The sequence below is a fragment of the Podarcis filfolensis genome (genome assembly GCF_964270895.1).
Source record: "Podarcis filfolensis genome assembly, chromosome: 8".
Lineage (NCBI taxonomy): Eukaryota > Metazoa > Chordata > Lepidosauria > Squamata > Lacertidae > Podarcis > Podarcis filfolensis.
The window spans coordinates 83,615,845-83,757,805 of NC_139611.1; the positions used below are offsets into that span (position 1 = coordinate 83,615,845).

Consider the following 141,961-nt stretch of genomic DNA (forward strand, 5'->3'; position numbering starts at 1 on the left):
TTCCAGTGTTCCTAAATGCTTAGCTTTGGAGCATGCAGGGGCTAAGAAGTTCACCTTCTTAGCTGATGGGGCAGCTCAAGGATGCTAGAGGCTGAGAACCTGTTGCTGAAATAGTAAGGCGTCTCCAACCACAACTACCACCACCTGACTCCGGACCACAGCACCTGAGGAACTAGCAGTTCCCCAGCGCTGGATAAGAGGGTCTGAGAATGTTCTTATAGCTACACTTTTGCCCGTACAATTAAACCCCTGTGTTGCAAACAAGCATCATTAATATCCAAAGGCAACACGATGGCCAAGTACAACAATGCAATGTCAATATAAACTCTTTATATAATCTATACAAAACAGAGAACAATATGAAATATGCACTCTCTGCAAAACCAAATGAATGCTCTTGAAAACATAGAACCAAATAAACGTAAGTCTTACAGGTCTCTGAAAGTCTTTGTGGGCTATGCAAGTCTCTGAAAGAAGCAATGGGTCAGATTCTTATCTGGTGAAAACAAGTCGTAAAGCTTGGTTTTATGATGTCCAACGCTGCCAAAGTGGTTCGCAAACAGACACAGTGAACAGTGATTTTGGATATATCCACTGTTTTGTGGAATTCTTCTTCAGCACAGCAGAAGGATACAGAAATGCTTCATAAACCCATCTATATGGTGAATGGAATTGTATAACAACAATTGCTATGGAACAGTGGTCATAAAGTTATGTATGCTCCATAGCAATTGTTGTTATACAATTCCATTCACCATATAGATGGATTTATGAAGCATTTCTGTTGGATGTCATAAAACAAAGATTTATGGCTTGCTTTCACCTGATAAGAATCTGACCCTGCATAGCCCACAAAGCTTTTCAGAGACCTCTAAGACTTACCGTATTTTTTGCTCTGTAAGACTCACTTTTTCCCTCCTAAAAAGTAAGGGGAAATGTGTGTGCGTCTTATGGAGCAAATGCAGGCTGCACAGCTATCCCAGAAGCCAGAACAGGAAGAGGGATTGCTGCTTTCACTGCGCAGCGATCCCTCTTGCTGTTCTGGCTTCTGAGATTCGGATTTTTTTTTCTTGTTTTCCTCCTCCAAAAACTAGGTGCGTCTGGTGCTTCTTATAGAGCGAAAAATACGGTATGTTTATTTGGTTCTGTTTTCAAGAGAATCCATCAAGAGTATTCATTTGGTTTTGCAGAGAGTGCATATTTCATATTCTATGTTTTGTATACATTATATAAAGAGTTTATATTGACATCGCATTGTTGTACTTGGTCATTGTGTTGCCTTTGGATATTACTACACTTTTGCCCCTGGCAGCTGCACTTCAGGGTTCTTTTCGCCAACCAGCAGGCCAGCTCTGATCGCATCTGAAGTTCTCCCTATGCTGCTGCGGCTATTCCGTACACCCAAGCCAGGATCTTCAGGGTCGCTTCACAGCACAGCCCTTTGACGCTTCCACAAGAGCATCCTTTACTGCTCCCGGAAGAGTGAGGAGAGTCCGCTTTGCCAGGTTCCTTGTGGTCCCTTCCAACTCTACAATTCTATAATATTATGGAATAAAAGGAGGGCTGCCATTCCTGTGCTGTGTACCAGTGTGTGACCATAACTACAGTCCTTTGCAGGATCAAGAAAATGGCCCACAGATTCAGTAATCACAGAACTGCAGACCTGGAAGGGATCACAACCGTCACCTAATCCAACTGTGCAGGGATCTTTTCCCCAACATAGGGTTTGAATCCAGAACCCTGAGATTAGGAGTCTCATGCTCTACCGACTGAGCCATCCCGGAGCCCACCCTAGTTCAGCATCCTTGCTCTTGCACCGATCCCTGTGGCAAGTCCACAATGCAGTCCTGTTTGGCACCCGCCAGATGTTTTGGACAGAGTCCCATGAGCTGGCGTGCTCAGGGGTGATGGGAGGCTATATAGTCCAAAACGTCTGCTGACGGGCTTCCCACAGGCGTCTGGGTTAGGGCTGCCATCTTCCCCAAATTGAAAACCCGAGTTTCCCCAGACATTTTGCAGTTTCCGTGAAAATCCACCCGGACGCAAAGATGCTGCCCTATTCCCGGACATATGGCAGCCCTAATCTGGGTAGCCACTGTGAGAATAGGATGCTATTATTTTACCTAATAAAAATAAAAAACAACCACCCAATAGCTCCCTCCCAACACACACAAAAACACATTTTAAAAGGGCATAAGATGTAAATCTGATCAACCAAAGGCCTGGTTAAAAAGGAATTTTTCCTGGCGCCTAAAGATGTCTAGCGAAGGCGCCAGGCGAACTTCCCTGGGGAGAGCATTCCACAGACGGGGAGCCACTGCAGAGAAGGCCCCGCTCTCGTGTTGCCAAACCTCGTATACACACCCTCTTTGATCTCTTGAACATGGACGCAAGAATGGGGTTTCAGATTTCAACTGAACTGGCATGTGGCCAAGACTGAGGTTGCTGCACATTCCAGCAGGGCTCCTGTGCCTTTGCTTGGTCCAGCAGGACTCCTACACTCTTATGCATTAATGCAGTAAACCGCAGCTCCAGGAACCCTAAGCTTTCTCCCAGAAAGTGGCCTGTTTGCATGAGTCTTGCCTTGCCTCCTTCCTACCGGTCTTGGCAGGCATACCACACACCAGACACATTTGCACAACTGTTTCTCTCCTGCTGCTGAAAAAAATAACACCATTATCCATCCTCGGAGGAGGCTGCCTGCTGCACCTCTGTGCGAGTTGTGGCTCTGGCCTCGCCTCCTTCGAAGTGGCTTTGCTGGGGCCTCTGCAGCGGATCGCGACTGTTGCAGCATGGACTGTCCACCTCTGGAGGAGGAGGAGGCGGCTGCCTGTTGTGTCTCTCCATCGTTTGCCGAGCCGGGGCTTTCTTTTTTCCCGGCAGGAGGTGCACAATGAGTCATGCAGAAGCAGGGGGCATTCTTTCTCTCGCACCCTCCGGGAGCCAAACCTTGTGTGTGCAAGAGTGATGTGTGCAGCCAGTTTTGATTCACGGGAGACAAGTGAATCTTCCATGCTCTGAAGCCTGGGAAGTGGGGGACAGGGTACTCTCTGGGGACACTGCCATGAGTGTACAGCATTGCAAGACCCACATACCCACACGCCAGTGGAGGGAATTCAGCTCCATGATTAAAGCAGGGTCCTTTTTAAAAAATAAGCTCTCCCTCTCAAGTAAGTCTTATTGGCTATTTGTTTTTTAACTAAACCCTGGCACTACTGAGCTAATCATCCCTACTCTTTCTCACTCCCCCTTCCTCTCTGATTAATCTGCTTCGACTGTTCGGATTGGAATCTTCCATCTGTCTCCCTCTCCTGCGAATGGCCTCTTTGGTTAGCGGCGGGGAGTCAGTTATTTTCGGAAGCTGCCCATACATGCGGTGCGATTTTTGTTTGTTTTTGGGTGGGTGGGGCGTGATCCGTGTTGGGGTGTTGTGCTTGGATATTCCTATGACCGGGGAGGGGGTTTGCTTTAAAGCACTGGCGTGGAGTCAACTCAATAAAGCGAAGTCCAAAAGAAGCAATCTGGAAGTCTGGGTCTCCTTGGTTTCAGATCTTGACATTCCCTAAGTGCCTCCAATTTGTATTATTATTATTATTATTATTATTATTATTATTATTATTATTATTACCGCCAATACCCAGGGGTCTTAGGGTGGTTCACAGAATAAAAGATATAAGATATAAAACCATAAAATACCTAATAAAAATAAAAAACAACCACCCAATAACCCCCTCCCGACACACATTTTAAAAGGGCATAGGATGTAAATCGGATCAGCCAAAGTCCTGGTTAAAAAGGAATGTTTTTTTCCTGGTGCCTAAAGGTGTATAGTGAAGGCGCCAGGCGAACTTCCCTAGGGAGAGCATTCGACAGACAGGAAGCCACTGCAGAGAAGGCTCCGGTCTCGTGTTGTCACCCTCGTATACACACCCTCTTTGATCTCTTGAACATGGACGCAACAATGGGGTTTCAGATTTCAACTGAATTGGCATGTGACCGAGACGGAGGCTGCCGCACATTCCAGCAGGGCTCCTGCGCCTTTGCAGCCGGGCAGAAAGCTGGGCAGAATGACAATCGATCTGCAAAGTTTTCCCCAAGGGAGATTGCGACACTTTACTTTGCCAGAGAATCTCCTTTACTCGGTTAAGTTATAGGACAAAACTTGCCCCTGTCAGAAATAATCTCTAACCCTGGCTTTTTAACAATCTTTACTCTGGCTTTTGACACCCGAGAGGTATATTTCTAGGACCCATCTTATTTTTGCCACAGTAAATTCTTTTAAACTGTTTTTAATGTTGCATAACCCACGCCGGCACCTTAGGGTGAAGACTTTGCTAATACTAGAAAGAAGCCCTTGATGCCTCATTCAGGAAACAATGAGGGGGGAACCGATGGTCCTCTAGATCAGTGTTCCCCAGACTTTGATATCCAGCTGTTTTTGGACTACAACTCCCATCATCCCTGACCACTGGTCCTGCTGGCTAGGGATGATGGGAGTTGTAGTCCAAAAACAGCTGGAGACCCAAGTCTGGGAAACAATGATCTAGATCAGCCTTTCTCAACCTGTGAGTCCCCAGATGTTGTTGGACTACAACTCCTGCCATCCCTGAGCTCTGGCCTTGCTAGTTAGGGGTGATGGGAGTTGTAGTTCAACAACATCTGGGGATCCACAGGTTGAGAAAGGCTGATCTAGATGATGATGATGGCAGACTTGGTAGCCTTGCCTCAATGCCTGATTAGGATGTGCTATGTACAATCATCTTATATTTTGTCACTGTTGGGCGAGGGTTTTTGGCATGCAACAAGTATCAGCTTCCTCCATCCACGCAGAGCCCTTTTTCCTCAAAAGAGAGAGTGAGAGAGAATGAATAAAAAGCCACACAGAAATCCATAGCTTTTAATCTGATCAGGGCCAGAGAGACCTACATAATACAACAGACACATGGATGGCAGAGAGACAGAACTCCGTCACAGACACAGATTAAAACAGATCACAGGAGAACCACACCGTAGCTACGAAACGAAACACCCAGCCTCATGGAAGGCAAGAACAATCAGTTCCTTCAGACAGGGTTTGCAAGTGGAAGAAATCAAAGTATGTACATAAGATGGGACTGGATTTCCTCCTTTTGCTGAAGACACATATGGTATTTTATATATATATGTATTTAAATAGCAGCTCCAATGAGAGGGCACATTGCTGAGCCACAGGAAAAGTGGATGCTGTGACTGCAAAAAAAAAATCAGCTTATCAGATGTGCGCAAAATCGACCCACCAGCTGCGATGTGCCATGCTGCCACCTCCAGACATTCGCACCCTCTACAAAACCCCCACCTCGCCCCCCACAACTTGCTCTCACTTAGTCCTTAAAGGTAAAGGTACCCCTGCCTGTACAGGCCAGTCTTGACAGACTCTAGGGTTGTGCGCTCATCTCACTCTAGAGGCCGGGAGCCAGCACTATCCGCAGACACTTCCGGGTCATGTGGCCAGCGTGACGAAGCTGCTCTGGCGAGCCAGCGCTGCACACGGAACGCCATTTACCTTCCTGCTAGTAAGCGGTCCCTATTTATCTACTTGCACCCAGGGGTGCTTTCGAACTGCTAGGTTGGCAGGCGCTGGGACCGAGCGACGGGAGCGCACCCCGCTGTGGGGATTTGAACCGCTGACCTTTCGATCGGCAAGTCCTAGGCGCTGAGGCTTTTACCCACAGCGCCACCCGCGTCCCCACTCAGTCCTTACCCAGATCCAAAATCCAACCTCTTGGTACGATGCAAAGCCCAACCTCCTCCTAAACTGACACAGCCAGGACTACTTATAACTTCCTTTTTCACCTTGCAGCTGAGCTTCCCCCCTCCTCTGCCCGCCTCTCGCTGCTTTCTGGGTGCAGAACGCCACATGCTGCCATTACCCCCGGCCCCATTGCCGCTAGCAGAGCAGACTGAGAAAGCAACCTGTGACATTCATCAAGAGTGATGCAACACTCTGCATGTGTAGGCAGAGATACAGTGGTGCCTCGCAAGACGAAAAGAATCCGTTCCGCGAGTCTCTTCGTCTTGCAGTTTTTTCGTCTTGCGAAGCAAGCCCATTAGCGGCTTAGCGCTATTAGCGGCTTAGCGGATCAGCTGATAAGCGGCTTAGCGGATCAGCTGTTAAGCGGCTTAGTGGATCAGCTGATAAGCGGCTTAGCGGATCAGCTGTTAAGCGGCTTAGCGGATCAGCTGATAAGCGGCTTAGTGGCTTGGGAAAAAGGGGGGAAAAAGGAAAAAAAAACCCCGCAGGAACTCGCAAGACATTTTCGTCTTGCGAAGCAAGCCCATAGGAAATTTGTTTTGCAAAGCACTTCCGAAACGGAAAACCCTTTCGTCTAGCGGGTTTTCCGTCTTGCGAGGTATTCGTCTTGCGGGGCACCGCTTTATGGGGAGAGAGAGGGAGAAGGGGCCGAGCCTGCCGGTTGCTGGGACACCTCAGCAAAAGGGAGCACTGCTGCGAAGAGGAAGTGGAACCTCAGACTTCTGCTAGAGCTAGCAAAACTAAGTAACAAATGACACAAAGGCAGCTGCACAGAAGATGCCAGAGATGCTCTGCACCCCCTTTTTGACTTGAGAGCAGCTAGAAATCAAGAGGGAACCATGGTTTCGGGGAGAAACTTCCAGGACCACCAGCCTCCTGATGCGCATTTCATCTGAAACACGCTTGGAGCAGCTGCCTTCAGGCCTGGAGAGCGTTGGACTACAACTCCCACCATCCTCGCCCATTGCTGATGATGGGAGCTGGGGTCCAATCACCTTCGGTAACCTCAGCTCAGAAGAGCCGGGTGTGATCTGAGCAGCTGGCTGTACCAGAAGGCAGACCCTTTTGGCTGTCTGTGGGAAGGAAAGGGTCCTTTGCCCCCTGCAGGGCTGCCACCCACCACCCACCAGGACACAGCTTCACTTCTAAGGGAACAGGAGAAGTTTCCTCTCCTACAGAGAGAAACAGAAGAGCCCCATTCCCCAGCTGAAAATCACAAACAAGGGGCTTTGACACGGGAGTCAGAACCAAAAGCTATGGCAGTATCAGTCTGGCCTTGCCTAATATGAGGCTGGTAACCTCATGGCCACTAGGCAAATAAGAGAGCTTATTCTTCCCCACTCCTGGATGTGGCACTCAGCTGCTGGCAGTCAAAATGTGGCGGAAAAGGGCAAAAGGGGGAAGGGTGAGGTGGCGCAATAGCACGAACCAGGAGTACAGCGTGGGCAGCAGCAGTAGACCCAGAAAGAGGAAGGAATCCAGGGTCCCTGGGTCTTAGTGACCCAGTTCCTGGAAAGCACAATGGCCCACGCAGCCTGCCCACATCTTCTTCACTTGCCCAGAGATGATTCAAGGCATTGGCTGGGCAGAGGGATGGAAAAGATTGCTGTCTGCAAGCTGCAGGCTTGGGAGGGAGGTTAAAGAGGGCAAATGTGGGCAGGGGGTAAGGGGGGCAAATGGGTAAGCTGGCGCAGGGAGGCTCTTACAGGCTGCAGAAGATGGCTCAGGGCACGATAGCAGTTCATGTTTAGGATGAAAAGAAGGGTAAGCCTGGAAGTGGAGGCGATTGGCTGGTTTCTCAGTGGCAGGAGGGACAAAGGACATACAACCACTACCTGATTGGAGGAGCTCTCTTTCACATACAGCAAAGGCACAGTCCTGGTCCATCTACTGGAGGGCGGGGGGGAAGGGAAGTTGCCACAATCTGTTCCTACTCTCACCCCCCGTCTTCTGGCCCAACCCATTCCCAACCTAAACAAGGCTCAATGTACAGGCAGGAGAAGAGCCATAAAAACGAGGTTTGAGCAAATGAACACCAGGGGACCTAAAAAGAAATAAATTCACGAGGAAGCTGGGTTGCAGAGAGAGGGTATTTCCTGCAAAGGTTTCACGGTGGAGAGGTGTGTGTGTACATATATATGCACCTATCAATCTTGAGTCATCGCTACTGTAAGATCTAGTGGGTTAAGCTGGGGGGTGGCTGAATCCTAACCCGGGCCAAAACCCTGCCAAAAATCCCCAAACACAGCAAAAGAGGTGTTTTAAAACAGAACTCGAGGCAATGTAGAACATCCAAATTTTGGGTCTGGACTCAGACAGACACACCACCCAGCTCAGATGTGCGTTTGATGACACCAAGATGTGGTTTAGCTCCTTCCTATCTCTCAAGCTAGCAGGGATTGAGGTAGCGGGGAAGAATTCAAACCTACAGGGTACTCGTTTCAGAGATGCCAAAGCAGCGATGATCAGGTGCCCCCAATACAGACCTTTTTTTTATTATTATTCTGGACATCAAACAAAAAACAGAAGTCATCAGAACTTTGGGAACAGACAGGAAAACAAACCAATAATGGAGCGTAAATTGGAATGGAGCTAAGGGAGCGTTCTCTTCGGCAGACGACGCGGCTCCCTCCCCAGCCCCTTCCCCAGCCCCTATAAATAAGTCAGATCTAGCTCACAGTGAAGAATGCAGTTGCTACAGAAACCACAGCTGGCTGCCAGAGGCGGAGGCATGGTTAACGGAACACAGCCTGGGAGATGAAGTGGACCCCTTGCCTGGTCTTCTAATGCCCGCGGTTGATCACGATGTCATCATATTCCTCCTGGGAATAATAATAATAATAATAATAATAATAATAATAATAATAATAATAATAATATTTATAACCTGCCCATCTGGCTGGGTTTCCCCAGCCACTCTGGGCGGCTTCCAACAAAATATTAATAATTAATCAGATGTTAAAAGCTTCCCTATACAGGGCTGCCTTCAGATGTCGTCTAAAAGTCTGGTAGTTGTTTTTCTCTTTGACATCTGGTGGGAGGGCGTTCCACAGGGCGGGTGCCACTACCGAGAAGGCCCTCTGCCTGGTTCCCTGTAACTTGGCTTCTCGCAGTGAGGGAACCGCCAGAAGGCCCCTGGAGCTGAACCTCAGTGTGTGGGTAGAACGATGGGGATGGAGACGCTCCTTCAGGTATACTGGACCTTTGAGGCTATTTAGGGCTTTAAAGGTCAGCACCAACACTTTGAATTGTGCTCGGAAACGTACTGGTAGCCAATGTAGGTCTTTCAAGACCGGTGTTATGTGATCTCGGTGGCTGCTCCCAGTCACCAGTCTAGCTGCCGCATTCTGGATTAGCTGTAGTTTCCAGGTTACCTTCAAAGGTAGCCCCACATAGCATTGCAGTAGTCCAAGCGGGAGATAACTAGAGCATGCACCACTCTGGTGAGAGTCTGCTGGCAGGTAGGGTCTCAGCCTGTGTACCAGATGTAGCTGATAAACAGCTGCCCTGGACACAGAATTGACCTGCGCCTCCATGGACAGCTGTGAGTCCAGAATGACTCCCAGGCTGTGCACCTGGTCCTTCAGGGGCACAGTTACCCCATTCAGGACCTGGGAGTCCTCCACACCCACCCGCCTCCTGTTCCCCAAAACAGTACTTCTGTCTTGTCAGGATTCAACCTCAATCTGTTAGCCGCCATCCATCCTCCAACTGCCTCCAGACACTCACACAGGACCTTCACCGCCTTCACTGGTTCTGATTTGAAAGAGAGGTAGAGCTGGGTGTCATCTGCATCCTGATGAACACCCAGCCCAAACGCCCAAATGATCTTTCCCAATGGCTACATGTAGATGTTGAAAAGCATGGGGGAGTGGACAGAACCCTGAGGCACCCCACAAGTGAGAGCCCAGGGGTCTGAACACTCATCCCCCACTCAGCAAAACAGTGCAAAAACAAAAAAAGCACCATCCATTTTACTCCCGCAGACTGTGGGGGGCAGAGGTCACTATCACCGTTGAATTCACTGCCTGCCCTTCACCAGGGTAGGTTGCAGCAATTAAAATTCAGCATTTATAGCAGAGTGCGGTCACAGGAATAGGGGCGGGTCCTGAAAACCCACAGCTCAAGGGTCAAAGGCCAGGATTTAAAGAGCAGGGTTTTTAGCATTTGCCAAAAGCTGAATGGCTGAAGGCGCTTGGTGCATCTCTGTGGAGAGGGAATTCCACAACTTAGGGGCTGCCACAGAGAAGGCCCTCTCCCTGGCCGCCTTGAACTTGCAATACAGGCAACTCCCCATTTACGCGGGGGCTCTGTTCTGTGCAACCGCACGTTTAAGTGAAATTGCATATATTGGGAACACCGCTGAAAAAGCCTGCAAACGCCACAATCGCTCCCTCCAAACCTCCTTGCTCAAACTCCAACTCTCCACCGGCTTCAAAGGTTGGCACAAGGGCTCCCTGGATTGCACTTGCAAAGGCTCGCAAGATTGCTAAACACTGGTTTTGCGCCATTTTTGATGTTTTCGCACGCTTTTCGGGTCATTTTCGCCCCTTTTCGTGCCGGAGTAGAAAGGTCATTGGCAGGTGTTTAAAAGCTGGCAAGGAAGGTGCCTGCTGAATCTCCCTTGACAGGGTGTTCACAGGACTGAGCCAAGGACTCAAAAGAGCCTCGTTAACTTGGGGAACAACCACCAATGCTCCTGTAGATGATCTCAGTGATCGAGCTGGAGTGGAAGGGTTCAAGTCATCCTGGAGGTGTTCTGGGCCTAAGTTGCTCAGGGCTTGGTAAATTTATACAGTGGTGCCTCGCAAGACGAAATTAATTCGTTCCGCAAGTTTTTTCTTCTTGCGAGTTTTTTGTCTTGCGAAGCACGGTTTCCCATAGGAATGCATTGAAAATCAATTAATGCGTTCCTATGGAGACCGCTTGCCAGGCTGGCGGTGCGGAGAAGGGCTTTTCTCCCCACCGCAAGCCTTCAGAACAGGTCCGGGAACAGAGGGGAAGGCGCGCAGCGCTTCTCCTCTGTTCCCGGGGCTTGCGGTGGGAGGAGGGTTTTTCCTCCCCACCGCCAACATTCAGAACAGCATTCTGAATGTTGGCGGTGGGAAGGAAAACCCTCCTCCCACCGCAAGTCTTCAGGACAGCCATCCGAAGGCTGGCGCGGGGAGAAGGTCTCTCCGCCCCACCGCCAGCCTTCGGAGGAGCCTTCCGAAGGCTGCCGGTGGGGCGGAGAGACCTCCTCCCGCCGCCAGCCTTCGGAGCAGCCTTCCGAAGGCTGGCGGCGGGAGGAGGTCTCTCCACCCCACCGCCAGCCTTCGGAGGAGGTCCGAGGACAGTGGGGAAGACGCGCTGCGCTTCCCCGCTGTCCTGGAGATTTCCCTATGGACTTTCGTCTTGCGAAGGAAGCCCATAGGGAAATTCGTTTTGCGAAGCGCCTCCAAAACGGAAAACCCTTTCGTCTAGCGGGTTTTTCGTCTTGCGAGGCGTTCGTCTTGCGGGGCACCACTGTACAAGACTACAGAATTTAGACTGGCGGTTCCCAAAGTGGGTGGTACTGCCCCCAGGGGGCACTGGGATTACCTACAGGGGGCACTAAGAGCCAAGGGGGTAGAGGGGGTGGGCACTGGAGGTGTAAATGACTACCAGATATGGAAAAGCTGGTATCACTGGATCAATTCAATCAATTTTGTTAAAGGTAAAGGTAAAAGGACCCCTGACCATTAGGTCCAGTCGTGACAAACTCTGGGGTTGCGGCGCTCATCTTGCTTTATTGGCCAAGGGAGCCGGCGTACAGCTTCCAGGTCATGTGGCCAGCATGACTAAGCCGCTTCTGCCGAACCAGAGCAGCGCACAGAAACACCGTTTACCTTCCCGCCAGAGTGGTACCTATTTATCTACTTGCACTTTGACGTGCTTTTGAACTGCTAGGTTGGCAGGAGCAGGGACCGAGCAACGGGAGCTCACCCCGTCACGGGGATTCGAATTTTGTTAAGTTACATTAAATAGTTTTACTTGGATTTTGCAAAAAAATGTGCAATTGTTACTGCTTGGAATTTTATTGTGTTATTATCTCGCTTAGTGAGCTGTGCAAACCGCTATTCTGAATAATGCTTTTTTCATGGTCGGGGGAACTGGGGATGAGTTTACAGAACCAAGGGGGCAGTGGGTCAAAAAAAGTTGGTAAACCACTGGTTTAGACGATGGAACCCTTCATATTTACAGGCCACAATAACTGTGGCTTTAAAGAAGAATGGGAACCTTTTACAAATGACTAAAAAAACAAACAAAATGATTTGGACTCCTTGGCAGGTTTTGAATAAACATACCCAAATTTATTATTGTTAACATAATAGACAGGCAATTTAAGGATTTTTACGATTCTATAATATGCAGAGAATAATATGTGTTGAAAAACCGGAGAGAGGAGCTGAGGGAAGTCTGGGGGGGGATTCTTGGGGTAGGGGGGAAATGAAGATGATATGTTTTTGATAATTTATGATGTTGAAACTCTTAATAAAAACCATTTTTATAAAATATATGGGGGGGAGGAAATGCGAAGCACCTGTAGCCCCAGATCTCATAGCTTGGGGGGGGTCCTAACTGGGGCCCGAACTCACCTCGCTGTTGCTGTCCAAACTCTCCTCCGAGTCCCAGTCTGGCTCCTCTGAGCCAAACTCCCGCAAGAGCTGGGGGATCTTTTGGTCGGGCCGGTGCATGGCGCTGTACATGGGGGTGTAGCCAACATACATGCGGGCCTCCGGGTCCGCTCCAGCGCGCAGCAGGTACTCGACCACCTCCGGGTTCTGAGACTCCACCGCCAGGTGAAGGGGGCTCCTTCCACAGCTCAGCTCCTGCCGGCGAGACGGGAGAAGGTGAAGCGGCTCATGCTGGGAGCTCCAGGGTTGGCAGGTACGTTGGGAGCCATGGATCTGCCCCAGCTGAGCCACTAACTGGTTTTGACCTTTAAAGCCCTTCACTGCCTGGGACCCTCGTACCTACGGGACCGCCTCTCCCGGTATGCCCCATGGAGAGCCTCAAGGTCCATAAATAGCAACACCCTAGTGGTCCCGGGCCCTAAGGAAGTTAGATTAGCTTCAACCAGAGCCAGGGCCTTTTCAACAGTGGCTCCGGCCTGGTGGAATGCTCTGCCTCATGAGACCAGGGCCCTGCAGGATCTGATATCTTTCCGCAGGGCCTGTAAGACAGAGTTGTTCCACCTGGCCTTTGGCTTGGAGCCAATTTGATTCCCTCCCCCTATTTCTTTTTCCTTTCTCCTCCTGGGATGAGGCTGCCTTTTAATGTTTTAATGTTTCAATATTTTAATTGTATTTTAATCTTGTATTTAAGTTGTATTCATTCAACCTGTTTTTATTATTGCTTGTTAACCGCCCTGAGCCCGGCCTTGGCTGGGAAGGGAGGGGTATAAATAAAAATTATTATTATTATTATTAACTAGTCCAGCCTTTGCTGGGGCTGCTGGGAGTTGTAGTCAGAGGCAGCTGGGAGGCACCAGGCGGGCAAAAGGGGCACTGGAGTGTCACTGACCACTTCTTGAAAGGAAGGGCAGAGTCACAAAGGGGAAGAGGCGGTGCTAAAGGGGCGGAGCTCACGCAGACAAAAATCAGAGGTAAGGACACTGGTGTCAGATCAGACCTTGTCCAGCATCCTGGCCTCACAGGGGCCAACCAGAGGCCTGTGGGAAACCCATAATCAGGATTTGAGCACAACAGCCACTGGTAAACCTCTCCTCCATGAATTTATCTAATCCTCTAAAGCCTCTTTTTGAAGTGTTTCTTCTTATCCCACTGCTGCTAATTCACAGGGGAATTAATTCAACACGCTTCTTAAAGGTGCTGGTAGGGGAAGGATGACTTTGTGTTGTTACCCAGTGTAGTGACCCGGTGGGATTGCTATGAGGAATTATAGCAAATATAGAGTAAGCCATCTGTGTCAGCAATGAAAGCATTGCGTTGACTGGGTTTAAACTATTTTGATATGATTCTTGATCAATCCACACCTCTGCATCCCTGTTCCATTTTTCTTTCTTCACAAGTCACGTACACACTTAGACAGGCAGGCTCCTGGGTGGGCAGTTTCTTTGCTGTAGCTTTTCTGATATGTTAATCTTAGGATGCTAATCTTAGGGCCAGGAAACAGGTTTCACATAAAGGTGATAATGATCGCTGTCCTCCTGGCCATCCTTCTTATCATGTGTATTGATTGTTTATGACCTCCAGGGTTGCTGGATGCACTCCTTTGTAGTTCTCAATTTATTTACCCCAAAAGTATGCATGCTTAACTAGTGTTTGTAGTTTAACTTTGTCCCCACGTGGGGTTTGTTGAAATGCTCACAAGAAATCTGATTGGTTCTTACAAACACTCTGTAAAAAGCTCTTTTGTGAATAAAACGACCTGGGCCGGAGGGTGGAGACAGATTATTATACGCACCCTTCCCAGAGTCTTGCTGGTTCAAGCCTCTGTGTGTATTCTTATTAATCTGAGTTCAATCCTTCCTTTACTTTGGGAACACCTCACACAGAGGGTTCCTTTTCAAGTGTACGGGAAAACAGCGTGCATACCTCCTCCAGGATAATCACCTATATGTGTCTATTTCACCACCGCCTCTGAAACTAACCGGTTTGTTGAGATCAGCTCCCCCGGAGATTAAGAGACTGACCACATCCAAGTCTTTCCGCAAGACGGCAACATGCAGGGGCGTGTAACCTACGGAAAGAGAGATGGGACACAGTTCTGCAGCAGCCCGGGCACTGAGGTGGAGAAACTACCTTGTGTAATACGGATTTATAATCACCACCACCACCACAAAATGGCATGTGGAAATCCCAAATTAAGAAATGATACGGATCAAATACATTTGCATTCCTCCAAACTGGGTTGTTCCTGCTGCAAAATTCAGAGTTTTGTTCCCAAGCTAAGGGAAAAACTGAGGTAGGCGCTGCAGTAAGAGGAAGGAACAGCACAATCTTGAAAAGAACAAAAGAAGATGGGAAAAAGCGGGTGGGTGGAGATGGAAAACAGGCAAAAGTGTATAAAGCAAAAGAATGCGAAGTTCACAAATCCTCAACCACAAGTGGTGGAAACGAATGCATTCCTCTTTAACTGCCCGCTAACTTCCAAGTCTGATATTTTAAATAGCGTATTTTTCACTCTATAAGACGCACCTAGATTTTGGAGGAGGAAAACAAGAAAAAAAAATATTCTGAATCTCAGAAGCCAGAACAGCAAGAGGGATCGCTGCACAGTGAAAGCAGCAATCCCTCTTGCTGTTCTGGCTTCTGTGATAGCTGCACAGCCTGCATTCGCTCCATAAGACGCACACACATTTCCCCTTACTTTTTAGAAGGGAAAAAGTGAGTCTTATAGAGCAAAAAATACGGTATTTAAAGTTTGGAAGATCCATGCTGATCCATCTCATTCTCCCACCCACGATACTCACAAGGACTGGAAACATTTGGCATTTTAAACCTGCTCTTCGCTAGACCCTACTGTCTCCATATTATGGAGGACTTCAAAGAGACCAAGCAACTATCTCCCCCCGAGGACCCAGGAGAGGTACCATCGAAATTGGTGCAGTCCAGTTGGGCCCGAAAGCTGCTCCCTTCGCAGGGCCTTTGCGCAACATGCGGCGCCAGGAGGATCTGCGCGCACTCCCGCTGCCCTTCTCGGCACGCCAAATGCAAAGCGGTGTGGCCGCCCTTTTCCTGCACGCACAGGCCGGCTCCCGCCGACACGAGCTTGCCCACAAAATCGGCAGCCCCCAGGATGACCGCGATGTGAAGTGCTGTCTGGGGGAGAGGAAACGAGAAAGAGCCTGAGTTCAAGAAGAGCCACTTGCATAATGATGATGATGATGATGATAATAATAATAATAATAAATTTTATTTATATCCCGCCCTCCCCAGCCGAAGCCGGGCTCAGAGCGGCTAACATCAAATGTACAGTGGTGCCCCGCAAGACGAATGCCTCGCTAAACGAAAAACCCGCAAGACGAAAGGGTCTTCCGGTTTTTTAGCGGCTTCGCAAGACGAATATCCCTATGGGCTTGCTTCGCAAGACGAAAGCCCATAGGGAAATCTCCGGGGACAGCGGGGAAGCGCAGCGCGCCTTCTCCTCTGTTCCCGGACCTGTCCTGAAGGCTTGCGGTGGGAGGCGCACAGCGCTTCTCCTCTGTTCCCGGACCTGTCTTGAAGACTTGCGGTGGGAGGAAGGTTTTCCTCCCCACCGCCAACATTCAGAAGGCTGTTCTGAAGGCTGGCGGTGGGGAGAAAAGTCCTTCTCCCCCCGCCAGCCTTCAGAAGAGGTCCGGGGACAGACTGTCCCCGGACCTGGTCTGAAGGCGGTCTCCATAGGAACGCATTAATTGATTTTCAATGCATTCCTATGGGAAACCGTGCTTCGCAAGACGAAAAACTCGCAAGAAGAAAAAACTTGCGGAACGAATTAATTTCGTCTTGCGAGGCACCACTGTATAATACATTAGCATAAAATCAGACAATCAATTAAAATACATCCTCAAATCAGATCAGGATCAGAATAAAATCCAATCAGATGGCAACCCGCAGATTGCTCACCAGGCCCAAGTGTTTGTGCTGAACTTATATGGGCCGATGAGAAAATGCCCCTCGCTCCTGGGATGACAAGGCAGAGGTGGGGAACTTGTGGCCTTCCAGATGTCATCATCTTAAGCATTTTCAGGAACTATACAACGGGTTGGTTTTAACCTTGACGGTCTTATACGGACTCAGAAAAGAGGAATTGGAGCGACCTCTTGCTCCCCTATGAACCTGTGCATGCGCCAGAGGCCCTTCCTCATCATGAGTGAAAAGGCAATAAGCTCAGGTAGAGCACCTGCCTTGCAAACAGGCAGTTCCAGGTTTAATCTCCAGGTAGGGTTGGGAGAGAATCTTGCCTGAAATCCTGGTGAGTCGCTGCCAGCCAGTATAGTATAATAATGAAGATGATGATAACAATAATTTATTATTTGTACCCAGCCCATCTGGCTGGGTTTCCCCAGCCACTCTGGGCGGCTTCCAACAAAGATTACAAATACATTAAAATGCCACACATCAAAAACTTCCCTGAACAAGACTGCCTTCAGATGTCTTCTAAAAGTCAGATAGCTGTTTATTTCCTTGACATCTGATGGGAGGGCGTTCCACAGGGCAGGCGCCACTACCGAGAAGGCCCTCTGCCTGGTTCCCTGTAACTTGGCTTCTCGCAGTTAAGGAACTGCCAGAAGGCCCTCAGCGCTGGATCTCAGTATCCGGGCTGAATGATGGGGGTGGAGACGCTCCTTCAGGTATACTGGGCCTTTGAGGCCGTTTAGGGCTTTAAAGGTCAGCACCAACACTTTGAATTGTGCTCGGAAACGTACTGGGAGCCAATGTAGGTCTTTCAAGACCGGTGTTATATGGTCTCGGCGGCTGTCAGCAGTCTAGCTGCCGCATTCTGGATTAGTTGTAATAATAATAATAATAAAAATAATAATAATTATTATTATTATTTACATTTATATACCAAGGATCTCAAGGTGGTGTACATTATTCTCCTATCTGTTTCATCCTCACAAGAACCCTGTGAGGTAGGCAAGTCTAAGAGATGGTGACTGGCCCTAGGTCACCCAATGAGCTTCTTGGCTAAGTGGGAATCCTCCCAAGGTCATAGTCCAGCACTCTAACCATTACACCACACTGACAATACTGAGCTAGATCAGGAATAGGCAAACTCAGCCCTCCAGATGTTTTGGGACTACAACTCCCATCATCCCAGACCATTGGTCCTGTTAGCTAGGGATGATGTGAGTTGTAGTCCTAGATGGACCAAAGATCTGAGTTAGTTCTTACGTTCCTAAGCATTTTTCCTTTCTCCTTTTAAGGGTGAAACAAATGCTACCCAGAGAGAAACCTGGGAGAGGTGGTACTGCTGCTTTTGTTTTGTTAAGTTTTAGGTTGCTGGTGAAGACTTTTGATTTCATTTGCTGCTTTACTGCTCCTCTGTGCTTTAAGACCTATTTTAAAAAATGCCTTCCTTTGCTTTTTTTTTGCGATTTCCAACCTTGTTTTCAATCTACGCCGCCTTGGAATTTCTAAACTTAAAAGTTCCAAAGTAGGTTTCTAAGTCTGCATAATTACGCAGACTGCTGTTCTGTACGGCGAGAGCTCGTGGCTCCTCCCGACGTGCGTTACGAGCTTCGGGAAACTGAGTCTCACATCGGAGCAGAGCAAAAGCGTGTCTCAATCCAACCTGTCCAAGGCCATTCTGAATATCCAGGTAATCCGTCCCTTGGGTGTACTGCAGGATGGAATCCAGAAAGGCCTCGTGCTCATGGATGACGGCCAAGTGGAGAGCTCTGGAAACAACAGGAAATAACAGAGGCTGCTGAGAGGAGCAAAAGTCTCTTATCGCTCAGGGGGGGAAATAAAACATTTTCCAACACAGACGGGGAATACAAAACAAGGAGACCTCATGCGGCTGCAGCCTTCCATCATTTTGTGGCTGTCCAGAGTTTTCAAAAAGAGGACTGTATTAGAACAAACTGTTCTCCAACTCAGAAGATGTTTAGAAACTTAAAAAATAAATAAATTGCAGCTCTACCCTACATGTTGTTGCTTGAATTAAGGCCAAATGTGTGCATAGGATTAGTATCAGAGTTCTCACTTGTGTTGTTTTAGAAATAGGCAGAGTATCGCCAACAGAACAGTCAGTGCTCATAAAAGGGCACTTTGCAGGGTTACCCCTGCCCCCGGCAAAAAACAAAACAAAACCCAGAAGAGGACATAGTAGATACTGGCTTGCATGGGATCTGATCAGGCCTAGTCGAGTCTTTGTTCTAATTTTGAGATTTAAATAAGCCCACAAAAAGTAAAAAGGTAAAGGTAAAGGTACCCCTGCCCGTACGGGCCAGTCGTGTCCGACTCTAGGGTTGTGCGCCCATCTCACTTAAGAGGCCGGGAGCCAGCGCTGTCCGGAGACACTTCCGGGTCACGTGGCCAGCATGACGAAGCTGCTCTGGCGAGCCAGCACCAGCGCAGCACACGGAAACGCCGTTTACCTGTCCACTATAAAGCGGTACCTATTTATCTACTTGCACTTAGGGGTGCTTTCGAACTGCTGGGTGGGCAGGAGCTGGGACCGAACGACAGGAGCTCACCCCGTCGCGGGGATTCGAACCGCCGACCATGCGATCGGCAAGCCCTAGGCGCTGAGGTTTTACTCACAGCGCCACCTGCGTCCTAAGCCCACAAAAAGTAGTAGTCAGCTAATTAGTTTACTATCCAGCTCTGAGTCACCTGCTTTCATGCTGGCTACAGAAGGAAAAAAGCCCCCTCCTCTGTGACCAGCATGCAAAATGAAATACCAGCCACTTAGCAGCCTGGTAAAAAACAAAACACTCCTCTCTTTTTCCAAACACGCTGTGGGGAGGAGGCAGAGCTTATTGCAAAGTAAGAACGGGAACCCAGAGAACAGACAGGGACAGAATGGAGAGAGAGACCATTCCTCCACCAGCCCATCCATTCACCTGCACAGAATTCCTGTCACCTGATTAGGCGTACCAGGTGTGTTTTTATAGCACAGCTTATGTTTCAAGATGCCCTGACATCTCTGTGCAAATGCAAAAGCAGCACGAAATGATCTGGTGAAGGAATCAATCACAGCGGATAGTTCCTGTCAGGAGAAAAAAAAAAGAGCAGGCCAGAAGGCAGCCCCTGAACTGCAACAGCTGGAAGAAGCCTCATCAGCCACCAGTGCCTATAGTGGTGGTCAGAATTGGCAGCCACTACAGGCACAGGGAGCCTCCTGAGCAAAAAAACCCGAAATCCTCATTCATGAGCAGGCGGATCAATACCAGCGTGCCCAGGCTCAGAAGAGTTTGGTGCTCAGGTACAGTCGCCGCGGACCCAAGGCAGACCGGGAAACTCTGCAGCTCCGTCCCCCTATTATGAAAAAGCCTTCTGATGCCAGTTTCCTTCCAACACAGTACAGTGGTACCTCGGGTTAAGTACTTAATTCGTTCCGGAGGTCAGTTCTTAACTTGAAACTGTTCTTAACCTGAAGAACCACTTTAGCTAATGGGGCCTCCTGCTGCCGCCACTGCACGATTTCTGTTCTCATCCTGAAGCAAATTTCTCAACCCGAGGTAATATTTCTGGGTTAGTGGAGTCTGTAACCTGAAGCGTATGTAACCTGAGATACCACTGTACCTATATCTATCTACAGTGGTACCTCGGGTTAAGAACTTAATTCGTTCCGGAGGTCTGTTCTTAACCTGAAACTGTTCTTAACCTGAAGCACCACTTTAGCTTAATGGGGCCTCCTGCTGCACGATTTCTGTTCTCATCCGAAAGCAAAGTTCTTAACCCAAGGTACTATTTCTGGGTTAGTGGAGTCTGTAACCTGAAGCGTCTGTAACCTGAAGCGCATGTAACCCAAGGTACCACTGTACATACGTGTCCCCGTCCTCGGTGACGAAGCCCAGCACGTGGTGCAGCCAGGCCTCGGGGGCCACCACCGCCGAGGCCCCGTTCTCGAGGCGCACGGCCCCCACGCCGTCCACGATGGCGCCCACGTCCTCGTCGCCCCTCAGGGAGTCCCCGAGGGCAGAGTCCAGCCGCTCCAGGTCGTCATCCTCTTCCTCCAATAGCGCCTTCTGAGGGCCAGTGGGGCCTGAGGGGCCTGGGTCAGGGGTCAGGGCCCGGCGCCCAGGCCCCTCCTCCCCCTCGCCAGGACCCACCAGGCCCGCGTCCCCCTGGATCTGGCCCAGCTGGGCCTCGCTGAGGGAGCCCAGGCCGCTGTCGCACCAGTCGTCGCCTTCCACCCGCTTGGGCTCCCGCGGGCCGCCCTGAGCAGCAGCTTCGGAGGCCATGGCGGGGGAGAGAGCCTACAGGAAAGGCCTGGAGGGCCGCAGGGCCATAGGGGGAATCCGGGCAGAGCGACCCGCTGCCCCGCCGTCGCTCCTGCCTCACAGGGGGGATTTCAGCGGCCTGGGGAATCCCCAGACTGGCGTCTGGTCGGCGCAGTCGCACAGAGGCATGCCGGGAGTCGTAGTTCTTTCCCCCTTTTTCCGCGAAGCATGCCGGGAGCTGTGGTCCCGGGCCTCTCAGCATCCGGGTCCCTCGTCCCAATTCAAAGAGCCAGGTTGGCTCTCTCGCAAGGCACGTCGGGAGCGGTAGTCCCCATGGGCAGTTTCTCTTTCTCCCCTTTGTTTTTAACCACCTATTCTTCACACAAGGACGCTCTTCGAGGTGGCTGTTTGAAGACGCAAAAAAGCAATTTCCCCCTCACAGGCATATTTTTAACCTTACTCGCCGGCGCCGCAAGGCATGCCGGGATTCCCCCCTCTCGCTCCTCGGCGGCGACGGTTGAAAACCACACCAACCACCCTTTCCCGGTGCATGCTGGGATCCTGGCTGGCGATTGGCTGGCGCGCCGCGGTGCCTCCTGGGGGTTGAAGTTCTCCTGTCAGGGGACCCGACAGCGGCTCCATGGACAGCCGGGAAGGTAGCCTGTTGTGAGGGGGTTTGTTGGGGAGCGGGAGACGGAGCCCCGCACCGCCGCCGCCTCCTCCTCCTCACACTCGCCCTTTGTTGTGTCTTTTCCTGTCACAGAGCCCGGAGCCGCCTCCGCTGCCGCCGGGGAGGACGAGGAAGAGGCCGAGGCCGAGAAGGGCCCTGCCTCGTCGGTGAGAAGCTGGCAAAGGAAAACGGAATTGGGGGGGGGGAGGTGGGGGTCCCTCTCTCGTATCTCCCATGGGGGGTGTTTGGGGGGGAAAGGTGTGCTCTGACTCCTCCCCCCGGGCTTGCCAGGCAGAAGTTCAACAGGAAAAGCCTCTGCCCCTCTCCCCTTCCTCCTGCCTTTCCTCCTACCAACACTTGAAAAGGATATTAAAAAAATTAACCAAAAAAAAGAAAGAAGGGGGGGAAAAAGAAAAAGACCTCTTTTCAAATTCTTATCATTCATTACCTTATTTTCTTGACTTCCACCCGCCTCCCTTTCTTGTATTCCACTTTAAAATTGATCAGCAAATTCATTCTTATTAGTTTTATCCTTAAATAATTTCCCTCACGTATTATACTTTCCCAATCCTTGTTTACTAGAACCCCTTCATTTCATTTCAATGTCATCAGCATTCAAAGATTTTACAGTGTTTTTGTAGATAGGTTTTAAACTTCATCCAGTCCTCCTCCACCCGCTCTTCTCCTTGATCTCGTATTCTGCCGGTCATTTCTGCCATTTCCATGTAGTCCATTACTTGCATCTGCCATTCTTCCAAGGTGGGTAGATCTTGTGTCTTCCAATGCTTTGCAATAAGTATTCTTGTTGCTGCTGTGGCATACATAAAGAAAGTCCTATCCTTCTTTGACACCAATTGGTCGACCATGCCTAGGAGAAAAGCCTCTGGTTTCTTCAGGAAGGTATACTTAAATACCTTTTTCATTTCATTATAAATCATCTCCCAGAAGGCCTTGATCCTTGGGCACGTCCACCAAAGGTGAAAAAACCCAACATCAGGGTCTTTTCCAGGGAGTCTTCTCTTCTCATGAGGTGGCCAAAGTCTTGGAGCCTCAGCTTCAGGATCTGTCCTTCCAGTGAGCGCTCAGGGCTGATTTCCTTCAGAATGGAGAGGTTTGATCTTCTTGCAGTCCATGGGACTCTCAAGAGTCTCCTCCAGCACCAGAATTCAAAAGCATCCATTCTTCGGCAATCGGCCTTCTTTATGGTCCAGCTCTCACTTCCATACTTCACTACTAGGAAAACCATAGCTTTAACTATAAGGACCTTTGTTGGCAAGGTGATGTCTCTGCTTTTTAAGATGCTGTCTAGGTTTGTCATTGCTTTCCTCCCAAGAAGCATCCTCCTGCCTTGACCAAAGTCTATTTTTCGCCCTTCTCTTTTTGCGCTTTCAAGTTGATCAAAAGAACCACGCATTTCTCAGGAGGCATTCGAAGGCAGCCCCATTGCAGGGGAAGCTTTTAAATGTTTGACGTTTGGTTACGCCCAGAGCATAGCTGTCAACTTTTCCCTTTTCTTGCGAGGAATCCTATTCAGAATAAGAGAATTTCCCTTAAAAAAAGGAAAAAGTTGACAGCTATGGCCCAGAGTGGCTAGGGAAACCCAGTCAAATGGGTGTGGGGGGTATAAATAATAAAATTATTATTATTATTATTATTGTTATTATTACTCATACAGTAGAATCATAGAGTTGGAAGGGTCATCTTCTGACATGATTGAGGGTCACAGAGCCAGAGACAAACGTGGAGGATAAAATCACGGTATGGAATTATGAAAACATAAGATGCAGGACCATGATGTGGAAAACGCTTTGGAATTCAGACCGTGGGGAGTAAAAAAAAATTAAGATTACAATTTGGAAGACAATTGGACTTTTTTATTTTTATTGGATTTAATTTGATATGATAAGTAAATTGGATGTTCTTATTGGAAAATTAATAAATACTTAAAAAAAAGGAAGGGTTATCTAGGGTCGTGCAAGGGGGGCCTTTTCCCACAGCTGGGCCAATGGTGAGCTGGTGAGCATCTGCCGGTTGATGGGACCGGCCACTCTGGGACCGGCCACAGAATACTAAAAACATGATAAAACATCAAACATTAAAAACTTCCCCAAACGAACTTCCCTAAGAAAGAGCTTGGTTTGATCCAGCACAACACTTGCTGCGTTATTCGGTTTACATTTTAAGAATTATGTAGCCCAGATGGGTTATGCCTCTACTGTTAGAGATCCCAAGAAGGAACAACTGGTTTGTAAATTTAATATATGACATTGTAGGGGAAGGAATTGTAAAAGCTGGAAGGTATCACCAAGGGTCATCTTGTCCAACCCCCTGCAATGCAGGAATCTCAGCAAAAGCATCCATGGCAGATGGCCACCCAAGCTCTGCTTAAAAACCTCCAAGGTAGGAGAATCCGCTTCCTCCCCAAGGGAGACCGTTCGAAACCCTCTCTTCAGCGCTCGGTCGGAGCAAACGTCAGTTGGGGTTTCCAGCAGGTCACTGTTTGCTCTGATTCAGCTTTAAAGAGTGGGTTTTCACGGGGAAAGCTCCAGAGCGAAAAAGAAAAAAGAAAGCACTTGGACTCGGAGATTTAAAGCACAGAGAGGATTGTTCCTGGAAAGACTGGAGGAAAGGCAGGTGTGGATAAGTCCTCATAATTTCACCTTTTGGAATTTTAATTACTGTTAGGTGGCTGTGGCCACTGTGTTCTCTGTGTAGATCCATGGTGAAGAGATTTCATATGTCAGAAAGAAGTGAGCAAGCGAACTGTTAAGTGCCATGGAGGAGCAATAAGTGGTGAGGTTCAGTTATGCAATGGTAGATTAAGGTTAAACAGTAAAACAAACTTCACAGTAGCTTAGAAACAACCTTTTCCAACTTCATTCACCTTTCCTTCCTATTTTTTTTGTACAGGATTCAGATTCTGACGACGAAGCCGGAGCTTCTGGTGAAACTGAAAGTAGGTGTCCCATTTGAGGGGCTCCTATGTATGGGTTTGGGCCTGTGCGGGTGGAAGTTTACATCAGTGATGCAGTTGACCACAACGTATACAAAATAACGGCCACAGATACCTGCATAAATCTGAAAATGTACTGTCATTATGTCACCTTGACTTGTGTAACTTTCTGGCTAAGGATGCTAGTCTAACCCTACTTATCTGGGAGTAAGCCTCATTGACTTCAGTAGCACTTACATCTGAGTAGACCTGGCTAGGGTTGTGCTGTAATATCTATTTTCACTTAAGTACATGAGTTTTTCCTTCATAGCAGCCTGTGGTTCATTCTTTTGACTATAGTTGCAGACTGGAAGCAATGTATTTTTAGGCACTTGGAATTTCAGCCGTCAGGTTAGCAGTGCACATTCCTTCCCATATCTGATAACTCATGAGTTAAATCAGCTACCAAGGAGACCCTTTCAAGTTCCTAAAAACCCTTCTGTATTTAAAGCTTTTTTTCAGAAAGGTGTGGGGCTGACCCTATGATTAAGCAATCAATTGGGCAACCTTGGGCAGCAAGTTGGTCAGTTTTGTTTACTATTTTTACTGCTTTTAAAATTTTGTCTTTGTCGCCAAAATGTTTTTTGTCAGTCTCTGGGTGGAGAAGCTGCAGTCTCACACCCATTATTGATGTTTTGTGTTGAAAAAAATGAAGCAGTTATTGGGAAGAACCAGTTTCTAACACAGGTCTTTCCCCTTGCCTCTCAGATTCCTACTATCTCTTTCTGTTGTTATGAAAGGTTTAGTTTTGACTGCAGATCATTAGCAGTGCAAAACAGCAGGCTTTTGAGCAACACAAACTTTTCTGCAGGCAAGATCTCATAATATAGTCCAGAGGTTCTGGACATTTGAGATTCATTGTGTCTAACTTTATGGAGCTCTCTCTCTCTTTCTCTTGCCAGTGGATTTTCTACGAAACCTCTTGTCCCGAACACTGGGCTTAGGCAGTGAGAAGCCTGAGAAGGTGCTGGATGAGCTGACGCTGGATGGTGTGAGCAGGTTCATGCTGTCTGAAAAATGTAAGCCAGCACTCCGTTTTCAGGTGGGCTTGGACCTGGGTGGAATTCTGGCAGCCTCTTCTTGGTTTAACGCCCTTTGCCAAGCCACCAAAAGAACACTGAGATGAAGCAGTGCTAAGATAAAGCTGAAACAGACCTCTTACTTTTAGAAAATTAATCTGGGCCAAAGCTCAGCCTTTTTTTCATTTCTAAAGAGTCTAATAATTATTATATATTTCTTTATACCCCATCCTTTCCCTTACTCAAGGTGGCTGACAGATAAAATCATAGAATTGTACAGTTGGAAAGAGGGACGCGGGTGGCGCTGTGAGTTAAACCACAGAGCCTAGGACTTGCCGATCAGAAGGTCGGCGGTTCGAATCCCCGTGACGGGGTGAGCTCCCGTTGCTCAGTCCCTGCTTCTGCCAGCCTAGCAGTTTGAAAGCACCTCAAAGTGCAAGTAGATAAATAGGTACAGCTCCGGCGGGAAGGTAAACGGCGTTTCCGTGTGGTGCTCTGGTTTGCCAGAAGCGGCTTAGTCATGCTGGCCACACGACCCGGAAGCTTTCTGCGGACAAACGCCGGCTCCTTCGGCCAATAAAGCGAGATGAGCGCCGCAACCCCAGAGTTGGCCACGACTGGACCTAATGGTCAGGTGTCCCCTTTACCCTTTACCTTACAGTTGGAAAAGACCTGAAGGGTCATTTAATCCAATCCCCTGCAATGGAGGAATCTCAGCTAAAGCACCCACTGGTGTAAACCAGTTGAAACAAATAAAGACCAAAAGTAGGAGCCCATAGTGGTGCTACAGGGCTGGGGATAGGTGTGAGACTGTTATCATCTAAACAATGGAGATTTAAAAAGCGCTTCCTTCTTTTTTTGCTGTAGGCAAGAAGGTAGTATGTATGGTGGGAGCAGGAATCTCAACTGGTGAGTTTCACAAGGGCTTTTTTGAGCATGCGCTTCTTTTATTATTTTTGGTTGTGTCAAAAGGAAGGAATAGAGCAGGCTGTGTTTCTGGCCAGCATGTAATGTGTGTATGTATCAGAGGCCTCTCTAGTCACAAGAGTGATATATAATCCCACCTATGGGGGCGCTGACACTTCTTAAATAGAAACGTTCATCTGTCTTTCCAGAGATGAGGGTCAGCCTAGAATGAGTTGCTATCTGCTCAGTCTGTTGGTTCTGTTAATGGAAAAATCTGAGGGCTCCCTTGGACAAAAAAGCAAAAGACACCAACCAGGATAACTTGGAGCAAAACAGCAGCCTGTAGGCTTGGCCTTTATTGAACTGTTGCAACAGGGTGTTCCCCTCACTTGCAGGAGAGAGAAAAGACACAGAAAAATGGTGTGCAAGACCTTATAAAAACTTTTGAAATTCCCATCCTGTAGGTCAAGCCCACCCCCAGAAACATCATGCATACATTACAGAAAGGAGGGGTTGAGGGAGGAGTTGTGGTGGTAACCTGAGTGTCCTGTCACCTGGCTGGTTCCCTTCTCCCCCTCCCCATGTGTCGTTTTCAGAAGACAAAACGTAGTCGCAGTTTCCTGCCCCCTGAGGGAAGATCTGACCATTGTCCTTTGTTCCAGTCCATGCTGAATCCACTCCCATATGGAAGTTCTTTGTGATCTTGATTGTCTTCTGTCTAGGACCATCAGGGTTGGCATAGCAACTGGGCAGGGCTCCTGTGGATGTGCTGGGATGTTCAAGGGATTATGGCTGGCCTGTATCGAACCTTCCCCATTTTGTAGTCCTTCCTTCATGGAGTAAAATAAAAGTGGAACAGTGCAAATCCGATGTATGGTTGATTTTCTATGAATTTATAATAGAAGCGTAGTGTGTGAGTGTGTGTGAAGTTTGTACAAACTGAATGATTGGGGGGCGTTTCCTGCTACAGTTCACTTGCAGCCTAGTACCAGCTATCCAAGGTCTTTTCCTGTCCTGCCACCAGATATTTGTTTTATAAACTAAGAGATGTGATTGGACCTGAAAGATTCTGCATGCATATCATGCCTTCTGCCACCGAGCCATGACTCCTCCCAGGATAAAGTAGCCAAAGGCTGCACACCTAGCATGTGTCTATTTTAAAACTCTGTAGTATTTAGGGTGGCTAAAGCTATTTGTCTGATGTCAAGGAATCATTACCCAGTATTGATAACCAAGTCTATTAAATTGTATCAGCACTTGATACAGATATCCCTCGCCTGAAATATCGTTTGTGACCAGTCTGGCCTCTTTTTAAGCTGCCTGCTTTAAAAGCCTCCCAGGCAGTTTCCTGATCTTCCCTGCCAATGCACACCTACCAGCGAAGAATCGGGTGTATTCAAGGGCAATGCTGAAACCCAACAGGTCTGTTGATTGTCCCCTGTGAGATGTGCACACATTGAAACCTGTCTCAGAACCCTCTGTAACATGAGGAATTTTCTTGACAGACAAGTCAATGTAGAAAGTGTCCTTCATGGTGGTTTTTTCAAAATAACTGGCTTAGGTCATACTCTGTGATTAAGCTGGACTGATCCAGCAGGGCTCTTTTTGTGTTCTCTGTTTGAATCATAGGGTTGGAAGGGACCCCAAGGGCCAACCCGCTGCAGTGCAAAAAATATTCTGCCCAATGTGAGGCTCAAACTCACGGCCCCAAGATTAAGAGTTGTTAATGCTCTAACAACTGAACTATCCATAGTTTCTTCTTCTGTTCTTCTGTTGTACTGGGGTTGAAACCAATAAAACAGCAAACACACTTCACAGCTTAAATAATGCTGGTGTCAATACATGTGCACATCATCTTAACCAAGGGCCGGGGGGTAGGGCAAGTCTCTGGTAGGATTTTCCAACTACTGAATTTCTTAACAAAGTGACATTGTGCCTCTCAGCTGCAGGGATACCTGATTTCCGCTCCCCAGGCACGGGGCTCTACGCCAACTTGCAGCAGTACAACCTGCCGTACCCTGAAGCCATCTTTGAGATCAGCTATTTCAAGGTACCACACTTAGCCATCTGCCTGCAAGCTGGTATCAGCTGAAAACGCCATGTTTGTTTGTTTGCTCTTTGTGCGACTGATTGTATTTCTCTGCCTTGATTTAGCAACACCCGGAGCCATTCTTTGCCTTGGCCCGAGAATTGTACCCAGGGCAATTCAAGGTAAGCTTTCTTTTGCATTGTCCCTAATTTAAAACATGGCTCAGGGAGAGGGGATTGGATAGCATATGTTTTGGGAGGGTTTGGGGTTAGGGAGGTCAGGACTCCCAGGTTCTGTCCCCAGATTTCAGCCAGGACTGTAACTTCTAACTTGTTTGTGGATTTTCTTGATGTTTTAAAGTCTCTTGGGCTGTTTGAGACATTTTGGTTTTTTTCAGCAGTTCCCTTTTAACTGTTGAGGGAAGCATTCACTTCTTTTGGACTTGGTGCCATGGATTTAAAGAAGGGAAAGCTATATGTCTCCTCCTCATTTTCAGCACAGCATATGTAGGAGGCAGCTTTGTGTCAAAGCCATGTATACCTGTTTGCAGCTCTGGTTTGTGGAGCAAGATGGGAGCTGGATTTCTCCAGGGTTTTCTTCCCAGTTCAAATGAGTTGAGGGGATGTGGATCTTGAATCCGGAAGAGGGCTCCTGTTGGTGGGAAGAGGCCTGGAATTCTGGGTCTCTATTACCACTCTGATTAATCCTCGTTCCCTGCTTTGCAGTACTAGCTCTTGGTTTGGGGAGTGGAGGACCCCTCTCTCTGAGCCCCCGTACCCATACCTCTATAAGGCACTCCTGCCCATTTGCCCATAACCTCTGGGCCTCATAGGGATAGCACAGGGGAAGTGAAACATGTTGCCCCATTTGCTTCCTCTAATAATAATAATAATAAATAAATAAATTTTATTTATACCCCACCCTCCCCAGCCAAGGCCGGGCTCAGGGCGACTAACACCAGGTATAAAACAATTGATTAAAATACAACTTAAAAACAAGATTAAAATACAACATTAAAATGCAGCCTCATTTCAGTAGAAACTCAAATCAAAAACTTTTTGGGGATGAAAACGTCAAATCTTCACCAAGGCCAACTATTCAGACTGGTCCTACGTGGGCCAGAAAAAAGCCAGGGAAGTCCCCAATAGGAGTTCCATCACAGAAGGAAAAAGGAAAAAGGGTGAGGGGATCAAGTTGATTCCAAGCCAAAGGCCAGGCGGAACAACTCTGTCTTACAGGCCCTGCGGAAAGATAGCAGATCCTGCAGGGCCCTGGTCTCATAAGACAGAGCATTCCACCAGGCCGGGGCCAGTGTTGAAAAGGCCCTGGTTCTGGTTGAAGCTAATAAAATAATAAAATGCTAATTGCATGCAAATAGGCAGCAACAGGAAAGAGCAGGAGCAGCAGGACCAGGAAGCTCTAGAGAGTAGCAGTTTGGCCCTTGCAGGAGTGCCCAGCAATGCCTACCCTGTTGCCAGCCCTGTTCCTTGAGTTCCAGTAAACCACCGCCTACCACATCTGTTTCCAAGAATAGTGGCTTAGCCTGGGGCTCTGCTCTCTTTCAGCCCACGGTCTGCCACTACTTCATGCGCCTCCTGAAGGGGAAAGGGATGCTGTTGCGCTGCTACACACAGGTGGGTAAAACCAACCTTCTCGTGGACCACAAAAGAGGGCAAGTGAATCTTTCAGCCTAGAGGACTTAGGGTTTTTTATTTTAAAATGTTGGGAACATCTAGTGAGCCTGGTGGTATTGCTCTGCAAGCCAACCCTGCTTCCAGAAGTCACTCTAGATGGCCAGCATCCCAGAACTCATTGGAAGCAGAGCTGACCACCAGCCCTGTAGCCATTCCTGGTTCTTTCTTCATTGCATGGCATACAAATAGTAAAAATGCTTCAGCAGGAAGGATATGCAGCCCCAATGCCAGAACCACTTGTCTCAGTCAGTAGTTTGACCTCTGTTCCCATGGGCATCGCAGTTCTTTGCCCTATTACAGAGCAGGAGCCTTTGACACATCAGAAGCATCTCTTAGAATTGTGCTGCTTGTTGCTTGCTGCCCCTAGCCAGCTTTCGCTCTTATGTGGGCAGCCATTTGGGCTTAGAGAATTTCTCCCGCTCACTTGTCCTGGACACTTTCTCTGTCCTTCTCAGAACATAGACACCTTGGAGCGGGTGGCTGGCCTGGATCAGGATGACCTCGTGGAAGCTCATGGCACCTTCTTCACTTCCCACTGCATCCATTCAGGCTGCAAAAAGGCATACACCCTGGAGTGGATGAAAGGTGATGCTCCATAGTGTGTGTGTGTGTGTGTGTGTGTGTTGCAGGGGGTGGGGGGGAGGGCTGAAGGGGTATACAATAGAAATAGAACTTCCTTTGGGGAAATCCTGCCGAATCTCTTGGACGTGACTTTGAAACCTTTTGGTAGAGAGGAAGTAATGTGTGATAGGTTGCCACTTCTTGCTGGTGAGATCACTGTGGTTTCCATACTGTGTGAATGCTGCTGCTGAAGGAGCCACTGCTGCCTGTGATTTCAGTGTGTCAACTCCGTCACCCAAGGTATAAAAGAGTAGCTGCTTGTTTGCCCAGTAAGGAGGCAAGTGTGGGTGTGTCAGAAAATGGGTTTACTGCCCGTGGGCTGCGTTCAGTTACATTTTCTAGCATTCCAGACCTCTCCTGGTATGGCCCACAGAGGACCTTACAGTCTTCAAACAAAAACATCTTGGAGGTTAGGCTGGCCTCAACCAGAGCCAGGGCTTTTTCGGGTGTGGCTCCGATCTGGTGGAACGCTCTGTCACAAGAGACTAGGGCCCTGCGGGACTTGACATCTTTCTGCAGGGCCTGCAAGACAGAGCTGTTCCAACAGGCCTTTGGCCAGGGCACAGCCTGACCCCCTCCTTTGCCAATCCTCACAGAACTCTAGCCCTGTGGTTGCCATTAATCTGATTTGAATTGATTTTATAATGAAATGATTTTAGTATATTGTATCATTTTACTGTTGTTAGCCACTCTGAGCCCAGCTTCAGCTGGGGAGGGCGGGATATAAATAAAAATTTATTATTATTGTCTGTTTCCTTTCAGAAAAGATATTCTCATCTCTCATTCCAAAGTGTGAGAAATGTCAAAGTGTTGTGAAGCCAGGTGAGTTTATCTTCTGAAAGGTCCCATCCCAAGTCCCCTCCCCGCAACACATCTCAAAATCCTTTGTTGTAGATTTGATTCAAACACAAGGGCAGAGGGGTTAGAAATTTGCTGCAGCTGTTTTTTGTTTCTAATGAAAACTGAGATTATCAAGGAGCTGCAGTCTATTCTCTCACAGAATCTCTCCACTCATGCAGTCCTGACTTTCCCCCCTTCTCTACTCAGATATCGTGTTCTTTGGGGAGAACCTGCCCTCTCGTTTCTTCTCTCTGATGCAGTCAGTAAGTGTCCTGGTTGCTTTTCCCTCAGAGTCAGGATTCTTGTAGCCCCATATTCACAGGTCTGCAAAGCCCCATGACCTCCGGATCCTTAAGTTAACTGCTGAAATTTGCACAAATGCACTAGATATTGAATCGGTGGTAAATTTTGTGGCTTTTTTAATGTATTTTGATTGGGTTATGTCAGGTTTTTCTTAAAAGAAATATTTATTAAGATTTTACAAAAACAAATATACAAAAACACATAATAAAAGAAACAAAAAAATAAGAATAAACACACAGAAAAAAATAAGAAAAATTAAAAACAATTCTTTTTCATAACTTAAAACTCATTTGCTTGTTTTTTTGACTTCCTCACACCTCCCCTTCTTGTATTCCCATTTAAATAATCAAATCAGCAAATCCTTACCCTCTTTCATTTGTCTTATCTCTATAACTTAACATTTTATAACTCAGTATTTTCATCCATTATCAATTCATTTTTGCATATTCTTATTAACTTTGTTGCCAATACCACTTACTTCCAATCCAACATCATTTTAATTATGTTTTTACCTATTTATACCCTTTTTCCATATTCTCTTAAAGCATTACAGCTGGAAACCACTTAATTTCTATCCAACATCCTTCTAACATTCATTAATTTTACAGTATTTCTGTAGATAGTCTTTAAATTTCTTCCAATCCTCTTCCACCGACTCTTCTCCCTGGTCTCGGATTCTGCCAGTCATTTCTGCCAATCCCATATAGTCCAGGGTTATGTCAGTTTACTATATTGTAAGCCTCCCAGGGTTTATGTAAAGAGGGAACATGGATTTTTAAAAAAGAAGTGTTGACCAGAAATGGGAGCACAGCTCACCTTGTGAATGTGCAGAGCAGCTTCAGAACTGCGCCCCTCCATAATTCGCATGGGGGAGGCCTGCAGCAGAGAGCTGCACAGTCACCTGCTCAGTCACTTTGGAGTGAGAGGAGTCAGTGATCTCAGTGGTTGGAGTCCCCTTAGTGACTACCCCAGAAAGCATTGTCCTTGCTCACAGCTGGATCTCAGTGATGCTGTCAGAGAGCCAAATCTGTAGGCTGTGTAATGCTATGATAGGCCTACTATATCATTCTAGATGGCTGGGATTAGTAAAACATTTATCAAGCGGTAGGGAAAATGGAAACAGCAGATTGGGCTATAAATAGGTACAAAAGAGAAGTCTTTGTTGAGGGGGTTAAGGAAAACCCTGCACCAAAGATGCTCGTGAGGAATTAATGCATTCAGAGCAGCCCTGTAAATCGGTTATAACTGACTCTCACATTGTTCACTGTGGGCTTGTTAGCTCAGCACACTTCAGTTTGTGGCCAGAAATCACTCTGTGTGCAGCATGCCAGCATTTAATGCTCATGCATTCCAGGAGTCTGTGGTTTTCTTCTCTGCTGAAGAGCTGCAATTGCTTTACACCCTCATGGGCTTTGAACCACAGAATTCTCCCATGAACTGTAATGAATGTAACTATGTTCGAATCGTGTGGCATGTCTAGCCCAGCCAGTAGATGATAACTGGGTTCAGGTCAATGCACCCAAAGGGTGCAAATAGCCTCTTTGTGGTTTTGGAGAGGAGGGGGGAGGTACTGAAACATAGCTAGGGAGCCTGCGGCGGTATTTCTGTGGTGCTCACAATCCTTCACAGCAGCCCCCCCTCTCCTTCCCTCCCGCTTGCAGGATTTCCGTAACGTGGACTTGCTTATTATCATGGGCACCTCCCTGCAGGTCCAGCCCTTTGCCTCTCTCGTCAGCAGGTAGGTGAACTTCTGCCATGTAGGCACTGTGGCTGAGGGGTGACTATTGCTTGTTAAAGCAACACTACCATAGCCATTTTTTCCTTTCTCCTTTCAAGGGTACCAACAAACACACCACGGCTCCTGATCAATAAGGAGAAGACTGGAGAGGTAAGATAGTCTGTGGTACAGACTATGGCCCTCTGCGATTAGGTATTCTGGGTTGAAAAGCTTCTCAGGTACTGGAATAATTGCTTTTGTTACTGTAATTGGAGCAGGGAGAACATTTTCCTGACACCAACATCTACTCTGCTCTCATTAGGAATGGTGGGACACGCAAGCAAGGTTTAGAGGCTGTGGTTTTAATGAAATCAACTCTCTGTGCAAATCCAGTTTCCAGTAATGGTTATTTTCATAGTTGAGTGCTAATGGGGACCTTGTTTACAGTTGCACAAAAACTTGCCCAAGATATCAACAACAACTTAGTCTCTTGAGCAAGTGATATATAGGGGCAGAATTGGAGCCTTTAAGACTTAATCAGTGTGATGATACTGATAAGGACAGTGAAGAATCCATGAAACAGTCATTCCCTCTCCCTCCCAGTGATAGGTACCATCTTGGAGCCATTGAGAGACTCTCTTTATGCTTTCTGTCTCTTTGCAGAGTGATCCTTTCATGTCCCTGATGGGCTATGGCTGTGGAATGGACTTTGATTCAGAGAAGGCATACAGGCACGTGACCTTTGGGACTGGGCTGGGAACAGAAGCTGAGCCAATGATGCTACCACTGGATGGTGGGGGCCCGGGGTGTTTAATGGTGTGGTGCTCAGAACAGAGCAGTTAGTAAAGTGGAGGCTCTTGGGCAAGAGGACATGGTGTTTGGGTTGTACCCTCTCTTGAATCTGCACTGTTAACGCTTTGTGTGTGAGTACAGTAGCCTAGAAGCACAGATGGTGGCCACTCTCTCTTTGACTCCTTCCCAGTGAGAGCCAGTGTGGTGCAGTGATTAAGAGCGGTAGACTCGTAATCTGGTGAACCGGGTTTGCGTCTCCGCTCCTCCACATGCAGCTGGCGGGTGACCTTGGGCCAGTCACACTCCTTTGAAATCTCTCAGCCTAACTCACCTCACAGAGTGTTTGTTGTGGGGGAGGAAGGGAAAGGAGATTGTTAGCCGCTTTGAGACTCCTTCGGGTAGTGATAAAGCAGGATATCAAATCCAAACTCTTCCTCTTCTTCTTCTTCCCTTCTTCTTCTTCTTCTTCTTCTTCTTCTTCTTCTTCTTCTTCTTCCCTTCCATCTGTAATTTTGGGATGATAACACTGACCTTGCAAGGAACCCCGAAAGAATGTACGTGAATTGTTTTGAGTGTTTAGAGAGCACTGTATGTTGTTCACTAAAGCATAATTCTTTTGTGTGGGTCTCCCATCTTCTCTTGTAGGGATGTTGCCTGGCTTGGAGACTGTGACGAGGGCTGCCTGGCTTTGGCCGAGCTGCTGGGATGGAAGGTACCTATGCTGTTAAGGGACCGCTGGGGTGCAGCCCAGCTCAAACATAAACAGGTTGCATTTGGGTTTTGTCTCATCTCCTACCTAGACTTGCCATCCGTATAGCAGCTCCATTCTACCTTGTCTCTCAGTGAGATTCCCAGCTTGATTTCTTTTCTTTCAGACGGAGCTGGAGGAACTGGTGAAAAAGGAGCACGCTGCCATAGATGCCAAGTCAGGCGGGGCGAGTGCCTCCCACCCTCTAACCAAGGAGCAGAAGGAAAAGCCATCCCCAAAGAAGGAAAAGCCTCCTGACAGCAAAGAGTGAAGAGGTTTGACAGGACAGGAGGGACGTTTGCTGTGGAGGAATTAAAAATCAACGTGGGCCACAGGCTGAGTGATCCTTGTGGCTTGTTGACTTGCCTGACTTGACTTCTGTAAGCCCGGGATCAGCAGAAATATTCTTCTTGGGAGATAATGAAGTGGGGAATCCAAGCTGGGTTGTGGAATGGAAGTGAGGAGATGCCCAGGTAGCAATGCACAAAGTCTTTCTGCTGACTTTGGGGGTGTTTGATTGAAGCCCTAAATTGCTGGAATCATGAGCGAGAAGGTGGATTCTTGAATTAGCAATATTAATATTTCTTTGGGGTTGAGTTCCATTCATTTATGCTTCTGTTTCATTTATTAACTTCCAACTGACCTGTGCTATGTCTGAAGGCCAATGGAGGGAGTGATGAACAAAACCAGCCTTGGTCTTAATTATGCCCTCTCGCTCTTTTTCCTGGAGAACAGATTCTTTCTTTGGCACCAGCGTGGCCAAGAAAGGCAGTTGGGGAGAGTGGTTGTCCCGAGGGGGTTATCTGATAACCCTCTTGACCTCTGGAAGGTTGCAATTTTGCAAGAGTACTTTTAAGCTTTGCCTTGATTGTTTTGCATTAAGCTATTATAAGTGGCAATTAAATTCTAGCACCTTGATCTAAGGACAGGATATTGTGTCTCTTTGCTCTGCTCTTTCAGGCACTTCCTCCCATGCAGGGCCTTTTCTGGTTGGGACTGTAAGTGTCTTTGGTTGCTTTTTATTATATAACCTTTCCAAAAGAAAATCGGAGTAGGTCTCAGCAGATTAAAAAACAAATATTAAATTGCCCATTTAAAATTGGATTAAAATAAGATAATGTCTGGGTGATGTTAAAAAAACCCACCCTAGCCCTGTACAGGACCCCAGAAGCCAGCCCATAATTTCCAAAAGATGCTTGAGTTTCCAGGACTCCTTCTGGAGAAAATTCCCTTTTCCTACTGGACAGCCTTGGCACAGATGGTAACAAAGGTGCGTATTGGCATAGACCCCATTATCACTGTTTATTTGTATGCCACCTTTCCATAGCAGACCATACTCCAGGCGACTCACCACACCAGAAGGTTTACATAATTTGCTTAGTTACGGGACATAACAAAATTTAGATAGTCACAAACAATAAGCTAATGAAAACATCTTGTGTTAGTAAATATACAGTAGTATTACAGTGGCAATTCTTAATAAGGTCCAGCAATAAAAATTCAAGAACATAATCCAGATAACGGCAAAAATGATGCATCTCGAAAACAAAACCTTGGTCCCAGCAGTAGCCCCTGAACAAGGCTCCACCCTGACAGTCTCAAGGTATCGTGAGCAGCAAAAGCAGCAGCTTTTGTGGCTGGAGTCAGTCAGGGCCTCTGCCCTCCCAGGCCAGGTGGAAATAGGCCAGGCAAGACAGGGAGCAGGGCTTGCAGGACTCGCAATGAGGTGCTGAATGAGCCAGAGGCTACTTCCATTGTCAGATGCCTTGTGCTATGCCGCAGCTTCATAAATCCTTTCTGGGTGGAGATGTAAGGTAAAGGTAAAGGGACCCCTGACCATTAGTTCTAGTCGTGGCCGACTCTGGGGTTGCGGCGCTCATCTCGCTTTATTGGCCGAGGGAGCTGGCGTACAGCTTCCGGGTCATGTTGCCAGCATGACTAAGCCGTTTCTGGAGAACCAGAGCAGCGCACAGAAATGGCGTTTACCTTCCCGCCGGAGCGGTACCTATTTATCTACTTGCACTTTGACGTTCTTTTGAACTGCTAGGTTGGCAGGAGCAGGGACTGAGGAGCAGGAGCTCACCCCATCGCAGGGATTCAAACCGCCGACTTTCTGATTGGCAAGCCCAAGAGGCTCAGTGGGTTAGACCACAGCGCCACCCACGTCCCATGGGTGGAGATGTATCCCTGATTAAATAGCTCCCCCTGCAGTGAAGGTGGGAACATCCTTGCAGTGTTAAGGATCCGTGTGAGAACCTCCTTGAAAGACATCTGTGATTTATTTGCAAGAAGATCCAAATGGGCTTACATTTGAAATCCTAAATTGAGCAACAAAGACAGTAACATATCAGAGTAAGACCACCCAAGGAAACCATTAAAATGAGAGTCGGCACAAAGCAACACAATGGGGGGGGGAGTGTTTAGAATCATTCAGTATAGGCGAAACTGCCACAATAAAAGGAGCTTAGGAACAACTATGTTTGCGGCTCTCTGGGGAGAGACTTGCGGAGTCCAGGTGCCGCAACGCTGAAAGGGTCCAGTCCTGTGTCTCCAATCAACTGCGGTACCTGCAAAGGTGGTGGAAAACTGAGCAGGGCATCTGATGTTGACGGCAGGTGGTGGGCTTGCATGTTCAGGTGGGAGGGGGCAGCCCTTGAACTACTCTCCTTCCAAAACACTTAAGGAATCGATTTAGAACTTCCGATACCTTGTTCTCAGCATTGTAGTCCCTGTTTTTTTTCTGATCTCTCATGGGAATCCACTCACATTCACAAATCCTACAGCGAGGTTTAGGTTGGCTTGGTCATATCTAGAGAATGGAAGATGGCAGGAGGTGCTCTGTGGGGAGCTGGCTTTCAGCAACCAGGCCCATCAGCAGACCAACTGTGCATTACAAATACGTCTGCCAACATGACGTGAAGGCTGGCAACATCGACCCTGCAATGTGGGAATGTTTTGTAGTGCCTGGAGGCAGTCAGTCAGATTGTGCATCCATAGCAGTGACCGGAGGAGGAATGACCGCTGGGAGAGAGCGCAGAATGAAGAAATGCTATTATACATAGGCAGCAGCACAACCGGACGCCTTCGTCTGCCCCAGCTGCTAGAAAACATGTCTCTCCTGCATCAGTCTCTACAGCCACAGCAGGCGCTGTAACTTCAGCAGCTTGACTTCACCCCTGAAGGTGCGCTCTTCCTTTGTCTCCTAAGGCAAACGGATGCCAACCAGAAGCCAAGCACCCCAAGGTTGCTTGTCCCTTGCTCTGTTCTCTCCTGCCAGAGGTTTTCAAGCACTTTGGGTGGGTGGGGGAACAAATGGAAGGTATCTTTGTCAGGTGTGCTTGTAGAAAAGCCAGGAACTAGCCTCTGCCCAGCAGATACCTGTATGTGTTTCAGGCTTTTCATGTTCTTAATTAAACCTGCTTCCTTGTATAGTTTTAGTTTTAACAACAAAATGTGATGGGAGTGGTATTCAGTGATGTGACACTGTCTTCCACTGCCGCCCGCAGTTTGGTCAAACTCATGTTGGTAGCTTCCAGAACACTATCCAACCATCTCGTCCTCTGTTGTCCCCTTCTCCTTGTGCCCTCCATCTTTCCCAGCATCAGGGTCTTTTCCAGGGAGGCTTCTCTTCTCATGAGGTGGCCAAAGTATTGGAGCCTCAGCTTCAGGATCTGTCCTTCCAGTGAGCACTCAGGGCTGATTTCCTTCAGAATGGATAGGTCTGATCTTCTTACAGCCCATGGGACTCTCAAGAGTCTCCTCCAGCACCAGAATTCAAAAGCATCAATTCTTCGGCGATCAGCCTTCTTTATGGTCCAGCTCTCACTTCCATACATCACTACTGGGAAAACCATAGCTTTTACTATATGGACCTTGCTACCCCTCCATTATTCCTGTGCTTAGGAAACGTGAAAAATGTAACAAAAGAACAGCCAAGGCCATTTGGGGTTTTCCACTGCAGGCATATCTCCGCCTCATTTTAGAACCGAGGACCTTCCTGTTCTTTGCATTCAGGACCTCTTAATCCCCGTAAGAGGCGCTTGTGGTATTGTGTTGGGCCAAAGAACAACTTCAAGAGCAGGAAGTGACTTGCGGGCTCAAGGGCTGGCATCTCTTGGGTGGCAACGTACACAAAACATTATGCCTCTGAATACATGGTGCAGGGAGCTGCAGGTGGGCAGAACACTGCTGTGCTCATGTCCAGTTTGCAGGGCATCTGGTCAGCTGCTATGGGAACAGGATGCTGGCCTAAACGGGTCTCCTTTGGCCTGATCCAGCAGTTTCGTCTGAAGTTCTTTAAATGCATTCAGCTGCCTTGAAGCAGACCAAAGCACCACAAAGTAGGCAGATATGTGTGGGACCCCAGGAGACCAGATCAAGAGAAGCAGATAGGTATGTTTTGGAATGGTGTGGGGTTGGGAAAATAGAAATCTGGTTGGAAGTTGTTGGGTCCGGACACTTGAGAAGCAAGAACGGCTTTCCAGAACTGTTGCCGAGAGAATTTTGAGCAGATGTTTATGCAACAGAAAGCGGAGTGGGTAAACTGCAAAGGTGGTGGAATTTCTACCTGTGCTTTGGTTTCCTTTCCACCCCCTCCTCCTCCTCCTCATCCGTTCCCAGGTGTTTACTGCTCCACTTGCTGATCTTAATCACCTTCGTGTGCCCTCCATCCTTCCTCTTTGTATGACAAGAACAAGATGCATCTCCCCGCCCCTGAAAAAGGCTAAGAAGCCGCTATTTTGTTTTATCAGCATTTAGCACTCTCAGATACAGTGGTACCTTGGCTTACAACCATAATCCGTTCTGGAGGTCTGGTTGTAAACGAAAACAGGTTGTAACCCGAGGCACAGGGTCCCTGGACGTTTGACGGTCTATTGATCCCTGTGCCACCACTGTGATTGCTTTCTTTGCTGCCACCAACCCGTTTCTCTCGGGTACACACGGAGTCCAGACAGTTGTCAACATTAACAAATAATCAAGTTTATTTTTTATAAGCATGAACAAGTTTATGGTTTCAGTTAATTTTTCTTGTCAGTTTCTTAATCTTAGTTCCTTAACTGTCCTTTACGTGCCTAACAACTTCAAACTGATTATCCCAACTATCTGTCTGACTCCACCTAACAGTTCCTCTCACTCTCTCACAACACAACTCGACCAACCCACAGACTTATCCTCTCTCTTCCTTCTCCAACTCCCAACTCTCAACTGACTTCCAAACAACACCAACTCTAACTCTCTCTTTTTTTTATAAGATATTTATTAGAATTTTCCATTTTATACAAAGAAAAAATTAAAAAGAAAAAATAATAAAAACACATAAAGTTCATAACTTATTTTTCAGTAACATATTTCCCTGACCTCCTCATGCCTCCCCTTCTTGTATTCCAGTTCAAATTGTTTATCCAGCAAATCCTTATCTCATAGCATTGCAATTAAAAAAACCCTTATTTTCTATCCATCTTCTTAAATTATTGTAACTTAAACTTTTACTTATATACAAAGAAAAAATAGGACCATTTTTTCATATTCTTTTGTACCATTACAGCTAGAAACCACTTGATTTCAATCCAACATCACTCAACATTCATTAATATTGCAGTATTTTTGTAAGTAGTCCTTGAATTTCTTCCATTCTTCTTCTGCCGACTCTTCTCCCTGGTCACGGATTCTGCCAACACCAACTCTAACTCTCACTCCTCCCCTTGGGTTCCCATTGGCCAATCACATCACACTCATTTAACCCTTTCCTTATGACCCACCTAGGAGGCAAACGCCACATGCACTTTCGCCAATGGGGCCTCAAAAAAAAAAAGGGTTTGTAATCCAAGAAAAGGGACACGCACTTCCGAGTTTGACGTGGTAATCCAAAACGGTTGTAATCCAAAACGGTTGCAAACCAAAGTACCATTGTTTAAGCAGCCTCCCAAAGCAGTTTATAGAAAAATTTAAACTTAGAATCATAGAATCATAGAATCATAGAGTTGGAAGAGACCACAAGGGCCATCGAGTCCAACCCCCTGCCAAGCAGGAAACACCATCAGAGCACTCCTGACATATGGTTGTCAAGCCTCTGCTTAAAGACCTCCAAAGAAGGAGACTCCACCACACTCCTTGGCAGCAAATTCCACTGTCGAACAGCTCTTACTGTCAGGAAGTTCTTCCTAATGTTTAGGTGGAATCTTCTTTCTTGTAGTTTGGATCCATTGCTCCGTGTCCGCTTCTCTGGAGCAGCAGAAAACAACCTTTCTCCCTCCTCTATGTGACATCCTTTTATATATTTGAACATGGCTATCATATCACCCCTTAACCTCCTCTTCTCCAGGCTAAACATGCCCAGCTCCCTTAGCCGTTCCTCATAAGGCATCGTTTCCAGGCCTTTGACCATTTTGGTTGCCCTCCTCTGGACACGTTCCAGTTTGTCAATGTCCTTCTTGAACTGTGGTGCCCAGAACTTCCTTAAAGCGGTGTGCTCAACACACCAGCCTGGTAGACCTTCATCTCTGGGTCGGATGTTAGCATCACATTCTTCCATACCCTTTGTGAGAGGTGAGCCACGGCCGTAGCTGCCTTACCAGTATGTTTCTCCAGCTCCGGATCGATGGGGAGGTTGCTGGTTATGGTGGAACCCAGGCAGACAAAATCATCTCAAGTGTGTGATCACCAGTGCTGATGTTTGGAGCGTGGTGACGCCCTATTGGTCTTCGTCAGGTGACGGTAAGGCTGAACTCCCCGCAGGCAAAATGACTGATGAGCTTCTGTAGAGCTTCCTCAGAGTTCGCTGCCAAAGTTGCATCATCTGCAAATAACATCTCTTAGAAGAGAACATGCCACGCTTTTGTCTTGGTGCAGAGACGTGCCAGATCAGACGACCTGGGTGTGTAGCGTCAATAGGGGGGGAAATGTTTTTAATCTCCTGGCTCTAAATTGCTTCATGCAATTAAAAAATGCTTTATCAAACCTGAAACTCAAGTTACTGAATCTGTAGGCAGCTACCCTGGTGCTTGGAACCTGGAACGTGCACCTCTGTATGCCCCATTTTTGCTTTCGCATTTGCACGCTTTTTTTCTTTTGAAATGAACAATCGGTCCCCGAGACCACGTGAAGGCAGCTGACGGAGGTGTAAACCACATCCCTGCCTTTGTCTCCTAGGCCTGCAGTCCTCCATCGCTCGCTGCCTGCCTGCGTTCCTTGTCTGCCCCCTTGTTGCTCCTCCTGTGGCCCAGTGCACAGGGAACTTAAGGCTGCCACCCATCACTGCAAGGTAAGATCTGCTTTGTGTGTGTGTGTTCCCCCTCTTCACGTCTTGTGCTGCACCCACCGGGTGCTGAGCTTTTAGCTGAGCTGCAAACTTCAAATTCCCAAACTGGGTGGAGAGATCTGGCGAAGAGAGATGTGTTGATGTTTAGAAGCTGCGAGAATGAAATCAAACCTCCACATGCAGGGATAGTCTACCTCTAGGTACTGCTGCTGTGAGAGAAAGGAGGGCCAGTTCTTTCAGACCTGGGAGATAGTAGACCTGTTGTTCACTGGAGATCTTTAGACAGGGGCTGGAAGGCCATCTGTCATTGCCTTCAGACTGGAGCTAGATCATAAGGCCTCCGAGAGCCATCCCAACTCCTAGGAATCTATTCCCGGCTTGTGAGCTTCTCTGATAGGCCTTAGCTGCTCAGTCCCGGATCAACAATTGTCTAGTTGTGTTTTTCCTCTGTAGCGAGGGAAAGGCCCTCTGAAAACTGGCCTCGAATCTGGAGAGTGCCATCAGGCAAGAACGCTTGCAACTTGGGTTCAGCACACAGTTCCCCAAGTGCAATCTACTACAGTATCTTGAAGCCTGGCGTCAGCGGTAGGCAGGGTTGGGCGTTTGCCTGGCCCCAGATACTGTTGAGAAGCCGCCATGTTCCATGTTACTGTAAACACGTGGCTTGCCACCTGCTGCTGTGCCCATTAAAACTTAGAATCTTTGGAGCGAACTTTATGGAAGTTCATAAACGCTTGAGATGGAAGATGCAGCATGGAACCGTCTGCCCATATATCGGAAGCTCCTTCCCTTAAAGATATTTTGAGGCTGTAAGTAACGTTAGCCTTTTATAGGAACATAGGAGGTCTTATACTGAGGAGGTCTCGCCTCCAGATTACCTCTTTTATTGTGCGTTATTGATGCTCACAACGCTACAGTGGTACCTCAGGTTACATGCGCTTCAGGTTACATACGCTTCAGGCTACATACTCCACTAACCCAGAAATAGTGCTTCAGGTTAAGAACTTTGCTTCAGGATGAGAACAGAAATCGTGCTCCGGTGGCGCGGCAGCAGCAGCAGGAGGCCCCATTAGCTAAAGTGGTGCTTCAGGTTAAGAACAGTTTCAGGTTAAGAACGGACCTCCAGAACGCATTAAGTACTTAACCCGAGGTACCACTGCATTGGGGTGGGAATCCCACCTTCAACATCGTTCGTGCCTCCAAAAGTTTTGGGGGCACTCCGACTGCCTCATGCCCAGTCGGTGCATACCCCATAGCTTCCTGCCGAAACTCCGCAACGTCTTACACCACAAGTGTTCCAGTTTATTTTTGTCCTGCTTTGTTGTGCTATGGCCTCTCCGGACAGCAAAAATGTGGCAGCATCCCAGAACAAACACAGAACCGCCCCCCCCGGCCCCTGCGTCCCTATTTTCCAGGGACAGTCTCGGTTTTACAGAGGCCGTCCCGGCTGTCTGTCTCTAGAGTCTCCAGCTATAATCCTTGTGGGCTATTTAATTGTAATTTCCAGAACAAAAGAGACTCTTCATTTGGGGTGGTGAGGGTGAAGGCAGCCTCCCCATTCTTTAGGACCCGGTTCACCATCTCTCGCCATATAAATGAGATTGTTTGTTTTTAAGGGTGCTGAATGGAGACAAACTACAGTTCCCATGATTCTTTTTCTGGAGGTGAGGGAGATGTGCTTTAAACGTAGGGTCCAGCCTATACCAAATAATAATAATAATAATAATAATTATTATTATTATTATTATTATTATTATTATTTATTATTTATACCCCGCCCATCTGGCTGGGCCTCCCCAGCCACTCTGGGCGGCTTCCATAGAAACCAAAAATACAGTAAAATATCACACGTTAAAAACTTCTCTGAACAGGGCTGCCTTAAGATGTCTTCTGAATGTCAGGTAGTTATTTATCGCTTTGACATCTGCTGGAAGGGCGTTCCACAGGGCGGGCGCCACTACCGAGAAGGCCCTCTGCCTGGTTCCCTGTAGCTTTGCTTCTCGCAATGAGGGAACCGCCAGAAGGCCCTCGGCGCTGGACCTCAGCGTCCGGGCAGAATGATGGGGGTGGAGACGCTCCTTCAGGTATACTGGACCGAGGCCGTTTAGGGCTTTAAAGGTCAGCACCAACACTTTGAATTGTGCTCGGAAACGTACTGGTAGCCAATGTAGGTCTTTCAAGACCGGTGTTATATGGTCTCGGCGGCCGCCCCCAGTCACCAGTCTAGCTGCCGCATTCTGGATTAGTTGTAGTTTCCGAGTCACCTTCAAAGGTAGCCCCACGTAGAGCGCATTGCAGTAGTCCAAGCGGGAGATAACCAGAGCATGCACCACTCTGGCGAGACAGTCCGCAGGCAGATAGGGTCTCAGCCTACATACCAGATGGAGCTGGTAAACAGCTGCCCTGGACACAGATTTGACCTGTGCCTCCATGGACAGCTGTGAGTCCAAAATGACTCCCAGGCTGCGCACCTGGTCCTTCAGGGGCACACTTACCCCATTCAGGACCAGGGAATCCTCCACACCTGCCCGCCTCCTGTCCCCCAAAAACAGTACAAATTACATTTTGTTGATCATTCTTTGTTTCATCCCATACTTTTTGGTGCGTTTACCCTTCACTTTCCAAATCTTAAAAGTTCTTTTTTTAAAAAAAGTGGGTTTGTTGCTCCAGGGTGCCCATCAACCCACTTCAAATTTGCAAAGACAAAGTCCCTGTATGCATTTGAACCCCCTCCTGCAAAACACAGTCTGGAGGCCTCTCCTATTACAGTGGTACCTTGGGTTGCATACGCTTCAGGTTACAGACTCCGCTAACCCAGAAATAGTACCTCGAGTTAAGAACTTTGCTTCAGGATGCGAACAGAAATCGTGCGGCTGCGGCACAGCGGCAGCAGGAGGCCCCATTAGCTAAAGTGGTGCTTCAGGTTAAGAACAGTTTCAGGTTAAGAACAGACCTCCAGAAGAAATTAAGTTCTTAACCCGAGGTACCACTGTAGTATATTCCAGCCTGCAAGATCCCTTTATCTCTCCCAGTACATACATTCATAAGGAAGTCGCCATGATGCAGTTTGTGTGGCTGCCAGCAGATGGTGTTGTGAACTGCAATGTGATGACAAGCTGGGCTTTCAGAGGGCAAGGAGAAGAGAACCAGAGATAGGACAGGCAGCCCAGGCCAGTGAGTGGACAATTGATGAGGTCAAAGGGGACAGTGTGGCTTTTGTCACCTTTGGCTCTCCTTCATTGCAGGGGGGTTGGCCTAGATGGCTCCCTTCCAGCTCTGCAGTTTTATGGTTCTATGTGAGTGGCTTTGGCAAGGGGGTGGCAAGCAAAGCAGGCAGGGGCACATCCCATAGCAAATTTATATTTTCTCACGTGAGCTGGAATCGATCCACTGAATTACTTACCAGGCCTCTACCGGAACCATAGGAACCTCCCTTTTTACCAAGTTCAGACCTTTAGTATGGTCAACTCGGACTGGCAGCAGCTCTGCAGGGTTTTGGGATGGACTCTTTCCCCAAATTTACTTGGAGATCCTGCCAGAGCGGGTTGAACCTGGGACCTTCTGCATGCAAACAATAAAATTATTATTAAAAATGTTATTATTCAAGCAGGTGGTCTTCCAATGGAGAAGAGGAGGTTAAGCCTGGAGAAGAGGAGGTTAAGGGGTGATATGATAGCCATGTTCAAATATATAAAAGGATGTCACATAGAGGAGGGAGAAAGGTTGTTTTCTGCTGCTCCAGAGAAGCGGACACGGAGCAATGGATCCAAACTACAAGAAAGAAGATTCCACCTAAAGATTAGGAAGAACTTCCTGACAGTAAGAGCTGTTCAACAGTGGAATTTGCTGCCAAGGAGTGTGGTGGAGTCTCCTTCTTTGGAGGTCTTTAAGCAGAGGCTTGACAACCATATGTCAGGAGTGCTCTGATGGTGTTTCCTGCTTGGCAGGGGGTTGGACTCGATGGCCCTTGTGGTCTCTTCCAGCTCTATGATTCTATGATTCTATGATTCTATGATTCTATGATTCTATGATTCTATGAGCTGTGATCCCTGCGTGCAAGAGTGTTTCGTGGCAAGCACGGAGTGCTGTCCATAGTCAAACTGTAAGCTGATGCGTCGTTTCACATGCCTGGAGCGAAATGGATCTCGCAAGTCCCACTGGCAGCCTCTTGCCCCCAAACCCATGAAAACCTGGAGCTCTGCATCTCTTCTCTTACAGATGTAGGACATAATATAATGTTTGAGGACTGGGAAAGATTGTGGAAGAAAGGGGTTAAGTTCACTGCATGTACAGTGGTACCTTGGGTTACATACGCTTCAGGTTACAGACCCTGCTAACCCAGAAATAGTGCTTCAGGTTAAGAACTTTGCTTCAGGATGAGAACAGAAATTGTGCTCCGGCGGCGCGGCAGCAGCAGGAGGCCCCATTAGCTAAAGTGGTGCTTCAGGTTAAGAACAGTTTCAGGCTAAGAACGGACCTCCGGAACAAATTAAGTACTTAACCCAAGGTACCACTGTACTGTGTTAAAGGAAAATATAATGAAAATGATGTATAGATGGTATTTGACTCCTGTTAAATTAGCAAAGATCTATCATAACTGTGATAATCTATGTTGGAAATGCAAAGAAAAGGAAGGAACTTTTTACCACATGTGGTGGACCTGCCCCAAGGTGAAAGACTTCTGGGAAAAGATTTATAATGAATTGGGGAAAAAATGTTGAAATATACATTTATAAAGAAACCAGAGGCCTGCCTTCTTGGAATAATTGATTTGGAATTGCCCAAGAAAGATGTTAAATTATTTTTGTACGCCACAACTGCTGCTCGAATTTTACTAGCTAAAAAGTGGAAAACGCAAGAATTACCAACTGTGGAAGAATGGCAGATGAAGATGATGGATTTTTCAGAGCTAGCCGACCTAACTGGAAGAGTCCGTGGCCAGAAGGAGGAGGAGTATCAGGAAGAACGGACAAAATTTAATGATTATTTAGTTAAATTTGTTAAGTTAAACTAATTGGAAATAGCTTGCAGGTATTTGATTGGATTAGGATTTTATATAAGTTAAGTGATGAATTAATATGTTTAATCTCGAATTGAAAAGATGTAAGGATGTTAATTGATTAAGTTAAGTTTATAAGAACTCTGATTTGGAAAACCGTTAAAAGGATATGCATTGAAATTCAACCAAGGGGAAGCGAGGAAGTCACTTAACAATGTTCATAAGCGTAATTTTAATAAGGTTATGATTTTTGTTTGTTTGTTTGTTTGTTTGTTTGTTTTTAATTTTGTGAAAATCAATAAAAAAAATTGGGGGAAAATGAAAACCTGGAGCTCTGATTCATCCGCCCAACTTTTTCCCTTCCACCTACAGGGACGCGTTTGGAAGCCAAACAGAAACCCTAGGATGCCTTTGGCAATGTGGGATTTGTGAGGATCCGTTAACCGTGGCCGCAAAAGATGTCTGAGCCCATCCTTGGTGCCGGCAGGAGCCTGGTGGAAAACGACCCTGGGTAAGCAAGCCTTCATAATAGCTCAGTTGGCAGAGCGCGAGACTCTTAATTGCAGGGTTGTGGGTTTGAGCCCCAGACATAGCTGTCAACCGTCCCTTATTTGGCGGGAAAGTCCCTTATCCCAGCGCCGTGTCCCGCTGCTGTCCCTTATTGATGATGTCCCTTAAATTTCCCGGGTTTCAAAGGAAGCAGCTCCTCTCCCTCCCTCCCTACCAAGGAGGAGGGAGGCTCCAACTGTGTTGCTTGGCTGCGTTGCTTACCCAATAAGAAGTCTAAGAACGACTGGGGGGTGGAGCTTGCATGCCTTGTGCTGATCAAATCGGCCACATTGCCTGGGGACTCACCTTTGCTCAGCGCTTCCCAGCGGAGAGGTGACGGTGGTTTTCCTTGCTGGATCCCCTTTGCTGGGTTGCTGCGCTGTGGGAACCACCACTTGAGGCTTTGTTTGGCTGCTGGCTGGGCTTTCTGCCTTTGGATCAGAGGGGCTCACCTGTGCTTGGAAAATCCCTTATTTTGGCTGCTGATCCCTTATTTTCAGATCTGTAAGTTGACACCCATGGCCCCAGACTGGGCAAAAGATTCCTGCGCTGGACTGGATCATTGTTTCCCTAACTTGGATCTCCAGCTGTTTTTGGACTACAGTTCCCACGATCCCTCACCACTGGTCCTGCTAGCTAGGGATGATGGGAGATGTAGTCCATAAACAGCTGGACACCCAAGTTTGGGAAACACTGGACTAGATGGTTCTCATGGTCCCTTCCAACTCTGCAGTTCTAAGGTTCTGTGATCTCTGTGTGAACGAGGGAATAGATTTGCCAGCCTCACTGCGGCCAACATGGCACCTTCCAGATGCTGTTGGACTACCATTCCCATCATCCCCAGCCAGCACAGCATGATGGGACTTGAAGTCCCACAACATCTGGAGGTGCCAGGGACTGGCAGTATGCAGATCAGCCACCGGGGGTGGGTGCGTTGAGGAAACAGGGCTGGAGTCTGACTTGTGGGGAGCAGTGATTTGTGGGGAACTGTACCAGACCATAAAGAAGGCTGATCGCCAAAGAATTGATGCTTTTGAATTCTGGTGCTGGAGGAGACTCTTGAGAGTCCCATGGACTGCAAGAAGATCAAACCGATCCATTCTGAAGGAAATCAGCCCTGAGTGCTCCCTGGAAGGACAGATCCTGAAGCTGAGGCTCCAATACTCTGGCCACCTCATGAGAAGAGAAGACTCCCTGGAAAAGACCCTGATGTTGGGGAAGATGGAGGGCACAAGGAGAAGGGGACGACAGAGGATGAGATGGTTGGACAGTGTTCTCGAAGCTACCAGCATGAGTTTGACCAAACTGCGGGAGGCAGTGGAAGACAGGAGTGCCTGGCGTGCTCTGGTCCAGGGGGTCACGAAGAGTCGGACACGACTAAACGACTAAACAACAACAACAGTACCAGCCAGGAGGCAAGAGCTGGAGGCAGGGGAAGCTCCAGAGCTGTTTTTGCAGGCCAGGACGGGGCGAGAGACTTTCATCCTGTTAACTCTTTCCCTACCTCCAATGCCAAGAGTGGTGGACTCGTAGTCTGGTGAACCGGGTTCGCTTCCCCGCTCCTCCACATGCAGCTGCTGGGTGACCTTGGGCCAGTCACACTTCTCTGAAGTCTCTCAGCCCCACTCACCTCACAGAGTGTTTGTTGTGGGGGAGGAAGGGAAAAGAGATTGTGAGCCGCTTTGAGACTTCTTAGGGTAGTGATAAAGCGGGATATCAAATCCAAACTCTTCTTCTTCTACAGCCTACGCCACACCCTGGTGAACGGAAAGTGTGAGAGCCCCATCCCACTTCTGGACCGGCTTTCTGCAACCAGAAGCATTTGGGAGATTCTTGAGAGCCAACCAGAAGAAGCCAAGGAGTTTCTGTCAGTACACCCACCTGGGGTAAGCAGCCAGCAAATTTTATTTTTTTTAATGGGATGAGTCCAGTGTGGGCAGGTGTATGGGGTATTAGGGGAGGGGCAGCACCTCTGGCGGGGGACACATCATGCTCCTTCTGGGGTAGTTTGTCCAGCTTGGGTCCTTATCCTGCACTCACCTGGGGCTAAGCCAGAAGATCTCACCTGGGGCTCCCAGAAGCTGTCACATGCAACAGCAGCCACACCTGGAAACGGCTTCAGCCGACCACCTGAACCAGGTGCGGTTGGCCCTCAGTGAGTTACTGAGTTGAGAAATAAGACTAAGAGCACATATTGATATAGGAATGTATTAGATAATATGTAAAAATATATATAATAATAAGAGTACATTCATTTGTAAAAAAAGGAATATACAACGGGAAAGACAGGAAATCTAGTGTGTTTGTGTTGGTATGTATATGATTTTTGGAAAAAAATTGTGGGGTTTTTTCTTTGTTCTTTCTTTCTTTTTTTTGTTTGTTTCATTTTCTTTTTAGGTATATAAAATCTGTATATAATTTTTGTATACATGTTGGAAATTATATTATGGTAAGTCCTGTAATGTAATATGACAATGTTTACTGATGTAATATAAGAATGTTAATTGGGAAAAATGTATAAGACCGGGGACAAAACATGCTGGAAATGCAAAACAAAAGAGGGTGACTTTTACCACATGTGGTGGGCCTGTGAAGAAGTGAAAAGGTTTTGGGGACTTATTTACGATGAACTAAAAAAAATTCTGAAATATACCTTTCCCAAAAAACCCGAAGCCTTTCTTCTAGGAATGGTCGGAGAGGAGATCAGGAAAGAAGACCAAACAATGTTCCAATACGCAATGGTAGCCGCCAGGATATTGCTAGCGCAAAATTGGAAAACCCCTAATATCCCAACTGTTAGAGAATGGCAAACCAAGTTATTTGAATTTAAAAAGTCAGGCATCAAAAAAACGCAAAATTTATTAATGATTGGAATAAATTCATAACATACATAGAAACAAATTTAGGAAACAATAAAATCACAGTAGGTGTAACATAAAACCTGCGATGTATAGATAGAGGTTGCAAAAAGATACCGCAGAAAGATATTGTGGTGATATAGCCCAAAACTGAGATGGAGGGAAGTCAATCAATGTTATGTTATAATTTAATGTTTGGCTTGTTTTGTGTTGGCTTTTTTTTTTCCTTTTCATGGGATGTAATGTCTTTTTCTTTTCGTTTATAAGCTTTTGTTCTTTTACTTTGTATGTTTTTGGCTATGTTGCTTTCTGTTTTAAAAAAAAAGAACTTAATAAAAAGAAATTAAAAAAAAAGGAATGTTAATAAATAAATAAAATGAAGAAAGAGAAAAAACCTACAAACCCTTAATGAGTTAGGGACTTATCCTGCATACGAAGACAGGCTCTGGTGGGTTGAGTGGTGAGGCCAAGACTGGGTTCAACGGTCAAGAAGGCAGTTTCTGCCCATGCCCACGAGCCCCCCATGAGGGGCAGGTGGGGCTCGTCCGCCTGGAAAAGGAGCTCATCTAGGAGAAGGAAAACTCTGATCCTCAACCTCTGCTGCCTTGTGGGATATCTTCAGGGGAAGAAAAAGTTCAGGAGTACCAAATAGGCCTAGGATTAAATTAGGATTTAAAAATAAGCGGGACTGACAACGGTAAGAAAAGTGAATAAATTAGATTATAACCGGAAATATTTTTGGTTTAATAATGATATTGGAAAGCTGCAACATACAGATACAAGGGAATTCAGAAGGGAGGGAATAGGGGAAGTCAATAATATGTTTATAAGATTGGAATTTTAAAAGAATTAAGTTTGTTTTCATTTGTTTATTTGTTTATTTTTGATGCACTCTTTCTTTTTCGTTTTTCGTTTCTGTTTGTGTTTGTGATTTTGTTACGTGATATTTGTTATAATTGTGGAAAACCTAATAAATTTATATATATATATAGTTCAGGAGCAAACCCTGCACAAATCCAGAGTAGGACCTAAGATGGTTGGATGGCCCCTTCTACGCCTCCTTCTGGTGTTGTAACTCCCAACAGAGGCAATAGAAGGATTGAGACCAAAGATAAAGGACTTCATGGATCAAGGGATCCTTGTCCCCTGTACCAGACCATGTAATTCTCCCCTTCTTCCTGTCAAGAAACCCAGCCCTCCAGGGACACCCATCAAATACCATCTCGTACTAGACTTGCGCGTCATAAATAACTTTGTAATCCCAAGACATGCCATCACGGCATATCCAAATACCATATGAACAGGGATCTCTCCCAACAGTACAAATTTCAGTGTCGTGGACCTTGGCTCTGCATTCTTCTCCATAAGAGTACATGAGGAAAGCTCCTTTTTGCATTTACATGGGAAAGCAGTCAATTAACGTGGACTAGATTGCCCCAGTTGTCAGGGGGACACGGGTGGTGCTGTGGGTTAAACCACAGAGCCTAGGACTTGCCGATCAGAAGGTCGGTGGTTCGAATCCCCGCGACGGGGTGAGCTCCCGTTGCTCGGTCCCTGCTCCTGCCAACCTAGCAGTTCGAAAGCACAAAGTGCAAGTAGATAAATAGGTACCGCTCCGGCGGGAAGGTAAACGACGTTTTCGTGCGCTGCTCTGGTTCTCCAGAAGTGGCTTAGTCATGCTGGCCACATGACCCGGAAGCTGTACGCCGACTCCCTCGGCCAATAAAGCGAGATGAGCGCCGCAACCCCAGAGTCGGTCACGACTGGACCTAATGGTCAGGGGTCCCTTTACCTTTACCTTTAGATTGCCCCAAGGCTACGTAAAAAGTACCACCACCTTCGCGTCAGCCCTCCTGCAGCCAAGCCGGTGCCAAACATCTTGCTCTGCTTCCCTTTGGACCACACCAGTGAGTCCAAGAGGAGGTTCTTGTCCTCTGAGCAGGACCTCCACGCACACTGCCCAGGCTTGTGCCCTGGAGAGGTCGCAGTTTGGCTTCATCCCTGGAGGCACACTCCATTGTCTGTTAAAACAGACAGAGGCCAACAACAACAATGGAGTAACAGACATGCCTTTCAAGAGCATCTCGTATCGGGGCGTTCATATTTGGTTACGGGCCCTTGTGAAAGATGCTGATTGGGAAAAGTTGTACGGAGGCCCCATCTGCACTTAAAGAACGGCCATACCACTTTAAACCGTTGTGGTTTCCCCCAAAGAATCCTGGGAACTGTAGTTTGTTACCGCTGCTAAGAGTTTCTAGGAGGCTCTTATGGATGACCCATCTCTTAAAAAGCAGAGACACCACCTTGCCAACAAAGGTTCGTATAGGTAAAGCTGTGGTTTTCCCAGTAGTGATGTATGGAAGTGAGAGCTGGACCATAAAGAAGGCTGATCGCCGAGGAATGGATGCTTTTGAATTCTGGTGCTGGAGGAGACTCTTGAGAGTCCCATGGGCTGCAAGAAGATCAAACTTCTCCATTCTGAAGGAAATCAGCCCTGAGTGCTCCCTGGAAGGACAGATCCTGAAGCTGAGGCTCCAATACTTTGGCCACCTCATGAGAGGAGAAGACTCCCTGGAAAAGACCCTGATGTTGGGAAGGATGGAGGGCACAAGGGGAAGGGGATGACAGAGGACGAGATGGTTGGACAGTGTTCTCGAAGATATCAAGATGAGTTTGACCAAACTGCGGGAGGCAGTGGAAGACAGGAGTGCCTGGCGTGCTCTGGTCCATGGGGTCACATAAGAGTCGGACACGACTAAACGACTAAACAAATGACCCATTTAAAGTGCCACGGCACCGCTTTAAACGTAGAGTACAGATGGCAGGGGGCATGGAACCCATATCACCTGGAAGCTGCCAACTCCCATTGGTCCTAGCATCTTACGGTGATACTGGCTGGGGCTGATGGGAGTTGTAGTCCAAAGCACAGGGGGGGGTTGGGGTTGTGCGCCATGTTAGGGAAGGCTGGACACTGGGAATGCGCCATGTTAGGGAAGGCTGGGAAGACTGGACACTGAAGCAGCAGCAGCAGCAGCAGCAGCAGCAGCAGCAAAGTTGCTCCTTGTCACCTTCTCAGTGTGCTTGCAGATGCAGAGTCACCAATGTTGCTGGTGGTTTCCTCTTTCCTGCTTAAAGGGGAAGGGAAGGAGGTGGGGGGGGGTGGGTCTTGCTTCATTGACTGTGCTATCCAGAGGCAAGCGGATTTCTCATCTCCTTTCTCTCTCAATCTCTCTCCCCTCCTCCTGCCCCCTTTCCTTTTCCTTCTGCGGCCAGACGTTCATTATCGCTGGAAATGCAGCTGGAGGGTCCAGGGAGCTCTTCCTACGAACACAGGAAAACAGGAGTGATGCTGTCTGCTCTTTCTCTATCCAGGACAACGGCGCAGGTGAGTTGGTTCGGTCCCTCTGAGGGTCTTCTGTATTTGACCTGTGCTGAACCACAGATTCATTTGTTCCCAGGGTCTGGTGCTTTGGGGCTAAACTGGAGTTCCTGGAGGCGGTTGGAGGATGGATGGCGACTACCAGATTGAGGTTGAATCCTGACAAGACAGAAGTACTGTTTTTGGGGGAGATGGGGTGGGCTGGTGTGGAGGATTCCCTGGTCCTGAATGGGGTAACTGTGCCCCTGAAGGACCAGGTGAGCAGCCTGGGAGTCATTTTGGACTTGCAGCTGTCCATGGAGGCGCAGGTTAATTCTGTGTCCAGGGCGGCTGTCTACCAGCTCCATCTGGTACGCAGGCTGAGACCCTACCTGCCCTCGGACTGTCTCGCCAGAGTGGTGCATGCTCTGGTTATCTCCCGCTTGGACTACTGCAATGCGTTCTACGTGGGGCTACCTTTGAAGGTGACCCAGAAACTGCAGTTAATCCAGAATGCAGCAGCTAGACTGGTGACTGGGAGTGGCCGCCGGGACCACATAACACCGGTCCTGAGAGATCTGCATTGGCTCCTACGTTTCCAAGCACAATTCAAAGTGTTGGTGCTGACCTTTAAAGCCCTAAACGGCCTCGGTCCTGTATACCTGAAGGAGCGTCTCCACCCCCATTGTTCTGCCTGGACACTGAGATCCAGCGCCAAGGGCCTTCTGGCGGTTCCCTCATTGCAAGAAGTGAGGTTACAGGGAACCAGACAGAGGGCCTCCTCGGTAGTGGCGCCCACCCTGTGGAACGCCCTCCCTTCAGATGTGAAGCTATCCTATCTTTAAAAGACATCTGAAGGCAGCCCTGTTTAGGGAAGTTTTTAATATTTAATGCTGTACTGTTTTTAACACTTGATTGAGAGCTGCCCAGAGTGGCTGGGGAAACTCAGCCAGATGGGCGGGGTACAAATAATATATTATTATTATTATTATTATTATTATTATTATTATTATTATTATTATTATTAATATTATTATTATTATTATTACTGCCTGTGTACATGGAAGCTCTACTGAACTATTGTGGCGAATAGCCACTGCTAGACCATGTGTGCTTTCCTGGGAGCTGGGCAGAGGGGGAGAAGGCTGATTTTCAAATTAATAGCACCTGCACATTTTGCCTTCTGACCTGGGAACTGCTGCCAGCCAGTGCCAGCAATACTGAACTTGATGGACCCCAAGGCCTGACTCATTGTAAATCATCTGCCTACGTTCCCAAGTCCTCGATCCGAGAATCGTACGTGCTTGAACCTTTGCTCCTCTCTCCTTGCTGTACCAGCGTCACTGTTCCCCGCCTGGAAATCCACCCCCCCTTGCTCTAACCTTTAGACCCCACTCCCTTCCTCTAAATTAGGCATCTCCCATTATTCATCCTCGGTGGGTTTTGCAACACAATTTCATAGAATCATAGAATCATAGAGTTGGAAGAGACCACAAGGGCCATCGAGTCCAACCCCCTGCCAAGCAGGAAACACCATCAGAGCACTCCTGACATATGGTTGTCAAGCCTCTGCTTAAAGACCTCCAAAGAAGGAGACTCCACCACACTCCTTGGCAGCAAATTCCACTGTCGAACAGCTCTTACTGTCAGGAAGTTCCTCCTAATGTTTAGGTGGAATCTTCTTTCTTGTAGTTTGGAACCATTGCTCCGTGTCCGCTTCTCTGGAGCAGCAGAAAACAACCTTTCTCCCTCCTCTATGTGACATCCTTTTATATATTTGAACATGGCTATCATATCGCCCCTTAACCTCCTCTTCTCCAGGCTAAACATGCCCAGCTCCCTTTGCTGTTCCTCATAAGGCATCGTTTCCAGGTCTTTGACCATTTTGGTTGCCCTCCTCTGGACACGTTCCAGTTTGTCAGTGTCCTTCTTGAACTGTGGTGCCCAGAACTGGACACAGTACTCCAGGTGAGGTCTGACCAGAGCAGAATACAGTGGCACTATTACTTCCCTTGATCTAGATGCTATACTCCTATTGATGCAGCCCAGAATTGCATTGGCTGTTTTAGCTGCCACGTCACACTGTTGGCTCATGTCAAGTTTGTGGTCAACCAAGACTCCTAGATCCTTTTCACATGTACTGCTCTCAAGCCAGGTGTCACCCATCTTGTATTTGTGCCTCTCATTTTTTTTGCCCAAGTGCAATACTTTACATTTCTCCCTGTTAAAATTCATCTTGTTTGTTTTGGCCCAGTTCTCTAATCTGTCAAGGTCGTTTTGAAGTGTGATCCTGTCCTCTGGGGTGTTAGCCACCCCTCCCAATTTGGTGTCATCTGCAAATTTGATCAGGATGCCCTTGAGTCCATCATCCAAGTCGTTGATAAAGATGTTGAATAAGACCGGGCCCAAGACAGAACCCTGTGACACCCCACTAGTCACTCTTCTCCAGGATGAAGAGGAACCATTGATGAGCACCCTTTGGGTTTGGTCAGTCAGCCAGTTACAAATCCACTGCTTAAAAGGGGAAATGGTTTGGAGAGGCTTAGAAAGGCTGGTCCTTGCAGGTTGCAGGTCTCTCACGAAATGGGGGTCTCCCTTCAGTCTTGTGGTGGGGCTAAGGGTTAACTATCCGCCCCCAAACACTTTTTTGGGATCTCTGACTGAGCTGCTCCTTTATCAACTGCCTCCTGAGAAACGCCACCTTCCTATTTTATGAGCCCAGCCGCAGGTGAGAAACTCTTATTGAATGTGTGGGTAGAGGTTTTCTTGTTGCTTCCAAGGATCCCAGCATCTGTGCTTCCCTCCTACCCCTTTAACCCCACAACGACCCTGTGAGGTAGGCTGGATGCCCGTACTGGAGTTTACTGTGTGCATTCATTCCCATTTAATTCGCAGGATGTCGCCCTCAAACGACACCAAACTCTATGCTGCCTTCCTGTAAATTCAAGGTTTGCCCAATACGGGAGGGGGGGGAGTAATCCAATAAGCTGGGGGAAATTGGGCTGCAAACCACACTCCACTCGAAGTCACAGGCAATTTCCGCCTGTGTTTTTGGGCGAGTGGATCAACTGTCACCTTCCGCTACTCCCTTTTCCGTCCCTAGCACTTCCTCATTCTCGTCATTTGTTTACTTGTCACTATTTCTGGTGGTGTCTTTGTCCATGGAGTTTTCTTGGCAGGGATACTGGAGTGGCTTGCCGGTTCCTCCTCCAGGTGGATCACGTTTGGTCTAAACTCTCCACTATGACCTGTCCATCTTGGGTGGCCCTGCACGGCATAGCTCATAGCTTCTCTGAGTTATTCAAGCCCCTTCGCCACGGCAAGGCAGGCCGATCACCAAAGAATGGATGCTTTTGAATTCTGGTGCTGGAGGAGACTCTTGAGAGTCCCATGGACTGCAAGAAGATCAAACCTCTCCATTCTGAAGGAAATCAGCCCTGAGTGCTCACTGGAAGGACAGATCCTGAAGCTGAGGCTCCAATACTTTGGCCACCTCATGAGAAGAGAAGACTCCCTGGAAAAGGCCCTGATGTTGAGAAAGATGGGAGGGCACAAGGAGAAGGGGACGACAGAGGAGGAGATGGTTGGACAGTGTTCTCGAAGCTACAAACATGAGTCTGACCAAACTGCGGGAGGCAGTGGAGGACAGGAGTGCCTGGCATGCTCTGGTCCATGGGGTCACGAAGAATCGGACACGGCTAAACGACTAAACAACAACATTTCTGTTGTGCCTTGGGATAGTGTGCTTATTTTTATTTTGGGCTGGCGCAGAACGAAAAAGCTGTACGAGCAAACCACCTTAAAAATGTCTGCGCCCGATATATTGGGCCAGCGATCTGGAAAGCGGGTGACGAAAATTTGCAGTTGCTTTCATTTCTCTTCATAGAATCATAGGGTTGGGGCCCCCACCCCCCGCAGGGTCATCTGGTCCAAGCCCTTGCAATACTTGCTAAAAAGGGAGTTTCAGGGATATACGATTTACTGCCTCATATACAATTAACGAAAATTTTGTAAAGATGTTCTATAGGTGGTACTTAATGCCAGCTAAGTTGGCGAAGATATACAAATTGAAATCCAACCTCTGTTGGAGATGTTGTGGAGAAATAGGAACAACATACATATGTGGTGGAGGTGTGAGGAAATAAAGCAATTTTGGATAGTAGTACACGAAGAACTAAGGAAGATGTTGAAAATAATAAATTATTATTATTTTAATAGGTTATTGTATTTTAGTGTTTTGTTGGAAGCCGCCCAGAGTGGCTGGGGAAACCCAGCCAGATGGGCGGGATATTAATATTAATATTAATATTATTATTATTATTAATAATAATAATAATAATAATAATAATAATAATAATAATATCAATAACAAAGAAAGCAGAAACATATCTCCTTGGATTGATAGATGATGAGATACCATTGGGGGGGGGAGAATTTTTCTATATGTAAGTACAGCTGCTAGAATAGTGATTGCTGCTAGGTGGAAGTCACAAACTATACCCACAAAGGAGGAATGGATTTGTAAACTAAATGAATATTTAATTTTGGCAAAATTAACTGCGGTAATAAGAAATCAGTCGAATCAAAAATTAAAAGAGGAGTGGAAATGTTTTGATGAATATATGGCAAAACACTGCTCAAAAAAAAAGATATGCTAATATGCCTAGATTAAAATGTGAGGTACTGGATGGAAGAAAAATTAGTAAGGAAAGATAATAAGAATATATAGATGATTTGAGAAGGTTGTAGAATGCAAAGATTATTGTAAATTGTATAACGTGGAGGAAATCGAGTGGGGGCAGAGGGAAGTGGGAGGAAGGAGAAAAGAATAATATGATGGATTGAGGAAATAAAAATGTAAATGTATGGGGGGATGGGGAGAGAATGGTGTTGGCTTTGGTACATCTGTATTGTAATGTAATACGTGAAAACCAATAATAATAATAAAAGGGAGTTTCAGGAGCTTAGCCCCCCCCCCCCCAGATTTGCACAAAACCTGGAAACGGTACAAACAAATTTGCACTTGTCTAACTGTGCTTTTAGGGATGCGGGTGACGCTGTGGGTTAAACCACAGAGCCTAGGACTTGACGATCAGAAGGTCGGCGGTTCGAATCCCTGCGACGGGGTGAGCTCCCGTTGCTCGGTCCCTGCTCCTGCCCACCTAGCAGTTCGAAAGCACGTCAAACTGCAAGTAGATAAATAGGTACCGCTCCGGCGGGAAGTTAAACGGTGTTTCCGTGCGCTGCTCTGGTTCGCCAAAAGCGGCTTAGTCATGCTGGCCACATGACCCGGAAGCTGTACGCTGGCTCCCTCGGCCAGTAAAGCGAGATGAGCACCGCAACCCCAGAGTCGGCCACGACTGGACCTAATGGTCAGGGGTCCCTTTACCTTTAACTGTGCTTTTGCAAACTTCTTGGGTGAAATTTGTTTCTTTTTTTTTAAAAGGTGGGTGCACCACAGCTATCTCTGTGTTTGCCATGCCGGCCATTGACATAGCAGAATCATAGACAAATTCAAATACGTGGGGTTGTAGACAACCTCAGGCTAATTCGAATGAGGAAAATGTGTCTTAACGGCTAAATAATGCTCAAATAAGAAAGAGCCTCCAAGGTAGCTTGGAGGTAATATCTGGGGTCGACAGAGGAGGACACTTCTCATTAAGAGAAATAATAAGAACCATAATAGTAATGATAATAATTTTATTTATACCCTGCCCATCTGTGGCTGTGCCTTCTAGTACTGGAAAGACTGGGGAGTGGGGTCCCTACTGTTGGGATACTGCCAGGGAGACAAAGGCCATCACTGCCTCCACGTCGACTCCGGACGTCCATCGATCTCCCGTAGACACGCAGTATCAGCAATTAGCGACATGAACTCCAGAAAATAACGTGCCACATTCCTGGGCTCATGCACACTCTGTCAGCAGATAATGCACAGCAAAAGTCGCACTCAGGAGAGCATTAATTTACAAGTTTTATTCAGCGTTGATCAGAACCAAAAAACATGACTGCCTGCTTCAGTGTCTTCGACACCAAGAGAGAAAACGAAAGCAACAGAAAACATAAACATCCTGTGAACAGGAAATGCGCAGGCTGTGACACAAACATCCTGCTCCCTTTTAAGGTGGAACGGAAATATCCTAACACCTACAAGAGGGTAAAGGTAAAGGGTAAAGGGCCCAGTCGCGAAAGACTCTGGGCTTACGGCGCTCATCTTGCTTTACTGGCCGAGGGAGCTGGCGTTTGTCTGCAGACAGCTTCCGGGTCATGTGGCCAGCATGACCAAGCCGCTTCTGGCAAACCAGAGCAGCGCACAGAAACGCCATTTACCTTCCCGCCGGAGTGGTACCTATTTATCTACTTGCACTTTGACGTGCTTTCGAACTGCTAGGTTGGCAGGAGCAGGGACCGCGCAACGGGAGCTCACCCCGTTGGGGGATTTGAACCGCCGACCTTCTGATCGGCAAGTCCTAGGCTCTGTGCTTTAACCCACAGCGCTACCTGCGCCCCATCTGTGGCTGCCCATTTGTGGCTGCGCCTTCTAGTACTGGAAAGATTGGGGAGTGGGGATGAGGGTAGCACGTGTAATATAAATGCAATGACAGGGAGCTGTCTCTCACGCCAAGGCGGTCTGTAATCTAGTCTTCTTCTGGATGCTCGCAGCTCTCCAGAAACTCTCTCTCCGCCCCCCCCCCAGCTGTCTCTTCAGGATCTGTTTTTAACTGGAGATGCTGGGAATTGCTCCATGCTCTCCTGCGTGCAAACCATGCGCTTTGGTTAATGAGCTCAGTGTCCTTCCTGCGTGCACCACCACGAAATAATTCAAACTCGAACGAGAGAGAGGATGTAAGTGGCTGTTGCTAGCCGCAGGCCCCACCCCATAAGCAAAGTGCGGGTGGTTCTTCTTGGAAATGAAGTTCGTTTCTTCTCCGCAGTCATGTGTTTTGCTCGACTGATGGAAGGACGGACGAGGGGAAATAGCAGAGTGCGTAGCCCTGTTGAACGGTCTCTTTAAATTTGAAGATTCATTATTGTCCCACAAGATGTGTATTTCTTTAAGGGCCAGAGCAAATAACATGACCTAGTTTTACAGCTGTGAAGCGGTATAGCCGGTGCTGTTAAGTTAGGTTAATTAAGCTGTTGGGTATAGTATATAAAGAGCAGCACCTAGCTCTCTCAGTACCCCGGTGGTTGGGTCATGCTTACTGATATATTTAATGTAAAAGGAGTTTTTGTTTTTGTTAACCTCGCTAAAGTTCTTTTTGCGTTCCTTGTAATGTGCGGTCTCCCCAGCACGCTTTCTGCAGCGCAGCTAATCTGCAAATAGCCAACAAGATCTGGATTTGAAGATGGTTGCGTGGGTGTGATGGGAGTCACCAGCCTGGGCAGACACGAGATGTGGATGCTGTTCAAAATTTCAATGTGGTATGAATGAGCTCCAGGCTGATTGATCTACGGAGGAAGCACACCTTCCTGCTATAGAAAGATCGATAAAGATAATTTTTTTCTGATTTTAAAGCGGCATTCTTTCCTCTTTTCTTAAACCATGATTATACATTTTGGAGAACTCTGCTTTTTCATTGCGCTGCTCCTCTGCCTCCCCTCACTCTTGTTCATTGGCTTGCAAACTCTTGAGATGCTTGGATCTTTGGCACGTTACAAATCCATAATGTTGTTGCGATGCTTTAGGGAAGCAAGGGGGAACTAGGGCTTCACAATGCAGAGGCCAGTGAGTTTCTAGTCCTGAGGGACACCGTGGGATCTGGTGCTTTTGTAACACAGAGGACCAGAAGGCTGGACTCGAGGATTCCATCCTTGGATTTCGTGTTTGACGTCTCCTTTGGGGTGCCCCTTTTTGGACTTCACATGCCTTAATTTGAGCCAGCGCTGAGACCCTTGTGATTCATCTTGGCACTTGTAGGATCAGTCCAGAGCCAGGTAAAGGGTGCCTCTAGGCATGGGCAGAGTGTAGCTTTCTCTCTGCTGCACCTGGGGTTATGGGAAGGATGGCTGGTCAACCCAGGTCTTTACTAGCAGGTCTCTCTAGCTGTTCAATGACTGACCAGTCACTTTAATAGTAATACAGTGGTACCTCGGGTTAAGTAATTAATTCGTTCCGGAGGTCCATTCTTAACCTGAAACTGTTCTTTAAAAAATAAATAAATAAATTATTAACTGGCCAATCACATCAAATTAAATCACATCACATAAATTCCAAATTACAAAGCCAAATTTTTAAATTTTGTTGGGGGAACCCATACTTCAAGATCCAAAGGGGGATTCAGATCATCTTCTTATTACTGCGTTAATGTTCAAATCAGTCCCAATCAGTCCAAACAAAATTCATAATTCTATCCAGTCTTATCTTGGTGTTTCCACATCATATCTTGTTCATATAAATTCTATTTTTCCTTTACGATCTCTTCTGTTAGTCTCCTTAAGCCGATAAGCAAAATAATAATCCTGTGTGGATTTCCCGTTCCTCCACTAAGTCCAGATGGTTTCCATATATCTCCTTCGTAGATAACATCGCTCTTTCCATCATAAATTTGGCATTTGTCGCTCTTAAGTCCCACCGAGAAGTTGATCCACAATATGTAAACAACTCTATTTCTCTCTTTCTCCTCCCAGAACCAAGAGCTCCAACAATGCCTCCCAAAATGGCGACGGCATTTTTAACTGCGTCATTCCAAAACTCTTAGCTTTCCAGCTTCATCTTGAAACATTGCTTTGGTTCGAAAGTTTATCTCCACACAGCCTTAAATCCACAGCTTAAGTCCTTAGTTTCTGACTCATTAGGGGAGGGGATTCTTGTTAAATCACATAAGAAAAAGGAAGGCAGGTTTTTTCCCCCCTCCCCCCTCAGTCATACCGTATCTTGACGTATCTTCTCATATTTTATTCTTGTCTTGTTATCAGAGATCTCTTCTGTCAGCAGTCTTTACTCCCCTTTTTCCTTGAAGCATGTGCAATTTATCTCGTCCAAATTGTTTCTTTTGAAGATGCTTGCAACTAGCGGCGCGAATCAGGGACGGCGTCCAGGAGTGCCGGAATCCCACAGGAGGGCTTTGTGCCTAGTGCCCCCACCCCCACAAATTCGGGGGTGGTATAGGGCACAGCAGGCAAGGGCTGTCCTCCCCACAATCCTGGGGGGGTTAAGGAGGCTAATTACCCCCATCATAGCCTCCAAATTACCTCGTGTGGGTCGGAGAGATGTTATTGTCAGCCATCTTCCGATCCGCCACCTAGTGGCCCTGAACTGTTCTTAACCTGAAGCACCACTTTAGCTAATGGGGCCTCCTGCTGCTGCTGGGCCACCGGAGCACGATTTCTGTTCTTATCCTGAAGCAAAGTTCTTAACCCGAGGTACTATTTCTGGGTTAGCGGAGTCTGTAACCTGAAGCGTATGTAACCTGAAGCATATGTAACCCGAGGTATCACTGTAATAATAATAATAATAATAATAATAATAATAATAATAATAATAATTTAATTTATTATTTGTACCCCGCCCATCTGGCTTGGTCTCCTCAGCCACTCTGGGCGGCTTCCAACGAAGATTAAAAATACATTAAAATGTCACACATTAAAAAATTCCCTGAGCAGGGCCGCCTTCAGATGTCTTCTAAATGTCAGGTAGTTGTTTATCTCTTTGACATCCGATGGGAGGGCATTCCACAGGGCGGGCGCCACTACCGAGAAGGCCCTCTGCCTGGTTTCCTGTAACCTCTCCTCTCGCAGTGAGGGAACCGCCAGAAGGCCCTTGGCGCTCGATCTCAGTGTCCGGGCAGAACGATGAGGGTGGAGATGCTCCTTCAGGTATACTGGACTGAGGCTGTATAGGGCTTTCAAGGTCAGCACCAACACTTTGAATTGTGCTCGGAAACGTCCTGGGAGCCAATGTAGGTCTTTCAAGACCGGTGTTATGTGGTCTCGGCAGCCGCTCCCAGTCACCAGTCTAGCTGCCGCATTCTGGATTAGTCGTAATGATTATCTGCATTGTTTTTAATGCTGCTTTATGTTTTACTTTTGCGTAACATTCCCCTAAAGAATCCTTAATGAATGTTAGAATGATGTTGGATAGAAAATAAGTGGTTTCCAGCTGTAATGCTTTAAGAATATGGAAAAAGGGTATAAATAGGTGAAAATATAATTAAAATGATGTTGGATTGGAAATAAGTGGTATTAGCAACAAAGTTAATAAGAATATGCAAAAATGAATTGATAATGGATGAAAATACTGAGTTATAAAATGTTAAGTTATAGAGATAAGATAAATGAAAGAGGGTAAGGATTTGCTGATTTGATTATTTAAACGGGAATACAAGAAGGGGAGGTGTGAGGAAGTCAAAGAAACAAGCAAATGAGTTTTAAGTTATGAAAAAGAATTGTTTTTAATTTTTTTTTATTTTTTCTGTGTGTTTATTCTTATTTTTTTGTTTCCTTTATTATGTGTTTTTGTATATTTGTTTTTGTAAAATCTTAATAAATATTTCTTTTAAAAAAAAAAAGAATCCTGGGAACTGTGGGTTGCCCTTTGCAGAGCGACCGCTTCCAGTGCCCTTAACGAACTACAGTTCCCAGGATTCTTTGGGGAGAAGTCGTGCGCTTTAAACGTGTGTTGACTCCGTAGGTGCATGAAGTGTGCATTACTCGGCCTGTGAAGTCTGGCAAATAGCCGTGTTGCTATTGTGTTGTCCCACAAGCTTCAAGTAACGAAAGGTCAATGATAGACAGAGAAGCTTTAAATGGGTGCATCTCCTTGCCCCAAAAGACCTTCTGCATGGGGAGAGGATTGAAAGGGTCAAACTAACACACACACCCAATATGTGGCCTATAATTGAACTGCCTTCTTCTGATGCTTCTCTCATTCTCACAGTGATTTCTCTGGAGGGCTCCCTGCTGCATTTCAGAGACCTCTTGGAGCTGGTCTCTTTCCACCTTGTGAGCAGGTGAGTGTTTGGGGGCAGCTGCTGATGGGGAGACCGGGGGGGGGGAGCGGGTTGGGTTGTCGGCTCTCCCTCTGTCCTTGCATTTGGATCCATAGCTGTCAACTTACAGATTTGAAAATAAGGGACCAGCAGCCTTGAAAATAAGGGACCAGCAGCCAAAATAAGGGACCTGCAGCCTCACCTGTTCCAGGCACTCCAGTCTTCCTGTCCTCCTGCAGTCTGGTCAAACTCATGCTGGGTAGCTTCGAGAACACTGTCCAACCAACTTTGTAACCAGAGGTTCAACTTAATAGAATCTGAATCACATGCACCACAAGGCCTAGGCAGCCTCAACTTAAGATGGCTCCCTGGCCTGGCTTTGCACTGCAAAGTTTGCAGCAGCACGTGCAACAAAATGGCGCCCAGCATTCAAAACCCCCCTCAGCTTGCATTAACTAGCCACACACAAGGCATGCAAGCTCCACCCCCCAGTCGTTCTTAGACTTCTTATTGGGTGAGCAACACAGCCAAGCAACACAGTTGGAGCCTCCCTCCTCCCTGGCCGGCAGGGAGAGGAGCTGCTTCCTTTGAAATTTAAGGGACATCATTTAAGGGACATTTAAGGGACATCTATTAATAAGGGACAGCAGCGGGACATGGCGATGGAATAAGGGACTGTCCCTTCAAATACGGGACACTTGACAGCTATGTTTGGATCTGTTGTGGCGGCACTTTCCAGGAAGCAAAAAGGGCACACTGCACTGCACATCCTTCTCATGACTTCTGTGTCTGCTTTCAGTCAAATGTTTATTGTTATTATTATTATTATTATTATTATTATTATTTTATTACAGTGGTACCTTGGGTTACATACGCTTCAGGTTACACACGCTTCAGGTTACAGACTGCGCTAAGCCAGATATAGTACCTCGGGTTAAGAACTTTGCTTCAGGATGAGAACAGAAATTGTGCTCCGGCGGTGTGGCAGCAGCAGGAGGCCCCATTAGCTAAAGTGGTGCTTCAGGTTAAGAACAGTTTCAGGTTAAGAACGGACCTCCAGAACGAATTAGCTACTTAACCCCAGGTACCACTGTATTAATAATAATAATAATTGCAATTTATGACCTGCCTTTTACCCTAAGCTTTCAGGGCAGGTTAGAACAATTAAAACACACTGTTAATATCAAAGCACACTATTGGATAACATTAACAATAATTTACAACAGCTTTGAATTACAGAAATAGGGTGCCCCCCCAATACATCTCAAGATTTGTAAGAAAGCACCTACACTGGGACTCCCCGCATGCTGACACCAGGAAGCTGCCTTTTGAAAGGTGTCTAAACATTTCCGTTTAGACAAACCTACCGCCAAACATAGAGTGCTGATGTATATTTTTACCTGTTTTCAGTTTATCGCTGATTTTATCTTTTGAATGTTTTAAAGAGTTGCTTCTACTGATAATGTTATTGTTTTATTCTCTTAGAGGTTTTAATTTATTTTTTTTACAATTGGTGTATAAATTTTATGAAATCAGTCAATAAAATATGAAGTAAAGAAGTATCAATCGATAAATCAATGAATCAAATCTTTATTACGGTCATAGACCAGCATAAGTGGGCGGGGGTACAGTCATTTAAAATCTATAAAATGTTTTGGAAAGCTAAAATTATTAAAACAGAAGGTATATATAAAAGACTAGAAGAATCTAAAAGAATCTAAAGGAAGGGTTAGGAGCATTAAACAGGTGTGGAAGAGCATAAAAGGTTAGTACAGTGTAGGAAAGGCTACATGGCTATCAATTTACAGAGCACTCTGAGTCTCTGATATAATTGTTGTTGTTGTTGTTGTTGTTGTTGTTGTTGTTGTTGTTATTAATTTATACCCTGCCCATCTGGCTGGGTTTCCCCAGCCACTCTGGGCAGCTTCCAACAAAACACTAAAATATAATAACCCATTAAACATTAAAAGCTTCCCTAAACAGGGCTGCCTTCAGATGTCTTCTAAAAGTTTGGTAGTTATTTTTCTCTTTGACATCTGGTGGGAGGGAGTTCCACAGGGCGGGTGCCACTACCAAGAAGGCCCTCTGCCTGGTTCCCTGCAGCTTGGCTTCTCGCAGTGAGGGAACTGCCAGAAGGCCCTTGGAGCTGGACCTCAGTGTCCAGGCAGCACATTGGGGGTGCAGACGCTCCTTCAGGTATACTGGGCCGAGGCCGTTTAGGGCTTTCAAGGTCAGCACCAACACTTTGAATTGTGCTCAGAAACGTACTGGGAGCCGGTGTAGGTCTTTCAAGACCGGTGTTGTGTGGTCTCAGCGGCCGCTCCCAGTTACCAGTCTAGCTGCCGCATTCTGGATTAGTTGTAGTTTCCAGGTCACCTTCAAAGGCAGTCCCACATAGAGCGCATTGCAGTAGTCCAATATGAGTATTCATTAAATCTAGTTTGTGAACACTGCTGTGCAGAACCTGCAACCTTGTGCGTTTTAGCAGGGTTGGCGTCTGAAAGCAGCAGGGAGATATAGAATTGCCCTGTGTGCCCTGAGTACTTATGGAGTAGTGGGGAGATGAAGTACTGGAGAAGCACATGCTCTATTGTACGTCTTAATAATAATAATAATAATAAATTTTATTTATATCCCACCCTCCCCAGCCGAAGCTGGGCTCAGGGCGGCTAACAACAATCAAAATAATCCAACATTCTAAAAACATTCATTATAAAATTAATTAAAATCAAATTAAAATCAAATTGATGGCAACCATTAAGTAAAATTCTGTGCAGATTGCCAGAGGAGGGGGTCAGGCTGCGCCCTGACCAAAGGCCTGGTGGAACAGCTCTGTCTTGCAGGCCCTGCGGAAAGATGTCAAGTCCCGCAGGGCCCTAGTCTCTTGTGACAGAGTGTTCCACCAGATTGGAGCCGCGGCCGAGAAAGCCCTGGCTCTAGTTGAGGCCAGCCTAACCTCTCTGTGGCCTGGGATCTTCAGGATGTTTTTATTTGCAGACCGTAAATTTCTCTGTGGGACATACCAGGAGAGGCGGTCCCGTAGGTACGAGGGTCCTAGGCCGTATAGGGCTTTAAAGGTTAAAACCAGCACCTTAAACCTGATCCTGTACTCCACCGGGAGCCAGTGCAGCTGGTATAGTACCGGATGAATATGATCTCGCAGCGAAGACCCCATAAGGAGTCTCGCCGCGGCATTCTGCACCCGCTGGAGTTTCTGGGTCAGTCTCAAGGGCAGCCCCACGTAGAACGAGTTACAATAATCCAGTCTGGAGGTGACCGTCGCGTGGATCACAGTGGCGAGGTCAGGGCGAGAGAGGTAAGGAGCCAACTGCTTAGCTTGGCGGAGATGAAAAAATGCCGCCTTTGTTATAGCTGTAATCTGCGCCTCCATAGAGAGGGAGGTATCGAAGATTACACCCAAACTCTTAACAGACGATGCTGGCACTAATTGCACCCCCGCAAGAGATGGGAGTTGCCTCCTCAATCCCATATCGCTCCGTCCCAGCCAAAGGACCTCTGTCTTCGAAGGATTTAACTTCAACCGGCTCCCACGTAACCATCCAGCCACAGCTTCCAGACATCTGGTCAGTGTGTCTGGGGCCGAGTCAGGATGGCCATCAGGATGACCATTAGCTGATGGTCTTCAGCTAATGTCAAAAGATTACGCTACAGGAAATTGGGGTTTGGGGCAAGCAATTAAGGACGCCCAGACGGAAGCGACCTCAGTATAGGGCAGCTTCCTAAGTTCCGCTGTGGATCGCTTGGTGTAAGCAGAGGACGCCGCTGCCCTGTGGCTTGTGATTCTGGCTGCCTCCTTTGGGAATTGGTTTTGTGAATGTGCTGCATTCTGTGCTTCTAGAGACATCCTTCCCCATCTGCTGAGGATCCCAGATGCCCTTCGACTTCTACACAAGCCTGAATTAGATGCGGTTGCTGCCTTGGGCATGAGTGAGTGAGAACAGCAGGGCAGACTGGGGGTGGGGGTGTCAATTTCTTGCTCCTCCTTGCAAGTCAAAATTCCTGTCGCTTGGTGTTGTCAGAATAGGTTGGTTCAACCCAACTCTGCTTCGCCTCGCTTTCTGGTCTCCAAATGCTCTCAGGTGGCGCTTCTTAGAATGTCAGTGTTTTTGGGTGGGATTCAATCCTGCACCAACAATTTGAGGTTGGGAGCTCTTGCACAGCAAGCCGATTTCCCCGAAAGATCAGATATTTTGCGATAAGGAAAGGGACAGGGAAATGGCACTGCGAAGTGTGGGATATAGCGCTTTGATGCGACGTCATCTAACCTCCCCACAAGCAACTCAGAAAACAAATGCTCATTAAGTAGCCAACCTCGTCTGTCCTCCCCACAAAGTGAATGCTCATTCGATAGCCAACAATGTCTAATCTCCCTGCAATATTGAGGAATATTGCTCAACAAACAGTTTTTCTGGAAGTTCCTACAGTCTCTTTTTTTATATATGAATGTTTATTAGATTTTCCAATTTTATATAAACACAAAAAGAAAAAGAAAAAGAAAAATATTAAAAACAAATCAATTTCAATAACAGTTTTTCAATAACATGATTCTTTGACTTCCTCATACCTCCCCTTCTTGTTTTCTAATTCAGCTTGTTACTCCAGCAAATCCTAATCTCTTAACATTCCTTTTAAAATATCACCTTATTTTCCACTCCACTTTTTTTTAAATTTAATGACTTAAACAATTTTAATCCCTATTATCTTCGTCATAACAGCTAGAGACCACAAAAGTTCAATCCAACATCTTTTCAGAGTTCATTAATTTTGTAGTATTTCTGTAAATAGTCCTTAAATTTCTTCCAATCTTCTTCCTACAGTCTTTATTAGGAAAAAAAAGTCAAAATGATCTCCTCTCCAAGGCTGGCTTTTGTGTGTGTCCCCCTTAGCCCCCACTCTCCCTGTTCTGGGATGAGGGTCCTATGCCTTGCTAACAAGCTGTATGAGAGTCAGAATAATAATAATAATTTATTATTTATACCCCACCCATCTGGCTGGGCTTCCCCAGCCACTCTGGGTGGCTTCCAACAAAATATTAAAATACAGTAATGCGTCAAACATTAAAAGCTTCCCTAAACAGGGCTTCCTTCAGATGTCTTCTAAAAGTCTGGTAGTTATGGTTCTCTTTGACATCTGGTGGGAGGGCATTCCACAGGGCGGGTGCCACTACCAAGAAGGCCCTCTGCCTGGTTCCCTGTAACCTGGCTTCTCGCAGTGAGGGAACCGCCAGAAGGCCCTCGGCGCTAGACCTCAGTGTCTGGGCAGAACGATGGGGGTGGAGACGCTCCTTCAGATATAATGGGCCTTTGAGGGCGTTTAGGGCTTTAAAGGTCAGCATCAACACTTTGAATTGTGCTCGGAAACATACTGGGAGCCAATGTAGGTCTTTCAGGACTGGTGTTATATGGTCTCGGCAGCCATTCCCAGTCACCAGTCTAGCTGCCGCATTCTGGATTAATTGCAGTTTCCGGGTCACCTTCAAAGGTAGCCCCACAGAGAGCGCATTGCAGTAGTCCAAGCGGGAGATAACCAGAGCATGCATCACTCTAGCAAGACAGTCTGCGGGCAGATAGGGTCTCAGCCTACGTACCAGGTGGAGCTGGTAAACAGCTGCCCTGGACACAGAATTGACCTGCGCCTCCATGGACAGCTGCGAGTCCAAAATGACAGACAGGGTCTCAGCCTGCGTACCAGATGGAGCTGGTGGAGAAATCGCGGTGGCCCAGCTCTTTCCAGTTTGCAATTCCATGTTGGGAAGCTGCACTTGTTTTAAGAGCTCCCTGTCAGGCAGCTGTTAATTAAAGGCGCAGGAAAGCCCCCTGGGAGGAAAAAGAAAGAAAGTAACCTTCACATTCTCTCTTTGCTTCATGGTCAGAGTTCTGGACAATGCCTCTTAAACCTGACGACGGGCTGGTGTCGGCGGAAGTCGAAGAAGGGCCCGTGGGTCTGGATGGAGCCCCCTCTAAATCCAGACCGGCGGTCTGTTCTGTCCGGATAACGTCCGAGGACGAAGCTCTGTGCATCATCAACCCGCTGTTCGTCTCGGTGCACAGCGATGCTAGCTGGCTTGACCTTGCGTCCAGCTTGCGCCGGTCAAGTAGCACGAGGGGCACTCTGCGGTTCCCGAACGGGCTGGGTACTCCCCGGAAGTCCGGCTCTGTAAAAGCAGCATCCAGGAAACAAGGAGCCCGTGGGAGTCTGGATCATCCAGAGTCTCCAGATGAGGAGGAGGAGATGGAGAAAGGTAAGGAGCTGCTGCTATCGAGGGCATCCGCCACATTCGTAGCATGAAGACTCTGCTTCCAGTTCTCCTGCTTTCCCGCTGTACTCAGAGTGTAGGGAAGATGTTTGGATTTGGATTTGATATCCCGCTTTATCACTACCCGAAGGAATCTCAAAGCAGCTAACATTCTCCTTTCCCTTCCTCCCCCACAACAAACACTCTGTGAGGTGAGTGGGGCTGAGAGACTTCAGAGAAGTGTGACTAGCCCAAGGTCACCCAGCAGCTGCATGTGGAGGAGCGGGGAAGCGAACCCGGTTCACCAGATTGCGAGTCCACCGCTCTTAACCACTACACTACACTGGATGTGTAGCCCGGTGCCAGAGCATCTTCCTTGCATGCAGAATGAGCCATCTCTGGTCCTCATCTCTGGGAAGAGCTGGCAATGCTCTCTGCCCACTGCTCCCAGTCAGTGTGGACAGTGTGGTGAGCTAGATGGATCAATGGACTGAATCAGCATCTTACTGTGTTCAAAATTATTGAGGGCAAGGGCCCTTGGCTCAGCAGAAGAGCACCTGCTTGGCATGCAGAAGGCCAGATTCAATCCCCAGTATCTCTGGGTAGGGCTGGGGAAAGTGTCTGCCCCCTCAGCCAGTAAGGTGTGTGTGTGTGTGTGTGTGTGTGTGTGTGTGTGTTTGGGAGAGCAAGGTAGCATCACTGGGATCGTCTTGCCTGTCTGTTTCGCCTGTAATTCTGCCTTCAGCTAAGAGGCTCCCTGATTCTGGAGGACTACTTTTTAATTACTGGTTAATAATAATAATAATTAATTATTAATTATTTCTACCCCGCCCTCCTGGCTGGGTTTCCCCAGCCACTCTGGGCGGCTCCCAACAGAATATTAAAATCACGATAAAACATCAGACAATAAAAACTTCCCTAAGCAGGGCTGCCTTCAGGTGTCTTCTGAAAGTCAGATACAGTGGTACCTCGGGTTACATACGCTTCAGGTTACAGACGCCGCTAACCCAGAAATAGTACCTCAGGTTAAGAACTTTGCTTCAGGATGAGAACAGAAATCGTGCTCTGGCGGCGTGGCAGCAGCGGGAGGCCCCATTAGCTAAAGTGGTGCTTCAGGTTAAGAACAGTTTCAGGTTAAGAACAGACCTCCGGAACAAATTAAGTACATAACCAGAGGTACCACTGTAGTTGCTTATTTCCATGACATCTGATGGGAGGGCATTTCACAGGGCAGGCGCCACTACCAAGAAGGCCCTCTGCCTGGCTCCCTGTCACCTCACTTCTCGCAGTGAGGGAACCGCCAGAAGGCCCTTGGAGCTGGATTTCAGTGTCCGGGCAGAACGATGGGGGTGGAGACGCTCCTTCAGGTTGAGTGAATACAGCTGGATTGTGAGCCTGGCCTTGCTGATAAGAGCAGATTGTGTCCTGTCCCTCCTGGGAAGCATGTGGACAGAAGGACCATGCACATAAAAGCTGGCAAGCGCCACCCTGGCCTGCACTTTCAGCTGGTAAGGGGTGGGTGGGAGAGACAGAGAGAGAGAGAGAGCGTGCGAGGGAGCACTTCAGTGTGATAACTCAGTGAGTACAGGATGAGACTCTTAATCTTCGGGTCATGGGCATGGCAGGGGTTTGAACTAGACCCTTCTGGTCCCTTCCTACTCGACAATTCTATGATACTATGATAGTCTGTTTTGTATGTACTGTATTTTTCGCTCTGTAAGACGCACCCGACCATAAGACGCACCTAGTTTTTAGAGGAGGGAAACAAGAAAAAAAATATTCTGAATCAAATGTTGTTGAGGAGGCGGCCAGATACAGGATAAAGGAAGTCTTTTATTTGGTTGTTTGTATTGTTGTATGTTATGCTTGTTGTTTGTTATGTTCGTGTTTGATGGGGGTGGATTTCTGGGGGGTGGGGTGGAGGGTTTGTGTTATGCTGTAAATAACATTTCCAAAAAAAATTCACCTGTTCTGGCTTCACCGATAGCTGCGCAGCCTGCATTCGCTCCATAAGACGCACACACATTTCCCCTTACTTTTTAGGAGGGGAAAAGTGCATCTTATAGAGCGAAAAATTCGGTAATTTCAGCCTGCAGGTTAGCGTGCGTTTCCATTTCTGACATATGGATGGTTACTCTCTAACTGCCTGTTGGCTGGCTACAGGTGAGCAAGGTCCAGAGCCGAGCCATTGGCTGATAAGAACAGACTCTGTAATGTCCTGCAGGGCCACCTGGAAGGGGGGTCATGGGGGCAGAGGTACCCGCATTGTCTGTTTGTACCTGGAACTGTAGGAGACGGGGGCCCAGGTGCCATCAGAATGCTGATGACACTTGGCTCTCCGATTCTTCATAACAAGGAGGGACCTGGCGCACCCTGGGGACTGGAGTCCGGATGCAGCGAAGGTTTGCAGTGATGGTGCCAGGCGAGTCTGCTTGGGAAGAGCGCCGCACAAGCAAGAGCAATTTAACCCATCATGCCTTTCTCTTCGCTGCCAACCCTCAGGTGACCCTCTCCTCCGCTCCACCACCGCGCGACGGAGGCCTCTTCATCGCAGCCTGGCCTGCAGCAGTTCGGAAGCCGCCTCTGAAGAGCCGCCTCTGTCCCCCGACCTCCACCCGAAGGAGGTCAAGTCCCCGCACCGCGTCTCCTGGATCGAGGGGATCCCGACCACGCCTCCTCCAGCCTGGCCGCTGCAAAAGTCCAGCTCCGAATCCTCTCTGCTGAGCGAGAACATCTTGCTGCCTCCCATTCCCGAACTCGACTCGCTCTCCGTCAGCAGCGTGGAGGACGAGACGGAGGGGCTCCTCGCCGCGGCCGCGGCCGCTCAGCAGAAGAAGCAGCGCCGCTCCTCCTCCGCCCTGAGTTACAAGGTCCTCCAGCGCCTCTCCGCCGTGGGGAGCACCCTCAGCGGGTTCCTCTCGGCCGAACGCCGGGTGTCCAAGCGGGTGCAGGAGCTGGCCCAGGAGCCGTCCTCCTACGTGGGAGGGCTGGTGCAAAGCTTCGTGGGGCACATCCTGCGCGGAGCTGGGAAACGGCACGCCACCAGCACCGACCTGCTCCAGGAGATCCGGCAGATGATCAGTAACCTCAAGGGCTACCTGTGTGAGAGCTCGGAGCTGCATATGGTCTGCGAGCACAGCGAGGCCGAGGAGATGGACCTGGGTATTTATCGTTATTAAGTTCGTATCCCGCCCTTCCTCTTCGAGCGATCCATGTTAAAAGCAGAAGTCGGCAAATATGCCCTCTTTTTTTCTCTTCAAAATATGGCAGCCCTACTTGAGAGTCGCCTGTTTTGAATAGTTGTGGTTGCTGGCAGTAGTGTAAAGGTAAAGGGACCCCTCACCATTAGGTCCAGTCGTGGCCGACTCTGGGGTTGCGGCGCTCATCTCGCTTTATTGGCCGAGGGAGCTGGCGTTTGTCCATAGACAGCTTCCGGGTCATGTGGCCAGCATGACTAAGCCGCTTCTGGCGAACCAGAGCAGTGCGTGGAAACGCCATTTACCTTCCCGCCGGAGCGGTACCTATTTATCTACTTGCACTCTGACGTACTTTCGAACTGCTAGGTTGGCAGAAGCAGGGACCGAGCAACGGGAGCTCACCCCGTCGCGGGGATTCGAACCGCCCACCTTCTGATGTCCTAGGCTCTGTGGTTTAACCCACAGCGAAAAGTAGAAGTCGGCAAATGTGCCCTCTTTTTGTCTCTTCAAAATATGGCAACCATAGCTGTCAACTTTTCCCTTTTCTTGCGAGGAATCCTATTTGGAATAAGGGAATTTCCCTTTTAAAAAGGGAAAAGTTGACAGCTATGATGGCAACCCTACTTGAGAGTCGTCTGTTTTGAACAGTTTTGGTTGCTGGCAGTAGCGTAGCCATGGCAAATTCAGAAGGGCAGGGTCCTTTAATGGCCACACACCCTTCAAAGATAATACAACCTAAAATTTTAGGTTTAAAATTTTAGGTCTTTATTTTTTAAAAGAAAAATTATTCAGAAAACTACGTGTGCAGCTTGAAGTTTCTGCCCTATCGGTATGGCTGGGCGCTGCCCTACATTGCTTCCTCCTCCCCTCTCCCAATTAACCTCCATCTCCAGGGCTCAGACTCTTTAGGGTCTGCCCTCCTCCACTGCCCTCTCCCAATTAACCTCCGTCTCCAGGGCCCACATCTGTGACGTCACCAGGGCTCCCCTCTAGGTCTCAGATTTGGGTGCTGAAATCTCAGGGTCTGGGGTGCGCTGACTTGGCAACCCCACGACCTCCTGCTCTTCCTCCTCCTCCTCTTGTGCTACTCTGCATGGCCAAGGTTGCAATCTTGGTGGGGGGCAAAGCTCTGTCGACCCCCAAAACAGAAACCGTCACACCGTCAGGTTACCTGCTTCCCGGCAAAGCTGCTTATAAATGTATTTCATCGTATCTCTGAGCAGCCGAAAATAACACCCCTGCCGTTTCCCCTCTGGACCGCGGCCAGCTTGCGACATTGCTATCCGCTCACACGTGGGCCAGAGCAGAGCACTTAGGAAGCTGTGGTTGAAGCTCTGATGCAGCCCACACCGTACGCAGCAGAGGCAGCTGGGAGGGAGCAGATGCAAAGAGGAACCGAGGTAGCTTCCTGGACGCAAAGAAACCCAAAGAGGCTTTGGATTCCCTGCGCTTGTTTGTTTGTTGGGCTTTGGCCCACTTACTGATGTTTCCACCCAGAATACAGAATCAGGTTTCTTAGAATCATAGAGGACCCTCATACCTACAGGACCGCCTCTCCCAGTATGCCCCACGGAGGACTTAAGGTCCATAAATAGCAACACCCTAGAGGTCCCGGGCCCTAAGGAAGTCAGATTAGCCTCAACCAGAGCCAGGGCCTTTTCAACACTGGCCCCAGCCTGGTGAAATGCTCTGTCTCATGAGACCAGGGCCCTGCAGGATCTGATTTCTTTCCGCAGGGCCTGTAAGACAGAGTTGTTCCCCCTGGCCTTTGGCTTGGAATCAACTTGATCCCCTCCCCCTCTTCTTTTTTCCTTTCTCCTCCTGTGATGGAACACCTATTTGGGGACTTCCCTGGCTTTTTTCTGGCCCATGTAGGACCAGTCTGGAAAGTTAGCCTTGGTGAAGACTTAACATTTTCATCCCCCAAAAAGCATTCCATTGAAATGAGGCTGTATTTTAATGTTTTAATGTTGTATTTTAATCTTGTTTTTAAGTTGTATTTCAATCAATTTGTTTTATATCAGGTGTTAGCTGCCCTGAGCCTGGTCTTGGCTGGGGAGGGCGGGGTATAAATAATTTTTATTATTATTATAGAGTTGGAAGGTACCCCAGGGGTCATCTAGTCCAACCCCCTGAAATGCAAGAATCTCAACTCCTGAGAACTTTCCAATTCTCACTTTAAGGGGTGCGAGGAAGCACAGCAGTATAGCTGACTCTTAGCTTAAGCAGGGGTTATGTTCCAAAATTATTGTGTGTAGGCAAAACACACTCTCCCTGCACCTCTGAATGCCATATTGTAGAAGACACTGAGCTTTTAACATATTGAGCCGTCAACAACAACAAAAAAACCCCTTAGCCAGTGGCGGAGCAAGGCTATCGGGCGCCTGGGGCGGTGCGCATGCCAGGCACCCAGGCGCGGGGCCAGCTGGGGCAGGACGCTCTGTGGGGCCTCCAAGGAGTCCGCCCTACAGCTGAGGGGGAGGCAGCAGGCGAACTGTTTGGGCTGCGCGGAACCCGCGCATGCCTGAGCCATCGCTTCACTCCCAGGAGAGATGCGTGACTTGGGCGTGCTGCAGGCCCCACGGTGAGTGCCACCCCCCTCAGAGGTGATACCTGGGGCAACCCACCCCTACCGCACCCCCTTCCTCCGCCCCTGCCCTTAGCCAGCTGAAAATGCAACCTTTCGGTTTTGAATTCACTCTGCGTGGGGCTGCCCTTGAGACTGACCCAGAAACTCCAGCGGGTGCAGAATGCTGCGGCGAGACTCCTTATGGGGTCCTCACTGCAGGATCACATTCACCTGGTGCTATTCCAGCTGCACTGGCTCCCGGTGGAGTACAGGATCAGGTTTAAGGTGCTGGTTTTAACCTTTAAAGCCCTATACGGCCTAGGAACCTCATACCTATGGGACCGCCTCTCCTGGTATGTCCCACGGAGGACCTTACGGTCTTCAAACAAAAACACCTTGGAGGTCCCGGGCCACAGAGAGGTTAGGCTGGCCTCAACCAGAGCCAGGGCTTTTTCGGCCGTGGCCCCGATCTGGTGGAACGCTCTTGTCACAAGAGACTAGGGCCCTGCGGGACTTGACATCTTTCCGCAGGGCCTGCAAGACAGAGCTGTTCCACCAGGCCTTTGGCCAAGGCGCAGTCTGACCCCCTCCTTTGGTAACCCTCACAGAACGCTAGCCCAATGGTTGCCATGAATTTGATTTGAATTGATTTTAGAATGAATTGATTTTAGAATGCTGTGTTACTTTTATTGTTGTTAGCCGCTCTGAGCCCGGCTTCGGCTGGGGAGGGCGGGATATAAATTTATTATTATTATTATTATTATTATTATTATTATTATTGTTGTTGTTGTTGTTGTTGTTGAATTCAAAGTGCAAGCAACCTTGCAAAAAAATGTAGTTATGTTTTAAACTGGAACGCCATCAAACAAAAGGGAAAGTGTGTCTGGTCTCTGGATTCCTCTGACTTCCTCTAGGATAAAGGTAAAGGGACCCCTGACCATTAGGTCCAGTTGTGGCCGACTCTGGGGTTGCAGTGCTCATCTCGCTTTACTGGCCGAGAGAGCCGGCGTACAGCTTCCGGGTCATGTGGCCAGCATGACTAAGCTGCTTCTGGCGAACCAGAGCAGCGCACGGAAACGCCATTTACCTTCCCGCCACAATGGTACCTATTTATCTACTTGCACTTTGATGTGCTTTCGAACTGCTAGGTTGGCAGGACTAGGGACCGAGCAATGGGAGCTCACCCCGTCGCGGGGATTCGAATTGCCGACCTTCTGATCGGCAAGTCCTAGGCTCTGTGGTTTAACCCACAGCGCCACTCGCGTCCCTTCCTCTAGGATAGCCACCCATTATTATCATCATTAAACTTGCCACAACCTTGAAAGCCTCGTCATTGCCTCATCCCCGTGCTAGGGCAAGGAGCATCCAGGTGGCACCATTGCTCCTCCGCTCTGGGGGGAAAAAATACTTGCCCTCCGATACACCACTTGCCTGACCTACATGCTCCACAGTAAGGTGTCGTGGCTTCATTTTCTCTTCCTCTCCCTCTTCCCCTTTCTTGTATCATTTTCCTGCTAGGTTCCGTGGTCGAAGCCGCTCTGTACAAATGCATGCTGAAGCCTCTCCGGAACTCCATCTACGCCCAGTTGCACGAATTCCACGCCCACGACGGCATCCTGGACAAACTGCGGCAGCACCAGGCCACCATGCGGCGGCAGAGCCTGGCCGAGCTGGGCGTGACGGCCGGCGTCCCAGATGCGGCCGCCTTGGAGCGCATCCAGGCCAAGCTGAACCTCATGCACCTGGATTACTCCCCCAAGAAGAAGGAGACGCACATGCTCAAAGTCTGCAAGATGCTCTACGAAGCCATGAACCAGGCTGCAGGAGGAACAGGTAGGGAGGCTGCCTTGGCAACATCTCTCTGAGAAGGGTCAGAGCTCAGTGGTATAGAGCAATTTACAATTTACAATTTATTTACGGCTATTAGCCCATAAAATATGTACAAACATAAAAACACAGGGACATAAAAACAGATATATCCGACAACAGAAGGTGAACACCACGCTGCAAGGGTGGGTCATTGAGCAGAGCCAAGTGACAGCTTGGGGCCAGGAGAGCTCCAAGGGACGGATCACAGAAAAGGAAAACTGAAGACGAACTCCGACATGCACTCTCATCATAACAGTCCGATTAGTTTTGATGTTGTTGTTGTTTTTTGGTGGTTTTTGAGTGTGAGATAACCGCGTTCAGAAATCTCGCCACCTGCAGAGTTACAGAAGGATCTGTATCCTGCAAAAGCAGTGCGGTGTGTGACTCAACAGGCCTGCCAACCAAGCGCAGTAAAGCAGGACCCAGGAATTTAGCCCTGGCTATGCTATGTAGGGGACAGTTGAACATTATATGTGAAAGAGATTCAACAGTTTCCCCGTCACACATGCATAGCGGAGGCACCAAACCCTTGGAAAATCTGTGGTTCAGCAGGTTCGATGGAAAGACATTGAACCTTGCACGAATAAATGCACGTCGGTGTGGTACTGATGAAAGAGATGACATGTATGATGGAAGGCCAAGTGGTGGGGTTATTCCGTGATACCTGGGGGAGCAGACACCCCCACCCCTGACGAGGTTTTGTTGAGTGGTATAGAGCAGCTGGTTTGCCTCCAGCAAGGTCCCAGTTTCAGTCCCCTGCTGGGGAAGGCTTCCCTGTTTGAAATTCCGGAGAGTGGCTGCCAGCCAGTGTAGGCAGCACTGAGCTGCATGGACCAAGTGGCCTGACTTGGGAAGAAGGGCTTTTCTTCTTGCTTGTCTTGAACAACAACAACAACAATAATAATAATAATTTATTATTTGTACCCCGCCCATCTGGCTGAGCTTCCCCAGCCACTCTGGGCGGCTTCCAATCAAGTGTTAAAAACAATACAGCATTAAATATTAAAAACTTCCCTAAACAGGGCTGCCTTCAGATGTCTTTTAAAAAGAAGATAGCTGCTTATTTCCTTCACATCTGAAGGGAGGGCGTTCCACAGGGCGGGTGCCACTACCGAGAAGGTCCTCTGTCTGGTTCCCTGTAACCTCACTTCTCACAATGAGGGAACCGCCAGAAGGCCCTCGGTGCTGGACCTCAGCTTCCGGGCTGAACGAATCTCCCAACATTCAGCTTCACCAAACGCCCCTGAGTTCCCAGTACAGTAGTACCTCGGAAGCCGAACGGAATCCATTCCGGAAGTCCGTTCGACTTCCAAAACGTTCAGAAACCAAGGCGCGGCTTCCGATTGGCTGCAGGAAGCTCCTGCAGCCAATCGGAAGCCGTGGAATCCCCGTCGGACTTTCGGGTTCCAAAAAACGTTTGCAAACCAGAACACTTCCAGGTTTGTGGTGTTCTGGAGCCGAAACGTTCAAATCAACAATTTCGTTATGTATGGGACAATGACAATAAAGATTATCGTATCATAATGTACGACTGTACAGTGGTACCTCGCAAGACGAATGCCTTGCAAGACGAAAAACGCGCAAGACGAAAGAGTTTTCCATTTTTTGAGTCGTTCCGCAAGACGAATTTCCCTATGGGCTTGCTTCGCAAGACGAAGCGTCTTGCGAGTTCTTGCGAGTTTGTTTCCTTTTTCTTAAAGCCGCTAAGCCGCTAATAGCCGTGCTTCGCAAGACGAAAAAACCGCAAGACGAAGAGACTCGCGGAACGGATTAATTTCGTCTTGCGAGGCACCACTGTACAGTGGTACCTCGGGTTACATACGCTTCAGGTTACATACGCTTCAGGTTACAGACTCCGCTAACCCAGAAATAGTACCTCGGGTTAAGAACTTTGCTTCAGGATAAGAACAGAAATCGTGTAGCAGCGGCGCAGCGGCAGCGGGAGGCCCCATTAGCTAAAGTGCTGCTTCAGGTTAAGAACAGCTTCAGGTTAAGAACAGACCTCCAGAATGAATTAAGTTCTTAACCCGAGGTACCACTGTATTATGAGAGAAAGAGACAATCATTTCTCTACATCCGCTTTCCTTGCACCTGAACAGTAGGGCTGGCTCTGACGATGTTCTTCCCTTTTCCCATTTTCGGAAGAGCCTTTTGGCGCCGACGACTTCCTGCCGGTTCTGATCTACATGCTGGTGAACTGTGATGTGGTTTCGGTGCAGCTGGATGTCGAGTACATGATGGAACTGATGGACCCCAGCCAGCTGCTGGGAGAAGGTAACCCAGCAAGTTGTGCCAGACCTAGATCTGTCCCTCCAGTATCCTGAAATGATCTGGATTTTTGCTAGGTACTGGACTTCCTCCTAAAGTTTAGGGTTAATGTCTCTAGGAGACCCCAGAAGTCTCTGCCTCATGTTGTCAGGAGCGGGTGTCAGGAACAAGCCAGCAATAAATGATATGGCATAAGTTGACTCTTTATTAAAGGAAACCAGGTTGAATCAGGAGACCAGGCCTAGTGAGCTCAGCACCTCATCCCAGTATATCTTGCCCCAGGTACAGAAGTGGGAACTGAAGGTCCCTGCATTCTCACAGTTCCCTAAGTCTCCTTCCCAAGCAATCTGGGGCTCTGTTGTCTTCTCTCTCTCTGCTCTCCCTTTTTCATACCTCTTCTGGTTCTTGGAGACCAGGGGGGAAGGGAGCTTGTCACAGCAGGAGGGGGAGACCCCCTGGCTTCTTCCCCAGCCTGCCTCACCTCTGCCTCTTGGCCCCCTTCCTCTCCTACCTCTGATTCTAGACTGCTCTCTGCCACAGACTCTCCCAGCTCACGAAGCCCTGTTCCCTCTTCAGTTTCCAACCTCCTCTTCCCCATCTTCTCCCTCTGACTACTCATTGCCGTCCCACCACCACCCCCGGGCTCTGAGCCTTCTTCTCTTGGGGGATCCTCTATCTGGTTCCTCCCACCATTCCTCTGCATCCAGCCAGTCCATGACACACATATAGGGAATACAGCACAGGTGAGAGGGAGCTGTTGGACTTCAGCTCCCATCATCCCCAGCCAGCATGACCCAATGGTCAGGGATGATGTGAGTTGTAGTCCAGCAACATATTTTTTAATTTTTTTATTCATTTATTGAATTTATATACAGTCTTATACCTACCGTATTTTTTGCTCTATAAGACTCACTTTTTCCCTCCTAGAAAGTAAGGGGAAATGTGTGTGCTTCTTATGGAGCGAATGCAGGCTGCGCAGCTATCCCAGAAGCCAGAACAGCAAGAGGGATCGCTGCTTTCACTGCCCAGCGATCCCTCTTGCTGTTCTGGCTTCTGAGATTCGGAATATTTTTTTCCTTGTTTTTCTCCTCCAAAAACTAGGTGCGTCTTGTGGTCTGGTGCGTCTTATTGAGTGAAAAATACGGTATACAGTGGTACCTCTGGATGCGAATGGGATCTGTTCTGGAGCCCTGTTCGCATCCTGAAGCAAACGCAATCCGCCTCTGCACGTCTGCGTGGGTCGCGATTCGTCGCTTCTGTGCATGCGCGTGACGTCATTTTGAGTGTCTGCACATGCGCGAGCGGCGAAACCCAGAAGTAACGCGTTCTGTTACTTCCGGGTCACCTCGGAGCACAACCCGAAAACACTCAACCTGAAGAAACTTCAACCCAAAGTATGACTGTACATATGGCAAGCCACGGGTTTTGCATCCCTAGAACAGAGGGACGCAAAGCCACACTCCACTTCTACTGCATTTGAGTTAATTGAACTGCGCTGATGTGTACTGAAGCACACCAAGCGATGATGTCTTTGCCAACGGGCACAGGATTAGCGTTTCTATTTTCGCTCTAAGGAACATTCTGGCTCAGGGAGTGGCCCACCTGGTGGACAGGGCCGAGAACAGTGGCCCAGGTGTCGCTTCTGTGCTTAAGCCAGGCCTGAGTTCAGTCCTTTGAAGGGTTCGGATCCAACAATGCACAATAGCCTTCCTGAGCCCGTGCATCTCCATCCTGACGCGGGTTTTCTCTTCTCCCTCCCTCTCGCGCCGCAGGAGGCTATTACCTCACCACCTGGTTTGGCGCCCTCTTCCACATCGAGAACTTCCAGCCAGCGGCCACGGTGACGCGGCAAATCAGCATCGAGGCACAGCGCTCCATCCATCAGTGGCATCGGCGCCGAACCATCCACCATCACCACGCCAACCGGCGCCACTCCCAGGTGAGGCTGGAGTCTGCAAAAGAAGGCCTGTGCTGAAGTGCTAAGGGCTAAGAAGTGGGAGAGAGCAAGGGATTCTGGGAGCCAAATTCCGGCATGGGGTGCGGAACTCAGTCAGGCCAGTGTAGTCCCTCCCCCACACCGGTTCCTCACCTGCCAATCAAACTGACATCACAATGATGTCGGGTGACTTTTTTTTTTGGCTACAGGGTTTGAAATCAAGCCATGCAGGCAAAGGAACAACTTAAAGGGTGCTTGGGTACCGTGTTCCTGGTGTGGATGGAAACGGGGAAAGACTGACATCTCTTGGGGTTGCAAGTTCACTCTTTGGTATCAAATCATCTTTACGGGCTGCCCATCCACTACCGGGCCGGGTTCAAGGTCCTTGCATTAATTAGCTGAGGTTCAGGTTGCCCCAGGGACACCTTTATATCCTAGCCCAATCCCTGAGATCATCTGCAGGAGCGTCGCCAGTCATCCCTCAAGTTCATAGTACAGTGCTGCCTTGGTTTACAACCTAATCCGTTCCGGAAGTCAGTTCTTAAACCAAAGCGTTCTTAAACCAAGGCGTGCTTTCCCATAGCGGCGGAGGACTCAATTTACAAATGGAACACACTCAACAGGAAGCAAAACATGTTCTGCTTCCAAGGCAAAGCTCACAAACCAAAACACTGGGTTTGCAGCGTTCTTAATCCAAGTTGTTCATAAACTAAGCTGTTCTTAAACCAAGGTACCACTATATCATAGAATTGTAGAGCTGGAAGGGACATGATCATGGAACATCCAGAAAGTGTAAGAGCTGCAAAAGAACAGGAACCCTCCCCAAAATATTATTATAAATGAGCCTCTGACATACGTACCTTAAGTACATCTACAAACTCATCGAGAGGTGTGACCTTGATTTTGCTGGGTAATCTTGTTGTATCGGGTCTCATATGAGACAAACCCAACTCTCATCAACGAAAAGACTCCTTTCTCTTTTCCAGTCTTTCATATCAGCCACAGGTGAAATTCACAACAATGTCCCGTGGAGAACTGGGGAAGACTAGCCAATTGCTCGTGAAAAGATCTCACTCCATATTCTGCAAATAGAAATATTTTGATACCGTACTATACTACACTGAAATGTAGAAAGGTTTCTTTGATTGTCCTTGAATCTCCCTGCCACACTTGCCATCTAACATATAACACCGGTCCTGAAAGACCTACCTTGGCTCCCAGTACGTTTCCGAGCACAATTCAAAGCGTTGGTGCTGACCTTGAAAGCCCTAAATGGCCTTGGCCCAGTATACCTGAAGGAGCGTCTCCACCCCCATTGTTCATAAGGTCCAGCTCCGAGAGCCTTTTGGCGACTCCCTCACTCTGAGAAGTGAGGTTACAGGGAACCAGGCGGAGGGCCTTTTCGGTAGTGGCACCCTCCCTGTGGAACGCCCTCCCATCTGATGTCAAGGAAATAAACAACTATCTGACTTTTAGAAGACGTCTGAAGGCAACCCTGTTTAGGAAAGTTTTCAATGTCTGATGTTTTATCGTGTTTTTAGTCAGATGGGTGGGGTATCAATATAAAGGTAAAGGTAACAGGACCCCTGACCGTTAGGTCCAGTCGCAGACGACTCTGGGGTTGCGGCGCTCATCTCGCTTTACTGGCCAAGGGAGCCGGCGTACAGCTTCTGGGTCATGTAGCATGACTAAGCCGCTTCTGGCGAATCAGAGCAGTGCACGGAAACGCCGTTTACCTTCCTGCCGGAGGGGTACCTATTTATCTACTTTGACGTGCTTTCGAACTGCTAGGTTGGCAGGAGCAGGGACCGAGCAATGGGAGCTCACCCCGTCACGGGGATTCGAACCGCCGACCTTCTGATCAGCAAGTCCTAGGCTCTGTGGTTTAGCCCACAGTGCCACCCGCGTCCGGGGTATCAATAATACATTATTATTATTGTTGTTGTTATTATTATTATCTGCTCCTGCCACTCCAATATGTTGGAGAACCATTGCTTCAATGGCAGGCCTACTACCTCAAGGGCCTTGGCCACATGGTAACTTCTTGCTTCCCACCCCCCTTCAGAACATCCTCTATGTCTCCTTCTGTGAACCCTTCAACAACCAGAAGACCATCTCCGTGCCCCCTGACATGACAACAGCATCCGTGTGCGCCGTGTGCGCCGAGAAGTACAGCGTCTCCGATCCCGAGTCCCACGGCCTCTTCTTGGTGTCGCACGGCTCCTCTCAGCTCTTGGCCGGGGACAGCTGCCCGCAGAGACTCCGCTCAGAGACCCTCCAGACCCAAGGGGGGCTCGGGAGTTTCGTCTACAAGCCCAAAGACAAGGGGCTCCCCGCTACCGCCGCTCCCCCTTCCCTTTCAAACCCTGACTGCTCGACTGAGGCCCGGGAGCCCCTCAAAAGCAAGGACACGGGGCAACCGGATTGAGCGTAGGCCTCGGAACCTTCCGGAAACTTCCCCAAAAGGTTGACCAAGCTTTTGGGTTTCTGACTGGGCGGAAACTTCGGGAAAAGCTGAGAGACTGGGCTATAAAACGTCCGCCAGGAAAAGTCTCGGGCAGAAGACCTCAGCCCTGAAGTACTGATAGCAGACAGGGTGATGAGCCTTTCTCCTTTGCATGGAAGCTTGTGAGGGAGCGGCCGCCATTTTGTTTTTTTACTACTCCTGTTGCCCTGCCAGAGTTCCCTCTTCCGTTTAGACCAGGGCTGACCAGACTAGTAAGGATAAGTGGGAATCTTAAGTGGCATGACAGTTGAAGTGGTATGAAACTGCTTTAAATGCCTAGAGCATATGGGGCCTTAAGGCAGGCTTAGCCATCTTGGACTACTCTAGATATTGTTGGACTACAACTCCCATCATCCCTGGCCATTGGCCTGGCTGGCTGGGGCTGCAGGTGGCAGGAACTGTTCAGTTCCAGTCTTCTCACTTTCTCATTTTTCCCCAATACCTTGGAAGTTGAACGGAATCCGTTCCGGAAGTCCGTTCGACTTCCAAAATGTTCGGAAACCAAATCGCAGCTTCTGATTGGCTCCAGGAAGCTCCTGCAGCCAATCGGAAGCCCCGTCGGATGTTCGGCTTCCAAAAATAGTTCGCAAACTGGAATAGTCACTTCCGGGTTTGTGACGTTCGGGAGACAATTTGTTCGGGAGCCAAGCTGTTCGACTTCCAAGGTACCATTGTATTAAATCCAGCTCTCTACATTTCGAAGTGATTCACAATTTCCCAAAAACCGTGACATTTCATCAGCATCATATTGCCGATTTCTCCTAATAAACACATCTTTGCATTTTGGGGGGGGGGTGCACATTGCTGCAGCCTGTTTCCTCCCCACACCCAACGCTGTGTGTTTCTGAATGTCATTTTCACAAATGCCTTCATTTTTATTCACATTGTGTTTTCCCCCCTCATCCATGCACTTTTGTAAACCTTGACTGGAGAACTGCATGGCAACGTTTGGTGAAGGGGGAATGTTGACGGACGGCTGCATTTTGGTTTGTGCAGTGTTTTGGAAAGTGAGGCAGATTTGGGCAGATTTGGCTTTGAGTGCATACAGAATCCTTCGTCCGTAGCTGGGGCTGATGGTGATCGGAGTCTAGAGCATAGCTGTCAACCGTCCCTTATTTGGCGGGAAACTCCCTTATCCCAGCAACGTGTCCCGCCACTGTCCCTTATTGATGATGTCCCTTAAATTTCCCGGGTTTCAAAGGAAGCAGCTCCTCTCCCTCCCTCCCTACCAAGGAGGAGGGAGGCTCCAACTGTGTTGCTTGGCTGCGTTGCTCACCCAATAAGGAGTCTAAGAACGACTGGGGGGTGGAGCTTGCATGCCTTGTGCTGATCAAATTGCCCGCGTTGCCTGGGGACTCGCCTTTGCTCAGCGCTTCCCAGCGGAGAGGTGACGGTGGTTTTCCTTGCTGCATCCCCTTTGCCGGGTTGCTGCGCTGTGGGAACCACCGCTTGAGGCTTTGTTTGGCGGCTGGCTGGGCTTTCTGCCTTTGGCTCGGAGGGGCTCAGAAGTTGAACATACCTGTGCTTGGAAAATCCCTTATTTGGGCTGCTGATCCCTTATTTTCAAATCTGTAAGTTGACAGCTATGGTCTAGAGTGTTGCGAGATGGGCTGCCATGGTTCTACCGTCTGAGAGTAGCTAAAGATAATGGAGAAGACAATGTTGTTGTTTTTTAAGCCAGGGAGGCAAGGAGCAACTACACCCACCCACCCTTATTCCATCTGTTGTTTTAATCCATCAATTCTCACGTCTACCCAGCAGAGGGCAGCATCTGTTTTCTATTACGGAAGCTCAAAACCATAGCTAACTTAGAACCTTGGAATTGTAGAGCTGGAAGGGACCCCGGGGTCATCTAGTCCAACCCCCTGCAATGAAGGAATCTCCACTAAAGTATCCATGACAGATGGCCATCCAACCTCTGCTTAAAGGCCTCTAACAAAGGAGAGTCCACAACCTCCCAAGGGAGACCGTTCCCCTGTCGAACAGCTCTTCCAGTCATATCTTACAATTTGAACACATTCCCAGCCACCCAAAGGATTGCGGGAACCATGTTGTTGTTGTTTAGTCGTTTAGTCGTGTCCGACTCTTCGTGACCCCCTGGACCAGAGCACGCCAGGCACTCCTGTCTTCCACTGCCTCCCCCAGTTTGGTCAGACTCATGCTGGTAGCTTCGAGAACACTGTCCCACCATCTCGTCCTCTGTCGTCCCCTTCTCCTTGTGCCCTCCATCTTTCCCAACATCAGGGTCTTTTCCAGGGAGTCTTCTCTTCTCATGAGGTGGCCAAAGTCTTGGAGCCTCAGCTTCAGGATCTGACCTTTCAGTGAGCACTCAGGGCTGATTTCCTTCAGAATGGAAACATTTGAACTTCTTGCAGTCCATGGGACTCTCAAGAGTCTCCTCCAGCACCAGAATTCAAAAGCATCAATTCTTTGGCGATCAGCCTTCTTTATGGTCCAGCTCTCACTTCCATACATCACTACTGGGAAAACCATAGCGGGAACCGTAGTTTACCCCTAACAGAGGTTGTAATTCCCAGCACCCATCAACTAGAGCTCCCAGGATTCTTTGGCCAGGGAAGGGTGTGTGGTGTGTACACAGGCTTAATGTGCTAAGTACTGTTGGAAATGTAGACGGGGATGGAAGATTTTAAGCGCTTCATAGGAACACGAGAAGCTTCCTTATACTGAATCAGACCATGTGTCCATCTGATTCAGTATTGTCTACACTGACCAACAGCAGCTTTCCAGCATTTCAGGCAGGAGTCTCTGTATCCGGAGCTGCCAGGGATTGAACCTGCAACCTTCTGCTTACAAGAGAATTTCTCTGCCACTCAGCTAATGGTCCTTCCTGACACCTCCAGGTGTTGTTGGGGTCCTATCAGCCTCAGCCAGCAGTAAATCCCACCGTTCAAGTTGGGAGTTAACTCTTTATTAGTAAGAACATGATCTGCACAAACTTGGTAGAAGATCACCTTAGCCCGGCCAGTGCTGGTGCAAGTTGTCCCACAACATTTATTGTGGCCAAGGGACAGGGAAGGCCGGAGGTGTCCGATACCCAGAAAACAAGACACATTCTTCATTTTAGGGGGCTGTGATTCACACAACAAGATTTTGGGAGTCAGGAGCGAGCCGACAATAAATCACACTGTGCAAGTTGGAGTTAACTCTTCATTAGCAAGAACACTGTGCTGGTCCGGGGGGGGGGGGGTTACCATGAGGCGTGGTCAGAGTCCGGTCCTGGGCCGAGGGTCTGGAGACTATCCACCAAGGGCAAAGCGGGGTCCAAAGCAAGAAGCTGGGCGCGGTCGGGAACTCCGGAAGAACAGGTCTGGGTGCTGGCAGAAACAGGTTTCCAACGACGTTGCTCCCGCAACCTGGGACTGGGCTGACTGACCTTTATTTTCGCTGAGGCCAGGGGCGGTCCCGGCCCACAGGTGACTCACCCCTCCTAGCCTTAAGGCGAGCACTCCTCCTGCGGGAACTTAGTTCCCTCCGCCTCTCTGCCCTGAGCCTCTGCAGCTCAGGAGAGGCCGGAGGGTTACTGGACCCAGAGGCAACCTCACCTTCCCCTGACAGGACTGGGAGAGGTGCACCTGCAGGCAATGGGTCCTCCATCACCTCCGGAGCCAGAGTGGATTCATCTGGTGTCTGCTCCTGAGGATCTGGCACAGGTGCGGGCCCTTCAGATTCAAGGCCCTGCCCCGGCTCAGCCGGCCCTGGAGGCAGGGACTCCTGTGCAGGCTGGGATTCCTCCGGTTCAGCCTCTGAATCAGATTCCCAGGCCATCACAAACACGATCTGCACAGACTTGGTTTAGTGTCGGGCCTTATGGGCAGCTCTCCCTGGTAAGTCTCATCCCATGGATCAGCTGCCGAGACTGAAAATCCCTGCCTCGCCACAGCTTTCTAGGTCCCCTCCTCTCCGGGGCTTCCCCCAAACAACCAGAGATGGTGTCTACCTGCAGCCAACCTCTCCTCTGCCCCTTTTACACCTCTTCTGGTTCTGGGAGACAAGCAGGGAGGGGAGACACCCTGGTTTCTTCACCAGCCGGACCGATCTCTGCCTTTTGCCACCTCTTCAGCCTCTGATTCTGCACTGCTCTCTGCCACAGAGTCTCTCTGCTCACTAAACTGTTACCTATTCCACTTCCAACAACACCTTCTCCCAGTCAGCTCCCTCTTCTCCCTCTGACCACTCATCCTTGCCCCAGCTCCGAGCCTCCTTCCTTTGAGGGTTCCCCAGCTCGCTCCTCTCCCCATTCCTCTGCCGTGTCCAACCCGTCCGCGGCAGGGGACTTGCCAAGAGTTCAGCTCCCAAGAACGAACCCCCTCCGCAGAAAGACCCTGTACCTCCATTTTTCAAAGAAGGGGGTCACTATGAGTTCAGTCCCATAGGCCTCTCATTCCCTGCACAGGTGTGCTCCCCTGAGCCCAGGGGTGGGAGAAGATACAAGAGCAATGGAAATGGAGAGCGGGACACAGTGGTGGGGAGGAGTTCTCCCCCTTTTTTTGTCTATTTCCAAGAAACCATTTCCTGGCACCGGGTCCTCCCAACCTGCAGATTCCTGCACAGGCAGGCCTGTTGTGCGGCACGTCTTGAACCGACGCCCCGATGTTGCAACAAACCCCTGGGCCTGGCTTTTGTGTTTTGCACAGCTAACCGGGAACAGGTGTAAGGTTGCCGGAGGGAGGGGAGGGGGGGAAGGTTTGCAGCCAGATGTTTCCTCACCTGCCTCCGCCGTTCCCCACCAACCACGTGGAACGCCGAGTGAGAGATCGGAAGCAACTTGCGGGTGGAAATTGCAAATGGGAGCCAACACAGGGCGCCACTCCAGGCTGGTATTTGTGGAAGGGTTTCGGTGGACGTGTTCTGCAACAGGTCGTGGATGCAATTATTGTTTTCTAGCCCAACTCCCTGCGATGCAGGAATCTTTTGCCTAACATGGGTTTCGAACCCGCAAGCCTGAGATTAAGGAGTCTCGTGCTCTACCAACTGAGCTGTCATATACACTAAAGGTAAAGGGACCCCTGACCATTAGGTCCAGTCGTGGCCGACTCTGGGGTTGCGGTGCTCATCTCGCTTTATTGGCTGAGGGAGCCGGCGTATAGCTTCCGGGTCATGTGGCCAGCATGACTAAGCCGCTTCTGGTGAACCAGAGCAGTGCACGGAAACGCCATTTACCTTCCCGCCGGAGCGGTACCTATTCATCTACTTGCACTTTGATGTGCTTTTGAACTGCTAGGTTGGCAGGAGCAGGGACCAAGCAACGGGAGCTCACCCCGTCGCGGGGATTCGAACCACCGACCTTCTGATCGGCAAATCCTAGGCTCTGTGGTTTAACCCACAGCACCACCCAGTAAGCAGCTAAATCCTAGAAGAATACTAGAAAAAGTGTCAGGGTTTCTGCAGGACGTTATGGGACCCATACCGATGGGAAATGGAGCACCGAGTCCGCCCTGAAGGTTTTGCGGATGCAAACGGTATTTAAAGAAGACTTGCGTATAATCACACCAGGAGTGCAAATTGTGATGAACGCACAGTGAAAAAGACACCCAGCCTTCATCCTCAAACTGCAAATGTCAGTTTACAAGGGCTGTGGGTGTTCCAACAGTTTCATCTGTAGATGTTAGCAATCGGAGGCCAAATTGGACTGACCTAGAGAGCAAAAGGGCGTTGGAAATGGAGTGGAACCTGAAAACCCTGACTTGGGGGTGGGGGTGGCCAGATCCGTGTTGGAAATCCTGGAAGCCACGACCCAAGTTTGGGGCAAGTACTCTTTGGTGAGAGAACCCCGGCAGAGATTTAACATCACAAAAGCCTGCAGCAAAGAGTGGAAATATAGTCCGTAAAAGCTTTAAAATGTGTCCTTTCCAGTGACTCCGAAAGCATTCTCCAGCACAAGGACAGATCACAAGTTTAGTAAGTTATAAAATGGTTTACTTACAAAACCTTATAAAGGTCAGATTCATGTGCTTTTCCTTACAGCAGTCTGAAAAAGTTTCACAAGCTGTGAAACGTTGCTTGGTTACAAAATGGCAACAGTTCCTGAACTATTGGTATAGGAAAAACACTAGTTTCAGACTCCATTCTGGTCTGAAGCAAAAGAGGCTGGTTAAAGCCGTGCGGCTGGAGCAGCTCAGAGCTCCTGACACACTGAATGCACATGTAGACTGAGTACAACAAAAGCTTAGTTGTCCATTTCCTCCCAAGGTGCAGCTGGCAGGACAGCTTACTCTATGGCATTAACCCCTTGTTGCATTAATTAGACTCAAGCATGCTGGTTATGGGACACGGGTGGCGCTGTGGGTTGAACCACAGAGCCTAGGACTTGCCGATCAGAAGGTCAGCGGTTCGAATCCCCGTGACGGGGTGAGCTCCCGTTGCTGGGTCCCTGCTCCTGCCAACCTAGCAGTTCGAAAGCACATCAAAGTGCAAGTAGATAAATAGGTACCACTCCGGCGGGAAGGAAACGGCGTTTCCGTGCATTGCTCTGGTTTCGCCAGAAGCGGCTTAGTCCTGCTGGCCACATGACCTGGAAGCTGTACGCCGGCTCCCTCGGCCAATAAAGCGAGATGAGCACCGCAACACCAGAGTCGGCCACGACTCGACCTAATGGTCAGGAGTCCCCTTTACCTTTACATGCTGGTTATACGAGACTGGTTACCCCACAATTAGGGCATGGAGAATTGGGGTCTTGCCCCCACCCTGCTTCTATTTTAAAATCTAGTTGCTGGTGGCCAGGGTAGCAAAACAATCTACAAAAGTTGATTGAAAGCAAATGTTTCAAGGGTGAGGCTTGCGTCTAAGGGCATTATTGCATCTTTGGGGGGGGGGGTTTTGTTTCTTTTGGGCTGCTTCCACAAAGAAAACAACTGAAGACAACCTTTCCCTTCCGCTATTGAAGAGTACTTTTTGTTTCTTCAGTTAGCAGACGCTGTGATGCTGCCCCACCAATACTAAAAGGCACCTCTATCAACACATTCCTAGTATGAACATTTATCAAAACATTAAATGGGTTAGAAGGCAGACAAAGCCACTAAACGTCTTTCAGATGGATGTCAAGCTAAAGATTGCTTGAAAATCAGCTTTGCCAAGAAGTTCTGGTTCCTTCAGGAGTCGGGGAAAGAAACTCATCGTTTGCTTAGGTATGGATTCAGTCGGATTGTTGTCGATTTGAGATTTTGAGTTGGCAAGTCAAAAACAAAGGAGACTCCTCCCCTCTGTTCCTTTTTAATTTAATTTTTTTTAAAGACTTGTATCCCACCACTCCCTTTCTGCCAAGCAGTTCTGAGCAACTGAAGGGTGTATTTCCCCCTGGGGGTGGCAGTCTATACCTTCTTAGCTGAAAGACCTGAGTTCGAATCACTACTTGGCAATGAAGCTCATGGGGTGACTTTGCGTCGGCTGCTGATACCAACCTGCCTCAAAGGTTTATTACTGTAAGGGTAATAGGGAAAGAGAGACGCTCATTTATGCCACCTTCATCTCCTTGGAGGAAAGTGTGGGATGCAAACTCAATAATAAATAAAACATGGCTCGTTTAATTAAACAACATTTATAACCCACTTAATAATGAAGATCGGGAGCAAGGCAACTTTAAATCTGTGAACTGAATGGGGAAATACTCCCTTGGGAAAACGTTACGTGGCAAATGTGGCTTTCGGTATGTCAAGAAGGGTGGTCGCCTAGAGGAATAGGTTAATGGGCAATTAAGAATTATATAAAATGAATTTACAAACAATAATGATCCCAAAACAGTTAGCTACCCAGCCCTGCCCTAGGGATGGCTGCTTCCTGGTAAGAGGCAGGGAGAAGAGAAGAGAAGAGAAACTCTGGCCAAGTTGTTCCCTGGCTGTGGGCCAACAATCTGCAAATTTATTACTTCGATGTTTATGTTCTTGGGCTTCAAGAGCTGCTGATGTCGAGTTTTTTGAAATCAAACAACAAAGTGAGAGCTGCAGATTACAGATCCCTGTCGCTGTTCTGCAATGATCCTGAGCAGCTGAAGACTCTTGTGGAATAAACTCTGCTACAGACAGTCCCTGAACCAATATCACACCCTCCAACATCTGAGCAAAATTGGGATGCTAGTATTTTTTGGTTCCGAGCTCTTATGGGAGGCAGCTGCCTCGCGCGACAGACCAAAATAATAATAATAATAAATTTTATTTATATCCCGCCCTCCCCAGCCGAAGCTGGGCTCAGGGCGGCTAACAACAATCAAATAATCAAACAATCAAATAAACCAACATTCTAAAAATATTTCATTATAAAAATTAATTAAAATCAAGTTGATGGCAACCATTAAGCAAAACTCTGTGCAGGTTACCAGAGGAGGGAGTCAGGCTGCGCCCTGACCAAAGGCCTGGTGGAACAACTCTGTCTTGCAGGCCCTGCGGAAAGATGTCAGGTCCCGCAGGGCCCTAGTCTCTTGTGACAGAGCGTTCCACCAGATTGGAGCCGCAGCCGAGAAGGCCCTGGCTCTAGTTGAGGCCAGCCTAACCTCTCTGAGGCCTGGGACCTTCAGGATGTTTTTATTTGCAGACCGTAGGTTTCTTTGTGGGGCATACCAGGAGAGGCGGTCCCGTAGGAGAGTCTCTTGGTCCGGTGTTCTGGTGCAAGCCAGCTGACTTGAACTGGACCAAAAAGGGACATTCAGGGATCCAATCAAAAGCTGGGATGGCTTTTGTAATTCTGCGGTTGTTGTTTAGTCTTTTAGTCGTGTCCGACTCTTCATGACCCTCTGGACCAGAGCACGCCAGGCACTCCTATCTTCCACTGCCTCCCGCAGTTTGGTCAAACTCATGCTGGTATCTTCGAGAACACTGTCCAACCATCTCGTCCTCTGCCGTCCCCTCTCCTAGTGCCCTCCATCTTTCCCAACATCAGGGTCTTTTCCGGGGAGTCTTCTCTTCTCATGAGGTGGCCAAAGTCTTGGAGCCTCAGCTTCAGGATCTGTCCTTCCAGTGAGCACTCAGGGCTGATTTCCTTCAGAATGGAGAGGTCTGATCTTCTTGCAGTCCATGGGACTCTCAAGAGTCTCTTCCAGCACCAGAATTCAAAAGCATCAATCCTTCGGCCATCAGCCTTCTTTAGAGTCCAGCTCTCAGAGTTGTAAATTCTGGGTTATCCTGCTCAAATTGGGATGGTTGAGCATGCAATATAGGCATGTAAGAAGAGGCTACTGGATCAGGCCAGTGGTCCATCTAGTCCAGTATCCTGTTCTCACATTGGCCAACCAGATGCCACAGTGTGAAGCCCATAAGCAGGATTTGAACCCTCTCCCCTCCTACAGTTTCCAGGAACTGGCATCCAGGAGCATTGCTGCCTCTGTAGAGGCAGAGCAGAGCTATCATGTCTAGTACTCACTGATGAGCTTTATCTTCCGTAAACATAGGAAAGTTCCTTATGCCTGTTGGCCAATCCAGCTCAGTGGTGTCAACGCTAACAGGAAACATCCCTCTCTGGGGTTTTCGGGCCGGATTCTTTTCTCTGCCCTGCTTTGAGGTTCCGGATTTGAACCCAGGACCTTCTGCATGCAAAGCCAGGGCTCTACTGCTTGAGTGACAGCCCCTTCCCCAATTCCAGAAGCCAAACAGTGAGTGGCAGCACTGCCAAAAGAAAAGGCCTGTGGACTTTCTGCCCTCTTGGCGGCAGTGCTGTAGTGGTCCGGGGTCACAGGGGGTTGAAGACCCCTGACTATTTCTGCAGCAAGGTCTCCGTCTTCAGCGTCCTACAGGGGCCCAATCAGCACGAAAGGCGGGCTATTTTTTTCTTTCCCAATTTTTTCCATTAAGTTTCACAAAATTATACACAAACAAAACACACAATGGGACGCAGGTGGCGCTGTGGGTTAAACCGCAGAGCCTAGGACTTGCCGATCAGAAGGTTGGCGGTTCGAATCCCCACGACAGGGTGAGCTCCTGTTGCTCGGTCCCTGCTCCTGCCAACCTAGCAGTTCAAAAGCACGTCAACGTGCAAGTAGATAAATAGGTACCGCTCCGGCAGGAAGGTAAACGGCGTTTCCGTGCGCTGCTCTGGTTCGCCAGAAGCGGCTTAGTCATGCTGGCCACATGACCCGGAACTGTACGCCGGCTTCCTCAGCCAATAAAGCAAGATGAGCGCTGCAACACCAGAGTCAGTCACGACTGGACCTAATGGTCAGGGATCCCTTTACCTTTACCTTAAAACACACAAACACGAATCATAACCTTATTAAAATTACACTTATTGACATTGTTAAGTGACTTCCTCGCTTCCCCTTGGTTGAATTTCCATGCATAGCCTTAAAACAGCTTACCAAATCATAATTCTTATAAACTTAGTCCATTAACATCCTTACATCTTTTCAATTTGAAATTGTAGATGTTAAGCATCACTTAACTTATATAACAAAAGGTGGGCTTTTTAGCCGCCATATGATCCAAAAGGTAAGCATTTAGGGACACAAAACGCAAGGGGCTTCCGTTCCAAAAGTGCACACGGTCTGTTATTTAAGCCACACCGGGGGGGAAATACTGAAACACTCCAAATCATTTGCCAATGTACGTGCAGACGAAATAGCAGATCTATCTGCGCTGATTGTAGCAATGCATTCTGAATTATTACTATTATTGCATAAGATTATGCAATAATATGATTTTAGAAGGGGTGTGTCCTTGTATAATCTTAACAAAAAATTTTTTTCCTTCCAGTAGCACCTTAAAGACCAACTAAGTTAGTTCTTGGTGTGAGCTTTCGTGTGCATGCACACTTCTTCAGATACACTTGTTTTGACTATGGCAGACCAACACGGCTACCTATCTGTATAATCTTGTATAATGAACTATCATGAAGGGACAATGCTCCTGTTTGTCGGGTCTTCTCTTGCAAAGCTGGTTGCTGGGCAGGGACTTTAGAAACAGCTTGCCCCCACCTCCATGTCCCCCCCTCCATGTCCCCCCCATGGAGGGTGGTGAGAGAGAGAGAGAGAGAGAGAGAGAGAAGGAAGCGTCTGCGACAAGCTCAATGGTCACTACATGGGGCTCATGGACTCTCCCTGTCCCTCTTACCAATCTCCATTAGGTGTTTGTTGTTTATTTACGGCACATAGGACGCTAATGGGTTAAAAAGCACAGAGCCTAGGACAGACAGCCGCCCTGGACACAGAATTGACCTGGAGCTATGGAACTCACTCCCACAGGAGGCCACCAAATTAGATTAGACCAATTTGTGGAGGAGAGGATTATTGATGTCTACTAGTCAGGATGCACAGGGACGCAGGTGGCGCTGTGGGTTAAACCACAGAGCCTAGGGCTTGCCAATCAGAAGGTCGGCGGTTTGAATCCCTGCGACGGGGTGAGCTCCCGTTGCTCGGTCCCTGCTCCTGCCAACCTAGCAGTTCGAAAGCACATCAAAGTGCAAGTAGATAAATAGGTACCGCTCCGGTGGGAAGGTAAACGGCGTTTCCGTGCGCTGCTCTGGTTCGCCAGAAGTGGCTTAGTCATGCTGGCCACATGACCCGGAAGCTGTACGCCGGCTTCCTCGGCCAATAAAGTGAGGTGAGCACCGCAACCCCAGAGTCGGTCACGACTGGACCTAATGGTCAGGGGTCCTCTACCTTTACCTTTAGGATGCTAATATCCAATACCAAGATGAAGGTGTGCCAGCCCTACATACTGAGCCCTACATACTTTGTGGAATGGGCAACTTAAAACCATCAACGCCTTCCACATGTGTCGTGTCAGGAAGATTTTGGGCATCACATGGCAGGGCAGAGTCTCAAACAAATATGTGCTCTCCCAAGCCCAGATTCACAACATCTTTGCACTCCTGTCTCAGCGACATCTATGCTGGCTTAGTCATGTCCACAGAAGGGAAGACGGAAGGATCTGCAAGGATCATGCTCAACGGTGTCTCCAAAAAAATTTATGTATCACTTGGGAAGACAGGCGAACTAATGCCAGTTTACTGGGAGGAGCAAAGATCACCAGTGTCAAAGCAATGATTCTTCAACATCAATTTTGTTGGACTGGGCATGTCGGGCGGATGCCAGATTATCATCTTCCAAAGCAACTACAGTGGTACCTCGGGTTACAGAAGCTTCAGGTTACAGACTCCGCTAACCCAGAAATAGTACCTCGGGTTGAGAACTGTGCTTCAGGATGAGAACAGAAATTACGCAGCGGCAGCAGGAGGCCCCATTAGCTAAAGTGGTGCTTCAGGTTAAGAACAGTTTCAGGTTAAGAACGGACCTCCGGAACGAATTAAGTACGTAACCCGAGGTACCACTGTACTCTATTCCGAACTTAGAAATGGAAAGCGTAATGCTGGTGGTCAACAAAAGAGGTTTAAAGACCCTTTCAAGGCAAATCTTAAAAAATGTAGTGTAAACACCGACAACTGGGAAACACTGGCCTGCGAGCGCTCCAGTTGGAGAACAGCCTTTACCAAAGGTGTCATGGGCTTTGAAGACGCTAGAACTCAGGACGAAAGGGAGAAACGTGCTAAGAGGAAGGCACGCTTGGCAAACCCTCACCGTGATCAACTCCCACCCGGAAACCAATCTCCCCACTGTGGAAGGACGTGTGGATCAGCAGTGGAACATATGTCCATGCTGCCCAGGGCAGGTGCATTCCGGAGGAGGGGCGGGGCATGGAGGGTGCCCTCCCAGGCGCGAGATAGCCGCTCGGGTGCATGGAGCGGCGCACGCGCCCTGCAGCCAGTGGTGGAGCAAGCCGCCCACGGGGGCAGAGCCAGCCGCCATTAGTGGACATTTGGCGCACCACCCACCCATGACTCCGAAGCCTCCCCCAGTTGTCAGAATGAAGGGGGAAGGGGGGAATGCCACCAGCAAAATAGAGCAGCTGTCCCCAGTGTGGAGAGCCAGTGTGGCGTAGTGGTTAAGAGCGGTGGACTCGTAATCTGGTGAACCGGGTTCGATTCCCCGCTCCTCCACATGCAGCTGCTGGGTGACCTTGGGCTAGTCCCACTTCTCTGAAGTCTCTCAGCCCCACTCACCTCACAGAGTGTTTGTTGTGGGAGAGGTTGAGACTCCTTCGGGTAGTGATAAAGTGGGATATGAAATCCAAACTCTTCTTCTTCTTCCCCCTTCCCTTGATGGCTCGGGGTAGGCTTAGGAGTCGCGGGTGCGCTGCACACCAAATGTCACCCCCTCAGTGAAGACCCCTGGGGCGATATGCCCCCACCGCACCCCACTTCCTCTGCCCCTGGTGTGGATCCAGAATTGGCCTCCACAGTCACCTACGGACTCTCTGTTAAAACCATGTTTATGGAAGACAATCTTACTCAGCTACGAGGGATCGCCAAAGAAGCAGCAGCAGCTTCAAGCCCCAGGCTGGTTGGCAGACCGACCTTGCATTACAAAGTTGTTACATGAAGGCTGCCGATGCCACCCCACCCTGCAGGGCCTGAAGACAGGCATTCAGCTTCTGCAGTGACCAGAGGAGGAATGACCACTGAGAGGAACGCAGAGAGAAGAAAGGGCAAGGTGCGTCTGCAGCAGCACAACCGGACGCCTTCCTCTGCCCCGGCTGTAACGAAACATGTCTCTCCTGCGTCGGTCTCTACAACCGCAGCTGTGCTGGTCCTGTGGGTTACCCGGGAGGTGAGGTCCAAGTCCGGTCCGTGGTCAAAGGTGCAACAAGGAGGCAGTCCGTAGTAGCTGCAGCTGGGTGCAGGGCAGGGAGTCGGGTGAAGTCAGGAACAGGCTTGCAAGCAGGGAGCCAGGGCGGGCCAGGCGCTCAGGCAGGTAAGCAGGACAGGGTTCAGGCAAGAACTAGCAACTTTGCTCCCACAACTTGGGACTGGGGCTGGCCGGCTTTTATCTGCCCCGTGGCATAGGGCGGCCCCGATCCTCTGGTGACTCGCCTCTCCTGGCCTGGAGGCGAGCACTCCTCCTGTGAGAACTTAGTTCCCTCCACCTCTCTGCCCTGAGCCTCTGCAGCTCAGGAGAGGCTGGAGGGTTACCGGACCCAGAGGCAACCTCGGCTTCCTCTGACGGGGCTGAGAGTGGAGCACCTGCAGGCAATGGGTCCTCCATCACCTCAGGAGCCAGAGCAGACTCAGCTGGTGCCTGCACCTGAGGATCCAGCACAGGTGAGGACTCTTCAGGCTCATGCCCCAGCCCCGGCTCAGCTGGTTCTGGAGGCGGGGAATCCTGTGCAGGCTGGGATCCCTCAGGTTCAGCATCCAAGTCCGAATCCCAGGCCATCACAGCAGCAGGCGCTGTAACTCTCCAATGGTTTCACTTTGCCCCAAAGGAGCACAGCTGTCCATGGAGGCGCAGGTCAATTCTGTGTCCAGGGCAGCTGTCTGCCAGCTCTATCTGGTACGCAGGATGAGACCCTATCTGCCTGCGGACTGCCTCACCAGAGTGGTGCATGCTCTGGTTATCTCCCGCTTGGACTACTGCAATGCGCTCTCTGTGGGGCTACCTTTGAAGGTGACCCGGAAACTACAACTAATCCAGAACGCGGCAGCCAGACTGGTGACTGGGAGCAGCCGCCGAAACCATGTAACACCGGTCTTGAAAGCGCTACATTGGCTCCCAGTACGTTTCCGAGCACAATTCAAAGTGTTGGTGCTGACCTTTAAAGCCCTAAACGGCCTTGGTCCAGTATACCTGAAGGAGCATCTCCACCCCCATCGTTCTGCCCGGACACTGAGGTCCAGCTCCGAGGGCCTTCTGGCGGTTCCCTCACTGTGAGAAGCCAAGTTACAGGGAACCAGGCAGAGGGCCTTCTCGGTAGTGGCGCCCGCTCTGTGGAACGCCCTCCCACCAGATGTCAAATAGAACAACAACTACCAGACTTTTAGAAGACATCTCAAGGCAGCCCTGTTTAGGGAAGCTTTTAATGTTTGATGTATTACAGTATTTTAATATTTTTTTGGAAGCCGCCCAGAGTAGCTGGGGAAGCCCAGCCAGATGGGCGGGGTATAAATAATAAATTATTATTATTATTATTACTTCTCCATTGTCTCCCCGAGACAGATGGATGCCAACAACAACCCCACCTTTGGAGGCAGAAATATTGCAAGGAATTTGACCCTTGCTTTCAATAGGTAACTGGGGCGAGCGGGCGCACAATGCCACCACATCTTTCCATACCTTACTAGTTCACATCTTTTTAACCAAAACTACTTTCCAAATGTTTTTAACTGAAACTGTTTTCAGAATGGTTTTTAAGAGCTTTAGCTGTTTTTAACCGTCGCTATTTTTAGAATGGCTTAAAATGTTTTAGATTTTGTTTTTTAATGTGGATGCATTTGCTAGTCCTGATCTCCTTGGGGAGGAAGGGCAGGATATAAATTCAAGGAATAAATAAACCCACGCCACATATTTAAAGCAATCTCATGGCACTTCAACAGCCGTGGCTGCCCACCCCACCCCAAAGAGGAGAATCGTGGGAACTGCAGTTTGCTCGGTGTTATGTACTGAGTTGAATAGGATCCAAACTGCAGCAGTCTGATTGGTCCTAGAACAATAGGATCCAAAAGGCAGCAGTCTGATTGGTACTAGAACAATAGGATTCAGAATGCAGCAGTCTGATTGGTCCTACAACAATGCAGCAGTATGATTGGTTGGCAGGAACCACCCAATCATGCTCCAGATAGAAGTGAATCCACAACCTGATTGGCTTACAGTAGAATTCCGGAATTAGCCAATCATGTGCAGCCCATTGTGTAAATAATGTATATAAAGCAGATACTTTGAGGGGACATTCATTCCTCCTCACCACTATGAGCTGAATAAAGAGCATGAAATCACTTTGCGACTCTGAGTATATTTCACTCAGGCTGCTAAAAACTGTAGCTCCGGAAGGGAGGCCTCCCTTAAGAACTTTCAGCACCCGGAACAAACTACAGTTTCCAGTACCCATTGAGGGGAAGCCATGTGATTGTTCAAAGTGGCCAGAGAACCCAGAGATGTGTTTTAAATAAAAGGACACATTCTGCTCATGTAAAAACACGCTGATTCCTGGACCGTCCGCAGGCTGGATTTAGAAGGCGATTGGGCCACATCCGGCCCCCGGGCTTTAGGTTGCCTACCCCTGCACTAGATGACCCTCAGTCTCTCTTCCAGCTCTGCACATTTATGATTCTATGTCGCCGTTTACCTTCCCACCAGAGCGGTACCTATTTATCTGCTTGCACTTTTTGGCATGCTAGGTTGGCAGGAGCAGGGACCAAGCGACGGGAGCTCACCCTGTGGCGGGGATTCGAACCGCCGACCTTCTGATCGGCAAGCCTTAGGCTCCCTGGTTTAGACCACAGCGCCACCCATGTCCCCGGGTTCGAGTCCTACCCTGTGCAAAAAAAAAATTCCTGCATTGCAGAAGGTTGGCCTACCCTAGATGACTTTTGGGCTACTCTCCAAGTCTTTTGATTCCATGTCGCCTTGGGGAAAAAAACAACTCAACCCCTGGGCCCTATTTTTAAGTATGGAGGTCTGGCTGGAAGAAACATGGACCTTATTGGGACAGAGCTGCTCCGAGATCTGGTGTTTAATACTAAGGACTATCAAAAAAACCGGCAGAGAGGAACTGAGAGAGAATTAAGAGCCTCGGACGTGAGATCTCCAGGCTGATAGTAGATTAAGACTGATGGACATTTGCTGGGGATCGAAACCGGGAAAGGGGGTGGTGGGGTCTGGGAATCCAAAGGGTGTACAATTATAATCTGTTTTTTATTTTGTTTGGCTATTAGTATGAAAATTGGGGAATTCGTGGAAGGGAATTTGGGTCGACTTTAGAAAAAGGTTTCAGCACTGAGGTATAAATATTGATGTCTCTAAGTTAAAATTGGTTTTTCTAAAATGAATTAAATATAAAAAGGTTAAAAACTGGGGATAGGAACTTGTTGAACTAACAATTTGAATTGGAATACAAGAAGGGGAGGTGTGGGGAAGTCAGGGAAATATGGTATTGAAAATATGGAATTGTAAACTTTATGTGTTTTTTTTAGTTTTTTTGTTTTTTCTTTTTTGATTTTTTGTATTAAATGTGGAAAATTTTAATAAATATATATATAAAAAAGGAAAAAAACTCAACCCCAACGCTGCAAACTTTCTGCCCGGGAGCCTCCATATGGGGAGGGAGGCGGGTCTCTTCCCTCCGCAGGGGGCGTGGCGCCTCCCCAGCTGTTCTGGGTCCACGTGGGTTGGACCACCTTAGGGGAAAGTGCAAGGACATGCGGCGCGCAGGGGAGGCGGAGGTAAGGCTGGCACCCCCGCCGCTTTATAAAACCTCCATGCAGCGCGCCCGCGGCGTCCAGTGGCCCCCGCCGAGGAAAGGGCGAGCCCGGCAGCCCCGATCGGCCCCACCATGCGCTGTGCGCGCCCCCGGACGCGCCTCTTCCCGGAGCTGCTGCTGTTGTGGCTGCTGGCTGTGGCGGCGGTGACACCTTTTCGTTTGGACACCTCGCCGGTAAGGGGGACCTTTTTGTGGGGTGGGGGGAAAGCAAGCCAACAGAGCGATGGGGAAGGTTGTGGGGTGTCTGTCTGTCTGTCTGTCTGTGCGTTTTTGGAGACAGGGGAGATCGGCGCATGGGGCTTGTTCCAGAACCAAAAGTCGTGCGTAAAGTTTGGAGGAAGGTTTCAGAAAGCCGCGGCTTCAGAAATACAGCGGGACCTCGGGTTACAGACGCTTCAGGTTACAGACTCCCCTAACCCAGAAATAGTACCTCGGGTTAAGAACTTCGCTTCAGGATGAGAACAGAAATCGCGCAGCGGCAGCGGGAAACCCCATTAGCTAAAGTGGTGCTTCATGGTTAAGAACAGTTTCAGGTTAAGAACGGACCTCCAGAATGAATTAAGTTCTTAACCCGAGGTACCACTGTACCGATCTGGGGTAAAAAAGAGACAAAAATGGTATTATTACTATTAAGCGCTATAGTGGGATTTAAGGGGGTGGGGGTTTTTTTGGTTTGGTTTTTTTTAGGGGGCATGCACTGACCTTGAGTGAAAAATGCACTCACCCTCTTGCTTATATTGTTAGAATCATAGATCTGTAGAGTTGAAAGGGACACCCGAAGATCCTCTAGACCAACCCCCTTCAATACACATGGTCCACCATCCAATTTGAAACCCTGCTTAGCTCTGCAAATGTGCTAGACAATTTCATTGCTGCACCCCTATTATTTAACTTAGTAGTTGCCTAACACAGGGGGAAGTCTCTGGGCAATTCACCATCAAGCAAATAGTTTGCTGGTCCTCTTCCTTATATTATCACCGTTCATAATGCTATTATTGAATTTATTAGTTGCCTAACACAGGGGAGTCTCTAGGCGGCTTGCAGTGAAGCGAAAGGTTCACGGGACCTCTTGTATTACTATTATTGGTAATATTAATGTTCTTATTGTAAGTTCAAGAGCACGCAAAACGGCTCAGAACAGCAGCTGTCGATATCTAACAAAGAAATGCACCTAAACCGACAACATCCGAACTGTGGGATTGGGGTGGGGGAAATTTATCAGCAACTGAGATCAACATCTTCCTGATTTTGGCTCTGTGGCAGATAGGACGCGGATTCATGAAGGTTTGGATGCCACAGCACCTGAAATGTCAAACGTGGGTGTTTTATTTTTAAAAAAGAGAAGTTACGGTGATCAATGCTTGGCACGACATTTGGTTTATTTTGGCTTAACTCCAGTTTACAATCCACAAGCTACAGAACCCCTAATGCAAAGTGTTTTTGCTCTCTGCAAATCTTTCCTTCCCAGAAGCCGCAGAAAGCCGTAGAGCTAACATTTTACTTTTATAATATGCACACATACACTTAGGAAGATTCTCACACTGTGTCTGGAAAGCCAGAATGCCTGACGAAACAAAGCAGTTGAGTCCTGATTTTATTTTTTTATTTCTCTTCTGAAATTCGCACATCCATTTTGGTGGTGCAGAACTCCTTTCCGGAGACTTCCTCTAACCGTCTCCAGTCAAGTAGTTTTTATAAAATCTGGTTTGGAGCTTGACGTCCGCTGAGGGTTTGCAACTTTGGTGGTTTATCCCAACTGGCCAAAAATCACTTTGCAAGCATGAGCTACTCTTGTATTGGCTTGGTTCTGACAGCAAGAGCTTAACTTGCCTCCTCTTAGCAGGAGGGCTGAGGTTTTGGCGTTCCTTAGATTCCCGAGACCACAGACACCCGAAGAATGAATGTCCCTTTTGAGAAGTCGAAGATGATCTTGTAGAAAAGGCGGGCAGCGGTTTGGACTCAGGGGGTACAATCGTGTCAATACAGCAGACTTTTACTGCCTGGGCTCAGCAGTTTTGCACCTTCGTTTGTTAGCAGGTCTCTCGAACAGCTGCGGGGCAGGCAGAAATTCACCAGGTGCAGCTTTTGCTTGTCATTGCTTTTCCATGGTATTTGGGTCAGTCTGACTTCTCCTCAGCCTTGGGCTCTGATAAGGCTGAGGCTTTCCAAAGGGCTCTGGAGTTAGGATTGCGGTCATCACCCTTGGACTGCATCCCCTGAAATTGATTTGGCACAGTTATTTATTGATTTCTGACATTTATAGGCCATCTTTCTCTCAAAGTGGTGTATCTGGTACTCCCCTTCCCTATTTGATCCCCACAACAACCCTCTGAGGTAGATGCAATATAGTAAAGGTAAAGGGACCCCTGACCATTAGGTCCAGTCGTGGCCGACTCTGGGGTTGCGGCGCTCGTCTCGCTTTATTGGCCGAGGGAGCCGGCGTACAGCTTCCGGGTCATGTGGCCAGCATGACTAAGCCGCTTCTGGCAAACCAGAGCAGCGCACAGAAACACCGTTTACCTTCCCGCCACAGCGGTACCTATTTATCTACTTGCACTTTGACGTGCTTTCGAACTACTAGGTGGGCAGGACCGAGCAACAGGAGCTCACCCCGTCACGGGGATTCAAACCACCGACCTTCTGATCAATTGTAAAAGCAGATGTGTAGCATAAAACGCATTAAAACAGGTTTATAAAAAAAAACTGGTGTTTTCTTCGTTTAAAAACATTTTCTTCCATTTATTTCCCACCTTTTGCTCTTTTTATTATTATATTTATCTCTCACCTTTCCTCCGATGAACTCAAGGTGGTGTTTGTGGTTCTGCACCTCCCAGACAACAACCTTGCGAAGTAGGTTAGGCTGTGACTGGCCCAAAGTCACCCCATACATACCTTCCAAATGTCCCTATTTTCCAGGGATGCCCCTGATTTAGAGAAGCCGTCCCGGTTTCTGATTTGATCCCAGAATGTCCCATTTTCCCTTAGGACGTCCCTATTTTCATTGGAGAAATGTTGGATGGTACGGAGTTATCTGACCCCTGAGCCGTCTGAAGGCAGTCCTGTATAGGAGAGTTTTTTTAAAAATGCTTAATGTTTTATAATGTTTCTATATATGTTGGAAGCTGGCCAGAATGCCTGGGGCAACCCAGTAAGATGCGTCGGTTATAAATAGTAAAAATATCATTATGGAATGGGGCCTCCCTATTTTCATCGGAGAAATGTTGGAGGGTATGCTCAGGAGCTTTGTGGCTGAATCCCCCTTACTGTTTTTATTATTATTCTAGAATCATAGAATTGTAGAGTTGGAAGGGACCCAGGGGTCATCTAGTCCAAGCCCCTGCAATGCAGAAATCATCACCAGCATTAACAAATACGTCAGTACTGCATTGACAAAAACATACCCGCATTCCTAAACGTTGAAGAGGCACTTATGTTGTGTGTGGATTTGAACCCTGATCTCCCAGGCCCTAGTACAGTGTTCTAACCACTAGACCACAGAACCTCTGACAGCCACCTATCCAGGCCTAGGCCTTCTTAGCCCCTGCAAGGTGAGGGTCTCCGGTGGCCTTAAGGCCACACCTTGCAGCTAATGGTTTATCAATGGCTATCGGTCACAACGTCTGTATCGAACCTCCACGGTCAGGAGCAGTTTACCACTAAATGCTGGCTGCAGGGAGAAGCAGTGGGGCATGACTATTCTTTCAACACCTACATGGTGAGCTTCCTAGGGGCACCCTTTTGCTTACTGCTATTACTTCTTTTTATAATGTACATAAAACAGAGAGAGAGACCCACTCGGCTAGGTGAGGAGCAAGTTGCTGGTCCTCATGGATCTTTAACCTGACCCAGCAGGCCTGTTCTCAGGTTCTTAGGCAAGCGTGAGGGATCTCTGGTCCTCCAGATGTTGTCGAACTACAGTTCCCATCATCCCTGGCCGTTGGCTGTGCTTGCAGGGGCTGATGGGAGTTGTAGTCCAGTGTGGCAGGGAAAGATTTGGCAATTGGCGCAACAATGATTATTCCTTCGCCGTGTTTATCTGGGCATCCATAGACAAAGACAACAGGCTTCGCTTGCCTGTTTACATGTGCCAGGGACACGGTGACATTTCATTCCTGCATGTGCCAAGGCCGATTCACAACTTTAAATCTGATGCAGTTGTCTTCTGCTGCTCTGTTTGCAAAGTTCTGACCTTATTCGATGGGCAGCTGACCTCTTGCAAAGCTTATCCTCTTGCATCAGCTGATGGAGCAGCTGAGCTCTTGCAAGGCACTCTACTTTGATTTTTCCCTGATGTGCCTTTGGCCCAAAACTCTGTCCAACCTCCCCAGAACCCAGTATGGCCTCTCCTAATCCTTTCATAGAATTGCAGAGTCGGAAGGGACCATGAGGCTCATCAAGTCCAGCCCCCCTGCGATGCAGGGGTGTTTTGCTCAACATGGGGGCTGAACCCCCAACCCAGAGACCCCACTATGCCACTCTGAATCTCTCCTCCTTGACCCTTTCTAGCCCGTCTAAAAAAAACCCACCCAACTCATTTGAGCATATCCTTCCCATTAGCCTTGCACCTGCCTTCTCTCTTCTCCTCCTCCCCGCAGCGTTGAAATGTAGCTTATAAGGGTTGTGGCCAAGCTCTGTCCGGCTCAGAGCAGATCCATTGGAATGAATGGGTCTGCTCTGCATACAACCCTAAGCTTGTGAGAGCGGAGACCTCCTCCACCACTTTTGCCTTTCCATCAAGGATAACGCAATGTTAATAATCGTCGAGTTTTGCTGCAAAGGAAGCCTGTTATGTATTGAAGTTTCAGTTCTGTTCTGGCCTGTGAATAAACAAGAGCTGTTTGAAGAATCGCTGTGTCGTCTGATATGTTCACCCACAACTTAACACTGGCAACAAGGGTGGGATGGATGGACATTGGAGCACAGCCAGATGCAGCCACCCTCTGAGCGGAGCTGAATCACTGAGCTGAAACACCGAGCGAAATCACTGAACAGAACCAATTCAGAGCTGACTGTTCTGGCTAGAGCACTGAGTTCCATCCATCGCCCTCCACGCCGGCATCGGAACCATGGCTTCACTTGTGCCTCTACCGCTGTTTGTGCCAGCCTCTGAATTATGGGACTCCTACCTCGCTCGGTTCGACTGCTACCTCCAAGCCAACGAGCTGACGGAAGTATCACAGGAGCGTAAGCCTCTGTGGGCCTGAGGTGTTTGAGACGGCCCGAGCATTGGTTGCGCCTGTAGCAGTCCAGGCAACACGGTGGGACACGATTCAAGAGAAGCTCCGCAACCACTACGCGCCAAAGCCGTCCAAGATTGCTGCCCGCCATGCGTTTTACCACCGGAACCAGGCAGAGGGGGAGTCAATTAACAACTACACCGCCGCCCTGCGACAGGCTGCAATGCACTGCGAGTTCCGAGACTTAGACGATGCCCTGATGGATCAAATCGTCTGCGGGGTCCGGGACATCCGTCTGCAACAGCGTCTCCTCACCACGCCAGACCACACGCTGCAGAAAGCCATTGAGGAGGCCGTGGCCTCGGAAGCTGCTGAACTCTCCGCCCAGGAAATCCGCAAGGCCACCCGGACCCTGGTACTGGCCCTTGGCGATCCAGCAGGGTTTCCAAGCGCCCAGTGTATTTAAAAGACTATGTTCACTGGACAAACTGCACATGTAAAGCTGTATGGTGAATAGGGTCAATTTATATGCTTATGTTCCTTACGGAAACCAATAAGGGTATTGCTGTATGGAATGGAACCACTATGATTGTAACTAATGCCTTATCTCGGTGGGGAGGGGTGTTATATATTGAAGTTTCGGTTCTGTTCTGGCCTGTGAATAAACAAGAGCTGTTTGAAGAATCGCTGTGTCGTCTGATATGTTCGCCCACAACTTAACAAAGCCCAAAGCATTACTTAGGAAATGACACCATTGTCCCACTCGCCTCCTGAGTCTTTGGCGGGAGAAAGAGGGTGCTTGATGGTTGTCTAGCAACCACCAGCTGGCTTTTCTATCCCGCACAACTTGTTCTAGGCCCGGAAGAATGTTTGGCTGATTCCTTCTGGTGGAGCACCTTTTTCACATGCAGAAGGTTCCAGGTTTGAGCCCCAGTGTCTCCAGTTAGGGCTGGGAACATCCCCTGCCTCGAACTTTGAAGAAATGCTACCAGTCAGTGTGGACATTACTGAACTGGGTGGACCAATGGCCTGACTCGGTGTAAGGGAGCGTCGTCTGTTTCTATAGCCTTGGCAGCCATCTTGTTTAGGAGAACCACAACCCCCGTAACACTCTAATTGCACCTGAGACCACAACTTTCTCAACACCATACAACCCTTCCGTTAGGAGAGCCAAGCTTGATGGGGGTGTATATTCAAATACCCGCCCCCCTTCATGGTTGTGAAGTGCCCTAAGATCTGCAGATGAGGGGCAGTATACAAATTTAATAAATAATAATAATAATAATTATTATTATTATTATTATTTTGTAAATTTGTATACCACCCTATACCCGTACATCTCAAAATAAAATGACAATACCACAAAATACGAAACAAAACAAAAAAAGACAATCCAATAAACGGAAGGTTGTGCATCTGTCGATGAAGATGATTAACAATATCTGAATGATATTTTTGTGGGTGGGTGGGGAACAGATTTTTGCTCCTCTGACCACATTTCAGGTGCTTCTCTTCAGACCCAGCTTCCTTCAGAGGAGCCTAGACTGCGGCAAAAACTCACATAATGCACTGTACATTTAAAGCACTTTGAACAGTCACGGTTTCTCCTGAAGGATCTTGGGAGCTGTAGTTTTTTAAAGGGTGCTGAAAGTGGTTAGGAGACCCCTGTTGGCCTCCCAGAGCTACAATTCCCAGAGCGGTTTAACAGCCATTCCGTCTTCCCAGAGAATTGTAGCTCTGTGAGGGGAGCGGGAAGGGGCAACTCTGGGCGCCCTTGCCAAACTACAACTCCCAAAATTATTTGGGGGAGGCTGCTGCTGTTTAAAGTCACAGTGCTTTAAAAGCGAGGTGCGAACATGGGCACCATCCAACCCCATTCAAGCAGGCAGAGGAGAGAGACTCCCAGGCAGAATGGCTTTTGGAGATTAGTTTACAGCCCCTTGCTGCTCTCCTGCAGACCAAGTGCCCAAGTCGTACGCCTCATCTCCACCCCGGAGACACGAGCCAGGAACTGATCCAGAAGTCCCCCTCCTTTAAAATTTGGGTTGGGGTGATTCCCATTAAATCGACCCGCCCTGTGCAGGCCCTGAGATGTTATCTCTTCCCAACCCTCCACCTGTCACGTCCGAGCGAGGTGCGGGGACGAGAGGGCTATCGATCTGTGGGTCCTGCTGGCTGGCTTTCCAGCTGACTAATACTGATCTTTTTTTAAGTCCCCGGAGAGGGGATGACATCAGTCCCCGAGGGGCTTGGCCCTGCCAGGGCAGAGTAAAATTAGCTCCTGCAGGCAACCACCGGGAACTAAATATGGATGTCGGTCGTTCCCCATCTGGCAGCCGAGGGACGGCCTGTGTTTCACAGCATGTGAAAGCGTGACCTATTCCTGAGCCAGGAGGACACACGGTTGGCCCGAGAGCACGAGCCTGGATTTGGGAGGCCTCCCAGACCAAGGAGACCAGAGGGGGCTGCATCTTCCTCAATACCCATTGGGGCATCTGTGACAGGAGCGGGCCAGCAATAAATCACAGTGAGCGACCTGGAGTTAACTCTTTAGTAGCAAACACAGGAGGTAGTAGAAGTAGGGAAAGCAGTGTAAGGTAATTAAAAAATTTTGGGAAATGATATACAACGAATTGAAGAAAATGTTCCATTCAACATTTGTTAAAAAACCCAATTACAGATAGGTAGCCGTGTTGGTCTGCCCTAGTCAAAACAAAAAAAAAATTTCCTTCCAGTAGCACCTTAAAGACCAACTAAGTTAGTTCTTGGTATGAGCTTTCGTGTGCATGCACACTTCTTCAGATACACTGAAACAGACGTTGCCAGATCCTTCTATATAGTGAGAAATATATGCCATCAAATGCCAACAGTGTCCTTCAGCTCTCTATATTGGACAAACAGGCCAAACCTTACGCCAAAGAATAAACGGACATAAATCGGATATCAAGAATCACAAGACAGAGAAACCAGTAGGAGAACACTTCAATCTCCCAGGACATTCTATACAAGATCTCAAAGTAGCTGTATTACTACAAAGGAATTTCAGAAATAGACTGGAAAGAGAAGCTGCTGAATTGCAACTCATTACCAAACTTAAAACCATGGAGAGACCTGGTCTGAACAAAGACATTGGATTCTTATCTCATTATACATGACAAAGCCATTTTTCACCTTCTCACCCCTTGCTTTTTCCTGTAAGACCTATTGCAGTCGTTTAGAGTCGTCAACAGGCTCATCACAGCTATCTGCCAATCACCCATTCCCACCACCCTTCTGAGTAATACCCCTCCCCACCTTCTCACTATATAGAAGGATCTGGCAACTTCTGTTTCAGTGTATCTGAAGAAGTGTGCATGCACACGAAAGCTCATACCAAGAACTAACTTAGTTGGTCTTTAAGGTGCTACTGGAAGGAAAAAAAATTTTTGTTTTAAAAAACCCGAGGCATTTTTGTTGGGGATTGTAGGGAAAGACCTGCCAAAAAAGTTGAAAAACATCTTCATGTATGCGACAACGGCCGCGAGAGTTCTGGTAGCACAAGGATGGAAGACTGAAGAAACCCCAACTAAAGAATCATGGCAAGAAAAATTGATGGACTATGCAGAACTGGCAAAACTGACATATAAGCTACGGGACAAGGATAACTGTGACTTTAAGGATGAATGGGAACCCTTTACAAAGTATCTGAAGGCGCAACAAAGCAAACTGGACTCCTTGGCAGGTTTTGAATAAACATTCACAAACTCTTTATTGATAATAATCAGCTAAATAGTTTGAGGATCTATACAACTTTGTAACATGCAGAAAACAGCATTCTTAGAGAAACCAAAGACTGGAACAGAGGGAAGTCGGGGGGTGGGTGGGTTTTGTGGGGGGGGGGGAGGGAGGAAAAATGGGGGGGAACAAGGATGATATGTTTTTGGATAATATGTCTTGTTATAATTTTGAATAAAAAAAAGAGAAAAAAAGAAAGCAGTGTTGAGCTCGGGTGCTGTTGTCGTTCTTCCAATTGGGGCATCTGTGACAGGAGCGAGCCAGCAATAAATCACAGCAAGTGACCTGGAGTTAACTCTTTGGGACACAGGAGGGTGGGGCCCAAGGAACACAGTAACCCCCTCTTTTAATTCAGCTGTGATTTGTGTATACATAATCATAGAATACAGTGGTACCTCAGGTTACATACACTTCAGGTTACAGACTCCGCTAACCCAGAAATACTGCTTCAGGTTAAGAACTTTGCTTCAGGATGAGAACAGAAATTGTGCTCCGGCGGCGCGGCGGCAGCGGGAGGCCCCATTAGCTAAAGTGGTGCTTCAGGTTAAGAACAGTTTCAGGTTAAGAATGGACCTCCGGAACGAATTAAGTACTTAACCTGAGGTACCACTCAGGGACATGGGTGGCGCTGTGGGTTAAACCACAGAGTCTAGGACTTGCCGATCAGGGGTCCCTTTACTTTTACCTTTACCTTAATCATAGAATTGCAGAGTTGTAAGGGACCGCAAGGATCATCTAATGCAACTAACTCACTGCAATGCCGGAATATTTTTCTCAACATGGGGCTCAAACCCACGACCTTGAGGTTAAGAGTCTCATGTGCTACCAACTGAGCTATCCCTCAAGACTTTTTTATAGCCAACATCACTCAGCTACAGCCAATGAGACGCTTCAGAATATTCGTTCCTCAGTGTTCCATAGGTGCCACCTCGGTCCGTCACCTTTTGATTGACACCAGTAGGGTTGCCATACAGTGGCACCTCGGGTTACATACGCTTCAGGTTTGTTGTTTAGTCGTTTAGTCGTGTCCGGCTCTTCGTGACCCCATGGACCAGAGCACGCCAGGCACTTCTGTCTTCCACTGCCTCCCGCAGTTTAGTCAGACTCATGACGCTTCAGGTTACAGACTCCACTAACCCAAAGATCGTGCTTCAGGTTAAGAACTTTGCTTCAAGATAAGAACAGAAATCGGCGGCAGCAGGAGGCCCCATTAGCTAAAGTGGTGCTTCAGGTTGAGAACAGTTTCAGGTTAAGTACGAAGAACGAATTAAGTACTTAACCCGAGGTACCACTGTATTTCAAAGAGTGAAAATTTGGACGGAAACAATCGTTAAAAACAAGACTGCTGCCATGGGCTGCCGTATGTCCAGATTTTCCCAGACATTTCCCCGATTTCCGCTCAGATGCTACTTGCGGCTGCAGTAATCCAGATAAGTCCAGACATATGACAACCCTAGACCTGTTACCTTCTCAGCTTCCGACACCTCCTTTTTCCAGGCTACTCCCTCTTCTGACCTGTAATTGTCCCACCATCACTCCATGGTCTCTGAGCCTTCTTCCCCTGGGGGCTTCACAGCCAGCTCCTCCCACCACTCCTGCATCCAGCCAGTCCCTGCCATGTGGGACTTGAACCCAGGACCCTGAGGTTAAAAGTCTCATGCTCAACCAACTTAAACTCCCAGTCTCAGCGTAAGTAGCATCGCAGTTGAGATTCAGTGGTATGAGACAGCTGTAAGTGCATAGGGCATGTGACTCCCTACTTTTACGTTTCCGAGCACAATTCAAAGTGTTGGTGTTGATCTTTAAAGCCCTAAATGGCCTCAAAGGCCCAGTATACCTGAAGGAGCGTCTCCACCCTCATTGTTCAGCCTGGACACTGAGGTCCAGCTCCGAGGGCCTTCTGGCGGTTCCCTCACTGTGAGAAGCAAAGTTACAGGGAACCAGGCAGAGGGGCTTCTCGGTGGTGGCTCCCGCCCTGTGGAACGCCCTCCCACCAGATGTCAAAGAGATAAACAACTACCTGACATTCAGAAGACATCTGAAGGCAGTCCTGTCCAGGGAAGTTTTTAATGTGTGACATCTTAGTGTATGCTTGGTCTTTGTTGGAAGCCGCCCAGAATGGCTGGGGAAACCCAGCCAGATGGGCGGGGTAAAGTAAAGGTAAAGGGACCCCTGACCGTTAGGTCCAGTCGTGGCCGACTCTGGGGTTGCAGTGCTCATCTCGCTTTATTGGCCGAGGGAGCTGGTGTACAGCTTCCAGGTCATGTGGCCAGCATGACTAAACCGCTTCTGGCGAACCAGAGCAGCGCACGGAAACGCCGTTTACCTTCCCGCCGGAGTGGTACCTATTTATCTACTTGCACTTTGGCGTGCTTTCGAACTGCTAGGTTGGCAGGAGCAGGGACCGAGCAACGGGAGCTCACCCCGTCGTGGGGATTCGAACCGCCGACCTTTTGATTGGCAAGCCCTAGGCTCTGTGGTTTAACCCACAGCGCCACCCGTGTCCCTATGGGCGGGGTACAAATAAATAATAATAATAATAATAATAATAATAATAATAATAATTATTATTATTATTATTATTATTATTATTATTATTATTATCTTTTAAGGCAGGTTTACCCATTGTGGTGCTCTCTACATATCGCAGGACTACAACTCCCATCATCCCTGACCGCTGGCTTGGCTAGCTCGAAGGATCTGTTCAGTTTTTGACAGGCAATGTCAAAACTGTGGACTGAGCTATCCTATTCGAGGTCTCCTGTTCAGACAGTAATGCGTACACTTTGGAAACCCATGTTTTTTTGTGTGGTGGGGTATCCTGGCAGTTCAGCCAAGTGGGACCCTGGTCTTCTGCCCCCAAAGTCCTTAAGGATCCCAAACACAAAGCCCTCTTTCCAGCAGCTGGAATTCAGAAGCAATTTCAGAAGAGATCTCGTCGCGCCGATGCCATTCTTTTAAGACCATTTTGTCGTAGTAATAATAATAATAATTTATTTATACACCGCCCATCTAGCTGCATTTCCCCAGCCACTCTGGGCGGCTTCCAACAAAGTATTAAAATACAGTAGTCTGTTAAACATTAAAAGCTTCCCTAAACAGGGCTGCCTTCAGATGTCTTCTAAAAGTCTTTGACATCTGGTGGGAGGGTGTTCCACAGTGAGGGAGCCACCACCGAGACGGCCCTCTTCCTGGTTCCCTGTAGCTTGGCTTCTCGCAGCGAGGGAACCGCCAGAAGGCCCTCGGCACTGGACCTCAGTGTTGGGCAGAACGATGGGAGTGGAGACGCTCCTTCAGGTAAGCACAAACGGAAAAGTAATAAAGAAGTCTGGCGATTTGCGGCCTCTCGCCTGCACCAGGAATCCCTCCTGTTCGTTTCCAGACTTGAGCTCCCTTTTGTGGGGGAAGAGAGTTTCTTTAGGCAGACAATTTCATGTAGGAATTTGGCAGCTCAGCCAAATGCTTCGTAAATATATTTTTTAAAAAAGGAGCAAACCCCAGGCAGCCAAAAAATGAAATAGAAAAGGAGCAGAGAGGGAGGTGTAAGGACACGTCTAAAGGAGAGCTGGTTTTTCGTTCCAAGTTCCCATCATCAGAGGAAGCAGAGAGCGCCTAAGGGTTGCACACCTGTGTTGAGGTAGAAGGGGGTGGGAAACACAAGCCACCCGCTGATTTCTGCTACTTGGCACTGTTTCTGTGGGAAGTTTTGTTCTTCAGGACTGAGTTGGACCCTACTTAGTTTTGGGGGTGAGGGGTGGGGAAGAAATTTGATCCATTTCACACCTGGACCTGGACCTGAACCTGAACCGGAAGCTAACCTGCGCGCTCCGAAACAATGCGACAAACGAAACACAGGCCTCTCTCGGAAATTCGCCCTTCTCCAAAGTTTGCAGTGCAGCCCTCTAGCGGTTCTCAACCTGTGGGTCCCCAGATGTTGTTGGACTACAACTCCCATCATCCCTGAGCTCTGGCCTTGCCACCTAGGGGTGATGGGAGTTGTAGTTCAACAACATCTGGGGACCCACAGGTTGAGAAAGGCTGCCTAGGCCATGGGTAGGCAAACTAAGGCCTGGGGGCTGGATCCATATTATAGTATTATATTATATAGTGTTATATTATATAGTATTATGGTATTATAGGTCAGGACATTAATAGGCAAGATGTTAAATTGTTTTTATATGCAACAACTGCGCCAAGAGTGTTGTTAGCCCAGAAATGGAAACAAGAAGAAATTCCGACGAAAGAAGAATGGCAGATGAAATTAATGGACTATGCAGAATTGGACAAAATGACAGGAAGGATTCGAAACCTGCGGGACCAGAGATTTATAGAAGATTGGAAGAAGTATATGAATTATTTGAAGAGCAACTGTAATCAACAAACTTCGCTAGTAGGACTACAAGAAGTTTTGTAAGGAGAAATATACGAAGTGTTATAAAGTAGAAAAAGATAGAGATATTGGTTATGAGTTTGAAATGTAACAGGGAAGATAAGAAATGCATACTGAGAGATTAGATTGGAAAATTTTCAGACAGGATTGATGGAAGTCAAAAATTTGAAGAAGATGTAAAAGTATGTTTAATTACTGTTGAAAATGATATGTTAAAAAAAGTAATAAAAAATTATAATAATGAAAGGGTAACATGGCGTAGGGAGCAGGGAGAGTCTGTGGGAGAGAGAAGTCCAGAATTAAGAGGCAGAAACTGAAGCAGGAAAGGAAGGAGGTCAAGAGGCAGAGATGAGTCCAGTTAGTGAAGAGACAAGGGTGTCTACTTGCGCTTTGATGGGCTTTCGAGCTGCTAGGTTGGTAGGAGCTGGGACCGAGCAACGAGAGCTCACACCGTCGCAGGGATTCGAACCGCCAACCTTTAGTCCACAGCACCACTCGCGTTAGGTAGCGCTGCCATATTTTTTAAGGTAGGGCATTGTGGAGGTGCTTGTCTGGGTGACCCTCTGAATTTCCCCTGAGCCACAGTCAGCTGGGGGACCCCCAAAGGAAGAAGGCTCAAAGCCCAGGGATTGGTGGTGGGTTGACGATGAGTGGTCTGAGCAGAGCTTTCCAAACTTTTCATGTTGGCATCATGCTTCCATGCATCATTTCACGACACAGTAATTCAGTTTTACTAGCAAACCAGAGGTTAAACTAACCCCTAACTCCAACCCCCTGGAGGAACGCGGGGAGCGTTCGCACGACACACCTACACACTGCAGCTGACACACTAATGTGTCGCCACACACAGTTTGGAAAGCACTGGGTTAGAGGGAGAATAGGGAGAAGAGGAGGTATCGGAAGCTGAAGAGGTAACAGGGCTTAGTGAGCTGGGAGAGGCTGTGGCAGAGAGCAGCCCAGAATCAGTGGCAGAAGCTGAATCAGGAGAGGAGGGAGGCCAAGAGGCAGAGAAGAGTCGGGGGTCTCTCCCCCTCCTGCTGCAACAAGCTCCCTTCCCTCCTTGTCTCCCAGAACCAGAAGAGGCATGAAAAGGGCAGAGGGGAGGTTGGATGCAGGCAGGCGCAGTCTCCGATTGCTTGGGGAAAGCTCTGGAGAGAAGGAGACTTAAGCAGCTGTGGAGAGGCAGGGGCTTTGAGTCTCAGCAACTGATCCATGGGGTGCGACCTACCAGGGAGAGCTGCCCATTAGGCCTGACTCTCTTCAAAGTCTGTGCAGACCGTGTTCTTGCTAATAAAGAGTTAACGCCGACTTGCTCAGTGTGATTTATTGCTGGCTCGTTCCTGACTCCCCAAAACTTGTCGTGTGAATCACAGCCCCCTAAAATGAAGAAAGCGTCTTGTTTCCTGGGTATTGGAGTAGTCCAGCCTTCCCCGCCCCTCGGCCACAATAAATGTTGTGCGACGACTTGCACCAGCACCGGCCGGGCTGATCTTCTGACACCCCCTCAGGCATGATTTGTTTTGGATATTCCTTTTTATACGTGGTTCTAACCAAAACAAATAAGCCTCATCTCTGCTTTATTGCGAGAAAATGTGTTTTTTGCCGAAACCATACGGTTGGGAGGAGGGGGAACAGGGAGGGGAGTGCAGGTTGTCAGAAGCCTGTATTATTTTTTATTTTTTTGTAATTATATTTATATATAAAAAAAGAAGACTGATGTGTTTTGGCTGCCTTCCTGCGGCTTTCCCCTCTTTCAAATAAAGCCCCCTTCATAAGCCGCCGAGCCGCGCTCCCTCGCTAACCAAAGGCTTTTGTCGTCTCGGGGGGAAGCGAGGGAGGGCGCCCCACAATGAGGCTTTGAATCTGGCAAGAGAGTTTGCTCCGAGAGAAGCCTCTTTTGCCATGTTTGCTGCAGGCGCTAACAAATTACTCCGCCTGACAACTGAAAGACGTTTGTGTGTGTCTTGGCCCGATTCAGTGGGGCAGACTGGGCAGTAGCCTTGGGGTGGGGTGTCCGTGTGACTAGGAAAGCAGAGAAGGCCTGTGGGTCAGCAAGCATCGTGTCTAAAGCCTTGTTGTTTAGTCGTTTAGTCGCGTCCGACTCTTCGTAACCCCCTGGACCAGAGCATGCCAGGCACTCCTGTCTTCCACTGCCTCCCGCAGTTTGGTCAAACTCATTCTGGTATCTTCGAGAACACTGTCCCACCATCTCGTCCTCTGTCGTCCCCTTCTCCTTGTGCCCTCCATCTTTCCCAACATCAGGGTCTTTTCCAGGGTCTTCTCTTCTCATGAGGTGGCCAAAGTATTGGAGTCTCAGCTTCAGGATCTGTCCTTCCAGGGAGCACTCAGGGCTGATTTCCTTCAGAATGGCTAGGTTTGATCTTCTTGCAGTCCATGGGACTCTCAAGAGTCTCCTCCAGCACCAGAATTCAAAAGCATCAATTCTTCGGCGATCAGCCTTCTTTATGGTCCAGCTCTCACTTCCATACATCACTACTGGGAAAACCACAGCTTTAACTATATGGACCTTTGTTGGCAAGGTGATGTCTCTGCTTTTTACGGCATCCCATATGCTTCAGACAATATCATTTTGTGTAATCATGGAGTTGCAGAGTTGCGAGGGACCCCAAGGGTCATCCAAACCAACTCCCTGCGATGCAGAAATCTCAGCTAGAATACCCCTGACAAATGGCCACCCAACCTCTAAAAACCTCTAAGGAAGGAGTGTCCACCACTTCCTGAGGGAGTCCATTCCACTGTCTTTTTCAAAAAAATAATTATTCATTTTCTTTTTCATTCATTACATACATCTCATGTTCATAACGTTTACTATGCATTCCTTCCTCCCTCCCCTTCCTTCCACTTCCGGTTTGTTTCTGCTTTCACCCGCTTTGCTGTCTCCTAAAAGAAAAAGCTACTAATAACATATTTCTACAATAACATCAAACCTAAAAACATAAAAATAACAATGAATACATCATATTATTTCTCTATCTTCCACACATTTTCTAATACTAATAATGTGAATGTTTATTTAAATCCTGCCATCCAGTCTATAGACTTTCTTTGTTTCTGCAAGTATAATATAAATGGTTCCCCTTCTTTTTCAAAGCCACTGTTGTCTTTTTCCCTTAGTCTGTCTGTCGTTTTTGCCAGTTCTGCATAGTTCATCAGCTTCTCTTGTCATTGTTCCAAACAGCTCTTACTGTCAGAAAGTTCTTCTGGGTCTTGAGTTGGAATGTCCTTTCTGTTATTTCGCTCTCTCTTCAGAGAAATGATGTGGAGTTATCTGACCTCTGAGCCAAGGAGATAAGAAACTACAGTGGTACCTCGGGTTACATACGCTTCAGGTTACATACGCTTCAGGTTACAGACTCCGCTAACCCAGAAATAGTGCTTCAGGTTAAGAACTTTGCTTCAGAATGAGAACAGAAATCATGCTCCGGCGGCGCGCCGGCAGCGGGAGGCCCCGTTAGCTAAAGTGGTGCTTCAGGTTAAGAACAGTTTCAGGTTAAGAACGGACCTCCAGAACGAATTAAGTACTTAACCCGAGGTACCACTGTATTCAACCTTCAGAAGACATCTGAAGGAAGTCCTGTACAGTCGTACCTCGGGTTACAGATGCTTCAGGTTGCGCGTTTTTGGGCTGCGCACCGCGCCAAGCCTGGAAGTACTGGAATGGGTTACTTCCAGGTTTCGTTGCTCGCACTTGCGCAGAAATGCTAAATTGCGCTTTGCGCGTGCGCAGAAGCACCGAATTGCAACCCACGCATGCACAGACACAGCGCTGCGGGTTGCGAACACTGCGAGTTGCAAATGTGCCTCCTGTATGGATCACGTTTGCAATCCGAGCGTCCACTGTATAGGGAAGTTTTTTAATACAGTGGTACCTCGGGTTAAGAACTTAATTCGTTCTGGTGGTCTGTTCTTAACCTGAAACTGTTCTTAACCTGAAGCACCACTTTAGCTAATGGGGCCTCCTGCTGCCGCCGCGCCGCTGCTGCGCAATTTCTGTTCTCATCCTGAAGCAAAGTTCTTAACCTGAGCGACTATTTCTGGGTTAGCGGAGTCTGTAACCTGAAGCGTCTGTAACCCGAGGTACCACTGTATTGTTTCATTATGTTTTTATGTATGTCGGAAGCCGCCCAGAGTGGCTGGGGCAACCCAGTCAAGTGGGAAGGGTGTAAATATTACTAATATTATTGTGGTTGTTGTTGAATGTTGTTGTTGTTGTTGAGTCGTTTAGTCGTGTCCGACTCTTCGTGACCCCATGGACCAGAGCACGCCAGGCACTCCTGTCTTCCACTGCCTCCCGCAGTTTGTTCAAACTCATGCTGGTAGCTTCAAGAACACTGTCCAACCATCTCGTCCTCTGTTGTCCCCTTCTCCCTGTGCCCTCCATCTTTCCCAACAACAGGGTCTTTTCCAGGGAGTCTTCTTTTCTCATGAGGTGGCCAAAGTACTGGAGCCTCAGCTTCAGGATCTGTCCTTCCAGTGAGCACTCAGGGCTGATTTCCTTAAGAATGGAGAGGTTTGATCTTCTTGCAGTCCATGGGACTCTCAAGAGTCTCCTCCAGCACCATAATTCAATAGGACGTTCCTATTTTCACCAGAGAAACGTTGGAGAATATGTTTCCCTGCTGTCGTTTGGTCAAGTTTGTCTCGGGTCATCTCAAAGTGGCCCTAGGCGCACATCTCGTCATAGCATTTTTTTGGCGTGTGTTCAGGGCCACCCGATCTCGGTTCAGGAGCCCGTCCAAAATCCTGTCACGCTATTTGACCAGGGAGGCAAATTATCGCCTCCCTGCGGGGGGCTCATTAAGACCTGCTTGCTCCTGTGAGTGTGAAAAATATTGTTTTTGAGGCATCATTTCGTTTTAATATTATTTTTTTACGAGCCTGAGGACCGTCGGCTGTCCCTGTCGGCGGCATCTATTTTTAAAGCAGGGGCTGACAGGCAATGGCATCATCATGTTGATGTAGCGACCGGGGAGAGTAAATAAAGTGGAAAGGGACGGAGGTTTATTCAGTGCCGTGAGGTTGATTTCCCAACCGAAGGCTGTTGCCTAGGAAGGCATTCGTATTACACAAACACAGCTTTCTTGCAGTCCATACACAGTACAATAGTATATATCAACGGTTATTAATGTGGGAATGTTGTGGATAGCAGGGGAGGATATTTTGATTAAATATTATCCTTTCTCACTCACACTAGTCAGTAGCAAACTACTTAATAGGAAGCTAGTTGGTAGATTCGTTTGAATCTCTTTACTTAAGCCATCCAATCTGGCTTTGTCCAGATTGGGCATGGGTAGCCAAACTAAGGATCGGGGGCCGGATCCGGCCCAATCGCCTTCTAAATCTGGCCCGTGGACAGTCCGGGAATCGGCGTGTTTTCACATGAGTAGAATGTGTCCTTTTATTTAAAATGCATCTCTGGGGTTATTTGTGGGGCCTGCCTGGTGTTTTTACATGAGCAGAATGTGCGCTTTTTTAAAAAAATTCATCTCTGAGTTATTTGTGGGGCAAGGAATTCGTTCATTTTTTTTCTTTTAAAATATAGTCCGGCCCCCGACAAGGTCTGAGGGACGGTGGATCGGCCCCCAGCTGAAAAAGTCTGCTGACCCCTGAGATTGCGTTTGCTCCTGAAAATCCCCCTCTTATTCCGCTCAAAACGAAAAAAGACACAACAGTCTTCTTTTAAAAGTAACGATAAGAAGTTTGCTCACATTCAGTTCACAGTAGGTTCCCTGAAGACAGCCTTTAGCTTGGAATTACAGCGGAGAGAGTAGGCTTATCCCATGTAGGGACTACAGCAATGCGCTCTACGTGGGGCTACCTTTGAAGGTGACCTGGAAACTGCAATTAATCCAGAATGCAGCAGCTAAACTGGTGACTGGGAGTGGCCGCCGGGACCATGTAACACCAGTCCTGAAAGACCTGCATTGGCTCCCAATACGTTTCTGAGCACAATTCAATGTGTTGGTGCTGACCTTTAAAGCCCTAAATGTCCTCAAAGGCCCAGTATATCTGAAGGAGCGTTTCCACCCCCATCATTCAGCCAAGACACTGAGGTCCAGCGCTGAGGACCTTCTGGCGGTTCCCTCGCTGCGAGAAGCAAAGCTACAGGGAACCAGGCAGAGGGCCTTCTCGGTGGCGGCGCCCTCCCATCAGATGTCAAGGAAATAAGCAGCTATCTTCTCTTTAAAAGACATCTGAAGGCAGCCCTGTTTAGGGAAGTTTTTAATATTTAATGCTGTATTGTTTTTAACACTCAATTGGGAGCCACCCAGAGTGGCTGTGAAAACACAGTCAGATGGGCAGGGTATAAATAATAATAATAATAATAATTATTATTATTATTATTATTATTTATTGGTAAATGAGCCCATGTGCTGCTGGCAAAATACATCAAGATGGAACAAATTGAAGAAGAAGGGAAGATGGTTGCGTGACCAACCCTTTTATGAGGGCCACGCCCATCTACCTGGTCACATACGGGAGGATGCTCCAGACCAGGTGTGACAGGAAGTCCTCCTGGCTGGAGTAACATCCCCCTATGTGTCCACTCTGGGCAAACAGGAAGTGCTGTACTTGACTACTTATGTTACACCCCACAATTCAGGTGTAAGAGCAGCCTTGCCAGTCAACAGAGGAGCTTTAGCCTGTACAGTGGTACCTCGGGTTAAGTACTTAATTCATTCTGGAGGTCCGTTCTTAACCTGAAACTGTTATTAACCTGAAGCACCACTTTAGCTAATGGGGCCTCCCGCTGCTGCCGTGCCACCGGAGCACGATTTCTGTTCTCATCCTGAAGCAAAGTTCTTAACCCGAGGTACTATTTCTGGGTTAGCGGAGTCTGTAACCTGAAGCGTATGTAACCTGAGGTACCACTGTACAGTCATGCCTCATGTTACGTTTGCTTCAGGTTGCGCGTTTTCAGGTTGCGTCCCGCGGCGACCCAGAAGTACCAGAAAGGGTTCTTTTCGGGTTTTGCCGCTCGCACATGCGCAGATGCGCAAAATGACGTCACGCCCATGCGCAGAAGCGGCGAATCGCGACCCGCGCAGACGCGGGTTTTCTTCTGCTCATGTTGCGAACGGGCCTCCAGAACGGATCCCGTTCACAACCAGAGGTACCGCTGTACATCTTGATTTCTCGGCCTTTGGGCTAAGGTCGAGTGTAGTTTCTTGTTACTAGCAAAAGAACCCCCAAGGGCTGGGCTTGGGGAGCTGCCAGTTAGCCGAATCTTGAGGATAGGCTCCTAGGGCCCTTCCGGACACCCTTTGCGGTGCATTCACGACAATTTGCGCTTGTGACGCTTTCAGAGTGGTTACCGTATATTGTGTGAAAAATGCAAATTTGGTGCTAGGTGCCATTAGGAAGGAATTGAAAACGAGACTTCTCGTATTAGTATGCCGTGATACGAATCGTTGCTGCAACTGCCTTTGGAGTTCTGTGGACCGTTCTGGGCGCCTCCGCTCAAAAAGGATGCTGGGGAAAGTGCGTAGAAGGGCGGCCATGATCCTGGCGAGGCAGAGGCTCCCCCGTGGACAAAGGCTGCAGCGTTTGGGAGGTTTTAGTTTAGAGAAAAGGCGAGGAAGAGGCGAAATGTTAGACGTACCTGAAATGGTGCAAGTCATGAAGAGAGTAGGTGGAGAAAAGGTTTTCTCCCTCTCTCGTAATACCAAAATGCATGGACTTTGTGATAAGAATTTTAACGTCTTAGATATATAATAAATGTTCGTAAATGTACCAACCAAGCACGTACATAGATCAGCACAGGAAGACCGACCTGAAACCATTTTTGATTCCCAAACTGACCAAATGTTTTCTCCGCAAGGAAAATGGAAAAGCCTCCCCATTGTCTTTTCCTTCACAAATCCTGTCTTAAGGGTATGTCTGTCTGTGTATGAATAGGGTGAGCCTGTGACCTGGCTCAGGAACTAAGTATTTATCATTACAAAAGACTGGCCAGGCTCCCCAGGGTATCCAGTCAAGTGAGCATTAACAGGTAAACCTGTCAGACGAGATAAACAACGCACTCAGATTTCTGCTGTAGACCGCCTTTTCTGTGATATAGGTATGATGTATCTGGGGGTGGTGGTCTTGGGTTACACCCCTTCTGTGATGTAGGTATGATGTATGGAGGGGTGGTCTGGGGCTCCAGGGCAGGGAATTTAAAATTTCTATATAAGGGCAGGCACATCTTTGTTCTGGGTTCCTCCTCCCTCCTGCATGTGGTGAGTGAGGACCCTGTTGCAACAGTTTAATAAAAATCAGGATTACTAGCTGCTTTGCTTCTCAATATTCTCTGGTTGGCCTCTGTTATTTTCTCCTACCAATAGGGAACCTACGTAAGGACTCTATATGGGCTCTTGGATACCCCATAAGGGAAAAAGGGCAGATTTGGTATCAGTGGCTACCAGCCACGATGGCTCTGCCTCCACTTTTGAATCCCAGTTCCTGGAAACTGAAGGAGGGGAGAGCGCTCTGGTGCTCGGATCCTGCTTCCGGGTTCCCCACAGGCATCTGTTTGGCCGCTGTCAGAACAGGACCCTGGATCCAGCAGGGTTTTTCTTATGTTCTTGGGGGTCAACAAAGGAGGGAAAGAAATTGAAGAGATTTGAGCAAGAATGGACACTGGCGAACTCTGAAAGCGAAGAGTGCAAAAATTGGGTGCACTCTTCCCACCTTGGATCAAATCTATGCTTCCAGGTGCGATAAGAAAGCTGCAGAGATAGCGCAGGATAGTGCGCACCCCGGAAATGATCTCTTTCAGCTTCTGCCTTCTGGAAGAAGGTACAGGGTTATAAACGCCAGGACTAGCCGCCTGAGAAACAGTTTCTATCCAAATGCGATTTTGGTTTTAAACGCAGTGTAAGGAGTCTCTAGGGACGCGGGTGGCACTGTGGGTTAAACCACAGAGCCTAGGGATTGCCTATCGGAAGGTCGGCGGTTCAAATCCCCGTGATGGGGTGAGCTCCCGTTGCTCGGTCCCTGCTCCTGCCAACCTCGCAGTTCGAAAGCACCTCAAAGTGCAAGTAGATACCTCCGGCGGGAAGGTAAACAGCGTTTCCGTGCGCTGCTCTGGTTCGCCAGAAGCAGCTTAGTCATGCTGGCCACATGATCCGGAAGCTGTACGCCGGCTCCCTCGGCCAATAAAGCGAGATGAGCGCCGTAACTCCAGTGTCGGCCACGACTGGACCTAATGGTCAGGGGTCCCTTTACCTTTACCTAAGGAGTCTCTATGGGAGTGTATTGTATTTTAAAAATGGGGTATCAGAGTTTTTAGGGGGCTAACCAGGTTGGGATAGCTGGGATAGCAGGCTTGTTGGTTTTGAATGTCTTATGTAGATTCCCCCCCCCCCCCCAATTTCGTTGTTCTGTATGGGACAATGACAATAAAGATTATTGTATTGCATCGTACCTCTTTGCAGTCCTCTTATGCTGTGTGTTGTTGTGATAATGGATGCTGCTCTTGCAGCCCACTAGCGGGACTCCTTGAAGGCTTCAAAATCCAGCATGTGACAATCTGTTGCCAACAGAGTCAGTGGATATGGGTGGAGGCCGGCAGCTTCACGAGTCGCATTGCTGGGCGACTGCCAAGGCATGTATCTCAGCAGGGGGCGGGGGGCGCTGCCAGACCCCCAAAGCCCACCCTCCCCAGCCCTGCCCCTTTGCTATTTCTGCATGGCCATCTGCAAGATTTTTTCCAGGGGTGGTGGCAAAGGCAAACACTGAAAGGGGAGAGTGGAGTAGCCTTAATAATAATAATATTAATAGTGCCTGGACATTTTGCCTCCTGACTCAGGTTTTCAAACCCTCCAAGTTTCCCTATTTTCCAGGGACAGTCCCCCCGGATTTACAGAAGCTATCCCGGTTTCTTATTTGATCCCAAAAACGTCTCACTTTTCCATAGGACGTTTCTGTTTTCGTTGGAGAAATGTTGGAGGGTATGGAGTTATCTGATCCTCGATCCATCTGAATGCGACCCTCGTTCAGGGAAGGTGTTTGGCTTTTTTTTTTTTACTGTTTACAGCGGTACCTCGGGTTACATACGCTTCAGGTTACAGACTCCGCTAACCCAGAAATAGTGCTTCAGGTTAAGAACTTTGCTTCAGGATAAGAACAGAAATCGTGCTCCGGCGGCAGCAGGAGGCCCCATTAGCTAAAGTGGTGCTTCAGGTTAAGAACAGTTTCAGGTTAAGAACGGACCTCTGGAACGAATTAAGTACTTAACCTGAGGTACCACTGTACTGTTTTATTATGTTTTTATATGTGTTGTAAGTCTCCCCGAGTGGCTGGGGCAACCCAGTGAGATGGGAGGGAATAATAATAATAATAATAATAATAATAATAATAATAATAATAATAATAATAAATAATGGAATAGGACATCCCTATTTTCACAGGAGAAATGTTGAAGGGTATGGGTTTTGCAATTGCTAGGAACTTGCGGAAATGACTGGCAGAATCCGAGACCAGGGAGAAGAGTTGGTGGAAGAAGATTGGAAGAAATTTAAAGACTATCTGCAGAAATATTGTAAAATTAATGAATGTTAAAATGATGTTGGATTGAAATTAAGTGGCATTAGCAACAAGGCCAATAAGAATATGTAAAAACGGACTGATAATGGATGAAAATATACAGTTATAATATGTTAAGATATAGAGTTAAGATAAATGAAAGAGGGTAAGGATTTGCTGAACTGACTATGTGAACGGGAATACATAAAAGGGAGGTGTGAGGAGGTCAAGGAAACAAGCAAACGAGCTTAAAGATATGAAAAAAATGGATTTGTTTTTAACTTTTTCTACTTATTTCTTTTTTGTATTTTGTATTTTCTTTTCTTTTATGTATTTTTGTATTTTTTGTATTTTTTCCCCCTTGTCTTCTTTTTACTCTGTTAATTTTTGCTTTTTGTAAAACCCTAATAAACATCCTATTAAAAAAAAAGGAACTTGCTCTTTTAAAAAATGGTGGTCTGGAGATTGTGGTTTTTGGGGGCCTCCCCCTTTGTCCATCTGTCCCCCTGCCTCGCCCCATAGGTGCCAATGTATCTCTGCCTGTTTCCCTGCCCCTGTTTTTCACCAGCAAAATACTAGAGAATCTTGTCCAATCAGCTGAAGTTTTTTCCTTCAGGGTGCAGAGATCACCCAGTTCCCCTGGGCCGAATGCTTTTTGGACAGATCTTTCCCTGGTCTAGTTACTCTGTCGACGCGACACTCAGATTTTCCTGGCCGAAGCCTCTGTGGTTACCAGTGGCGTGTGAGAGCCAATGTAAGCTTGAAGGCACTTGGGTAACTAGTACACACACACACACACACACACACACACACACACAATTAGTTGGGCTGTGAGGTCTGCAGGCTGCTGTGTCAATCAATACGCTGCAATGTGATGCTAGCTGCCTCTTAACCGCTGTTCCGAATCCGTCCTGTTTCATCCTAGGCCATGTTCACAACACACATTGAAAGCACCGTGATTCCACTTTAAACCATCATGGTTTCCCGCAAAGAATTCTGGGAACTGTAGTTTGCAGAGAGTCGTCAGGAGACTTCCCTATTCCCCTCCCAGAGCTACAATTCCCAGAATTCGCTGTGAAGGGCAATTGACTGAGAATTGTAGCTCTGGGAGGGGAATTTTTTTTTGGGGTGGTGGTCTCCTAACAACAGCACCCTTAACAAACTACAACTCCCAGAATTCTTTGGGGGAAGCCATGACAGTTTAAACCGGTGTCATAGCGCTTTAAACATGAGGTGTGGGTGCAGGGGGGGAAGTTTAAGCCAGCCTTTCATCAACCTGGTGCTGTCTGGATATTTAGGATGCTGGCTGCGGCTGGTGGGAGTTGTAGTTCAAAACATCTGGATGGCACCAGATTGATGAAAGGCTGCTTTGAACAGAATAGTCATCTCCCTCCCTTAATGTACAAAGGTACAAACGTGTGTTTGCACACGAACCATCTGTCAACTGGACTTTCAGTTTGTCAATTGAACTTTCACCGTCGGAGCTTGATTCCGTACCAGTGAATCCGATGCTCCGTTTTTAACGATTTAGAACATTCGTGGTTGCTGCATTTGATTTGGTATTATTTTTAAAAACTGGCCTTCTTACAGTAGCTGGGAGAACAGGCTAGTCTCTCCCCCCCCCCCACCAATCCCTGTAGATTTATAGACACCTGTATATTTATTTCATAGTTCCCTCAATATCTCAATTTACCGCCCTGCGAGAAGTGAGGTTACAGAGACCAGGCAGAGGGCCTTCTCGGTAGTGGCACCCGCCTCCTATCAGATGTCAAGGAGATAAAGAACTCTCTGATTTTTAGAAAACATTTAAAGTTTTTAATGTTTGATGTTTTATCGTGTTTTTAATATTCTGTTGGGAGCCACCCAGAGTCAATTCTGTGTCCAGGGCAGCTGTCTGCCAGCTCCATCTGGTACGCAGGATGAGACCCTACCTGCCTGCGGACTGTCTTGCCAGAGTGGTGCATGCTCTGGTTATCTCCCGCTTGGACTACTGCAACGCGCTCTACGTGGGGCTACCTTTGAAGGTGACCCGAAAACTACAACTAATCCAGAATGCGGCAGCTAGACTGGTGACTGGGAGTGGCCACCGAGACCGTATTAACACTGGTCCTGTAAGACCTACAGTGGCTCCCGGTACATTTCCGAGCACAATTCAAAGTGTTGGTGCTGACCTTAAAGCCCTAAACGGCCTTGGTCCAGTATACCTGAAGGAGCGTCTCCAACCCCATCATTCAGCCCGAACACTGAGGTCCAGCGCCGAGGGCCTTCTGGCAGGTTATAAATAATAATAAGTTGTTGTTGTTGTTGTTTAACTCTTCTGCATGAAGAAGGGCTTTCTATTGCCTGTCCTGACTCTTCAGTTTCATGGGATGGTCTTAAGTAACAGGAGAGAAGGAGAATAACCAAACCGTGATCCCAGCTCGTGTGGCGGGCTGCTCCCTTCTTCCGTGAGTCATTAAGAAGAGCCTTTCAGCAAGAGGGACTCACACAATGGGTTTGCTTTGCGAGCATCGCCCACTGAACACTGACCATCAATGTGCAGACTCCATTTCACATCCCAAGCCGAGGAATTATCCCCCTCCTCCCCGCCAGATAGGGAATGACATTTGATTTGTAGCACATGTAAGCCTTACGACCTGGACAAAGGGACGCGGGTGGCGCTGTGGGTTAAACCACAGAGCCTAGGACTTGCTGATAAGAAGGTCGGCGGTTTGAATCCCCGCGACGGGGTGAGCTCCTGTTGCTCTGTCCCAGCTCCTGCCAACCTAGCAGTTTGAAAGCACATCAAGTGCAAGTAGATAAATAGGTACCTCTCTGGCGGGAAGGTAAACGGCGTTTCCGTGGGCTGCTCTGGTTCACCAGAAGCGGCTTAGTCATGCTGGCCACATGACCTGGAAGCTATACGTCGGCTCCCTCGGCCAATAAAGCGAGATGAGCGCCGCAACCCCAGAATCGTCCTCAACTGGAAGGGATCTTGGGCCGTCGCAAGCGGCGGAGTCTGTGTCTGAGGGACGCTCTGTCCCCCGCACTTAATAAATTCTTATTCTGTACCAACTGTCAACCCTAAGCCTTTTGTTCCAATGATTTAAAAAGAATTAGAATCTTCATTGGTTCAGTTAAAGCAGCCTTGGCTGCCTCCCAGCTGCTTGGGACTACAAAACCCATCAACTGGTCAGGCTGATGGGAATTGTGATCAAAAGCACCTGGAAGTTAGCCAGTGCTCAGATGGTGGATCCTTTCATTGTAGATTTTTAAAGCAGAGGTTGGAGAGCGACAAGCCAGGGATGCTTTAGTTACAATGCCTGCATTGGGGAGGGTTAGACTAGATGAACCTTGGGGGTCCCTCCCACCTCTGAAATTGTATTATTCTATGAACGATGGACTTGAAAAGCCCTGTTGTGTACAACAGCGTTCCCCAACCTGGTGCCCTGCAGATATAGGGTCCAAAACATCTGCCTCAAAGTCCTGTCCTGATGGTGCCTCTGGGAATGGCGATGCCAGCATCTCACCTTAAGGGAATGTTAGCAAGGTCTTCTCCCAGAGACAGTCTGCGGGCAGGTAGGGTCTCATCCTGTGTACCAGATGGAACTGGCAGACAGCCGCCCTGGACACAGAATTGACCTGGAGCTATGGAACACACTCCCACAGGAGGCCGCCAAATTAGATTAGACCAATTTGTGGAGGAGAGGGTTATTGATGTCTATTAGTCAGGATGCAGATCTCTACATGTTGCCTTTCAGCCAGATCTACTGTTTTCAGCATAGGCATACGAGCAAATGGTTTGGAGCGCTCCAAAAACATCTTTTGGAGTGACTCAAGCTGTGTTTTCCATCACACTTAACAGAACTCCGGAAACCAAAACACCATGGCAGTTTCAGTTCTGCTAAACGCTCAGCTTCGGAGCATATCATATCCCAGAAGCTCCCCTTTCATGGGAACTGGACGAATGTCGTCGTCCCTGAGACAGTGGCAAGCCTTTTCGCCCCTCCGGGATCCCAGGCTGCGACACCCCTCGCACCGATCCTGACCCCCTCTGCCCATGTGAAGGCGAACAGCTTTTCGGGCTTGAACATGGCACCGTGTTCGTTGCCACAACTCTGTCCTCCCCCTGGAGTGACTTAACCCTTGGCAGTGGGTGCCACCATTTGCAATCTTTGGAAGGGATCTTGGGCCGTCGCAAGCGGCGGAGTCTGTGTCTGAGGGACGCTCTGTCCCCCGCACTTAACGGCACTAGGCTGGGGGACGTGGCGCCTTTTGGACACGGTAGCTATCTGCCTGGGGGTGGGTGGGGAGGATGACATCATGTCTGCAGAGCAACGGTGGAGCTTGAAAGACGCTCCTTTGATTTAGAAGTGCGATGGGGGGCCGGCAGATCCTGCCGAAGACACGTCAGGGTCTGCGGTGTGAGGAAGAGACCCACACGAAGCATGAATCGTGGCTATAGAGTTTCAGAGTTAGGTTTGGGGCAGGTGGGGGAGGATGGGCAGACTTGGGTTCAAGCCAAGCAAAAGAATTTGCTCTGCAAAGAATATCCTCTGTGAATCACAGTGGTGAATATTCACTAGATGTTCCCCTAGTACAGTGGTACCTCAGGTTAAGTACTTAATTCATTCGGGAAGTCCGTACTTAACCTGAAACTGTTCTTAACCTGAAGCACGACTTTAGCTAATGGGGCCTCCCGCTGCCGCCGGAGCATGATTTCTGTTCTCATCCTGAAGCAAAGTTCTTAACCTGAAGCACTATTTCTGGGTTAGCGAAGTCTGTAGTCTGAAGCGTATGTAACCTGAAGCGTATGTAACCTGAGGTACCACTGTATTCTAACGTTTGTGGAATATTTGGTTTCCGTATTTGACATCCAATCCCCGTTTTTGTTTGGCCGTGACATGAAATAGTTGGCGTCTGGCAGCGTTCGATTGTTGACATGCAGCGGTGCTCAGTATTGTAATGCACCGGTTAGTATTTGGAATGAGCAGCGAGCACGATCCAGCTCTCCTCAAACATGCTGGGTAGGGTGCAGATACCCACGATTAGCTACCAACGATATAATAACAGTGTTCTTCAATCTTGGGTCCCTAGATGTGGTTGTTGGACTACAACTCCCATCATCTGTGACCATTAGCTGGGGATGATGGGAATTGTAGTCCAACAACCACGTCTGGGGACCTGAGGTCGAAGAACAGTGATATAGAAGAGTAAAATTTCGTTAAGCGTAGCAACACAAAGTGGAGGAGTCAGCAGATCAAATAACTTTGATTGGTCGTCTTCAGTGACCTGGAGACCGCATAGGAACATGAAAACATCTTTGCTGGATCAGGCCAAAGGCCTATCTAGGGCGCATTCAGAGATGGGGAATATTGTGTTAGTTTTCCTGATTATAATGCTGGTGCTTCTACCTCATTTTCTAATGTTCCTTTCCCACTACGCTACCTGTGCACTACAGAACTGTGGCTTTTTGACCAATATACTTGCATGTCTGCTTTTGAATTATGGTGCTGGAGGAGACTCTTGAGAGTCCCATCAAGATCAAACCTATCCATCCTTAAGGAAATCAGCCCTGAGTGTTCACTGGAAGGACAGATCCTGAAGCTGAGGCTCCAATACTTTGGCCACCTCATGAGAAGAGAAGACTCCCTGGAAAAGACCCTGATGTTGAGAAAGATGGAGGGCACAAGGAGAAGGGGACGACAGAGGACGAGATGGTGGGACAGTGTTCTCGAAGCTACCAACATGAGTTTGACCAAACTGTGGGAGGCAGTGGAAGACAGAAGTGCCTGGCGTGCTCTGGTCCAGGGGGTCACGAAGAGTCGGACACGACTAAAGGACTAAACAACAACACTTGCATGTCACTCTAAATTTAATCCACACTAGTCGGGTGTGTTGTGGCACAACGGCAGACATCATTGGACAACGTTGCTTCTCTCCTCTCCCCCCTCCCTTTCTGCACCTGCGTTCTTCTGTCTCCCCCCTCCCAAAAAATAACCCCCCCCCCATTAAGACAGCAGGAAAGAACTGCATCCTGCTACACCCAGAGTCCCCCCCCCCCGGGTTAAACAGATATATTTGATTCTGGAATCAGAGAACACAGAAATGAACACTGTGCTCCATTTGTTTTCCAGAAGTGGCTTTTGGTGTGAAAACGAACAATGGGAGAAACGCCGGGGAAATGGAATAATTTGTTGCCCGCGCATACCGGCAAGATCTATGTTGTCGGACCCAGAAATAAATATATAGTTCCCTCCTCTAGGGTATTTGAGGCAGCGAGGGGAGAGAGAGGACGAGGCCGGGGAGCCGCATCTGTATCAGCCTGCATGCGGTCATTGCTTTTCCGCACGGGCAAGCGAGCTAAGAGACACTCCTCAGGTCCGTAAATAAAAAATTGAGCAGCGCTGGGTTGTGTGGAAAAGAGAAGACAAGCGGCCTGCTTTGGCGGGGCTCCCTAATCTCTCGGCAGGGGAGCTGGGCTGGTGGTTTTGGCAGAGGACGAGGGAATCCACAACAAGCTTCTCTTTGCTGGAGAAACCCACAGCTGAAATGGATGGCTGTTCGGGAGCAGGAAGGGAGAAAGGGGGTCGCCTGCCCCCTTGGGTCTGGAGTGAGAGAGAGAGAGTGTGTGTGAATAATAATAATAATAATAATAATAATAATAATAATAATAAATTTTATTTATACCCCGCCCTCCCCAGCTCAGGGCGGCTAACACCAGTAAAATTACAGTACAGTGGTACCTTGGGTTACATACGCTTCAGGTTACATACGCTTCAGGTTACAGACTCCACTAACCCAGAAATAGTGCTTCAGGTTAAGAACTTTGCTTCAGGATAAGAACAGAAATTGTGCTCCGGTCGCGCGGCGGCAGAGGGAGGCGCCTCTAAAGTGGTGCTTCAGGTTAAGAACGGTTTCAGGTTAAGAACAGACCTCCAGAACGAATTAAGTTCTTAACCTGAGGTACCACTGTAAAAACAAAATAGGAAAAAGAAAGAAAGAAAGAAAGAAAGAAAGAAAGAAACAATTTAAAATACAGGTTAAAATGCAATTTAAAATGCAGCCTCATTTTAAAAGTAGCCCATGGATCAAAACCATAAGGGGAGGGAAACATAAAGGGTCAGACCGAGTCCAAACCAAAGGCCAGGCAGAACAGCTCTGTCTTGCAGGCCCTGCGGAAAGATGTCAAGTCCTGCAGGGCCCTGGTCTCTTGTGACAGAGCGTTCCACCAAGTCGGGGCCAGTACTGAAAAGGCCCTGGCCCTAGTTGAGACCAATCTAACCACCTTGCAACTTGGGACCTCCAAAACGTTGCCATTTGTGGACCTTAAGGTCCTCCGTGGGGCATACCAGGAGAGGCAGTCCTGTAGGTATTAGTTTTCCACCCGGAGGCCTAAGGTTGTTGCTGATGCTTAACTTCGTCGGAGGCAGGATTTAGCTCAGAGTTCCCTGGGAAGAAGGACCAGCTGTTACTCTACTCTGGTAACTATAGTTCTGGGAAGGGAGTAGGGGTCTCCTAACATCTCCCATCGCCCTTAGCAAACAGCAGCTCTCAGGATTCTTTAAAAGCTCAGCAGCTTCAGAGTGCTATATCCCATGGCAGCGTCTCCATGCCAGGAAGAACTGCACCTGTTGTGCTCCTGCCTGCCTTGCGGCTGTTTGCAAGCACGTCCATGGGACGCGGGTGGCGCTGTGGGTTAAACCACAGAGCCTAGGACTTGCCGATCACAAGGTCGGCGGTTCGAATCCCCGCGACGGGGTGAGCGCCCGTTGTTCGGTCCCTGCTCCTGCCAACCTAGCAGTTTGAAAGCACATCAGTGCAAGTAGATAAATAGGTACCACTCTGGCGGGAAGGTAAACGGCGTTTCCGTGCGCTGCTCTGGTTCGCCAGAAGCGGCTTAGTCATGCTGGCCACATGACCCGGAAGCTGTACGCCGGCTCCCTCAGCCAGTAAAGCGAGATGAGCGCCGCAACCCCAGAGTTGTCCGCAACTGGACCTAACGGTCAGGGGTCCCTTTACCCTTTTACATGGCTCTATCGAGAAAACTTCCTGCCAGCCTCGCAGTTCAAAAACACGTCAAAGTGCAAGTAGATAAATAGGTACCGCTCTGGTGGGAAGGTAAACGGCATTTCTGTGCACTGCTCTGGTTCGCCAGAAGTGGCTTCGTCATGCTGGCCACATGACCCGGATGCTGTACACCGGCTCCCTCGGCCAATAAAGCGAGATGAGCTCCACAACCCCAGAGTTGTCCGCAACTGGACCTAACGGTCAGGGGTCCCTTTACCCTTTTACATGGCTTGATCAAGAAAACTGGGGGGGGGGGTTCCCAGATGTGGTTGTACTCCAGCTCGCATCAGCCACACCTGGCAGAGTTGATGGCCAAGGAAGAAGAAGAAATGTCCCTATTTTCATCCGACGAATGTCAGAGGGTATGGAAGCAAGCGGTGTGCAAAATGTTAAGCCCACGGCGTTTTCTACAGCTGTTCAAAGTGGTTGTGTTTTTGCACACGGGCACACCAGCTCCCTGCCCCCCCCCGGTAACCCCCCTAGCCCCCCCAAAATGCACGCCTGCGGTCTGGGCTCTTGCCAGGAGGGAAAAAAATCCACGTCTCCTTGTACATCAAACAAAAATTAGGTCTTGAGCCGTCACCGGCTTTTGATTGGCCGCCTTCCCCCCGTGTGTTTATTTACACGGCAATTAGTTAAACCAACTCCTTTCACCGGCCGGCCCTAATGCTTGCCAAGGTACACAGTTCGTACGGCACCCCCTAGGGGCAGGGCGGAATGGCAGCGAGGGGAGGTGGGAAGAGAAGGAAAGTGGGGCAGGGCTGGGGGGTGTGGAGGAAAGAGGATCAGGTGAGCGATTGCAAGAAGAGATGGGGAACTCTGGGGAGGGGAGAGGGGCGTGCGAGTCGGTTTCCTTGTTGTGAGAATGCGCGCAACTCAGACACACACATGCACACAAACCTGCTCAGAGTCTGTGTTCCAACAAGCAAGCTCTATCCTGCTGCTAATAATAATAATAATAATAATAATAATAATAATAATATTAATAATAATTTTTTATTATTTATACCCCACCCATCTGGCTGAGTTTCCCCAGCCACTCTGGGCGGCTCCCAATCAAGTATTAAAAACAGTATAGCGTTAAATATTAAAAACTTCCCTGAACAGGGCTGCCTTCAGATGTCTTCTGAATGTCAGGTAGTTGTTTATCTCTTTGACATCTGATGGGAGGGCGTTCCACAGGGCGGGAGCCACCACCAAGAAGGCCCTCTGCCTGGTTCCCAGTAGCTTTGCTTCTCGCAATGAGGGAACCGCCGGAAGGCCCTTGGTGCTGGACCTCAGTGTCCGGTCTGAATGATGGGGGTGGAGACGCTCCTTCAGGTATACTGGACCGAGGCCGTTTAGGGCTTTAAAGGTCAGCACCAACACTTTGAATCATGCTCGGAAACGTCCTGGGAGCCAATGCAGATCTCTCAGGACCGGTGTTATGTGGTCCCGGTGGCCACTCCCAGTCACCAGTCTAGCTGCCGCATTCTGGATTAATTGGAGTTTCCGGGTCACCTTCAAAGGTAGCCCCACGTAGAGCGCATTGCAGTAGTCCAAGCGGGAGATAACCAGAGCATGCACCACTTTGGTGAGACAGTGCACGGGCAGGTAGGGTCTCAGCCTGCGTACCATATGGAGCTGGTAGACAGCTGCCCTGGACACAGAATTGACCTGCGCCTCCATGGACAGCTGTGAGTCCAGAATGACTCCCAGGCTGTGCACCTAGTCCTTCAGGGGCACAGTTACCCCATTCAGGACCAGGGAATCCCCCACACCCACCCGCTCCCTGTCCCCCAAAAACAGTACTTCTGTCTTGTCAGGATTCAACCTCAATCTGTTAGCCGCCATCCATCCTCCAACCGCTAGGAAAACGCACAGTTCTTTCTTCAGTGTTGGGATACAGTGAAAAAGTGGGCGGCCTGGTCTCTCTTTCCGCAGTCGAAAGATGCCTTCTTGGACCCTTGACGGAGGTAGCAGCTTGCTTGGTACAGCCCCCTCCCCAGCGCCTAATTTCTAGCGTGGTCTTCGCCATTACCTGGCGCCATCCAGGCGCTGTGGGCTAGAACTCCCAGCAGCCCCAAAGCAGAGGGCGTCAGGTAACGGCTGAGTCTCTCAGCTCAAGCCACCACCCTCTAATCTGGAAGAAACCCCCTAATTCTTGGTGTGTGGAGGAGACTCTCTGGGGTCACTTAGTGGGGAGGGGAGGGCACTCTGCACATGCTCAGAGACCACCTCAAATGGAGTTGTGGCATTGCCAAAGGCGAACATGGGCAAACCCAGCACAATTTAATAATAATAATAATAATAATAATAATAATAATAATAATAATAATATAATAATAATAATTTTATTTATACCCCACCCTTCCCGGTTCAGAAAACCGGGCTCAGGGTGGCTAACAACAAATTTAAAACACTTAATTGATGCCACAAAAATCTGAATCAAAAGTGCTCACGGGGTCTTGTGAGTTGGACTAAGGAGGCCAGGGTTCGAATCACCATTCACCCATGGCCATAGGCCAATCGCCGTCTCTGAGCCTACCTCACAAGGTTGTTGTGAAGATAAAATCCGGAGGGGAGTAGCAGGTAAGCCTACTTGAGCTCCTTGGAGGTTAACAACAACGACTTCTACTGACCTTTGCACACAAAAAAAGTTCTAATTATAACCGCCTCTTTTAATTCAGCTGTGATTTGTGTATACATAATCAGAATTTTCGAGTTGGAAGGGACCGCAAGGATCATCTAGTCCAACCCCCTGCAATGCTGGAATATTTTTCTCAAGTTGTAGCTCGAACCCACGACCCTGAGGTTAAGAACCTCATGCTCTACCAACTGAGCTATCCCTCAGGCCATTTTTGTATCCAACATCACTCAGCTACAGCCAATGAGACGCTTCGGAATATTCATTCCTCAGTGTTCCATAGGTGCCACCTCCGTCCGCCACCTTTTGATTGACGCCAGAAGGGTTGCCATCTTTCAAAAAGTAAAAACCAGGACACCCTGAAAGTTGTGGAGCTTTATTTTAGGATGACCCCAACATTGCTGCTGTTGTTTAGTCGTTTAGTCGTGTCCGACTCTTTGTGACCCCCTGGACCAGAGCACGCCAGGCACTCCTGTCTTCCACTGCCTCCCGCAGTTTGGTCAAACTCATGCTGGTAGCTTCGAGAACACTGTCCAACCATCTCTCCTCTGTTGTCTCCTTCTCCTTGTGCCCTCCATCTTTCCCAGCATCAGGGTCTTTTCCAGGGAGTCTTCTCTTCTCATGAGGTGGCCAAAGTATTGGAGCCTCAGCTTCACGATCTGTCCTTCCAGTGAGCACTCAGGGCTGATTTCCTTCAGAATGGAGAGGTTTGATCTTCTTGCAGTCCATGGGACTCTCAAGAGTCTCCTCCAGCACCAGAATTCAAAAGCATCAATTCTTCGGCGATCAGCCTTCTTTATGGTCCAGCTCTCACTTCCATACATCACTACTGGGAAAACCATAGCTTTAACTATACAGACCTTTGTTGGCAAGGTGATGTCTCTGCTTTTTAAGATTGAGCTTTTATTTTAGGAAACCACTGAAATTGTTCAGCTTTTTTTAGACCAACCCCAGAGTTGTTCGATTTTTCAATTGACTTTTCTAATATACCTGACAGAGCGCCGCCTGGACGTCAATTCCCCCTGGACGTCAATTCCGCTTTTGAAATCCCAGGCGTATGGCAGCCCTAGACACCAGACAAAGCAGCTGAAGAAGGCACAAATCAAAACATTTTGCTTAAAGACTTACATTAGTCTGAATCTCTTTATATGCAATTGCTGGTATATCTTACAAATAATATATATGCAATTGCTTTATATTCATAAATGAAATGCTTATTACTAATAACTTTAACAACATCTTTTCTGCGGAATAGTATCCCTCTTGAGATAGGCAGGTTTTCACTATCTCCAATTTCGGGAAACAGTTGCAAGATATTAAAAGTTCCGGCAGGCTCTCTCAGCTGGATAAACAGGACTTGACCGCTTGTTAGGGTTTCAGTCTTGTTTTAAATGTGTTTGTTATTGTTTTGTGCTTTTGACTGTCTTTAATCAGATAATGTGTAACTCGCCTTGAGACGGTGGCGATTAAATCCCTGGTGATAATGATGAGAATGTCTGTTGTCTTGGACACGGTGACTGATAAACAGGAACGGTTTTCGTTGTTAACTATGTACAGAGCAATCTGGCCTGAACTGCTGTTTGGTGCCATGGTGTCCATTTGTGTGTTTTTATAACTGTTAACGGAGAAATCTGAGGGCTCCCTTGGACAAAAAACAAGGACACCAGCCAGGAATACCAGAGCAAAACAGCAGCCAGTAGGCTTGGTCTTTATTGAAGACTGTCGCAACAGGACTCTCACCTGCCACCAGGTGAAGCAAGATGGAAGCCCTGAACAAAAGAAGACCCCAACTTTTATTAGCTACTAATCCCCCATGCTACACCCCTAAGACTACATCATAACTACATCACGACTACATCATTGACACATCACAAAGAGGAGGGGTTGAGGGAGGAGTTGTGGAGGTAACCTGAGTATCTTGTCACCTGGCTGGTTCCTCCTTTCCCCCTCCCCATGAGTACTTTCCAGGTGACAGAGGGGAGTTTGCAGTTTCCTGCCCCCAGAGGGAAGAGCTGATCATAGAATCATAGAATCATAGAACCATAGAGTTGGAAGAGACCACAAGGGCCATCGAGTCCAACCCCCTGCCAAGCAGGAAACACCATCAGAGCACTCCTGACAAAAGAGCCCCCAAACTTTTATTAGCTGCTCATCCCCATGTTACACCCCCCCAAACTACATCACTCATACATCACGGTTACATCATGAAAGGGGAGGTCTGGTGGCAGTAATCTGAGCATCCTGGACCCTGCCCCATGGTTCTCCTTGCCCTCCACCAAACATCCGTCAAGTGAAGTAAAAGAGATATTTACATTTCCCTGTTTCCCAGCCAAGTTAATCACACCCTTTTGTCTTCATCTGGGTTTGCTATTTCTGGAATGGCTACCTGTCTGGCACTCAGGTATCAGGATGCCAGGAATTATCACTCAGGCAGAGGGGCTGCTGAGCAGCTGAGCTCACACGTCTATATGAATTTCTGAAGTTTTCCCGGTGAGCCAGTAAAGGTAAAGGGACCCTGACCATTAGGTCCAGTCGTGGCCGACTCTGGGGTTGCGGTGCTCATCTCGCTTTATTGGCCGAGGGAGCCGGCGTACAGCTTCTGGGTCATGTGGCCAGCATGACTAAGCCGCTTCTGGCGAACCAGAGCAGCGCACGGAAATGCCATTTACCTTCCCGCTGGAGCGGTACCTATTTATCTACTTGCACTTTGACGTGCTTTCGAACTGCTAGGTTGGCAAGGTGAGCAAGTACATAGTAGGCCTTTGCTGCACGATACCAAATGTAAGAATTCACCGATAAATGCATCAGTGAGCCAGTACATAGACGCATTTATCAGTGAATTCTTACATTTGGTATTGTGCAGCAAAGGCCCTTGGAATAGATAGGAAGAAACTGTGATGGGGTGTTTTGTGGGGACAAATCACAAAAGTCACAAAAACGATTGTGCTGGTTTTGGTAGTGGGCTGCATGTGCATGATATCTGCTGGACGGGCACCCCCCCAACCTATACATCAATTCCTGCAACATATCGCAAACCGCCCTGTGGTCCTTGAATGAAGGGCGGTGCAGAAATTTACTGTCTTTTCTGGTCTATAAGACTCACTTTTTCCCTCCTAAAAAGTAAAGGGAAATGTTTGTGCGCCTTATGGAGCGAATGCAGGCTGCGCAGCTATCCCAGAAGCCAGAACAGCAAGAGGGATTGCTGCTTTCACTGCGCAGCAATCCCTCTTGTTGTTCTGGCTTCTGAGATTCAGAATATTTTTTTTTCTTGTTCTCCTCCTCCAAAAACTAGGTGCGTCTTGTGGTCTGGTGCCTCTTATAGAGCAAAAAATACGGTAATAAACAGATAAACAAAACAAGATAACTGGTGATGTTCTGCGCCCTGTTTGATGCCCGCCTTGTCTCCTTTGCAGTTCATCATCTCCGAGAGCGACCCAGAAGAGTCTGCATGCCCGCTGGAATGTCCTCACGAACGCGGGCGCCCGGTTTGCGCCTCCGACGGGAAGCTCTACAAGTCCCCGTGCGCCTTCCAGAAAGCTCGATGCCGCGAGCGTTCCCTCGAAGCCTTGCCTCGCTTCCGCTGTGGTGGGGCGGCCCACCGGGAGCCCAACTGTAGGTAGAGAAGGTTTGGCAGCGTGGCCTAGTGGTGGGGGACTGGACAGAGGGAAGCTCTTTTTAAATTTTTTTTAAATGTTTAAAATTTTTAATTTTTACCAACAACCAAAACACAAACTGTGAAACCCCCCAGGTGACTGATAACATTGGGTATACATAATCAATACTAACATATTCAAATCAACCGTATGTACAATTTTATATACATTAATACTCCTCCATCCACAAGGTTTATTTAACTTTTAACATTTTAATTGCCCCAAATTGTTCAAACCTACCCAAAATAATTCAAAATCTTCTCAAACCAATCCTCCTCTTTCTCACTGATCTTAAACCCTTTCATTCTGTGTATCTTCACAGTTAGATATTCTAAAATTATAATATTATTCGCTTTTTTCCTCCATTGGTTCACCCCTAGCTCTTCTACATTTTTCCAGTTACTCGCTATAACCTGCCTGGCTGCAATTACCATCAATTTTACCCATTTGCAGTCCTCTTTTGTTTTTAACTCGGTGCTATTCAGACTAATAAGGGACGCGGGTGGCGCTGTGGGTAAAACCACAGTGCCTAGGGCTTGCCGATCGTATGGTCGGTGGTTCGAATCCCCGCGGCGGGGTGAGCTCCCGTTTTTCGGTCCCAGCTCCTGCCCACCTAGCAGTTCAAAAGCACCCCTAAGTGCAAGTAGATAAATAGGTACCGCTTTATAGCGGGAAGGTCAACGGCGTTTCTGTGTGCTGCGCTGGTGCTGGCTCGCCAGAGCAGCTTCGTCACGCTGGCCACGTGACCTGGAAGTGTCTCCGGACAGCGCTGGCCCCTGGCCTCTTAAGCGAGATGGGCGCACAACCCTAGAGTCGGACACGACTGGCCCATACGGGCAGGGGTACCTTTACCTTTACCTTTATTCAGACTAATAAGAACCATTAATTTAGATATTCCCACCTTCCTACCCACAATTCCTGATATTTCTATACCAATCTGTTTCCAAAATTCATTAACTAACGGACAATCC

The 141,961-nt window shown here is 48.2% G+C and overlaps 4 protein-coding genes and 1 long non-coding RNA gene across 6 annotated transcripts in view; 3 read left to right on the forward strand and 2 right to left on the reverse strand.

Annotated features, from left to right (window-relative positions):
* Positions 1 to 4,883: 4,883 nt before the first annotated feature.
* NFKBIB (NFKB inhibitor beta) lies at positions 4,884 to 21,148 on the reverse strand. Its single transcript, XM_083627693.1, has 8 exons — positions 20,260 to 21,148; positions 18,056 to 18,161; positions 15,369 to 15,597; positions 14,427 to 14,515; positions 12,409 to 12,642; positions 6,418 to 8,613; positions 5,730 to 6,009; positions 4,884 to 5,359 (listed from the first exon to the last, which is right to left on the reverse strand). The coding sequence occupies exons 1-6, from the start codon at positions 20,673 to 20,675 to the stop codon at positions 8,575 to 8,577; spliced, it is 1,113 nt and encodes a 370-aa protein (XP_083483819.1). The 5' UTR covers positions 20,676 to 21,148; the 3' UTR covers positions 4,884 to 5,359; positions 5,730 to 6,009; positions 6,418 to 8,574.
* Positions 21,149 to 21,172: 24 nt separating this feature from the next.
* Positions 21,173 to 35,908, forward strand: SIRT2 (sirtuin 2). Its single transcript, XM_083627654.1, has 16 exons — positions 21,173 to 21,310; positions 21,418 to 21,491; positions 24,235 to 24,280; positions 25,219 to 25,335; positions 26,203 to 26,244; positions 28,185 to 28,291; positions 28,396 to 28,452; positions 29,836 to 29,904; positions 30,420 to 30,549; positions 31,348 to 31,407; positions 31,633 to 31,688; positions 33,390 to 33,466; positions 33,565 to 33,616; positions 34,109 to 34,176; positions 34,883 to 34,949; positions 35,113 to 35,908. The coding sequence occupies exons 1-16, from the start codon at positions 21,295 to 21,297 to the stop codon at positions 35,254 to 35,256; spliced, it is 1,182 nt and encodes a 393-aa protein (XP_083483780.1). The 5' UTR covers positions 21,173 to 21,294; the 3' UTR covers positions 35,257 to 35,908.
* Positions 35,909 to 38,814: 2,906 nt separating this feature from the next.
* On the forward strand, positions 38,815 to 86,371 carry RINL (Ras and Rab interactor like). Its single transcript, XM_083626993.1, has 13 exons — positions 38,815 to 39,377; positions 42,135 to 42,246; positions 47,615 to 47,753; positions 49,536 to 49,677; positions 53,923 to 54,034; positions 64,887 to 64,959; positions 68,798 to 68,886; positions 70,832 to 71,200; positions 73,697 to 74,356; positions 78,479 to 78,793; positions 80,975 to 81,103; positions 82,870 to 83,036; positions 85,099 to 86,371. Exons 3-13 carry the CDS (start codon positions 47,701 to 47,703, stop codon positions 85,459 to 85,461), a joined length of 2,472 nt encoding a protein of 823 aa, XP_083483119.1. The 5' UTR covers positions 38,815 to 39,377; positions 42,135 to 42,246; positions 47,615 to 47,700; the 3' UTR covers positions 85,462 to 86,371.
* Positions 86,372 to 102,716: 16,345 nt separating this feature from the next.
* Positions 102,717 to 141,961, forward strand: part of LOC310768783 (SPARC-related modular calcium-binding protein 1-like) — a 65,622-nt gene continuing 26,377 nt past the window's right edge. Inside the window, exons 1-2 of one of the 2 annotated variants that reach the window (XM_083627559.1) lie at positions 102,717 to 102,965; positions 140,751 to 140,949. In XM_083627559.1, coding sequence (XP_083483685.1) covers positions 102,864 to 102,965; positions 140,751 to 140,949 — 301 coding nt within the window. In that variant the 5' untranslated portion in view covers positions 102,717 to 102,863. The remainder of the gene's footprint in view (positions 102,966 to 140,750; positions 140,950 to 141,961) is intronic. The other variant, XM_083627558.1, reaches the window with a different exon arrangement.
* Positions 104,150 to 106,517, reverse strand: LOC310768041. The gene is made up of 2 exons (XR_014551171.1): positions 105,684 to 106,517; positions 104,150 to 105,007 (listed from the first exon to the last, which is right to left on the reverse strand). It is a non-coding gene; the product is annotated as an uncharacterized lncRNA (long non-coding RNA).

Bases quoted from the DNA above. Each gene is read 5' to 3' on its own strand.
- NFKBIB (XM_083627693.1), bottom strand. From the start codon at position 20,675: ATGGCCTCCGAAGCTGCTGCTCAGGGCGGCCCGCGGGAGCCCAAGCGG. The intron at 14,516-15,368 runs GTACCTCTCCTG...CTCTTTCCGTAG, and splicing joins GGACTGCACCAATTTCGATG to GTTACACGCCCCTGCATGTT. The intron at 12,643-14,426 runs GTTAGTTTCAGA...TCTCGCCGGCAG, and splicing joins GAGCTGATCTCAACAAACCG to GAGCTGAGCTGTGGAAGGAG.
- SIRT2 (XM_083627654.1), top strand. The intron at 26,245-28,184 runs GTGAGTTTCACA...TGTGCCTCTCAG, and splicing joins GGGAGCAGGAATCTCAACTG to CTGCAGGGATACCTGATTTC. The intron at 34,950-35,112 runs GTACCTATGCTG...CTTTTCTTTCAG, and splicing joins CCGAGCTGCTGGGATGGAAG to ACGGAGCTGGAGGAACTGGT.
- RINL (XM_083626993.1), top strand. From the start codon at position 47,701: ATGTCTGAGCCCATCCTTGGTGCCGGCAGGAGCCTGGTGGAAAACGAC. The intron at 47,754-49,535 runs GTAAGCAAGCCT...CTTCTTCTACAG, and splicing joins CTGGTGGAAAACGACCCTGG to CCTACGCCACACCCTGGTGA. The intron at 68,887-70,831 runs GTGAGTGAGAAC...CTTCATGGTCAG, and splicing joins GGTTGCTGCCTTGGGCATGA to AGTTCTGGACAATGCCTCTT.